Below are 132648 nucleotides of genomic sequence, written 5' to 3' on the forward strand. Positions count from 1 at the left end.
CCATCCACCTTCACCATGTAATTGAAGATAAGCAATAAGCTTTTGATCTTCTTCAGGAGTCCACGCTCCTTTCTTTACTCCTTCTTCTTTGCAACATGGTGTTCTCACCATCTCTGGTTCTTCTTCTTGATTCTTGATTTTCTAAATTTATTTATGGAAAACCTAATTGAGAAAAAAAAACGCTAGCACCTATCAAAGGATCACTGGAAAGAAAGACTCTTTAATCCATTGTTTTCTTAAGTGAAATTAACGAGAAAAAGAGATGGAAAAAACAGATGACTACGAGAATTTAATAGACCGTTTGATCAAAACCAAAAGACACCTGAAGATTGTACTCACTGAGACACTCTTTTGACGAGGAACACGCGAACGTGTTATCATTATATATGGAGTTTTTAAAACAAGAACAATCAGTGTTTTTTTTTTACTCTCTCTGTCGCACAGATTCTAGTGTATAGAGATGCTCTTATATAGAGAAAAATTACAAGAGAGAGAAAAAGAGACAAATATGATTAAAAATTACTTGATGTAAATAGAAATAATTATCTTTGAAAGAGGAATGGCTGATTACACGTTCTTTAGTTTCTTTACTTAGGCCACTGAGTCATCGTAGGGAAATGCCAGGTGTAATATTATCACTGGCTCAATCGAGCATCTGTCAGAATTCGCGGTAACTTGCATACTAATGGCACGGTTCTGATTCTCCTGTCTGTATTAGTTTGTTTCTTCTGAAAATAAGGAACATTGAGATTTGGGCAAAAGCCTTTTAATTTCTAGGAGATACACAATGGTCAAGAAAGGTGTGCAACTACTATAATTTATTAATTCAATCAATAATTATTCGTATCATTTCTCTTATATTCCCTTCAAATTTATTTAGTTATCATTTTAAAATTATGTATACAAATTAAAAAAACATTAATTGTATTAATTTTTCAATATAAAAATATTATTAATTATCTATTTAAACATAATTCAACCAATAATAAAACAAATTGCATAATAAAAATAATTATTAAAAATAAAAAAGTATTAAAAACTAAAAACAACAATTAATTTAAAACAAATAAATTTTTTTAAAACGATAATTAATAAAAAACGGAAAAAATATATAAGAATACCAATAAATTATTATTTCTCTTATATATAAAATTAAATATTTGAACATTAATAAATATATTGGTTTTAATATTAGTAAAGGGTTAACCATGCATGAAAAAGACGACAGATGTACTACGGTTAGCATATATATTATATGCCTAGATTGGATAATTTGATTTAAAGAGCGCAACAGTTTTTACTTCTTTGCTGATCTTTACTTGTATATAAGCGCATTTATATAAATATGATGAATTACGGTTATCCATTCTGAGATGGATTTCCCGACCCAAGCATGAATTTACGCCGATTATGAATTTTCCTTACAGTAAAAAATAATAATTAATCTGATACAGAATGGTTTGTGTATGAGACAAGGTATGAATAATTTAAAATTTTAAAATTATGAAAGTATATACACTATTGGCAGTCTACCTAGGTACTCATTTAGTTGTCAAATTTATACGAACTTGCTTTGTTATTCGAATTTTTCGTTACACATTTCCAATCTCTATCCACGCACTGTTACCCTCTTAATATCAGAAATTGTCACATCCACATTAATTAAGGAAGAAAATTTTGGAAAACAAAATTATGTGTGAACAAAAAATTTGTAATACTTTATATCGTGACGAAATGTGTACTTTATATTCATTTGATATTCATTAGGACAACACGTTTTTTTCCTAATTTTTTTATGGGTAGAAATAGGAACATGACAAAAAATCGAGAGACACGTACTAACTAAAAATAAAGTATAATATCATAAATTTTATTTATTAGTACTGTTATTTTATTTATAAATTTCACTAGTGAAAAACCGAAGAATGTATCACGAGACATTACATAACAATATCACGTATCGGGATAGTATTTCTTATATGGGATGATGATATTTTGAAAAACAAAACAACAGAAAAATACATTTATCAAAAAAAAAAAAGACTGCATGAATTAAAAAACATACAGTGCCACTATAAGTTACATTCCGCTTTGGATATAAATTCACCTTTGGACTAAGCACACATATATTCTGAATTCAAAAGAAAAGAAAATTAAGGAGACAAAATGATTGATCAATGATCATGGCCGTCGTTGGTAAAATTTAGGCTGTGGGCTTTTTGATGTAGAAATCTGATTATTATTTTCCAAACAGTTTAATGCTAGATATTTGTGGCGAAACTTTTGTTTTCTTTGAATGGCTCGAATAGTTGGTTGAAAAAATAAGAGCTAAAAATAAAAAATTCTCACGTATGAATTAGTATCTTCGGTTATACAAAATATTATATTTTGAATTTGATTATTCCGCACATATGTAAACTATGAGGGCGTAACGTGAAGATTTCATGTGGTATGAGTTGGCCCGCTGCTCATTCCCGATGCAATAGGATGAATCAACCCATTGCAAAGCACAAGATTTGCTGTTGAAGATAAGCTCTGACAAGATTTACAACTCCATCGGTCCATTCACATGTATTTAAAGTTTTCTTGGTTGAATAATTAATATACTTAATCTATGATATGTATAATCTCAAAGTTGAACAACTTGGGTATTCAAATTATAAACAGAAAACATAAAGTTCCGGTTGTTTACTGGATACGGGCATATATACTTTTCTTCTACATAATTTGGATGTAAGAGATCATTATATTAGAGGTGGCGAACTAAATATTGGAAAAAATTTAGAGATAATCTAGTGATTAGTAACTTTGTGAATATTGGAAATCTATAATATATTGAAGGATTATTTTCTCTATAAAGAAAATCTAAGAATAGTCAAGCTTTTTATTCGCTAAAATTTATGCATAAAATTACATAAACGTATAAAGAAGAAAATAAATTATTCAATCAAAAACTCATTTTTCAAAATTGAATAAAACTCTAAAACTAAGTAGGTTATCTATATATAAAAACCTCAAGAAAACATTTTTGAAAAAAAATAACTAATCCCACCACGTCGGGTCCATCCGAAAAGCTAAACCAGGAGCATGAATGGGATATGGTAGACGTCCTTTCGAGGATACCCTCTAGAAACATGTGTTTTTATAATGGAAAACATATTAATTCATATGTTATTTACAACCCCTCCAAGAAACTCATCATCATGAAAATACTTAAATATTTGGTGTCTTATGGAATTTTTTCTTATGATATATTATTGTGATATTTATAAAAGTTTCGAGCAATTGTGGTTTTTTTAATGTTATTTAAGTCAGTATATGTGAATCTGAATGATCTTACATGATTTATAGATTATCTTATAAGAAAATAATGTACTCTCAAAAGTCACTTGGTATTTTGGTCACATGATTTTATTTAAATTAAAATAAACAAGCTCTATGCTATTTATAAGGTAATAAGATAATAAAATTTTAGTAAATCACTAATATGTAAATATATAGTCTCAATAATACCATAAAAATCAATGTATATATATAGACTTTATATAAATAAAACTAAAACAATATACTAAAATATTATTTTAGTTTATTTATTTTTATTTAATATGAAGCTTGTCTATTATTATTTTTATTGCTTCAAAAAAATTATGGCATTGTATTGTCAAATTGCATCTAAAACTGCATATATCAACGCAAACACGTATGTTTGACCAAAAAAAAGGAGATGAAAACTCAGTTTTTTAGTAAACACCAAAGAGGAGACAAAAGCCAAATTTATTTAGTTTAATCAATATAAAAGAATGTGAAAGCAAAGGTTTTTCTCATTTAAAATAAAATATCATTTTAGAAAATTATGGACTAAAACTTTAAATTAATAAAATATGAAATCCCGATATTGTTAATTTGTAGACTTGTTACAATATGTTCCTTATATATCACGAAAGGTCCTAAAATATGTTATGTAGAATTTATGATCAGTTATAGAAGCTAGTTTCTCAAGTTAAATATGTAATGTAAGTGATTATAAGAGTGGGTTTGCTTTACCACAGGTCATAATCTTTCTTTTTGGGTTCTTTTTTCTGCGTCCGTCAAATTCCGTATATACTCGGACAAAATGGGATCGAATTTGGTGGCTCGTGTTTAAAGATTTCGATTAAAAAACAAATAGCGATACATTTCTGATTAATATGTATTGTATAAAAAGGTGATGAGTGATGACTCATGATGTTGCAACAGCAAAAATTCTTTGATAAAAGTCAAAACACCTGAAAATGAAAACTGGACCAAATTGTTTTTTCCTTTAAGGAAACTAAACCAAAAATTTAATTCGATTGAGACGATTTTATTTTATGATCAGAAAACCCAAAATAGTTTAAATCGACTCTTATCATGATCTTTTATTCCATGTGTGCTCATATTTCACTCATTTCCTCTATATCTTAAACCAGAACCAGCACGGGACTAAAGAAAGGAGCAACAGTGGAAGTCCATAGTTTCTAAAGACGAATCGTAGTTTCATGAATAGGGAAAAAGGGACCTTAAAGGAATTCCATAGACCATAGATGAGAACACATGTCTCATCTCGAATCCATATTATAGTGGTCCAATGAATATGCATGCGATTCTGATTACTACTGAATTTAAATTTAGTTATCCCAAGAAAAGCAAATGATAATTTATCAAATAAATATCAAAACGGAAATGGAGGTAGATCCTGATATTCGGCAGCTTGCATGAGATGCCAAACAAATGAGGCGAAACATTTACAACACATATTATTTAATCAAGTGTTTGGTAAAATAATCGAATATGTAAAACACACTTTACAAACATGATTGCGCAAATCACATTTGGTCGTGAATCATGTGCTTGACTGTGGACCCCTCTTACCTGAACAATCCCGTGCACTTATTATTGAGCGTGTGGTCCAATCCCAATAAAATCATACATATTTTAAGTATTTAAAATAAGTATCACTTAAACGAGGCTAACGAAAATATTTTTCCAATTTCCGCACACAATTTATTTATAATTAATTAAAACATTTATTTTCATACATCATTAATCTAAGAAACGTCGTAATTTTTAGACAAGTAATTCGTGCAGATTTGGCTAACTGAACAGCTATTTGTTTTGTTTATCATTTGATTTCCATGAAAATGTAATGGCAGCTAGAGGCATTCATATTGGATGTCTTCAATATATTTTTGTCTATGGTTTTTTCTAGTATTGATAGCTATGTGCTGAGTTGGTACGATTGGTGGAATTAACCGGTGTTAGAATTAATAACGCATCTCCACAAAACATGATATTACTTAAGTTCAGTGTCCTAACTTGTTGAACGGTTTCTCAGAGAGCTACAACTTATGTTTTGAAAGGGCTTGCAACCGGGTCTATTCAAGATGACATTTGCTTGTCCTGGTTATCAGAAGAATCCAACCAGCTCTGTTCTCCTATGAAAACCAAGATCCATCTAAAAAGCAACAATGACTAAAAACCAAGATCCATTCTAACTTGTCCTGCTTAACTAATTAGGTAAAACTTCATGAACTGTTGCTAGAGTTTGATATGTCTTGTTCTGCATATACCAAAGGGAGTCACTACTATCTCCATTGGTTGTCACTTGACAAAGCAGCTTCAGACCATAAACGATGATCCATTAATGTCTTGTTAATCACATCCGAGATAGACTATATTTTTTTCATCTAATATTAAATTATATTCAAAAGCAAAAAAATAACTGTTTTCATACTTTTCTGAATTTTTTATTTCTGAAAACAGAGAATTTTTAGCTTATCTAGTAGAGAACCAAATTTGCAATCCATCTTCATATCTCCTATCTCCATTGCTTCTAATTATGCAGAGCTGATTCCTCACATTTTTGTCTATAAGATAGACCATACTCTGTTGGGGAATAACAGGTCATTCTTCATTTCCCATATTCTCTAGCCAATAAAAGAAAACAAAGAACTCTGACTAGACGAATTCTTGTTAAGATGCAATTGGGAAGCAACATTATCAATCACATTATTAAATTTTAGTTATGCTCCAGCTGGATTATAATGCGGAGGGGAAAGCTCCCAAATTAATTTATTTAACAATTCTGTATTGGAAGAGCATATAATTAATTTAATAAAACAAAGTAACAAACACTATATTGTATATATATATATATATATATACAAAGCGTGTTGCAGTGATCGGTGTTTTTCTCTGGGTTAAATTGAATAGAAATTTAACTGCTAAGAAAATATCAAATCAATAATAGACTAATCATCATGAATTCATGATAATAAAAATAATCGCTTTTTCAAATCAGTGGATCAAAGTTTCTGTTTACTTTTAAAACATAAAATAGTACACCGTCTCAATTTGGTAAATGTAAAAGAAGTGTAGATAATTCACATTATGCACCACATGTATGAATTTTTAAAAGTATGCACCCGAATCAACAACATAGTTGATTTATCTATCAAATAAAAAACACAACACCACCTTACACCAAATGAAATTCAGATTTATCTCACAGGATCTGTTCCCAAGTCATCTTAGATGAAAAGAAAGACTTTAAATCGTCATAGCAGTGCCACCAGAGATAACGATCAGGCCAGCCAAGGCCCAAGGGAGAGGACAAAAGGGATGATCTAACTCTTTGGATCATGTTCGAATTCCACAGGTACGACGGGACGTGTCCGACAATTTAGCATTACGACACATTCCCAACACCCGTGTACTGTGAATTTTTCTTGATATGATGAAAGAAGAGAAAGTCGGAAAATAAAAAGCTTACATGATTGTTAGTTAATAAAGTTTAATTAATACATTTATTAATGTTAAAAGGTACATTTATCAAACTTTAAAGTACCAATGTAAAAGTTGTCGTTTTAGAGAATTTTGTTTATTTTAAATTAGTTGTTGTTTTCAGTTTTCAATGCAATATTTATTAGTTTTTTTTTAAAAATTATTTTTATTATACAATTTGTTTTATTATTGGTTGAATTATGTTTAAATAGATAATTAATGATGTTTTTATATTGAAAAACTAAAACAATTAATATTTTCTTAATCTGTGTGCATAACCTTAAAACGACAACTAAATAAATCCGGAGGGAGTATTACTTTTATACGATAGTTTTGAAAAAAGAAGAAAAAATAGCATTTCATACAGATATAAAATGTAAATAAATCAAATTACAACAATTCTTCATGAATGAAATCGTACTTAAAGAGTATATCAAAAGTTTTTACTAAAAACTACCATTATGCGCGGGTCCATCGATCTTGTCGGAAAATCTCGTCCAAGTCAATTTCTACCCAACTGTCCACAAGTGTCTCACTCTCTGTTGACGAAAAAAGCCATTCTTCTCATTTCGGGACAAACAGACAGACAACAGATCTGTGATTTAGATTATGTTTGAAAGTTTTCTTGGGTTTTTAGCCGTTAAGGCTTCACACCCTTTTTAGGTTGAGGCGTTGACGACTACGTGCAAAGAAGCTTATACGTCTAATGGGCTTATTATTCTCTTACTCGGAGGAATGGGCTTCACATACAGGCCTATTTATATTCACACGACGAATTCAAGAATCCTTTCTAGGTGAAAAACTCATTTCTTACCATAAATGGCATCATATCTCTAGCTAGCTACCGTTCCATGCTTTACGCCGTCTTCTTGACACACGAAAATTGAATTAATAAATTTACAAATGAAACTGTAAAAGGGGAAAAAAAAAAAAAAAACAGAAGAAAAAATGAATTTTTTGAGGCAGTGTTTATTAACTATGATAGCATTTACTACCCAATTATTACAATTCAAAAAAAAAAACGTTATATACTTTTATTCCAATAATATTAAATGCATTCATGGGTTACACATTGTAACCCCTTCCCTAATTCATGGCAATCTATGTCTTGTCTCCCTATTATTTTCAAATTTCAAATCATTCTTCTCCCTCATAATAAATCCCTCACTATTTCTTCTCTCCCTTCTTAACTTTTTTTCTTCGAAAAGCCGAATCACAGGCACACAAAAAATACAGACTGCTATTTTCTCGGGAAAAGATCCAAGCAAAATTATCTTCCAGAGAAAAAAACATAACAGCCATGGCTTCACAATGGACAATACCAAAGCTTGTCACTTGGAGAGTCAAAGATTGGGCTTCCTGTTTCTTGGCTTGCAAGATTCCTCTAGGTCTACCTCAATTATCTTATTGCTATTTTCTGAAACTATTGCTTAGATTATTTTACTGATTAGTTATAACAGACGTAGATGAAGATGGAGTTAACAATAGTGGAAACTCGACGAACAACAATAATTTATTGTTCAAGAGGACAAAGAGGAAGATGAAGAGTAAGAAGAAGATATCAGAGAGGAAACTCAGTCTAAGCCCACCAGGGTCACGTCATCATCTTCATCTAAGAAGCAGCAGCGTTTCTCCGACGTCGGCGTCTCAACACCGGCGGTTGAGCTGGCCACAGCCACCGGTTTTAGACGAAGCTGGATTCATTGTCTTCTGCTTCGACCGCGAAGACGGAGGCTTCGATGTTGTGAAAGAGGAGAAAAAAGAGGTGGAATTGTCGCCGGAAAAGTCACCGAGGACGGTGAATCGTAAGGTTCGTTTTCGAGAAATCCAAAATCCTTTTAAAAAGTTTTTAAAACTTCATCGTGCTAGAGGGCCTGTAAATGGTGCATTCCAAGTTCCAACAGTGTTCTGGTTTAAACCTTATTTTTGTATAGAAGAATTTTCAGATATGTAATAAAATATAATTTGAGGTCTTTATTCTAACATAGACAAAAGTTGCACAACACCTATAAATAATTTTGAGCCGCTTCTGAAAAACTTGGCCTTAAAGATTTTGACTTCTATATTAATTTTTTCATTAAGAAACAGCTTATTTATGGAGATCAAGGGGTAGGAAAAACAGAGAAGAATAACTCCCCCGAGATTAAAGAACAAGATCAGGACGATAAGACTACATGCCAAGCAACTGAAGATGTCTCTTGTGATGTTCATGAGGTATTTGTCTTTTAAGGTGTTTCAAGTTTCAGAACTTAAGAAATTGTTATTTTATATATTTATATACTTTCGGCTGTTGTCGAAGAACGAGGAAGAAGAAGAAGAGACTAACGCCTCTGATAAATCTAGCGGGTCTAATCACTCAGATGAAGGAAGGGGATCTTTTGCATTTCCAATGTGAGTTTCAATAGCAACAAAAGGATTAGCTTTTATATTGTTTGCCTTGTTTAAAAACTAGGGTCTCTGATAATTTGGGATTTAAAATGATGCAGATTGGGAGTTGAGTGGATGGGGAGCCCTGTTCGGATGCCTAATTCAGACGACTTGTCTCCCAAGAAACAAAAGCCGATTGCATTAGGGTTCCAGTGCTGTAGATTCTGAAAATGAGAAACACTCTAGATTCTAGAAGCTTATGAGATTTTTTGTACTACTCTGTTTCTGAGTAAAGTAACACTTTGAAAGGACAGATAATCAACAATCTCGATTTAGACAAGAACTAAAACGAAGAAACGATTTCTTGATGTCTTGATGGCTACAAATATAAATAAATGTTCTAAAACTTGAATGTATTTTAGTGCCAAAGGATTAGGTTACTGCAAGAATAAATACTCTTCGTCTTATGTTTCCTTTGCCGTTGTCAAAGCTGCAACACATACACTCTTGCTTCAACTATTTCCCTCATTTCGGTTTCATAAATTGTGAAGATGATCAAATTCATATGGGATGGCCTTAATTTACGATCCTAATCGAATTTCTGAGAATCAGTTTTTCGCCATTCCTTCAGATAACCGTGCAACAAATCTCCTTTCAAAGCGTCAAGAGAATCAGTCAAGTCTCTGAATATCAAGTCCTCAAAAAACAGAAACTAATCATTAAAAATACAGTTTTAGTAAACATGAAAAAATGTTGAAGATGGACTAAATATTCCTTCTGGATATACAGATTTACCAAATTTCAACAACATAAAGCTAGTCCATACTCTACCCAAAACGGAAATCTTATCAAATTCTTGCATTTTATGGCACTAAAGAGATGAAAATAAATTAAATAGGACCAGAACTAATATGGGGTCTTATTGACAAAGACAATAGTAATATAGGGTCCTAAAGAGCAATAATTCCCATCTTACACCAAACGCCGTCGTTTTAATAAGCAATGCAATGCCTTAAAACCCCACCGGTAAACGGTTCGGTAGTGAAGAAACTCCGACGAAACAATGGCAGCGTTAAGCCACCGCATACGTAGCTTCACGCGGCGCTTCTCCTCCACCCGGAACACTCAAAGAAGCGGCGGAGCCACCAAGATACCCACACTCTACGGAAGCCCAGAGATAGAATCGAATTCCACAACCCTCCAGCTCCTCTCGTGGGGACGAGGCGCGTCGGGTCAGCTCGGCGGCGGAATCGAGGAGATTCGAATGTATCCGTCTCCGGTCGCTAACCTTCTCCTTCGCTCCGATCAATCCTTCTCTCTGGCCCAAACGCCTGGAAGAATCGACGCCGATCCACCGAAAAACGGGTCGGGTTTTCGGGTTGGAATCTCTTGCGGGTTGTTCCATTCGGGTTTGACGATCGACGGAGATCTGTGGATTTGGGGAAAAGGAGACGGCGGGAGGCTAGGTTTTGGCCAAGAGAATTCAGTCTTCGTCCCCAACTTAAACCCGCTTTTCGAAGAGCATTCGATTCGTTGTGTCGCTCTCGGTGGTTTGCATTCGCTGGCTTTAACCCATAAAGGAGATGTTTTCACTTGGTAAGCTAGCTTCGAAATTCGCTTAAACATCAAATTCGAATCATTTTTAATAACGTTTCTCCATTTTTTCAAAAACTGTTAAATCTCGGAATCATTGTTGTTGGAACTTTGATTGATTGTCTGCATAATGTGATGGTTGCATAAATTAAAAATGAAGTTGCCAGGGGTTATGGCGGTTTTGGTGCGCTTGGACATTCGGTTTACACCAGAGAACTCGTCCCTCGACGTGTTGACGGCTCTTGGGATTGTAAAATCTCTGCCATTGCAACCAGTGGAACACACACTGCTGCTATTACTGAATCAGGTTCCACATGCTTTCTGTTCTTGCTATACATGTCCCGATGTCATATGTATATGCAACTTCAAGAACTTAGTTTTATGTTTTTGAACAAGCTGATATTGTGATAGCAGTAACTAGTATTTGCTCTGTTTTAACTCTTGATCGAGCAATGATTTGTTCTTGGTTTTAGGAGAGCTATATATGTGGGGTAGAGAGGAAGGAGACGGTAGGTTAGGGCTCGGGCCAGGCCGAGGACCAAATGAAGGTGGTGGGCTTAGTGTTCCCTCAAAGGTCAAAGCTTTAACAGTTCCCGTAGCCTCTGTCTCATGTGGTGGTTTCTTCACAATGGCTCTTACACAAGAGGGACAACTATGGAACTGGGGAGGTAAAAGATCATTCTACCCTTACCTTCTACCATTGTTAGCGTAGAAAGAATTTCATTGGATTTTTATGTTTCAGCAAATTCCAATTATGAACTCGGCCGTGGTGATAACTTGGGAGGTTGGGAACCAATACCAGTTCCCAGTTTAGAAGGCGTTCGTATTTCCCAGATTGCGTGTGGTGGTTATCACTCTCTTTCATTAACCGGTAAACAATCTTCTGCGAAGTGAACAGTTCTCTTTTTCCTACAGTTTTGAGTTGAAATTTGCTTGGTGTGACAACAGAGGAAGGTAAAGTACTCTCGTGGGGCCATGGTGGCCATGGCCAATTGGGTAATTCTTCGCTACGAAACCAGAAAATTCCTACAGAAATCGAAGCATTTGCAGACAAAAAGATCGTCTTCATCGCTTGTGGAGGTTCCTCTTCTGCAGCGATAACAGGTAGAATACAGCTTTTTGTTATGTTCATTTGACATCATACATAACTCAGAAACTATAAACACGGGATTGCTTTTTGACAGATGAAGGTAAACTCTGGATGTGGGGTAACGCTAAAGATTTCCAACTAGGAGTTCCAGGAGTCCCGGAGATCCAAACTTCTCCAGTCGAAGTCAACTTCTTAACTGAAGAAGAAGATGAGCTAGAATCGCACAAGGTTGTCTCAGTCTCCATTGGTGCTTCTCATGCGTTGTGTCTGGTCTCAAGATCACACTAATAAACACTTTGATAGACCATAAAGAAAACAGAAAAAAAAAAAAACAGTGACACCGTACATTAAGGTTCAGCTCAAATGTTGTTTTGGCTTACGCATTTGAAATGGAAACGCTAATGTTATCAAAACACAGTTTTGAGTATGCTTCTATGGGTATGATATACATATAAACGAACAAGATCTTCACATATGACAAAGAAAGAAAAATGAACAAACAAGATTGACACAACAGTTTTCTGAACCGGAGTAAATCTGATTCTTGGACGTGGAGCCATCAAGTTGAGCAACAACCTACCTTCTTAACCGCAGAGACGTCGTCTTTAGACCCAACATTGATGGTCTGTCCTTTGGGAAGAGCTGTCGGATCATCTCCAAGATCAAGCGCTTTACGGCTAACCACACGGTAAATCTGAGAAAGCACTTCGGTGAAAGCATTCTCGACATTCAACGATTCAAGAGCTGATGTCTCCATGAAGAAAGTGTTCTCTCTCTCCGCGAAAGCCTTGGCATCTTCGGTTGAAACAGCTCGTAGGTGACGGAGATCTGCTTTGTTCCCAACGAACATGATGACGATATTGGAATCTGTGTGATCTCTAAGCTCCTTTAACCATCTTTCGACATTCTCAAAGGTCACATGCCTTGTGACATCATAGCAAGCAACGCTCCTACAGCTCCTCGGTAATATGCACTTGTGATTGCTCGATATCTTCAAACACACACAGAAATTATATTAACCAACAAAATTAGTCCCTTTTTTATCATTAACAAGGTAATGTGCATCGGAATCAATGGAATTCCTCAGATTCAACGACAAACTTAAGTAGACTCTACCACCTATTTTCACCATCCACCATCAAAATCTTATTTGGCAATACCAATAAGAGAATCGTACGGAATCAGAAACAAAGAAACAGAGAGGCTTATGAAGAAATCTCAAACCGATCCCCGATTCAAGGAGCTTGAAGGGAGATGTATTTATATATACCTCTCTTGGCCAGCGGTATCCCAAATCTGGGCTTTGACGATCTTATCATCGACATGGATGCTACGGGTGGCGAATTCGACGCCGATCGTGGATTTGGATTCGAGGCTGAACTCATTGCGCGTGAATCGAGAAAGGAGGTTGGATTTTCCGACACCGGAGTCTCCTATCAACACCACCTTGAAGAGGTAATCGTAGTCGTCGTCGGCTCTGTACGCCGCCATTGTGAGGATTTTTCGATTGTAGAATCTCTCTTTGGAAACTATTGGATCGGAGATTTCTTGAAAATAAAGCGCGTATCGAGCAAGGGGAAGAAGAGACGCAAAAAAAAAGAGAGATTCAAATTTCCAGGGGAAACACTGATGTCATAAAAAAAAAAAAAAATTCCAGGGGAAACACATTAACCAAAGAAAATCGCGGAGATCCGGATCCGTATCGAGTCTGGGCCTTATCTGGATCCGGGTAGGGGTTTATTACCACCTTTATTATTTGAGCTCAAATATGTAATTCGGTTTGAAAATTAGTTAGCTTTAAAAATTTAAAAAGTTTGTTTGTTTTTCCTTACGTTAGATCGTACTATTTTTTATTTTTTATTTGGGTCAAAGATCGTAATATCTTAAAAGCTCAATGCGGAAATGATAAATGATTTTCTGCTTAAAGATGGAGATGGTATATATATCAGCAAATTTTGAGAAAAGGGCATAGATATACACATTACAGTTTCACATTTAATATAAACATAAAAAGAATTTGAAGTGTCATATCAAAATTGAACATACTCAGTACTTAAGAATGATAACAAAGCTCTATAAACTAGTGTTCTGATATTTGTCAAGTTATTAAGTTACTATTTATTGTATTGTTCATGCATTTTTTTAAATATACTTATATGTTTCTGCACAATGAGTATGTAAACTCTCATTTAAATTAATAAAGAAATATGTTACAAAGAAGAAGAAAAATAAACTCACGACATTAAAGTTTAAAAGGAAAACAAATTAAACACAGTTGATCATCACTAGCATAATTCCACCAGACAAGTTAAGCTTATAGTGAGCAGCAGCTTATCTTTATATATCCCTAATAAACACTACTCGACTCCCCCGCTTCTGAGAGAGCTTTTCACTATTTGTTCCATCATTTTTGTTAAGTAACAATCCACTAAAACTTGTGACTTGTGTTACCATCATAGATATAGGAGTGGATCAACACCGGTATGTTTAACACCTGTATCATTTGGTTTTACCGATCTGCACCACTATCTTTATTTTGTTTCTTTCTTCTTTTTCTCTCTCATGGCTCCAATTTGTTATACGACTGTGGTGCAATATTTTGTCCAGTTTAATTTCTAAGGGACAATCCACAATATTTACCGTCAAAACATTATTCTCGTAATTTTTATGATAAACTTTGATTCCACAAACTTTTTTTTTTTTCTTTTTCAAAAAGGCTAATTTTGTCCAGAAAAAAAAAATTCTGTAATCAAAAACTTGAATCACTCGAGGCAAATGACCAGAGCGAATTAACTTAGTCCACTGTGCTTGGACTTTCCCTACTCTCTTTTTTTTCGTGGTTAAGTGATGAATGTATTTGTGTTTTGTGATTTCTTTGATATCTAAAAATAAAAATAAGTTAACTGAAGACTGAAGGAATTATGTTTCGAGATTACAAATGAGATCAGTAGTGGCAGGAGGAAGATTCAAATTAATGTTAGCAAATAAACGAACTAAATTTATCTAACCGAAATACAGTAAAACCTCTATAAATTAATAATGTTGGGACTGCAATATTCTATTAATTTATTGAGTTATTAATTTATCGATATAAAAATCAGCTCAAAAAACTAATTTGAGACTTGAAAAATATATTAATTTATCGAGGTATTAATTTATCGAATATTAATTTATAGAGGTTATACTGTAGTGTGAAGATGGACAAGAGCTGATTGGTATAACGGTCGAATCTTCTATGCCACAAAGACTTGAGTAATGCGTTGGAACGTTCACATAATGAGAGAAGAATGTAGTGTAGTGTAATACTAAATGAACTGACAAAAACTATTTTTAGAGTGTAAGTATCCTCTCATATTGTCAAACAAGTCGATCAATGAAAACACAAATACAATAAGATTAGAGAAACGAAATGATTAGGGAACATGGTTGAGTCATACACCAACCCGCAGACAATCCCAAACTCTCCCAACCGCCCAACCAAACTTTCCCGTGTGTGATTTGTATGAGATTTTCTTAACTTAAGCACATGCCATATTGGACCTACTCTCCCCTCAAGTGATTTCCCTACAATGACTACTATCACCTACCTAATATGGACCCCTCATCATCATCACCATTGATTCGCGGTGTCACCATTCCGATCACACGGCGTATACGCGCGTTTAAGAATTTTCACTGCTCTAACGTCACACCATTCGGTTTGATTTATGTAACACAGAGGATCCGTACTCTTTCGCATTTTCTCGGCTAAGATCTTTCAAGGAAGTCTTCTACGAGCGAGCGAGCGAGCGATTGGAGTTGGAGAAAACGACGAACCGACCAATGACATGCGTACATCAGCCATTCACGTTACGACACGTGAAGTGGGACCTGCTTTGGCCACGTGGAATGCATGTCGCGCATGAGTCTCGTCGCGCATGAGTCTCGTCACTAACACGTGGGTCCCATGCGCAAATCGCCCGTCGTCTATTTGCTTAAGCACTACTGTTTTTACGCGACGGCACGGCTCTCTCGTTTTTCCGTACAATTCCCCTAAAACTTTTTTATTCGCCATTAAGAAAATGTCGTATATCCCATTCAAAAAAATTATTGTTCTTTAGGTTTTTTTTTTACTCTTGCATCAACAAACCTAAGATTACTCTTTCGAGTTAATTAATTGGTGATAGTGCTATAATAGTAAATCACGTAATTCTCATTTTTCAGTTATCTAGTGTAAGCTGTGATGTGGAATATATAGTTGTTTTAATTCGATTATAAAATTCGATCATAATTTTCAGAAGATAAGGTATAGTAGGACATCGAGTTTCCAATTTGTTTATTCAAAGACCTAACACTGCTTAATGAGGAGCTACACATCGAACATGGTCACACTCTTAACGACTAATAATAATTCAACAAAAAAACCCATAACCGAAGACGAAGCAGAAGACAAGTTTTTGTATGTCCAATCAATATATAAGTTTATTAGACACATCAATGAAAAAACATCCCAGAAAATTAAAATCTTATCAAATATACAACGATAAGTAAACCGAAACCAAATTAAAACCATGCCACATAAAATTTCACTCTTGGGATATTCCAAAAACTAAGAAACAAGAGCTAAATTTTATATTGGGGAAAAAATTTACAAGCAGTCATATATTATATAATAAATCCCGTTTTCAACCCATAAAAATAAAATAAAATAAAACACTTCATCAAACTTTACCTTATGTTGTATAAAATATTTTTTTTGGGGTTAAGAAGAAGAAGGAGAAGAAGCTGTGAGAATTAAGGAAGGTAGAGACCATTCTGATCTTGGTCAGACGACGTCCATTGACTTTGACTCCAGTATGCATGATCAACGGTACTGGTTAGATCAAAGAGTGTTTGATCTCCTCCGCCACTTCCCCAATCCAACGGTTCAAATCCCATATTCGGATCAACCTGATCCGTTCGATCCCCAAACTGCTGCTGCACAGTATCACCTTCCAACTTCAGATGATCAGCTATGCACTGTTGATTTACGGAATTGCCCCCAAATCCAAACGGAGTCGTTTCAATCGACGGCGCAGCAGTAAAACCGCCGATTTCGGAGAAAACTCCACCGTCCGATGAACCCTGTCCGATCAACGTCGACCATTCGATCCCGTTTCCGTACAGTTTCAGATTAGGCATATCAGTACCCGTAAAACCCGAAGACGCAGCCTTCACGGCGGCGGCGGTTGCGGCGGCGGTTGCGGCGACGGCGGCGACGTTGGAGTTAGAGGCGGTTAGAGAAGAGCTCTCGCTGCTACTGGATTTCTCCTCGACGTCTTGCGTCGTTGGTTTTTCGTCGGACGGCGGCGACGGCGACGACGGATGCTGCTTAGACTTAGATCGTTTGGCTTTCCGGCAGCCGCCTCCGACGGGGACGTTACGGAGGACGCCGCCTTTGGTCCAGTAACGACGACAGTTCTTGCAAAAGTGTCGAGGCTGAGAGAGATTGTAATTGTTGTAGTAACAGAACTTTGTGTTAAGAGAATTGCAACGAGGACACTTGAGAGATTGGTGATGGTTTAGGATGTTGTTCTGATGCGCTCTCATCCTCCGATCTCCGCCTCCTCCGCCGCTTATTCCTCCACCGAAAAACCTCCCTGTACTTCCTCCTCCTCCGACGCCTCCGGTCATCGAGTAATCATGAATATCTTGCATTTCCAAGAGAGGATAAGGAAAATTCTTGTGTGAGGAAGAATTAGAAATTGGGAAGTTAGAGTGGAGATGGAGAAGGAAAGAGAGAGAGAGAGAAGAGGGAAGTAGTAAGCATGGGAAAGACTTCTGAAACTCTGACACAGCATATCTTTCATATGTCTGAACAGGCAGTTTCTCTTCAAACTACGATTCTACCCCTATGATATTTTGTATTTTACAATCCCTTTGCGTGGCTGTATTCATATAGGTTTGCTTCGCGTCCAAAAAAAATTGGCCCCATCAATTACATGTATAATAATATCTTTCCCATTGAAACGACCTTTGTTGTATTTCGGTTTTGAATTTTTATTTATACATACAAAAGAGTCGCATCAAAGGTCCAATGATTGATAAATTAGTGCTTATATATCTCTTATTTTCACATCAAATTTAATATAAAGAATCCCAAAAAAGAGTTTTGAAAATGTTGATGAATTATGTATGCATATTCTTAGTATACATATTAGATTTTTTTAGTTCTTTTTTTTTGGTTATGGAGAACATATATTATTACTTAAAAAATAGACTCTATGTTAACTTGTCATTGGTACGAATATAATGAGATAATGTCATTAAATAAAATGATTTAACATCAATGTATTTTCCAGAAAACTAAAAAAAAACCTGCAAAACAGTTTCTCTATGCTTTTTTAGAAAGTATTGTTTTAAAATTATTCTTTTGTTTTACAAAAATTTATTTTCTTCAATGCAGGTTTTAAACGAAGTTTTCATTTATTCAAGTTCGGTTTTAAAAATTTTGAATTATTATCTAATTAGTAATATACTGTATGAAATACGAGTACATTTGTAAATGGAGAGAATAATAAATCTTTCAAATCTAAATTTACTTATTAGTATCTGATAGTTACCGAGATGTTAATTTGAAATAGGTTGACTGTTTGACTACGTATATATTATACAAATTGTACTAGATACTATCCTCGTACCGAGTCCGAGACATTAGTCCACGAGATAGCTAGGTATCACCGAACTACGTTGCCTGAACATGCATGCTAGAATCGTTTCTGATGACACAAATCCAAGATGAGTTGTAATTAATCAAATACGCATGGAATTTTACTTTGCGTGTGAAATTGAAACATAACATAAATATTTATTTCCGCGTGAAGCTTCCTTTGTAATTTAAGTTACGGTTTAGCTTTTGATGAATTTCTTGCATTTTTGTCAGAGACTTTTGTATTGGAAATTTAATGGAGGCAATGGAAAAAAAGTGAAATCCGTTGCTTCATTTACAAGAAAAAAACGACATCTAACATATGTTGTATGAATCGTCTAACAGTTGTTGTTGTTGTATGTTTTTTAGGTTTGTTTGACGTTTGAACATTGCCACTATACAACTAATACTTATCGCTTTCGGACGTACAAATATTTCAATGTTGAATAGTGTGGTTCTAACAATTGTTAAAGTGGTATAACAGTTCGACATGCGACGGTGCTAAACGTTTCACCAAATTTTTTAGTTCAAAACCTTGATTACTATTAAACCAAAAAAAAAAAAAACCTTGATTACTATGACGTGTAAGGTTTATATAATTAACTCATTGAAGTCTAGTCGTAATTAACAAGCCTATAGATTTAGATCTTTCTTTTTTCGTTGCATAACAAATTTCCATAATACTAGTGGGAATAATCTAGACGATTGATAAGGCTAAGAGGACACGTGGAGGGTCGAGAAAGGGAAGAGTTGATGTCCACATAAATTGGGTTGTCGACTTGTCGACCACCCCGCTTTATCTGCTGATTCAAGAGCTCTGTGGCCTGTTCCAGTGGTTCCTATTCTGCCACGTCAACGTATTCCTCTAAGAATAATAAACTATATTTGGGTATGAGAATGTAATGTATGTGTACAAATCTGGTACTTGTAATCGCTATTATTTATTTGCCGGGTTGTTCCCATTTAAGTAATCGCAACTACTTTCTATGTAATTTCTCCATATTAATGAATAGTAGCTGTTAAGAAAAAAGAGTAATTGCAACTGCTTTTGTATATTATAAATTTTATTGTGGTTACTAACTTTGCGATTTTTTATGCCCCAGTAATCGCAAGTACAGTCCTTGGTTTTAATTGCGATTAACATTAATTTTTTTTCCTTTTACATTCTAAAGCTTTTAGATTTTCGGTTCATAATTTTATGGATTTTAGACTATACGCCAGTCTTCATCTTAGTGTTAGTTTCATAAAACGTAAGTAGATACATAAACCCAAATGCCGTACCGTATTATATGATCAAACATGCGCATATTACAAACGCAAAAAGCAAACACAATATGATACAAAAATACTCTCATACTGTAGTTATTAAATTTTTAAACTATGAAAATTATTGGTTTTAGCCATATATGCATACTTATTCAACTAAGTTAGAGGATAAACTATGTACATCATTTCTTACAGATTTAGCTATGGAGAGATTGTGAATTGAAATCCATATGAATTGAAATCCATATCCAGCGTTCACATTATTACTGAATTTGATTCTACCTTCGGTTGGAATAACTCCTGGTTTCATAATATGAACACTTGGATGATGTACAAATATTTTCAGAAATTATGAAACTGACCAGTATACTAGTGGAAAGAGCAATTAGGACCACTTAAGTGGGTAAGGAAATGTCGGGTGCAAAATGCAAACTGCAAACACGACAATAGTGACATGTAATTCAGTGCTTATCGCTCATATGTCACATATGCTGTTAGTTTTGTTATTATTAACGTTCGCGATGCAAGAAAGTGATGAGCAATTTAGCATTAATGACCTACTGACTCGTAGCGTTTATACTGTTATTAAAAATGTACTTGTAATGTTCAATTATATTAGATCACTGAATAATTCATAATAAAATCGTTGTACATCCTTCTATAGTGTAATGCATGAACCTTGTTCATCACACATGCGTTTTGATACGACGTGGCTATATATAATTATCACAAACATTATTGTTGTATTCACAATACTCACACGAACTTCGGATATTATACTATACATACATATGCGTGAAAATCCATGTGCACAGACTCACAGTGCACACACATACACGCATCTAGTATTTTTCAATGACGGATGTTTGAAGAATCTATTGAAATTAATTTACATTCATCAGTCCGTTCTAATCAGTTTGACCTATTTATAGTCAATGGTTTTTGAAACGTTTCATCTCTGGATTGTGAGGCAAGAATGCGAGTCATTTTATGCTATATTATAAATGGTTGGCGATTTTTAATATTGGTTTAGTTTGGTAGAAATACTTCTAGTCCAGTGCTTTATGAAGTTCGACTCCTAGAAAATATAATTTAATATACATTAATAAAAGTAAATTTATCGATACATTTAGAAATATGAAATTCGACTCCTAAGAAATATGATTTAATGTATATTAATAAAATTAAATTTATCAAAAAAATATCATGATGCAAATATTATCATTTGTCATAGTTCATGGTATACATGATGTAAATAGAACCGTATAATTTTGTAAATGTATTGAATTATCTTCTATAGAATCATTTTTTATAATTTATAATAGATAATAATTTAGAGGAATTCCTTAGATCACAAAATACAAAAAAAAAACTAGGAAATTAATTTGAATAGAAAAACTAGAAAATCAAATCTTCCCAAAACGTATACGGATAGGGTGACCCATGGGGACAGTATCCCATAGGTGCATACTATTGGTACACAGGTGTCCTTCGCTACTATGCTAGTAATTTCACAATCCATACATGATACATATCCCAACAAATACATATATATATAATATATACTGACATACATATACATAATTAGATAGAGAGCTGCTTTTTTTTTGTCTTGTCGTCGATAGAGAGCTACTTTTTCATCCTATCTATACAAAAAATTCCAGATTTGATACGAGCATATAGAAAATTTTGGGGTATATTGTTAAGCATTGAAAGCTCTTAATAAAGTTCTATTAAAATATGTAAAAATGGAAATATCAATAAAATACTATTTTTGGGTAAAGTGATACACAACACTCCAATACATATGAAGTGTTTGCTAAAACGACGGGGCGTGTCAGTGAGTTGAGTGGAAAGGTCACCATCGAGATCTCAATTCTCAAGGTCCAGTCGTTGGTGGTCGGTTTAGATTGGAACGTCTTCTAAAGGCCCATGGGCCCCATCTCGTTACACCATCATCCCATCTGTCACGTGATTATTGGGCCCACAAGGCCCATCTCCTGTCAACATCTCACAGCTCTCATCTTTCATACTTCCATTTATTATACATAACACACACATACTGACATACATACATACAATACAAATACTTTTTTTTTTTTTTTTTGGTGAGCGTCTATATATAAATGGCTGAATAACAGATTCTGACATGTTTGATTAAGCTAATTTTATGGAATAGTTTTCACTATTAAAGGGGACGTTTTTGTTGTTAATATAGAAATGTAATTTACACGCGGATAGCTGAAAATCAATGATGATTGATTGAGAACTTTTAATACTCTCTTAAGATGGGCTTCATTTTGAATTTCTTTTTTTTGTACTACATAGTATCCTTTCCAGTTGATTTCTGATTCACTAAACCCACTTGCAAATTACAACTACCATTAAATTATATTTTATGATTTTTAATCTTCTTAAGTTAGGTAGATTTTACCTTTTCTGTGTGTGATATATCGGAAGTGATTGAAGATTTTATAATTCTGCAAGATTTGTATTTGATCTTGCAAGATTTGAAAATCATCAAAGATTGAAAATTTTATGGTTCTGCAAAATTATTAGTCACACATATCTATGATTTTGCACATATAACAGTACAAAATAAAAATAATCTTGTACTTTATATTTTTTCTCAATTTAATAAAATTGACTTTTAGCGTTTATGTATATTCTGTTATCATAATCTTAAAATCTATTTTACCTTTTATGGGTATAGACTTAAGAATACTAATTGTTGATTGTCGAAGTTATGTCGGTTATACCTTCAATGAATGAAAAAACATCTCTTGTACATAGTTTGTACACATCTAAACTAGTTTTTTTATTTCCTTCTAATCATTCATCATAAAAAATGAAAATGATCAGATCCTCATTTTTTAGTCTCCTACTTCAATCTATTAAATTACCTTTTGTAATATATTAATCTACTTTTTATTTCAAATAATAATTTAATTTTGATATTAGAAAAAAACTTACTAAGATTTGTAAACCTTCTAAGTTTTAACTCATATGTCCTAATCAATTGTGCAACAATTATATAAAACTATCGGCTAATCTCTGAATATTAATGCCTTTTATAGAGTTAGAGTCTTAAAGAACCGTATTTCACTTTTTTGACAAATGATCATGATAAATGAGATGAGAACTTTTTTTCAGGTCAAATTAAAAAGACCGGCCTTACTTACCTTACTTAAAAGCATTATACATAAGGCCCAACTCGAGTGTTAACATTTTACTCCAATATGAAACAAATTGTTACATTTGATTGGGATGTCTCAGAAATATATAGTTACCAATGAAAGAAAAAAAAAGAATCTTAATCACCTGAAAGAATCGCTTAATTTCTATCTTGTAACGTCATCTATATTACTCCACTAATCATTTGTAATCTCATATGGTAAGTCAGAAACTGACCTAATAATAATTCAGCACTGCAATTATTTATTATTTTTCTTGACTTAAAAAATCATTTTTTAACTTTCGAAAATTTATCGAAATAATTTTGGAAGTAGAAAAAAGTCAAAAACCCCGAAAAAAATTGTCGACAAAAAAAATTAATTACACAGGTCAAACACTTAAATTTACTCAATTAATAGACCAAAAAAAAGTTGAAAAAAATCGAGATAGAACGAACCACAATTGATTGAGGTTTTTTTTCAAATTTCCAACGTGAGACGTATGAGTATGACGAGCGAGATTGCGACATCTCCGGCGATTCCGCCTCCGCCGGAGAAACACTCCGAGCATCAGCCACTGCCGCAGAAACCAGTAAACTCTGCTCCCATTTCCGCCGTACCTCCCTCCTCGCCACAAGCTACGGTCAGTACCCTCAATCTCTCTCTCTCTCTCTCTCTCTCTCTCTCACTGAGGAATTTGAACGATCTGTAAAATCCGTTGTATTGCAGACGGAGGTTGTCGCTAATAGCAATGGCGTAGTATCAGACCAAGTGATCGATGAAATCGAAGAACCATCCTATTTCAAGTAACTTTGCTCTCATGATTTGATTTCTGTCTTTTGGGCTTTGATGCATTGTTTCTACTTCAGTGAACCTTTAATTGGAAAAAAAAGAGAACCTTTGATTGAATGTTCTGAAAAAAAACCTAAATTCGCGAATGCAATATTTGATTCAATCGTTTTCGTTTTAGATACCTCGATAGCAAAGGGTATGCTGAAAAGTACCGAAAGTACGAATCTGACTTTAAGCAGATGCTCCTGGCAAAGTATTTCTCTGGGAGAGATCCCAATGGAGGTGAGTTCAATTGCTTCATATTGTTCTTTGGTCGAATTTCATGAAATTTGATCTATTGTGTGTGTGTTTTTTATAGCGAATTTGTTTGAGGAGAGAACAACAATAGATGGTGAAACCATTATGTCAAGCAAGTAAGCATCAAAGAGATGTTTTTTCGTTCTTTTTTTGGATTTTGTCATAAGCTTCAGGGTGTGTTGTAATTTTGGTTGGATAAAACTCTTATTTTTGGGTATAATTGGTCAAAACTTTCAGGTGGCCTTGCACGCGTTTCTATGCAGACCCGGATATTTCATATCCAGATCCAGTACAATGCCTTGATGAAGAAGAACAAGAACAAGAAGAACAAGAAGAAGAAGAAGAGATTGTAGATTCAGCTACTGCAGAGATAACCCCTGGTGAAATCTCCAATGGAGGTATTGTCTTAGAGAAGAAGAATAGTTGTTGAAGAAGAATAGTTGTTGACGTTTAGTTTTTTTTTTCTGGTTTTCGGTGTTGACAATGTTGATTGAACCTTTTGCTTAAGTTGATTTGCTTCATAGACCAAGAATGTGATACACAATTTCGATGGAGCTAATTGTGAAACCAATAGATTTAAATCATATCTACTGCATTGTCGTTATCTATTATATACATATATGCAAGTAATTGCTAGTGCAGTATTCACATTACATTTATGTCTCAATCATAGTACTACTGGCTTAGCACACCAAGAACTTGAAGACTGGAACGTATAACTTTTTTTTTTACTTACCAAAGAAATCGCTGGTCCGGTTCGATGTTTCACCTCTGAGATGATTCACATTGATGCTGCCATCTCCATTTCTCATGGGTATTAGCATTTCTGCCATTAGTAATTGAAAGTATGAGACTTTCTCCTTCAGCTGTGAGTTCTCTTGCATGACCTGGTGGTTGCTTTCCAACAAATTGATGACTTTCTCAGACAAGTGATGATTCAACATCATGAGCTGTTCCACTTGTTGCTGCAGCTCTTCGATCTGCCTCTTCTTGCGCATACGTGACCTCCTTGCAGATTCTCGGTTAGAGACCATTCTTCTTGCCCTTCTATCATCTGGATCGAGACCCTCGTTATGGTAAATGTTTTCTCCATTTGGGTCTAAGTGAGAGCGATTGTTGTTGCTGCGGGACGACAAGTTTGGTGATACGGACTGCAACTGGACGTGGAAGTCAGTGTTTGGTAGGAATGCAGAGTTGAAATGATCGTCTTGTGGCGGCATTCCTTCAAGAATGTCGAAACAATGAGAGCGATGGACACTGGGAGGCTCCATGTAAGGTTTTTGACGTCTGATCATCAAAATTGTTTCTCTCTGATGCAGGAAAAAGAGAGAGCGAGAGAGAGTTAGAGAAAGAAGAGATATTGCTTAGCAAAAAAAAAAAAAAAAAAAGAGAAAGATGATAAATAAGATTTGTGTAGGCTTAAACTTAAGATGTCGGATGCTATTTAATGACACACAAATTTACTTGCATGAAGACAACTGTGTTTACATTTTTGGGGGTTTGTCTTTAACGTTTGAAACTCTCCACTAACAACCCTCTAGTGATGCTTTTTGACAAAATCTCTTTTTTTAGCACATTTGTCAAGGTTTAGTATCTTTTATGGGTTCTTGTTTCTTAATATACATTTCTTTTTTCATGTCCGTTTATCTTTATTTGCCAATTGCCATGGGGTTACCATATTCTTACCATAAATAAAGAGGCGTAGTTTTCGAATGATGACGCGTTCACGGTTTTTTTTTCTTCTAAAAATGTCATTTGTGAAATAGTTAATGCCTTTGGTACGTTTTGAGATGAGTCGTTTAATCACCCATGCGATCATATTCTTTATCATGTTTAAAAAATTTCCAAACAGATAAACATAATGATGGGAAATAATCTATAGGAAAAAAGTCATTTTGATCATTCAAAATAAAAAAAAGCTGTATCTACTAGTTTCGTGCCTTAGGGCCGGAGAATTAAATATTTTTTTTGGGCCAATTTTTCAGAGTTGAAGTTAGTCCAAGTGGTTTGTGAATATGTAAAAACATGTTTGGTTAAAGATTTACCTGGGTTTGACTCTTCCCAAACGTGTATATGTACATTTATACCTTTTAGTTTTTTCGAATTGTTGTCCTCTTTGTTTCTTGTTTCAATTCATTTCATATGTTTTGTTTCCCTTTTTTTTTGACAAATATTTGAGATCCAAGAAACTTTTTAAAATGTTTTCATCATATGCGGATCCAACAATCTTTGTGTAATCAGTATTTTACCATTAGGACTTTCACGGTGAAATGGAATCGGTTGATGCTAACTTGCACGTATTTAGCTATTTTCACTCACAATATTTACCATTTTTTTTCCCACACCTATTCGTCAATTTAGAAAATCCTAGGACTAGTACAATTTCTTTAAAAGTATAGAAAAAGAAATTGCGAAACGACTCATATTGATGTACCATTAGCGTAAACTAATCAAAGTGGTCTACCTACTTAAACAAAGATAATGCGAATTCTGTAAAGTTATTATCTTCTTTCCATCTTTGTAATTCGATGTAAAACTGCGAATCATATAAGAAGAAAAGAATGCCGATAGTAAACACAAACTACTATAAAGTCAAAAGACATTATTTAATGCATTGATTCCGACCGAGATTAAGGAATAAACTAGACTTTCAAGGCTAACTAAAGCAGAAACCAAACACATTAAAATGAGATAATGATGCTTAACAGCTTTGAAAAAGTGTTTATCAAAATGTAATTAGCGTTACGGAGAGGCAATGTCTTGTTTCCAGAAACGGACAATGAGCCTCTTTTCTGCAAGTTTCGTCTGAACCAACCTGAACCCATTGAAGCTTTTATCCACCTCATGTTTAGGTACAATCTTCAATACATATTACACTCGTTTGATTTATAGCAAAAGAATCTCCAGATGATCAAATGACAGAACACAGAATGTTCTAAACAAAACATTATGATCTACTGAAAAATTGCATGTTATGTTCTTATATGTAAAGTTGGCCTTGTAAAAGTTACAAATAATGGCAATTATTGGACGACACAGGACTCGCATGAGTCAAATAGAGAGGAAAACAAAACTATATCTCATCGAACGTGTGGCGGTACTTCACGACTTCACGTGAAACGTTTTCCGATTTATTCTAAACAGAAATATCTAGATGCTTAAAATTTCGTCGAAATCAGAAAGTAATTTTATTTTTTGAAACATTAAATAGTGATTATTTATCTTTTCAGAAAAGGTTTAACAATAATATAGCAACGGATGGTCTTGGCGGACGACCAAAGTATTTTCATAGCGGAATAGGTGCTAAGCCAAGAGATTGATTTGGTAATAGAGGAAAAAAGTGGGTGATGTCTATTTTTTTAGTTTCATATTATTTTTAAAATAGCTATGTCATTTTTCCTATGTAGCTATATCATTTTTTCTAGTGTTAGTATAATAATTTATATATTAAAAATTTAAAAAATGTTTTCAGAATACATAAATTTTAAAGTACGAGAAGCATCACGTGGAGATGTCTTTGGAAAGTAAAGCCCAAATTTGAATTTCTATATATAAATAAATAAAAAGTCTCATTTGGATGTTATAAAAAAAAGGCTCATTTTTTCACAGGCACATGAGGTTTTTAGTATCCCCAAACGACAGCGTAAAAACCAAGAGCTTACGGTCGGTTTTCCACATTAGTTGGCCGGTGTTGGTTTAATCCTCTTTTCCGGTACTACTGTCACTCATACAAAAAATTCCATATTATTATTGAATAATAATGAAAGAAAGGTATGCATTCCAATTTCCAGATATATATATATATATATATGTTTTACGATCTAAACCTATTCTACCAATACTCTCGTTTAAAACATTCAGCGCTTAAATCTGGTTTACGATAAATAATCCAAACCAAAACCTCTCTGATGTTTTCGGTTTGGTACAAAAACCAATCCGGTCTACTTGGAAGTTGAAAACTGCTTGGAGTCTTTGACTAATCACGTTGCAACACCACTTTCTAGGCTACTACGGTTATTTTCATTAGATACGATTGTGTTTTGTGTATGCATATGTGTCATATAATCACATAAGATATAATATATAAATGTAGTATATCTATTGTACTAACTTTACAATCTGTCATTTAGAAGTATATATATATACGTACAAAAAAATTAAACCTAATCATAGGTTAACTACCTATGTACAAATTTTTAATCATATGGGTTTTCATGTTTTATTATTAAGTTGGTCGACATTTCTGTACATGGTCAGTCCGAAACTCGTAACAAAACACAAATTTGTGGGTGTGTAAAAGAAATTATACTATTTGCGCATATTAATAAATTATAGAATAAATCTATATTTACTATTACGGAAATAAAATTTCAACAGTGTTTATTACTAAAATAAACAAATAAGACAATATATATAATATGAAACACATGAGTTCCCAAAACCAAAGCTTTGAACAACATTGGACTTGGCACCTTTCGTTGTTTTGTATCTTTATTTAGACAATCCCCAAGCAAAAACAACATTCAAATCGGTTAAACGCATTTGCCCCCTTGTTTTCTTTATTACTGTTTGTAAACTACCATGTAAATTTTATAAGTAAAAGAAAGATAGGAAAGGTTATTGGAATACTAGCTTTGACCTTGAGCTCTTTTTCTTATTCTTGGACTTTTTGTCTCTCTTTATAGTCTCCCCTCTCTTCTCCCTCATATACATAATTCTCCTCTTTATCTTGTTCACCCACAGAAAAACACACACACGCGGACAGCTATACAAAGGAAAGAAAAAAAGGAACAAGAAATGGTGGCCATGAATATGAGGGTTTTTTGCTATCTTCTAATATTTTTCATCTTGCAATTATATGCTAAAGTCTCCAACGCAAACTTAAATAGACAAGGTATATATGTATGGGCATTTGTCATATGAGTACCTTGATTATTTGAAAGTATAATTGATTTAAGGTTTATAATTACGCTCATCAAAATAAATTTCTCTATAGCTCCACTGACGGCAAATAATGGTGGTCTTGGAGCAAGCACTAGTACTCCAATTGACAACAAGGTACGTAGTATAGTAAACGATTCTCAATCCATAACTTTCTTTTCTAAGAAATAGAAATTAGACATCGAGCTTTAAGATATAAGTTCCATTCGATATTGATTAAATATATATATGTATTATTAGGCTATTGATAATGTAAGCGAAAACCGAAAGACGTTGAAGCATGGAACTGTGAACGTTGAGGGAAATGAAAAGAATGGTTTAGAGATAGAGAGCAAAGAAACAGTGAGGAAAGAAAAGAACATGACGAGACTCACCAAAACGGTGAGTTTAACGGCTGATTATAGTGCCCCTGGTCATCATCCTCCTAGGCATAATTAATTGGAATGCTTATCATATATACTTTTTATTTTCTGTTACATGAAATACGAGCCTCTCTTTCGCAAAGAGGCTTCAATTTTGGTGATCACTACTCCGACTGATATTAAAAAACATATTATACATGTATTTACTATACAGATCATGGTAGGGCCGGTAGTCGTAGCATGAAATTTTTTTCCAGGTAGTAGTTTTGTATGTATTCAAGAGAGACGTTTTTGGTTATTGATGTCAATGCATACATGTTCCTTTAACGTTTATCGAAAAAGAAAAAAAAATATATTCAAGGAATTTCCCAATTCCCTTGAACGAGAGAGCAGAACGGGTCAAGTAGATTTCAGTCCCTTTCTTGTCGCCAATGCTCGAACTGGGAAAAAGAATACAGTTGTTCAAAAAGCCATATTCTTTTGTTGTTAAAAAATGTATAAATAAACTGTGAAAGTAATTTTTTAAAAAATAATAACGGCTATCTTGGCGGTCGAAAGTAATTAATACCGCGCCTGGATTAAAAGAACCAAGTTCCATAAAGTAACTACTTTGCACTACTCTATTCATCCATGAGGAAACAAGTTGGCAACTAAAATGGAAATTAAGATAATACATTGACACAATTGTTACTATGTACTAATGATCATGAATTCTGCCAACACAACACTACATGAAGCATATACTCAGTTACTAAAGTGTCGAAAACTAATGCATGTGCGCTCATCTGTTAGAAAGGGATAGAGAAGACAAGAAACTCGCTGACATAACTATTTCTTCATATATAGACAAATCATGTAGATTAGGTTACTTTTGTTTTAGAATTTTGGCGATGATAACTCGGAACAGGCGGTGAAGAAGAGTAGAGTCCGATATTGATCCATACGAACAAGAGGTTAGCATTTGTCTTCTAATTCTTTTTCTGGTTAAGATTAGGATTTAGATTAGCTTCGTTTTTTTAAAAAGTCTTGGTGCAATCGATAATAGAGTTTGGATCTTTTACTTTGGTTATATGCTTGATTTGTTTGGAACATCTTTCAAGATGAAGAACATGAAGATGTAGTTGTTGAAAATAAGGAATCAGATGCTGAGGTAAAACAAACAAGAATATGAAGAACCAAAGACTAGTTTAGGAGTTAAAATTTAATTTATTCTGAAAATTTTCAGGACGCAGCAGTTGAACAAGAATAAGAAGAATTAGTTAAAAATTAATTTGTTCAGAGGAACAGAAGGTTGATGAAAATGTAGCTGAAGCAATCCAAGATGAAGTAGTTGTTGTTAACAGTGATAAAAATGCATTTGTTGCCGTATTTGAAGATGAAGAAATCTCGAGGTACACTACTTTTTCAAGAAGAAGCAAACGGTGACTATGTATTTTTATTTATTTATTTGTTATGAAAGTCTAAATTTAATAACTAACCATGTCTAAGTGTTAGTTGCAAAAAGTAAATAAAAATTCTAAAAAATTCTAAAAATTTATTTGTTTAGCTTGTTTGGAAAAGTGTGATGAACATTAAAATTGTTTTTGGTAACATCTATATTATATTAATCAAAATCATATAGGGTATATTTATATGGTCTTTTTAATAACAATGATGGAAATAAACATATCACGAAGATTTTGAATGCTTTGGCAGAGACGCAACCCACAACAACAGATAACTGGTCTACCAAAATTTTGTAGATGTCATGGGTTACTCCAGCCAGGCAAAAAGTGAGATGAAAAGCTGTGATGAACTTCTCAGTTTTTCTTTGTTCTTTTGTTTAAGTTCCATAAGATCATCCGACAGTAAACCTGAAGAAAATTGTCAAAGACAAGGCTACTGAACATCAAATATTTATATTCAAAATTTATGCACAATAATTTTTTGTTTTATTTTAAAAAGTGACTCTCATAATGTAAAAAAAATCAAATCAGTGATTTGGTAAACTGTTTTTTTTTATCCTAGTCAGTGTGAGATCTAAGTAAGATTTTATACTTTTATATTGTTGTCAGACTTGTACCGCGTGTACATATATGCCTGGTCGACTAGATTATCATGTATGTTATGATTTAATTTAATTAATCAAAAAGTAAATATCTTAAGTACTCATGTGAAATAAAAAAACTCCTTGTCCAACCAAAAAAAAAAACACCTTATGCTACCCCACTTGATATCACTAATTTATACGACTGAAATTATGCACAACTCACCTACCTGTGCGAACATACACGTGCTGCTAAGAAATTATAAATTATAAAATGTAAAATGAACCATTTATATAGAAATAAACGTGTTATAAGAGTCTCATTCTCAAAATTTATCAAACGAAAAATCCTTATCATTCTATCTCTTCTATTTTTTAATTTTATTATAATTTTAATATGAAAGACTCATTGAAAAACTCATAACAAAAATGCTAGAACACAAAAGTGGCTAGACTAATACAGAATAATCATCTATATATGCATGATATGGGTTATTAAACCCTTTTAAATTTTAATTAATATAAACTGATTAATAAAAATGTTTACTGAAAAATCTCATTCTATTAGACTAATTACAAATATCCCAAGTCTGTATTAACTCTAAGAGCTTCTTGCCATCTTCACAGAGCTTAGCATATGTGATATGTCACCTACCTGGATGTGCATACCACGTGATTTGTATGTACTCTTTTACTAATTCTAACAGTTAAGATATGGATCATTTACATTTATAAAAGCATCACGTTCGTACTCCAATTTTTTTTACAAAATTATGATTACATTTTTTTTTGTTAAAGAGAAAAAGGGAGTTGATGATTTTCGAGCTCTCGTTAGTGGGTTAAAATTAATTATTGACCTTGTATTTATATATGGATTAAAAATTATTGTAATTATACTTATATTTTATAATTTATATAAATGTATAGAGTTGTATATTTAGTTATAAATGTTATGAAACTATATAAAAAAAGATATAATTATTTTGAGAAGATATTAAACATAAAATAAACAGTCGAATTGCAAGTTTGAGTACTCATCGTATCCCTTTACAAATTACAACAGAGTGTTAAATTTTTTAATCTGATTATCAAGCGCTAGAACGTTATATTTATAACACCTTATAACATTAGCCTTTTCTTTAACATCTATATCAACTAGCCTTTTTCAAAAAAAAAAACAAAAAACTCACGATAGTAAAAATGTATTTAACAAAACAAAAATGATAACAAAAACTTGGCAAGTTTAAGCCATCTTTCCATTAAATAAAGTAATAGTTCTAATCATATATGAAAGAGTTTAAAATTCCATAAAAAGATTTTCTACCTATAAATATACATATATTTTATTGTACATGTTCTCCATCTCATCGCAAAACAATTCCCTCACTATCTCATTTCTGTCCTTCTTCTCTCGTACGTACTCCATCGTTATGGCTTCATCACTTCTGACATCTCCCGGAATGATCCCAACCACCGGATCCGCCGTCGTTCTCCGGTCAGTGTTACCTTTTGGATTTTCCTTGCCCTCTCTCCGCCTGACTCGTCCGTACAACAAGTCATCCTTGTTTATCTCATGTTGCTCCCCTGTGTCCGAAAAGCCGGCGACTAGTGCTATTGACCTCAAACCCGTCGTGGAACGGTGGCCGGAGTACATACCGCATAAGCTTCCGGATAAGAACTATGTGCGTGTATTCGACACGACGCTCCGTGACGGCGAACAAGCTCCCGGTGGTGCCCTTACTCCACCGCAGAAGCTAGAGATTGCCCGACAGCTCGCTAAACTCCGAGTAGACGTCATGGAAGTTGGTTTCCCAGGATCCTCTGAGGAAGAGTTCGAAACCGTCAGGACCATCGCCAAGACCGTGGGGAACGAGGTTTTTTCTCTATTTCCTTCGTTTTATAGTTAACCTTTCTGTTTAGTTTTGGGAAATTCGATAAAATTAGAACGAATATTAATATGGTTATTGTGGAAAGAATACGTACACACAAATGGAGAATTTGTCCAAACGTTTTACCATTAATGGACTATATAGATAGTTAATGATGTAACCAACTATCTTGTGTTTTGGTAAGGTGGATGAGGAAACAGGTTACGTTCCAGTGATATGTGCCATCGCAAGAAGCAAAGAAAGAGACATCGAGGCGGCTTGGGAGGCTGTGAAGTACGCGAAGAGGCCGAAGATACTCATATTCACATCTACTAGTGACATACACATGAAATATAAGTTGAAAAAGACTAAAGAAGAAGTCATCGAGATGGCCGCGAGTAGTATTAGGTTTGCTAAGAGCTTAGGCTTCATTGACGTCCAACTTGGTTGCGAAGATGGCGGCAGGTCCAAATCTTTAAACCCTAATATATCTCGGTTGTTTGATTGCGCCCGTATAGGGTTTTATAATTGGCGAGAATATTTTATATAAGAACGACTGAAAAAAGAATTTTAAATGTAATGTTTTCAACCAACTTATGGACTTTGTGACCTTTAGACATTTTTTCGAACATTTCTATAGTGTTTGATGATATAAAATTAAGCAGGTCGGAGAAGGAGTTTCTATGCAAGATTCTAGGAGAAGCGATCAAAGCGGGTGCAACCGCGGTGAACGTGGCGGATACGGTAGGGATCAACATGCCGGAAGAATACGGAGAACTTGTGAGATACCTCAAAGCAAACACTCCTGGGATTGATGATATTCTCTTCAGCGTTCATTGTCACAACGACCTTGGTGTTGCTACCGCCAATACAATCGCCGTACTTTTTTTTGAACTCTCCCTTTTTTCATTTGTTTACTTATATCTATTCAAAATACATACAGAACACTGAGTATACATAATCTATATATAGGGTGTATGTGCGGGAGCACGACAAGTAGAAGTAACGGTCAATGGAATAGGTGAAAGAAGTGGAAATGCACCGCTTGAAGAGGTAATATCTGATAAGAATTCCACATGAAAAAGGAACATAAAATATTTTATAAAGGATATGAATTAATATTTTAGTTTTTTTTTTTACTGCCAATTAGTTTAGAACTAAAAAAATCATGATATATAACATAATCGTAGTTATTACCAACATGGATATTTATTTGGTATGTAGGTCGTGATGGCATTGAAATGTCGAGGAGCATATGTGATGGATGGTGTTTACACAAGAATAGACACGCGCCAAATTATGGCTACTAGCAAGATGGTAAAACAAATTAGCGAAAAGATCATGCTAGTTTTTCAGTTTTTTTTTTAGTTTTTTAATAATTGACTAATAGATGTAAATTCTTGAGCAGGTCCAAGAATATACAGGCTTGTATGTTCAGCCACATAAGCCTATAGTTGGAGCCAACTGTTTTGTTCATGAGAGCGGCGTTCACCAGGTTCCATATATTTATATCTAAATATGACATACAAAAATAAATATGAGAATGATTTGTATTTAATGATGATTGTTCAAACATTTTGCAGGATGGAATATTGAAAAACCGGAGTACATATGAGATTTTATCACCAGAAGATGTTGGGGTTGTAAAATCTCAAAATTCCGGCATTGTTCTTGGAAAGCTTAGGTAAATTATTCCATTAAGTGATGATTTTCGATAGTTGAAACTACGGATCACAATTTTATTTTGTCTTATTTGTTTCTTTTTTTACATCGTCATATTTATTTATTTATTTGAACAACATTGGAATATGCAGTGGACGCCATGCTGTGAAAGATCGGTTAAAAGAGGTATTTCATTATAGTTTCGTAATTTCTTTAATCGCTAGTAAAACATTGATCATATATATATACCAACAGATTACACTTTTTTAGAGAATGATTTGGCATTCGATATACTTACGTGTTTATTCTCAGTTGGGATATGAGCTCGATGATGAGAAATTGAACGACATCTTCTCACGATTCAGGGATTTAACAAAGCAGAAAAAGGTTTTTTCCCATTGTCCATCTTCTCGTTCACACATGTGTTTGATATATGATAGAAGAATGTAAAAATACGAATTGATTATAAAATCTCACACTTGAATGGTTTCAAAATTTGTTAATTTGTTCCAGAGAATCACGGATGCTGATCTCAAGGCATTAGTAACTTGTGGTGATGAAATCTCGTCAGAGATATTAAACGGCGCCAACGGTAAAGAGACTAGCGGCTATGTACCCGTCCCTCAGATTTCCTCTGTGGTTTAAATGAGTGAACAAGTTTAATGTTTGTGCACCAATGTAATATCAAGTACCATTTGATATACATTTGTTGTTGTAATGAATAAAAATACCATTACGATGAAGTGTTTCCATGTATAAAAAAGTATAAAAAGTGTTTGACAATTGGAATTAGTTAGTCTGATCGGTGATTTTTTCAGTGGGTTGATATATAGTATATGAAATATATAAATTTGAAAAATTAACAAAATAAATTTGAATAAAATTTTAGTAATAGTTTGAATACTTTATTATAATTTTTTATAGGAATTTTACTTTAAAATATCTCTTAAATTGTTTAAATACCAGTATTAATAAAAAATAAATTCATGACGTTAATTTAACATGAATTTTGTCGTCCAAAATATATTCTCTTTAGTTATCTAAAAAATACGAAAATATTATAAACATATATGTAAATCCTAAATGATAAACGACAAATTTTAGTTTATGTTCCACATTGTTCCTTTTTAATTTCGGAGAGGAACAGTGTATGTATAATGCTGGGGGACAATTTGCTTATGAATGATAAAAAAATTGATAAACAAAGCATTCCTCCCTAATTTTTTTTTTTTTTAAATTGTCTCCAATTGAAGCTGAAATCATTATTACCAATTGTTTATAATCAACATCTTCGTTTCTACCATCAATTGCTGTCGCCAAACGACTGTTAGCAATTTAAACGATTGTCTTTGTACCAATAAAAGGCTAAAAGCTATAGTAACATATATATAAAAAAAACTTATTTAGTTACTTGCACTTTTTCATTTCTCATCATGTATTAAATAAAAATAATGAATTTCAAGAAAACAGAATTAAGCAAGTAAAGTCAACCAATCAGAGTTGCAAATAACCACGTGCTCTTGATGGTGAGGAACTTATCCGATCAGAGTAGTGGACAACGAGGCTGGTTACTATAGAGTATATATTTAACTAATTACAAATATCTCAATTAAGTCTGTGTTTAATTAATTAATTAAGACCTACTATATGTAAAATAAGACAAATTACATATATCCCAATTAAGTCTGTGTTTAATTAATTAATTAAGACCTAGCTAGTAGCTACTATATATATAAGACAAATTATTACAAATATCCCAATTGAGTCTTTGTTAATTTACTCTAATTAATCAAGAGCTCGCTTCGTCACAGAGATTAGCATATGTGATTATATCACCTACGGTAGGTGACCAACCTGGAGATGCACACCACGTGGTATGTATGTCATCTCTTACTGATCATTACTAACAATTCAGATATCGATTATTATTATTATTTTAATACAACTATCTTCTTTTGTACTCCCAGTTGTTTTTGAACAATTATTATAATAACGAGTTATATATCATTGTGCTTGTGCTTATAAATGAATTAAAATCTGTTGTGATTAAACTTACGTTTTTGTTTTTTAGCTTAAACTTATATAATTACCACACTAATCTAGATCCTCCAAATCAAAATAAAAATAAAAAACCACTCTCCTTCTGACATATTCCGGTATGATCCTCACCATAGGTTCCAATGTGGTCGTACAGTCAGTCTCACCATTTGGATCTTCCTTGCCCTCTCCCCGCTTGACCCGTCCGTACAAAAACCCGTCCATGTTCACCTTATGTTGCTCCTCTGTGTCCAAAAAGGTTGGGGCTGGTGCTATTGACCCCAAACCGGTCGTGGACCGGTGGCCGGAGTACATTCCGAACAAACTCCCCGACAAGAACTATGTGCGTATATTAGACACGACGCTCCGTGACGGCGAACAGGCTCCCGGTGCAGCCCTTACTCCACCGCAGAAGTTAGAGATTGCTCGGCAGCTCGCTAAACTCCGAGTAGACATCATGGAAGTTGGTTTCCCAGGATCCTCTCAAGAAGAGTTTGAAACCGTCAAAACTATCGCCAAGACCGTAGGAAACGAGGTTGTTTCCCTATTTCCTTCATCTTATAGTATACATTTTTTTTTTCAATGTTCAAAGTTAAAAAACCTTGTCGTTTGGGGGACATCTATAGAACTATTAACATAGTTTTGACGCAAAGAATACAAGCACATAACCCTTGTTTCAAACTATATACATATCAAACACAAATGGGAGTATTTCTAGTTAGCCAAAGAAAAAAAAAATGAAGTATTTTGTTGCAAATTGTACCATGTTAATATTTAATGATGTATTGTTGTTTTTTTCTTAGGTGGATGAGGAAACAGGTTACGTCCCAGTAATTTGCGCCCTCGCACGATGCAAACATAAAGACATAGAGGCGGTCTGGGAGGCGGTGAAGTACGCGAAGAGGCCTTCGATACTCATATTCATATCTACTAGTGACATTCACATCAAATATAAGTTGAAAAAGACTAAAGAAGAAGTCATCGAGATGGCTGCTAGTAGTATTAGGTTTGCTAGGAGCTTAGGCTTCAATGACATCCAAATTGGTTGCGAAGATGCCGGCAGGTCCATATCTTACCCCAAAACCTTTCTATATCTCCTCGATTGTTTTTCTTGCGTCCGTTTGGTCACGTCACACAATATATTTGTCAGTAATGACATGTTTGACTTTACGTTTGTATTTTTGTTTGACGAGAATCTCTATTACTTTTTATTTTTTTTTGACGTCCTCTAAAAAAGGTGTCACTTTCATGTTAATGTTAGTCAATTACAGATATATCTTTAATGAATAAAGTAGACTTTGGCTATATTTAAAAAAAAAAAAATTAAATATCTAAGATTTATACTTTGTCTTACAGCAATCTCAGATTATACATGTAAATAAAAACACAAATTTATCAAACAGTTATGTGATAATCTATAGCGTTTTTTTAGCTGTTGTTGGATAATGTTAAGGATTATTGTGACTAATGACCTCTCCATATTCTCATCATGTCATATATAGATTCTTATACTACTAGTGTGTGATTAAAACTAAGCAGGTCGGACAAGGATTTTCTATGCAAGATTCTAGAAGAAGCGATAAAAGCGGGTGCAACCACGATGAACATTGCGGACACGGTAGGGATCAAAATGCCGGAAGAAATCGGAGAGCTTGTGAGGTACCTCAAAACAAACACTCCTGGAATCGATGATGTTGTCTTCAGCGTTCATTGTCACAACGATCTTGGTGTTGCCACTGCCAACGCAATTGCGGTACCTTTTTTTTTTTTTTTAACTCTCCTTTATTTCGTTTATTTACAAATATCTATTGAATATACAAATAGAACAATGAATTTACATGATCTATATAGGGTGTATGTGCGGGAGCAAGACAAGTTGACGTAACGGTCAACGGAATAGGCGAAAGAAGTGGAAATGCGCCACTTGAAGAGGTAAGATCATGATCATCATCACCAAGGCCCCCTTAAACTATTTGTAAGTATTGGAGTTGGTTTAGTTGAATTAGTTTCCTTTAGTTGGTTTACAACATTTTTACAGCTGAGAAAGAGTAAATCGATCTTAACCAATCTGTATAACTAATTTAGTGTTGAACCAGCTAAAGGAAACTAGTTCAACAAAACCAACTCCAATAGTAAGTAGGCCTAATAGTAAGACATGTATAATCATCAATTCATCATCAATTCATCATCAAAATGAGTATTTCTTTGTTATGTGTAGGTCGTGATGGCTTTGAAATGTCGAGGAGCATACGTGATGGATGGCGTTTACACAAGAATAGACACACGCCAAATTATGGCTACCAGCAAGATGGTAACTTTTTATGTATACATATGGAGAAACGATCATGCTAGATTTTTTTTTGGTTGGCCTTTATAATAATTGACTATAATAGATGTAAATTCTTGAGCAGGTCCAAGAATATACAGGCTTGTATGTTCAGCCACATAAGCCTATAGTTGGAGCCAACTGTTTTGTTCATGAGAGCGGTGTTCACCAGGTTCCATATATTTAAATAATCTAAGTATGATATAAGATAGTTAAATAAGAGCTAGATTTGGTTAATATGATGATTATTGTTGAAACATTTATGCAGGATGGAATATTGAAAAACCGGAGTACATATGAGATCTTATCACCAGAAGATATTGGGGTTGTCAAATCTCAAAATTCCGGAATTGTTCTTGGAAAGCTTAGGTAATTTGTCCGTTAAATGATATTTTCTTGGTTTTAATTAAAATTACGTACGAACTTGAACCATTATTAACTTCATTTGAAAAATATGGAAAAATGTAGTGGACGACATGCGGTGAAAGATCGGCTGAAAGAGGTAACCTTTGTGATTTAGTAATTTCTTTATTCTTTTCGTTATACAATGATCATACATGCATGTATTATCAAATAAGAGATCAATTTTCTATTAATATTCTATTCATCTTTTGGGTTAAATTTGTTTATTTTATTTACCATTCTCAGTTGGGATATGAAATCGACGATGAAAAATTGAACGACATCTTCTCACAGTACAGGGATTTAACCAAGACGAAAAAGGTTTTTTTCTTCCATTTTCTATTTTGTTTATAATGATAAAAGGGCCCTATTTTGTATATTCTCGTGCACATATATATGCGTTGTGATTTAACTTAGATATATTTCATTATTATATGATAGAAGAATACAAAATATATAATAATCAAATTGATTATAAAATGTCACGCTTAATTGGTTTCATTTTTGTTCAGAGAATCACGGATGCTGATCTCAAGACATTAGTAACCTGTGGTGATGAAATCTCGTCAGAGAAATTAAACGGCGCTAGCGGTAAAGAGACTAACGGCTATGTACCAGTACCACTCCCTCAGATTTCCTCATAAGTCACCAACTTGGAAAGATCAGAGCTATTTTTGTTCTACTTTTAGAAAGTCAGAATTATGGCAAAGTTCTGTGTTCATCTTTATTTTTTATTTTTAATTAATTTGCTTTGTTTTCATCTTAGGTTATTTATTACAACATTACAACATATCCGGCAGATTTAGCAATTCAGATTCGCATGATTACCCGTATAATACAATTTGTATGTGATGCAGAAAATAAGCTGTTTGTATTGATATATACAAGTATATATTTGAATAAACTCATAGTTGATAAAATATGATATACAAAATGTACTGTTTTGAAAAAAAAAAGGAATAACATTACAATTTTCTAAATAAATAATAATGTTAAAATTTAAGAATTAAGAAGCATGTTACACGTGCCACAGAAGTGCGTGGATCTAGACATATGGAGTCAACAGTAAATGAAGGCAAAGTCAAGGGGCTTAATTCAACACCGTCCAAAGCCTCTCACGTAAATAAACAAATTAGTTAGTGGGAAACCACGTCCGAACGTAGTGCGGTAGTGCCAATGTGGTTATCACGTAATTTTGCGAAGGTTAAGGGTTAAACATTTGCCACGTATCCCTTTATTTGGCATAAACTATAAAGTATAAACTAACCTTTCACACGTCACAATAACCGTTTTTGGGTACTTTTACGGCGTTTTAGAGTCCGTTACAACTCACACGTGCGGTCCTCCGCTAGCAGTTATTCGAGTCTCTATTAGAATTTCTTACATTTACTGTATTTTTATTTTTAAGATGTTGATTACTCAAATCCTTAATGAGCAGCAGGCAAAAAAAAAAACTTATAGATAAAAACATTTCATTTTTTTGTTTTACGCAAGAATGAGTCATTCAAAGATTTTCTGCTTTTCAATTAGTTTTTAGAAATATACAAAGTTTGATTTACGGATTATTTTATTACATGAATATTTACACATTTTCATACCTATATCTTAAATTAATAATAGCTAAAGTGTCGTAAGTTGAAACAAACAATCTTTTTATATATATCAGAAGTCGCTACAAGTTTAATAATAATCACATTTTATCACATTTTGGGTAAACAAGTTCAATAATTCCTTTTCTTCCTCGTATAGACACGTATTTAATGTATATCACACTCGAGACATTCGTTTTCTCCACAAACACACTTTTCTCTTCCCTTATTTCTCCGGCCAAAATAACCGCCGCTTAAACAATGCTCCGGCTAAGCAACGCAGCCGTAATAACAACGAACGCAATACTCGCATTGATCGGCCTCGCCACATTATGCTTCTCTGTCTACGTCTTCATTGAAGGGCCATCACAGTGTCAACGCTTCATTCAAAATCCTCTCATCGTAACAGCGACTCTCCTCTTCTTCATCTCCTCCTTAGGCCTCATCGCCGCTCTCTACAGTAGCCACGTCATCATCACGCTTTACCTCTTCTTCCTCTTCCTCTCTATTCTTGTCCTCCTCGTCCTCTCCATCTTCATCTTCCTCGTCACCAATCCTTTCGCCGGAAAAGCGTTTTCCGGCAAGGGAATAGGTAATGCCAAGACCGGTGATCTCCAGAACTGGATCGGGAACCATTTCCTTCAAGGCAAGAATTGGGAAGGGATCAAAAGATGCATGTCCGATTCTAGTATTTGTAGGTTTGGTCCACGTGACGTTGACTTTGACGCCAAACATCTCTCGTATGTAAAGGTATGTTTTGATCATGATACATTGCAGCCTTTTACCGACCAAAAAAATGTGTTAAAATTTGTCTATATAGTATATGCCATGGATCTTCTTCATCGCATTAATTATTCGAACTCTTTTAGTTAATGGAATTGGTGGAATTTTAACAATACTGAATTAAGTCAAGAGACTTGAAGTATTTTTCAGGCTATGGATATAAAAAATCTAAAAAAATGTTTTTCTATTTTATACAAATATAAATCTGTCATGGTGGATAACAAGAGACCTTTTTTTTTCTTTTGTGTTCAGTTCGGATGTTGTCGACCTCCCGTAGAATGTGGCTTCGAATCAAAGAATGCCACGTGGTGGACAGTTCCGGCAACGTCGACGGGAGCGATCAAAGGGGACTGTAAAACGTGGAGTAACACGCAGAGCCAATTGTGTTATGCGTGCGAGTCGTGCAAGATTGGAGTATTCAAAGGGATAAGAAAAAGATGGAGGATTCTCCTCGTCTTCAACCTCCTTCTTATCCTTCTCGTCGTTCTTCTTTACTCATGTGGCTGCTGTGTCAGAAACAACAATCGGGTTCCATGGAAGCGCCGCTTCTTCTAAAAACTTCTTCCATTATTATTAATTTATTATAATATTTTTTATTATCGAAATACTTACTTCATGTTTGATGTTTCTTGAACATGAATGTTGGTTTGCATTTCGGTTTGGCTATATTGATATATGAATGCATTGATGGAAAAAAATAGTAAGAGAGAAACCTTAAAGTTACCTTCAAAAATATATGATCTTGTGAATGCCTAATAGGCTAATACCAATACACATTACCGACGATTGACAAATTCCACTATTTTTTTTTTTCCGAAGCCGAGAGATTCTGTTCAAGTCTTTGGGAAAAATAACAAAAAAAAAGTGTCTGAAAAAAACAGAGGACTTATTTGAGGAAAGTACAAGAAAGAAACAAAAAAGCATAAGCAACCAGTGATGTTAAGAGCTCGAGCGTCCATGTCGGGTGAATGAGAAACGTCGGGATCATGGGAATGATTAGCGAACCACAGAACCACCCGGCCGTTAAAGCACCAATTCTGCAATCATAATATAATCACCAAACCAATCATTAAAAGTTGATCTTTAAGTTTTTCGTTTCAAATAATTCAATAGCACCAAGATTTTACCCGATTAAGCAAGCTCTCCCCAAGCTCTTTGTCTTCTCATTCAGGAAATATATGCAAGCAGCCAATGATACCGCCACCTACAACCAAAATTTTCAGAAACCATATATGTGGACAGAATAAGAAGAGAAACTCGTCGATTTTATCTATGGATCGACTAGATAATCCTATGCTAAGATGTCCAGTGTATATTAGCTGATCATATTCTATATTCGATTCTCTCTAAAAGATTTTGTAAGGTCATTGGAAAACCTGAAACGCAGGACCGCCTTCTGCTGAGTTCATGATACTCCAACCACCCATGAAAGCAAAGAGGAACAGTCTTCTGAAAATAGTGTCCATAGGAGGCATTTCAACAAAATCGAGAAGGGTTTTGAGCCACGGAGGAGATTCCTCAACTTTCTTCTTCAACCTTGTTTTCAAATTGATCTTAGTCTTCTTCCTTTTGATAAAACTAGACATTAGAAGCTTCTCAAAGGCGGCTTCTATAGATTCTTCGCTTCTCTCATGTCCAGCATACTGCTCTAATAGAAAGTTACGGGACGCCCAGATTTCTTCCTCAGAAGCATATGGACTAATTCCTAGACGTTTATACGGGTCCCAAACTCTGGTCCGGGGAAACGTTGGGACGTTGCCTACATAAATTCATTCGATTATGTGACAAAGTTGAGAAAGAGTATATATATAGATAACAGTTTCTAATCACCTAGACTGTTACCATACATCTCTGAAAAAAATGAGCCTTATTTATGTGAGCCAGTGATATGAACAGTAAAGTGAGACACATTCACAAAGATGATGAAAACAAAGGTAAACACTAGCCACCATCTCCCTATGCTTCTTCTTTGAGAGAAAATGTTCTTAAATAATCCTTACATACTCCAAATATTCATTCAAATTATTCCAACAAGATATGAAAATTTGGATAAATACGTCTGTTTCCTAATCGAAACTGACTAAATTGAGAATGGGTTTTACAAGTTGAGCGAGAAGAAGATAATACCTCCATAAGGAGAATCAACGGCGCACCTAAGGCTTTTGAAGCTTCTCGAAACATTCCGAAATGGTAACAGTGACTTATTGGGCTTCCGTACGAGAGAACTGCAATCAGAAACAACAACACGATACAGAAGCTCTTAAGACTCAATTCCTGAACATACAAGCAAACCCTAAAATTCCAAATAAGTTTACGGGTTAAACCCGAGTTCCGCCTACGACTAGGGCAAATACGCAAAGAAAATCCCAAATTGATTGTCACGAGCAAATTCAAAATCCCTAAGAAAGAAGGCGAAATGAAGGAAGACGAAGGGAAAGAGATATTACAGCTTCGATGGAGCGATAAACGAAGAAGGTACTATAGAACCAGAGAGAAGAAGAGACGACGACATGGTTGCTCCGTCGGACTAACCGACGCCGTTTGGTTCAGTTTAGCGTTCTCTCCCCTGAAGATGAACTCTGGCTACGTTTTTGCGCTATATACCCGAACTTAATTAATGAAGAAAGAAAAAAAAAAGACGAAAGATAAGCGTATCATGTTTGCTATCTTGCGCTGTTCACCTAGATTACAGAATCATCCCCTCGTTTTACATACTTTACGCTCAAGTCCATGTATTTAATCATATCTTCGAATATCACCCCTGATTCCTAAATAGGAAACTTGAATTTCTGTGACCAATAGCGTGTAGTGCTATCTTGTGCCGCTTCGCATTTTACGTTCATGTCCATATACTTAGTAATATCTTCGAGTATCACCCCTAATTACCAAATAAGAAATATGAAACCTCGTGATTGGTCACAGAAGTTCGATTCCACAGGCTACACAACATCTTTATTTATTTATTTACGTGAACTGAGAATTATTTATTGATACAGAGATGGATGTGGATTGTACAACAAAAGACCAAATGTTCTTGTGTGAATGACAAACAACATTTGGTGTTGGAGAGCAATTGTCTCATAGCTTCGAGTTTAGACCGTTCTGAGAAAGCCGTTGCCTTAGAACTCTTCTCATAACCTTATTTGTAGCCGTCCTCGGTAAAGAAGGCAGAGTTACAACAGATGATACCTGCAGAGGAAACACAAATAACATAGCTAGCTTGCTCTTAAAACACACTAGTTCGTATGAGCTTTTTCTTGTGTTGTGTTGTGTTTTGGTTATACCTTGAACAATGGATTAAGTTTCTTTTGTATCTCAGAGTTGAAGGACTTTTTCAAGAGGCTCAAGTCGTGATTCGGTAACTCTGGGCTCTTGAACACAACAGCGATTACTAGCTGCTCAGGACCGCCACTGGGAGGTGGAACACCGATGGCTGCTGTCTCCAGAACACTGTCATCAACGGAGTTACAGACTCGTTCGATCTCAATAGAACCAACCTGCAAAAAAAATCAACAGAAAATATGACGATTATGGTCATTAATGGGGATGATGTTTCAATATTACATAAGAATCTGTACATTAGTTAAGGCTACCTTTATGCCACCAAGATTCATTGTGTCATCAGCACGTCCATGAGCACGGTAGTATCCTTTTGAAGTCCGTTCAAATAAATCCCCGTGTCTTCTTAAAATCTGTCAAAAGGCATCCAAGCCACACAGACTCAAAACAACCAATGAAAACCTCTGTACAGATGTGGCAAGAGTTGGATTACCTGTCCTTGGAAGGTGGGCATTCCTTTGAAGTAAACTTTGTAGTGATTTCCGTTCAGGAGAGTGCTAGAAGCTCCAAACATGTGAGGACATAGAGCCAATTCGCCTACTCCTGATGCGCTTGGAGGCTGGAATGAGTAAGAAAAACAAACGACCACACTATAATTCAATCATTGATACCGTAAAACCTTTCAGAAGAAACACATCTATGATACCATATAGTTACTTACAAGAGGATTGCCATCTTCACCGAGAATGAAAAGTTTGCAACCCATGGCAGCGGTGCTAAAAGCAGCCAGAGACTGAGGCTGAAGCAAAGAACCTGTGATAAAACTGCCTCCAATCTCAGTTCCGCCACAATACTCGATTACGGGTTTGTAATGAGCCCTCCCCATCAGCCATAGATACTCGTCTACATTCGAAGCTTCACCAGTGGAACCAAAGCAACTATGAAGAAGTAGCAAAAAATACATTACTAATACTTTTATACAAATCATCTTTAGTTTAAACGATAACAAAAGGTGTTCATTAAACACATATTTTCATAATATGAAGAAGCGACATTTGTCTAATCTAACATAAATAGATTAGTTTCTGAAAAAAATAGGTGGTGGCATGAAAACATTATAACTAAATTACATTCAGTTTCTCAAAACATCAAAGTTCCACGCCAACAAAAAACAGGCTTAACAAAATTCAGAGGATGAACTTTGGGTATTACCGGATTCGTGACCAATCATAGCCAGAAGTAGAGTTCGAGTTTTGCCATGTCCGAACAATGCTTGGTATCACGCCTAGCACTGTTACCTCGGCATCCTAACCCCAGCATATAAAGATGTAGTAAATTCAAGGCTGACCAAATCCAAGACTCAACCATGCAATGAAATAATTATTTCTTTAGATTTTCTCTGTTAAACCCCATGAGACAAGGATGCATAATTACAAGGGTTTACCTGCACAAACTTGGCAAAGGCAGGACCAAGAGGTGATCCATTGTATAATGCCATGCAAGCCCCATTTATTAAAGAAGCATAAACGAGCCACGGACCCATCATCCACCCAAGGTTGGTCGGCCACGCAATAACATCTTCTCGATGAACATCCAAGTGGCACCAGGCATCAGCAGCTGATTTCAGAGGAGAAATGTTGGTCCATGGAATAGCCTTTGGCTCACCTACACCAGAAAACCAAAACTTAGTGTTTCAACACCCATCACATCCTCATCTACATGCCATGATGCCGTTTGTTTGCATTGTTTTACCGGTGGTTCCTGATGAAAAAAGGATGTTCGCGTAAGCTCCCGCTGGTTTCTCTACAGCAATATATTCCACGCCTCTGAAATAACAGTTACCATATGTATGTGTGTGTATGTCCATATATAGCATAGATATATATCATTCAAATGCCCCGAGATTTGGAATAGCAAGCTCTACGTGTTTTATAAAATTTCCATCTAAATACATTTCAAGACTGTTTAACACAACTGAAAAATTAGAATAGACGTTTTGATTCAAAAACTTCAGTTGTCACATTAGAGTTAGACCATGATCATGATGTATGGATTCGGATGGCTGTTATTTTCAGTGTTCCAAACACTTCTTGTAATTTTAACCATTGCAGTAATGTGATGCAGTTGTTTTCAATTTCTAATCGGAGTACTGTATACACTGACTGTACCTCAAATTTCTTGCCTTCCCCAGAAAGTCGTTCCAAGACAAATCATTCTCGCGCAGGTTCATTCTGATGCTAGAGCCTCTCGCTGGGATAACAATTGCCATCGGTGCTTCAGCATCAACCACTCTTCTGCAGAATGGAATAGATAATGTGAGACCAATGCTACAGCTGCCATGAAAAAATCAACCTTGATAAATTACAAGAATTTCACCTATAGAGCGGAATACTTTTATCACCACGAAAGATCACATCCTGGAAACAAGAAAACGAAACGAAATGAATAATTAGGCAACTGAAGGGGGAAAAAGGGATATAAGTCATTTGATATACTGGTTTTTTTATACAGTAACCATTACAATAAATTCAACAAAAGTGACTTTGAACTACGCCCAAAAAAATCCACAAATCAGCTCAGAACCGTTCAGAATTTGGCCACAACTTGAACTATATTTCAAGGCAAAAGCCGTCAGTTCACCACAAAAAAACCGTCACATCACACCTAAAATAAGTTAAGCGCAAAGTTTAAACCTTCATTTTCCATCCACCAAAAAATCACGAGAAATTTACCTGAGTAAATATGGCTTTTGCTTTTGAAATTTTAAGCCGTGTTGATATTTCACGGGGAGAGAAACTGTCAGCTATCGAAACAACAATGTGGCCTGCTAAGACAATGGCAAGGTATATGACCACAGACTCAACGTTCATTGGCATATCAACCGCGATTGCTGACTCTTCCTCCAAATCCAAGGCGCTAAGAGCATGTGCAGCTAACCTACACATGAAATAACAATACTTTGCTTGGTTTTGATATGAAACACAACAACACTTAGAAAAATGATACCAGCAAAGGAATAACCTCATTAGCGTTCTTCACCAAAAAGAAACTATATCAAAAAAAAGTTTTAATTTTCTAAAAAAGGCCAAAAGGATAAGAATTCATACCAGACCTGAGCTCGTAACTCCAGAAGTGTCATGGTGTTCACAGGAAGATCATCGCTTCCTTCGTCACGCCATCGGATCACAATGTCGTCGGATCTTCTCTTGAAACCATTGGTCAAACAATTTCTTGCAGGATTCAGGTATGCTCCAGGAAGCCAATTACCTCCAGGATTATCTCCAGATGTATCCTTTTCTAGAATGCACTTTGGAGGTATCGAAAACAATACGTTTAACTCATCCAGAACTGTTCTCCAATACACCTAACAAAAGAAACAATAGGAGAATAGAATCACAAACAAAAAATCAAAAAAAAAAAAAAAATTCCAATGTTATTACCTCAGGATTTGAGACGGAGAATTTCTGAAAACTCGAGAAACTCGAAATCGGATTCTTGTAATTATCACCTAAGAACTCTTTGCCACGCCTTTCTAGCAACTTGCCAACGTTAGTTAAAGAAGCAACCTTCCTAAGTACATACAAAGAAACAGCAACGATTAACACAAGCAATATATAAACATTCCAAAAATAGTCAAAAGAAAGAATCAAACGGAGAAGATCACACACGGGTCGGGTATCCAAGCGGGCGGGTCGGGTCCGAAATCCTTGTAGCAACCATAATACATCATCTGGTGAAAAGAGAAAGGGAGGTTAGGGTGAAGGATCCGCCGAGAAATCTGAGTCCAGGTCTCCGGAGACGTGGCAGAGCCGTAATTACGGATAATCTCTCCGAGATCTCTGAGAAGCTTCTCCGCGACATCACCGGAAATCCCTAGAGCTTCGATATCAGAAATCGTGATGGAATCTAGGGATTTGTACGCCATTGTTGTCTATAGAAACCAAACAAGAGAATGAATTTGAAGAGAGTGGACAAGTAAAGTGGGAAACTTCTCCACGTAATATAAAGAGAGCTCGTGATTGCCACGTGTCAATCTATTCCTGATATCTGACAATCTTTCCACGTCTGATTATCATCTTCTCGTTTGGGAGTTACTTTTTTAATGATTTTTTATGTATCTTGGTGTTGGTTTCAGTCTATGTACATTCTATAGTTGCATTATATAGTTGCATTATATGACACTTTTTTTTTATCCCTTTCCACTTTTGATCGTCTTATATATTAGATATTACCTTTTATGATGATGGTTATGTATCAATGTATTGATTTCCGTCTAAATTCAGTTTCAAACTTTGTACTTAATGAATCAGTAGAGTGTAAGATGTTTAAAGATTATCAGACAGACACAGACCTACATACAAGATGGTCCAAATATGATCAGCTTTGCATCTATGTGAAATTACAACTTATAATCTGAATTTTCAGCTTTATCCCAAAATTATTCCTACCTAACCTACCTACCAACCAACTATAGGCCAAACCATCCCGGTTTATTTGATCACATTTTTTTGTTCTCGAATTTTTCAGACTTGCTTTAGATTGATCTTCAGGTTTCAAAGGCTCTAGCTAGCTATTACTTTAGTTCGATTTCATCTTCGTTGGGTTCACTTCCAAATCATCAATGTGAAAGAGAAATAATAATTCGGAAAATCATATCAAAAGATCTCTCAGAATTGAGAGATAAAAAGGAATAGAAAAGCAACACTTTTTTTAGCTATAATATTGTTATATGATGATCCTCTTGCATCAGTCGGAGCCAGGAAGGAACTTGGTCCCGGATCTGGTACCGAAGCTTCTAGAAGCTGCCGGGATAATCCGAGATGGAGACAAGACCTGAGCGAACGAGAAGTTGTAAGAATCAGTGCCTAACCGGCTCTGCAACCATCCTCTGCCACCGGAGAATCCATCCGTCACAATCCAGCAATTCTTAAACCCGAGTATCTTTAACGTTTTCGCCACTATTTTAGCTGAATCCGAGTACCTACGAGACAGAAAAAAGAAAGAGACCAATAAAGATAAAAAATCTTTTTGGTTTTTTTTTAAAAGATTCACAAAGTCTTGTAAAAGAGCAATTAAATTAAACTCACGAGTCCATGATGATGATATTTGAGCCTTTGTTGATTTTTTTGAGGTAAGAAATCTTTAATGCTGCAATTTCTGCTTCAACTCTTTTTGAGTTCCTGACGATTCCTTTTACTTTGTTCGGTAGTTCTTCTAATCTGATATAATGAGAAGAAAAAAGAGTTTTCTGTTTCTTTCTATTTTTTTCCAGGCAAAGAAGAAGACACACACACACACATAGATAAGATCAAAAGTAAAACAAAACAAACACTTACGGAATGGCGATCATACGGTTCTTAGCATTTGAAGGGAGACGAGGAATCCCAGCTTTTTCCTTGTCTTTCTCTGATCTTATATCCACCATTAAGTAGTTCTTGGCACAGAGAAGATCAAGCGTTTGAGCCGGCGAGAGATCACCTTCAAAACAGCAAACCACAAACACAGAGTAATTCTCAATCAGTTCCCAAGTTTTTGTTAACTTGAATTAGACTCTGGATGCAATATAGATCACCAGTACATTTGTGACATTTTCACCACAAAAAGAAGTCTATCAACAAAAACTTTCTATGTTGTTCTCAAAGATGATGATATGTTTGAGTTTCAGGCTAAGAAATTGAGGGTACCTTTGTAACCACGAAAGTTGAAAGATATGGCAGACCAAACAGGAGGAAGGAGAAGGTAAGCAATAAACGCCGCTCCAGCAGCAACAACAATGACACTAGGATCAGCCGAAGAAATCGTCTCCATGGTCGATGAAGCAATCGGCTTAGCATCTTCAATCGCCTTTGTTGTCTGTTGTGCCACATCTGTTACTGTCTACATCCATACAAAAAACCCACAACTTATTCAATGTCCCTCAAAACCTAAAAATTTCCGAGGTCTAATGTAATAAAACTCTGACCTTTGCAGCATTATAGACAGGCTCTGCATCAATACCAGAGCTTTGCATTGCTTCTTGAGCTTTCTTTGAAGCCTCTGAGAAAGCAGGAGAAGCAAGCTTTAAAGCCTCTTCACCGGCTTGCTTTGCGATGGGCAAAGCAGTGTCCAAGGCTGGTTTAAGAGCATCTCCTACCACTTGAAAAACACGCTGCGTTGCGTCGAAAACACTCGAACCAGTTTCTTGAACCTGGTTGATTGTTTTCTCCACCTGTTAAAAGACAACGATTTCGTCAACGAAAGGTTACGAAAAGAGTGAAGAGGGGAAGGAAAAGAAGTGAGATAATTACTTCAGTGAGAGAGGAGACGATTTGGTCCTTGGCAATGGAAACAGCAGCTTTGGCTTCATGAGGAGGAGATGCGAAGAGAGATAACAGAGAGATTGAGGTTGATGTTGGAAGTGCGACAGAGATTTGTCTCTCTCTCTTTTTACAAGACGAAGAAGAAGAAGAAGAAGAAAGAATAGTGAGTTTTGCAGTTACTGAGGACTTCATTGCCATCTCCGCCATAGCCATGGTTTCTCTGCCACCCTTTCACAAATTGATGTGACAAGAGTAAAAAAGACAAAGAAGCTATGGTGATTCTCCTCTATGTTGTCTGCAAACTGTTCTTCAGCCTTACTCTTTTGGTGAAGATTATAAATACATTTAGGAAAAAAAACACTGGAGATTGAGCTTATGGTTATGATTGAGCGTCTCTTGAAAAAAACGATCAAAGAAAGGAGGATTTGAATGATGGTCTCTGATTGGTCAGAAAAATCCTACGTGGCAGTTTATTGTGCAAGCTGAGCCACTCATTGCCGATCCAAAGCAGAATCGTTGCTTTTGCGTTTGAATATATTGCAATTGCAACAACAGGACTAAAATCAGAGAATATTTAAAACCATGGGTCCAATTGGCAACCATTATTTTAACAAAGAGAGTAGAGTATCGTAAACGGTTAAAAACAAGACGAGTAGAAATAATAGCGGTTAAAGCGGCAAGAGCCGTGAAAGAGAAAGCTGTCATCGATCGATAACCGAGGAAGTGGTTCAGTCTCCAACCGTCAAATTGTGTTGATACCAATTAAAAACATAATCTTATATGAACCAAAACCAAAAAAAAAAAAGACTTCAAAGATTGACCGGTTTTGGTTTAGGTCCCTTCTTCTCCTTTGGTTAGCATGGTGAACAAATGGATTAACCAAAACCACACTTCTACAACCTTCTATTCTATTCATAATAAATTGCCCATGATTAAAGGAAGATGAGCAAAAACACACCAGTTCATTAGCTCCATATCATTTACAAATCTATTTCCCAATTATGTATAGTGGCACCATAATTAGACCTTAAAACAAACTAGTTCACATATTAGCTATAACAATTTGTTATATAATTCACCATCTAAACACTTAGAAAAAGATCTACCAAATCCATGTGAAGAAACTCAAACACGGATTTCGATGACGCTTATTCATGAAATTCACCAATACGCTATTAAGTTCATGTTTGTTAAATCACCAGCCTAGGTAGTGATATCATATCAATAGTAATGTCACCATCATCACATATTCTATATAAGAACGAAGTGAATAACACCATTTTCTCATGTTTTACCACCCTCCAGTAAGGGGAATCTAAGAAAGAGCACAAGTCTTTGATCCTGAAGAACAAGATTCTCCTTTTATTACCTAATTTGAGAATGGAATCTTGTTACCATTTGAAGTTTACTCCAAGGAATTTTAAAACCCACGAGCTCAGGAATCCATTCACTTTCACCAGATTCCTTCACCTTTTTGGAAAAAAAAAAAGAACACAAATGACAAACAAAAAGTGTCTTTTTCTACACATAATGCCATTATATAGAGAGAGGAAAGTTTCGGGAGTGAATATGATTCTTCTTATGAACATCCACTCTCATAAATAGTAATGCTCCAATGCAGAAACTAATACGAAAGGAAAAAGAAGTAGCATGGCTCTCAAGACTGATATTAATCACTGAATATCACCACTTGGATCCTGATTATGCTCTGAAGTGTGCAGTGTACCCGATTCCATATACGTACAAAGAGAGTGGTATTCTATGTGGATATCTGATCACAAGACAAGAATAAACAAAAGGGAGAAAACTTGGATGTCAAAAACAAGGATTATAATCCAGTAATGCAATGTCCTGTTAAACTAGCGGTTTAAAGCACACATTGTATCAAGAAAACCAAATACCACAGCAAAACTTGAGAGGGAATCCATAACAACATAGCCATGGCCCATGGTCAGGCAAAAGAAACAGGAACGAAACTTGAGGCAAGGGTCTAATAAAGTATCCATGGCTCAACGAAATCCCTTGCTAGATGAAGACAGTAGTCTACATGAAACTCAAACCTTGATTACATGAAAACCAAAAGACAAACTGCATCATCATTAGATTCAGGAACATCGTTCAAGAAAACAGATCAAGAAAAAAAGCTACTACAAACTGTCAGTGTATAGAGGAAAGGAAATATATAAAAAAACTGAATTGTAACCGAAGTTTTCATCAACAGAACCACATGGTAGGATTTGGCGTAGATACTAGTCAACTATGAACACATGATTGGAAGTACAGCTACAAACAAAAACAAAATGATTGATCTTTTATCCTTAAAAAAAAAAAAAAACTAAACCAAACCTTTCAAAGAGACAAGAATCATCCATCTCTACTATCTTTAATTACCACCAATCACAGTCCAAGAACAAAAGTCCTTAATTTTTTTTTTCTTAGACAAGAATTTACTTGATTTCTTCTTCTTTCACTTACACCTAAGAACCTCAAGAAATAATAATACTTTCAATCAAATTTGGGATAAATTTCAAATATTTGGTTTAGCAACAGACTAAACTTTCCCAATCCAAAAGTATCTTAACAAAAAAAAAAAAAAAAAGAGGCGACAAATGAGGAAGGAGAAGCGCTGGATGCAGAGGTTTATCGATCGATTCATGCTTTCGATGTAAAGTGTCCAACATCGAAAGAAAATTTCTCAGGAATTGATCGATGAACCGCTGCCTCCAGCGACTTCAACTATCATCATATTCGTCAAAGAAAGTAAATAGGACTCGAGCAAATTAGAATAATTCACAGATCTGAAAAAATCGGTGCTGAACACAAATTAATCATTGATGGAAGCTGGATCTCAAAAGTAGATAAATTTACAGAGAGAGAGGTAGATGCAGAGTAATATCTACGAGCTTGTATTATATATAGAGAGGCGTGGCTACATACACAGATGCATGTGAGAATCTGAGAGTTTCAAATATCAGTAAAAAAGTAGACTCAACGAAATTGAAAATGAAGAGGAATCTGATGACTCACCGTTTTTTCTTCTTTTTGCCGTACATAATTTTCTCATCTTTTGTCCTTTTGGTCAACAAATTGGAGTCCTTGATTGAAGAAAAAACAAAATTATTCTTCTTTTATGTCAACCTTTTCAACTTTTTTTTTCATTCTATTTTCTAGTCTTGAATGGTTTTGTTTTTTAAATTAGCAACTATAAATTTTGGTTTTGTAAGAAAAAAACAAAAATTCAAATGACAAAACACTTGGTATTGTTGTAGCAAATCCTAGGAAACAGGCCACTGATAAATCCAAATCTTTTAATCTTGTTCTCTTATTCTTTTTTTGGTATTTTGGTAAGAAAAAAAAAATCGATTGCAAATGTTGAGATCGTCATTTGAAATTTAATACTAGTTTTATGTAATTTTAAAATATTTCTGAATCCACTTGATGAATTATCTAGTATGAATCTAATATGTTTTGGGTTCGAATATTGTTCTAATCATTGACATTACTATGGATTGAAACGTAACATTTGTGAATGAATTAATCCCTGGAATTAATAATAATACAGAGTTACAGACTCCACTTGAATGTCTAAATTACTCGCTCCAATAAACCCCCTTCCCTATGCTTAAACCCTAAAAACAAAATCTTGGTGTTGCGAATACCTACGGCTTTCACCATCTCCCCTTCCTTCTGCAATCAAACGGATCTCAAATGTTTGCTGCTTCGATGAGAACACTAATCTCGCCATCTCTTGCGCCTTTCTCTCTTCATCTCCCTAAACCTGCTCTCTTCTCTAGTCTTCTTCGCGTCTCCCGTTATCCTCTCACCGATTCCGCCTTCGCGCTCAGCAGATTCCCCGTCGATTCGCATCGCTCTACGGTTTCCAGCAGAGAGTTAAAGACGGATGCGGCATCCAAGTCGTTCTCCTCCTTCTCCGCTCCCGGAGAGATACACGTCGTCGTCGGTCCTATGTTCTCCGGTAAAACCACGACGCTTCTCCGCCGTATGCTCGCGGAGAGGGAAATGGGGAAAAAGATAGCGATTATCAAATCGGATAAAGACACAAGGTACTGTGTTGAGTCGATAGTGAGCCACGACGGAGAGAAATTCCCTTGCTGGGCTATTCCGGATTTAGCGTCTTTCAGAGAGAGATTCGGATTGGACGCGTATGAGAATCAATTGGATGTGATTGGGATCGACGAAGCTCAGTTCTTCGGAGACCTGTACGAGTTTTGCCGCGAAGCTGCTGATAAGGAGGGCAAAACGGTAATTGTAGCTGGATTGGACGGGGATTATCTGAGGAGGAGGTTCGGGTCGGTGCTGGATATAATTCCGATTGCGGATACGGTGACGAAGCTGACGTCACGGTGTGAGGTGTGCGGGAAGAGAGCTTCGTTTACGCTGAGGAAGACGGAGGAGAGAGAGACGGAACTGATCGGAGGAGCCGAAGTGTATATGCCGGTGTGTCGGAGTCACTATGTGAGCGGTCAAGGCGTTTTGGAGACCGCTCGTGCCGTTTTAGGTTCTTCCCAACAAAACGCAGCGCAACGCACGATGTAGCAACATGTCTCTCCCCTCCATTTGAATAGGCGTTTTGTTAATTCAAACCCTCTAGAAGAAATTTTATTTTGGCTTTAGAATAGCAAGAAAATATGTTTAATAAAGGGTTTTTATTAGATCAGTTATTAGCTCTGGTTTTCAAATTTTCATGTACTACTAATTTATTTTTCCCGGTCAAAAATGTATAACTATTTAATCAGTGAAACCTATGTCCCATTTCGATTATATGGAGCTCTCATACAACCTAAAATCTTATTCGAACATCATCAAACACTAAAATCTTAGCGACATCTCCAAACACAAAAGTGTTTGAACCTCTCTCTTCATTGTGATCTGCATAGAGATTTAGACAAATAATGCTTTTTAGTCTCGTCGCCTCCGCTTCTCCCGCTTTGACTCTTTCCGTTCTTCGTCAGCGCTGTACCGCGAAGAAGATGAATTCTTGTAATGCTTTGTATGCTTCTTGTGGCTACTTCTCTTCTCTCTAGAAGATTCTCTCCGCTTTCTTCTTAATCTATGCTTGTGGTAGTCGCTGGACGAATCGCTCTCTGAATCGTTCTTTCTATGCCTATCCTTCTTGGAACGTTTTCTCCTCCTCCGCTCATCTCCTGAAGAGTCACTCGAAGATAGATCGTTTCCGCCACTCCACTTTCCTGGCGACTTCTCTCTCTTTTTTTCACTCTTTTCTTCTCCAGACCCGAGGGTGAGGCTGCTCGTCTTCTCCTCCGGTTTCTCTTTCAATCCAGGTCTTTTCTCAGAAGATGCATCGGGTTTGCCTTTGGACTTGTTATCTTCTTCCATTGGCTTGGTTCCTTCCGGGTAGGTGACATCAGCAGGTACTTCAAAACCTAGTTCTTTCCCTAGAGATTCTAGAAAATCACCAGCTATCAGTCGGTTTAATGTTGTTGCAGCCGCTTCATTCTTCTTTTCTTGACCCTCTTGTCTCTTTCCATTCATAGGTTGTTCTTCATCATCATCTTCAGAATCATCAGAGAATATGGCCTACAAAGTGAACATGGCCGAGAAAATTTTTAATCGACTGAAAATATTAACGTGAGTTAGCATAAATTTTCGCAGACAAAAGACACCATCTGTACCTTGTAAAGATCAACAGGTCTCTCAACATTCTCCACTTCTACCTCGACTTCAGGTTCTTCTACTGATGTCTCTTTCTTAGGTTCTTGTAACTCAGACACTTGACGTGCGGAAAGGCTTGCTCCCGATCCAGATGCAGCTTTCACTGTATCCGGCAAGAATATGAGAGAATCCATTTTGTTTCTCGCTCGCGGAGCAGTTGCCGGCTGTAAAATTGAATGGCAAATGTAGAGATTGTTGAATCAAGCATTAACACGTCAGCAAGAACAGGACACTGAATACAATGGTCCCGTGTATTATGACAAAAATAACCAAAAGATATCAAGTAGAAAGTATTGTTCCCATCCTCTTTTTTTTTTTCCTTCTCAACATGCACATTATTCACTGTAAACATATCTTATCTTATCTGAGCAAAATTGCAACTAATGTGATTAAGGTTACGATTATGCAAACTTTTATTAACAAGTGCGTTCCAGAACAAGACATTATAGGACAATCTATTTTCTAGTGTTCAACGAATGTAAGCTTTTACAATGACAATCAGAAAGGAGAAACAAAGAACCATTTATTTACCTTTCCCATGAACGGATCAGGGAGATCGAATCGTTTGCACAAAAGAGGTGCAGGACGCCATTGGAACTCTTCTCTTTTAGGGTATGTCTTACTCGTTTTCATGTCTACCACTCCAGTGTCTTTAATTTGCTGTAAAAAAAAAAAAATAGTTTTACATATGAGCATAGACTGCCGGTGAACAGAAGAACTGCAATGAAAATTTTGTAGACAAACCTCTGTTCCACCAGAAGTAAACTGCAGCCCTCCTGCAAGGAAGTCGATGGGCAGTTCAGTAGCCCGTCTGACCTCCTTATAAGCTTTCCCTTTCTCAATTGCTTCAGCTGCAGCCTCAAAGTCCAGCCTCTCTTGAGCACGAGCTGATTCCGACATGCTGTTAACTCTGTTGGAGTCTGTTGTACGTAACCCTCCTTTGTATTTCTCCTTGAGAAACTGCTCAAATCTTTCTTGTTTTGCCATGTCATCTTTGAAGGGCTTGACAGCATCTGCTGCCTCTTGCTATGTCAAGGAGAAAAAGAGTCAAGAATGTCAGTGCAAGGGAAAGAAAGGCAGATCACTTCCTTTAAACACATCTACCAAGTGTAATCCGGCTAAAATTCTAATAAAGGTGTAAAGTTGTGTACTTACAGATGAAGCTGATTTGGTGAATGTGTCAGAGAGATTGGTCGGGAATTGGAAGGACCCTCCAGAAGAAGCAGAAGCTTCAGTTTCTTTCAAACTTTTAGGCAATGGCCTTTCCCCTAATAAGCTGCCACGCGTTTCTGCAGTCATTTTCTGCACGCTTGCAGAGACCTTAACATCTAATTGCAGCTTACTTTGATCACTGCGCTTTTGTTGCTCCTCCCACAGCCTTCTTACATAGTAGTCATGACCGTTACCTCCCCGAAGAAAATCAAACAACTGATTAGATTCGTTCTTCTCTCTAGAAAGATCCTCGTATAGTTTCCCACAACGGGAAACAAAAGTTGCAAATCCATCAATCAAAAGTTTCAGACTATTATCTTCAGGGGGAGGAACATCTGGAGGAGCAGAAGCAGTTGGCTTGCTTTCAGCCTCCAGAGGACCAGGAAACTTGTGCCGGGCCACAAAGTCCTTTGGGATTTTCGGAGGATCAAATCTAGTACAATATTGAAAAAAATGACATGAATTAGAGTATTATGCAGATAAAAGTGAAAAGTCAGAAAAGTCTGCGAGCAAGCTCTACTGGACGTGCAATGTGTGATAAACTCTGATAACTTTGAGTTTAAAATTAGTTTGTTATACCTATCTACACTGTAGTCAGTATTCGAAGCCGCTCCAAAACCTGGCAGAACGTTATGCTCTCTTGAGGTTAGCCTCAGTCTACTGTCATTGCTCGGTCTTGCTGGCTGTTCATCTTCTATAGCATAAGTCTGATCAAAGTCATAACCTGAAAAAAATGAAAAAACCTTGGTATTGCAGAATATCCTGAAACAGGCGATTGATGAATTCAAAACTAACACTTCAACGCATCAAGGAGATTTTTGCACCATTTACCAATATTATTATATTCCAAAAGTAAATTACTTTGAAAGACAATGGTTTGCTTCCCCGAGAATCAGAGAAACAGTTTAAACTCAACAAACATGTATGCTTAAATTATCGAAGAACAACCATAATTATGGAAATGGCCATCCTCTCTTACCAGCATAGACATCTTCATCCTCGACATCAAGCTCCTCAAGTGCCCCAATGCCAAAACCAGGAGCAATCTTTCCTGCTGATTGTTCAACTCATATTAGCAAGTAGTTTGCACGCAGCAATAATACTAAGATAAATCTGGCATAGAGACACACGATAGAGCATAAACGTGTCTTTACGCAAAGTTGAGGAAAAAGACAAATGGTGAATCAAGATCTTACATTTGGGTCCGAAAAGACTTTCCTTCATTGACAAAGGTTTTCTAAAGCCAGCCTCCTTACTGGCAGACAAGCGCGATCTTTTCTTTTCTACATTTCAGAAAATTAAAATGCAAGTTAGTGACCAAGAATGCTCTGACAGCAGAAACACATCATAAAAGTCAAAACTAGATACCTCTAAATTCAGGAGCATGCTTAAAAGGATCAAATCCCAAACCATGCAGGTCCTGCTTTGGATTGAGAACATATACCTGCAACAGATAATGAAGGAAAAAATAATATCATCTCAATCAATATATCTGAGGATACTATCTACAGAATCTGCAGCAGACTGGAAGCAATATTCACAGTCATCTATTTATTCTGATACCAAAATTTAAATAGAAAAGTTCAAGAAAAAATATGAATAATAGATGTGTGACACCAGTAGCAATTACAATCAACAACATAAAGCTAGTTTGCATAGGAGAAACTAGAAAGTTCACTCACAGGAGTGGATTCAGAAAATTTTATATCTTCATTAAACTGTGGATCCAGAGAAGTGTCCACTTCATTCTCCAAAACGAGTGAGTCCGAACTTTCCTTCGTGTTCTCATCAGCAGAGAAGGCTAAGAATGCTTTTCTAGCTTCCCTACGAGCATCTGCACCGACGACAGTATCAAAGAGACACACACGTTAAAAGCATGGATTAATAAACTCAAAATATATTAGGAGTAAAGTCAAAGGAAAAAAAAAAAGAGTAGCTTGCTGTGAATTTCCAAAATAAAAAGAAGTACCCAGTGCCCATTGGTGCACAAACGAAATTTATGGATTAGTGCATGTTAAACAAGTTTCAAACCTGAACTAGCACGCACATCCATTATTGAATGACCACGCCGCCATCCCATCTTTAGCAAAAGTTTGACCCCTGCAATAAAAGAAAGAAGCATATGTGTGAGATCAAGATTAGTTTACTTAATGCATTGGAGAAAATTAAATAGGAGAACGTAAGGGAGGTTTTGAAAATTTCTAAAGAAGCTTTTCGCAACTAACCAATTGACTCCGAAACTGGAGCAACAAGTTCGTCATGCACTGGCCCAGGAATGGCTGATGGCCTGTGAGACAGAAAAAAATTGTTACAACGAAAGAAAATATATATGAAAAAGAACTTCATGGCCAACTCAAATGAAGAAAAAGAACCTTAAGTTATAGAAACTTCTTAACGAAATTAGACCATCACGCAATGTGTAAAACATTTTTACTCATGCCTAAGCAAAACGAAGCAACCCTGAAAAAAACAGCCTAAACATAGCCCCAAAGAAACTTCGAAATGATTGCAATGTGTAGTAGATAGATTAATAAGAATGAATGGGAAATCCGATCTACACTTGAATTCTGATCAGGCTGCAACAATGCATGAAAAGCATTAAGGAATATGACACAAAAGTATACAGAGACCTTTCATGCTGTTCTTTCTCAGCTTGCTTGCGAGAATGTTCGGCTGCTGTAAAACCAAATGTGTCAAATTGTGAGCTCGCAGACAATGATTGGCCCTCCAGTTCCTGAAATGCAAAAGAATTTAGAGTGACTCAACATCGTTCCAAAATCCAAATATTGGACATCTTCCACAGATAAATATGAATTTACCCACTGGCCATGTTACCACTGAGAAGTGTTACGGAAAGATTATGCAGTATGCGGTAATCAAACTTTGACGAGCCTAAACCCTAATGAGCTGAAATAAAGCTTTAAATAATCTAAAAAGTTGAAGAATATGAAACGTACCGCCCTTTCATCTTCATCTAGAAAGTCTGAAACACTTTGCTTTCTCGCTCCAGCTCTGTTCTTCCTTGATGACGTAAATGACTGTGGAGCCCAGCCTGAAATTCAACTTGGATTGTAAACAGAAAGTACAGATGAAAATCTAAAAAAAAATCAAAGTAATTTAAACTTTACCCTCTTTTGACCCCACTGTATTGTAATACCCAGCAGAATATCCACCAGTAAATGCTCCATGGAACCTTCTCCGGCCTTCTTCATCAGTCACCTGAGTATGTAAGACTTTGGATGTTAGCAGCTTTTCATATAAGATAACTATATACAAATAGACGCTATTTCCAGTAATACAAATCATGGTGGAAAGCATCTGCATTAGGAACCTGGACAAGGAATTGTAAGCAGTACTATGCATCCATTTTTAAGGAGAAAATTGTGAACATAGATTGCTTCGATAAATTTGCATCTACAATCTAGACACCAAGGAACATGCCAACATTTATCAAAATTGCATATATCAATATACCTTCAAGGCAACGCCTATATGCAAATGATCAATCTAATTACTATCCATAGATACATTATTGAGCGAGAAAAAATACACCAAATAACAAAATCTCGGATAAACATGATTCTCGGTACTAAACCAGCTCTAAGAGAGACATTCACATCGATTTCTTGCTAAAGTTAATTCCCATATACTGATAATTTTTTTAAGCTCCCACTACTCCAATTTCTCAACCGTGAAGGAAAGAGCTGAAATCGGAAGGGCTCAAAGAGACCACTCGGCAAAAAAAACTAATTTAAGCTCTCTACAGTAAGCTGAAAATCACAGAACAAAACACGCCGGAAAAATATTGCAATGTTCATGGCAGACGCGATTCTCGCGATGTTTGATTTCTCTATGCATCCACAACTAAAGAGACGAACTAGAAGAAATCAAAGACACACCTCTTGCTTCCAAGCAGGCAGAGTTCTTAGGTTGCCTGAAGCCCCAGCGACTGCTTTCTTCTTCCGGCTCCCGATTTCTTCCTCGCGCTCTATTGGTGTCCCGTGAAAGACGAAATCCTCCTCGTCTGAACCCATTCTCTTCACCACCGAAGAAATCAACAATCCGAGGTTCCTAATTGAGTAATAACCGAGTTCCCGGAGCGGAATCAGAGCCGAGAAGGATGAAAAGGAGACATGGGCTTAATTCGGGTCGACTTTCGGCCCATTTGATTTCTTTACCTTTATTTTTATATAAATTTCTCATTTCTTTTTAAGGGATTAAAATTATCATCACGCGCCATCTGTAGCGTTTGGAAAAAGTGGGTTTCACGCGCTTTTGCGTCTTCCGCCTGCCCTAATCGACTCTGTTAGAGAAGGCGAAGGAGAGAGAAATTCCTCCGATAAGATTCCGTACAATCCGATCGGCCGCCTCCTGATCTCGCCGCGACTCGGTTGACTCGTCTGCTCTCGAGCTTGGATCTTGTTTGTTCAAGCTACGAACCCTGTTGACTCTACGGTGAGTTGATGAGGGCTCCCAGTTGATGATTCATATATCTCTATTTTTTCCATTTTTCATCGCTGCTCCATCTTCGTTTCGTGATTGCACCATATGTGGATCTTCTTTTACGATTACGGTACCCGTAATCTGATTAATTTTGTAGATTAAACGATGGATCCAATGGATATAGTTGGCAAATCCAAGGAAGACGCTTCGCTTCCGAAAGGTTGGTTTTCAAATCGTTCATTTTCGATCCACTGACCATTAATCATTACCCATTTGTTCTTTAATGGGTTGTATTGGTGATTTCCGACGCCTTTTAGAATTTGGAATTAAGTTATCGATGTTTTTGAATCCACTGTTATGGATCATATAATTTGTGAATCTAGCTCGATACATACGTGCAGGTTGTATTGAAAACTGCGTCGAGGGTTACGGAATTTATGACCATCATGTTAATCCCAATTTGTTTTGTTGCTAATAATACGATTCTTCTGTTAATTTTTCAGCTACGATGACTAAAATCATAAAGGAGATGTTACCCCCAGATGTCCGTGTTGCTAGAGATGCTCAAGATCTTCTGATTGAGTGTTGTGTAGGTAAAGATCATAGATTCCCTCTGTTTCTCTACTTCTCCTAGTTAACCGATATGTGAGATTTTCACTTGCTCCGTATCTGGAAATCACTCGAGTTCTTGTCTTCTTGGTTTTCTTACCGTGTTTTAATTTTAGACATTTGTATTGCAGAGTTTATAAATCTTGTTTCTTCGGAATCAAATGACGTTTGTAACAAAGAGGACAAACGGACGATTGCCCCTGAACATGTTCTCAAGGCACTACAGGTTTTACATTTTGACATTCTTATCCATGTGACCGTTACCAAACAAAAAGACGCCCTTTCTTATAAGAAAATACATAATCTTATTCCTAAGGATATGAGTATCTGTTTTCAAAACTCGTTATTTTGCTGTGAACAGGTTCTTGGTTTTGGAGAATACATTGAGGAAGTCTATGCTGCGTATGAGCAACATAAGTACGAAACCATGGTAATAACCCTCTGCTTCTCATACTCTTTAGGACCGAGAAGAAGAAGATGGAACCTTGGACATTAATTGTCTCCTACTTTTGCAACTCTTTAGCAGGACACACAGAGGAGCGTGAAATGGAACAGTGGAGCTCAAATGACTGAGGAAGAAGCAGCAGCTGAGCAACAACGTATGTTTGCAGAAGCACGTGCAAGAATGAATGGAGGTGTTCCGGTTCCTCAACCTGAACATCCAGAAACCGATCAGAGAAGTCTACAAAGCTAATTGAAACTGTAATGATAAGCTTTCTTTGAATCGATAGGCAAAAAAAAAAAAAAAGCATCCTTTTAACCTTCCCTTGTAAGTGCAAATGCGCATGTCCTCTGTTTATATGCTCTTAGTATAATCTAAGTTAGTGTTTTATGATCTAAAAACACTTGATGATTCAGATGTAATTAGTAATTATTTCCTGTTTTGTGTTACACTTCTGTCGTAAGAAAACATGGTGGGTCAGGTCTACATCAAAGCCTCCGATTCAATGAGTTTACAGAGGGAGTTTGATTAAAATTCCTAATGTTTGTAGATTGGGTGGTTTTAGTGATTTAGTGTAATTGTACCATTAATATAAACCAATATTTGTATACTTTGCATGGATTCTTGTGTTCAGTGATTTAGTTAACGCGGTTGCTTATATTATCCAACAAGTGACTCAGTTACACTTGTGAATCGATTGATTCTTATTTCTCTCAAAATCTTTTACCTTTTTAATTCATAACTTCTTCCATACTAATTGTCGGCGACGTCTTGTGAAATTTTTACAGGCGACATTTTTGGTAAACCTATTGCATAAATATGGTCGATTATTGTGTACATACGAGGTGAAGAGCTTACTTTTTGCCAAATACACATATTGTTCATTTTCTTGATGAAGACGAAAGAAATACTAAGGAAAATGTCATGTGATTATGGTTTTATCAGTGACGTCAATTGAATGATGAGAATATAAATACACTATTTCGATTGTTGATATATAGAAGAGTACATCTATTAACTTTTGTATTAACATACAGTCTTGCTCAATTATTTGTATGTTCGTATGTTTTGTCTTTTTACATTTACGAATTCAACATAAGTTACGACTTTCTTACTATAAAATAAAATAATAAAAACTGATGGATGATGACATCATTGAAGCATACAAAAAGCGTAAAGAGGTGAATCGGGTGAGGGAGAAGTCGTAGAAGGGCAAGGTACTTAGTTACTAGCTAGGACCATCAACCCCCGGAGTGACGTGTCAGTTCGCAGGTCTCTGTTTACTCTGCACCCGACAACAACGAGAATCGTTACAGGCCTAGATCATATCTCCATTTATGACGTCAATAATCAAAACTATATTATTTAACTTTTTACTCTTTTCTAACATTATCATACAATTTGTATTATAGGACCGTTTTATACAACGATACATTCATACAAGACAAAGCCTGTCGAATGTTGTATGGCACGTCACACCAATCTTTATTTGAAGAATATTTCGTACTGAATCGATACTGTATTAACAATTATATAAGATTCATCCATCATTCATGAATAGTTGAATACATTAAACTTTCCAGTATAAGTCCATACAAAATAATATTAGGCATAAACACTTGAACCACGATAACTGATGAAATTCATCTGCTATGGCTTTCAGTCCCAGAAAATTATGGGACAAATTAAACAAGTCTCGAACTTCTTGACGCAGGAAAAAAAAAGGAATTGGGATGAAAAATTCGTTCTTAATAAACTTAAGAAACAACCAAAGCACATATATTTCGATTAATCTCGAGTCTTGTTACAATGGTTGTATTATGTTGACAGATTTCAACTCAGTTTTTTTGTACAGTAAGTGTAGATACTGTCATTAATTAAGCGATTGACACTTAAATTTTGGTCCATGAAAATTCATGCACAGCGCTTCTAGTTAGTTAACATATATACCTAAACAACATGCATGGTTTAAGTTCGGGGTGGTGTTGATATCTAATCCATTCATTTCAAAATCTGGTTGAAAACATCTTTCAAATCTTCAATATGACTAGAGAGGTTGATATGTAGAATATAGATTTGTTATAAAGAAGGATCTGATAAGTGTACTAAACACTTTTTTACCGTATAAAGATTGAAGTCAAACAAAAAAAGGAGGAGTCAAAACAAAATAAGGCTCTTTGTGATTACCCCACAACGAAAATGAAACAACACACACACTTTGTCTCCAGATTCCTTTCTTTTGTCATTTCTCGTGTTTCTCCCAAAGTATTCAACAAAAACACAATCCTAGTTATTCTCTAATATCTCAAAAGCCAAATAATACAACAAAAGAGTATTAAATATAAACAAAGATCCACATTCACGGCAGCACAATTTTCTTAAAATATAGCACTAATGGCAATGCAATTATATGTCTACTCTACATTACATGTTTTATAGATGAGCTAGGCCTACGTTCTTATAATTCACATTCATCAGAGAAACAAAGAGTCTAAGATGAAAAATGATCATGAACATCATTAAGTAGACCTGAAGAGACAATTAGAGAAACAAAAATCAGTTTTAATCTTTACCTCTTCGGTGGATGATTTTTTTCATATATTATTCTCTTTGGAGCCAAAATTAATCCCGAGTCGAATCAATTGACACCTATACTGAACTAAAAAAGCAAAAGACAAATCTACACACAATGAAACTATTATATTTCTCCAAATCAAAAGAAGAACTATTATGTTTCTCTTTCTTTTTCTCCTTTGTTTTCCAAAATCATCTACAAAGATGAGTTGGTAGGGTCCAGTCACAGTTGATTCTCTGTCAATGTATTATCTTCTCTCTCACCAACACACTCACAACGACAAGAGAGAGATAGAGAAAAGAGTGAAGAGAGAGAGAATTGTAGTCACCAAATAGACCAAACCCTGAAGTTAAATTCACACCAGCTACTTTGGTCATTACCACATCCATAAACACACACTCTCTCTCTTTGCCTCTCTCTCTCTCTCCTCTTCTCAAAGCTTTCAACTTCCTTCAATGGCGAAAGGAAATTCACATGACTTCACCTCCAAGAGACACAATAGTTTCCACTGGACACGAAAAGTCGGTTCAGATGAAAACGACGACGTTTCTTCCAATAACCCACTTCCTGACAACACTAAACCCGTTTCCAAACACAATCCTTCCTCTTCCTCTTCCTCTTCCTCTACTGTAATCACTCCAAAAAGGAAACTACAATCCTTCGCCGTTTCTCGTCTCCGGTCAGTCATCGCTTCTCTCAGCAGAGCCCGACCCGGTAACAACTCCGGACTCGGGTCACGGGTCGTGGGTACACTTTTCGGATCCCGTCGCGGACACGTGCATTTCTCTATCCAGAAAGATCCAACTTCCCCTCCGGCGTTTCTAATCGAACTCGCTACTCCGATCAGTGGTTTAGTCAAGGAGATGGCTTCGGGACTCGTCAGAATCGCTCTGGAATGCGATAAGGCCAAGGAGGAAGAAAAAGAAGAAGGAGAAAACGGAAATCGCCGTCACGGCGGAGGAGATAAGACGAAGACGGTGATTCCACGGCGGTTGGTGGAGGAGCCGATTTGGAGGACATATTGCAACGGCAAAAAGTGTGGGTTCGCGACGAGGAGAGACTGTGGTGAGAAGGAGAAAAAGGTCTTGAAGGCGCTCGAGATGGTTTCCATGGGCGCCGGAGTTTTACCGGACACGGAGGAGACATTCGCCGGCGGCGGCGGCGGTGGCGGTGGAGATATAATGTATATGAGGGCGAAATTCGAGCGAATCGTTGGGTCGCGTGATTCTGAAGCTTTCTATATGATGAATCCTGATAGTAATGGAGCTCCTGAGCTCAGTATCTATCTACTCAGAATCTAATGAAGAAGATGATCCTACCAAAAGCTTCTACTTCAAAAAGAAGGTTTAACGGTTAAGGAAAAATTTTCCGGTTTAATTACTTAAATAGTTGGTTAAGTGGTTCTTTCGGGAATTAAAGTAGCGATGTCTAATACTCAAATATTCGTATTTGAATCGAAAACGACATATCTGTTATTGCAAGTCGGATTAGATGTGAATGTAATCGATCGATCGATAATGTGTTAGAGCAGGTTTTTGTTTTTTGGGGGGGTGGGTTTAGAAGTTTTAAAATTTGGTATATGATTTGGACCGGAGGACTTGTAAATGTATAAATTTCGTTTTTTAATGCCTAATCTTTTGTTTTTCTTCAAATGTTTATGCTATAATGGGGGCACCGAGCCTGTGGAATCATAATGATTAAAGTCTCGATTTGTTTCACATTCCATTAGTATCCTGGTCACTAAATTATGCTTTAAAGTGTAATAAAACCATCATTGATTTTCTCTGATCCAAGAATAATAATAATAGACTGAATTGTATGGACCATTTGGAGTTTTGGACCATACATTGTAAAGAGTACGCGTATCGACTATAATGACGCATTATACTTAGAGATTTTGATATTCCGGTATGTGGGTCAATCTATTAAATTTCCATAATTCGGTAACAACTAGCTTACACACACTGATATATTAGTTATAAAATATCGATTTTTTCCTTAAACTAAAAAGGAATATAAAGCTTGAGATACACTGTAATAAGATTCATCAATTACTTTGGGTGTTGAGAACTTGAGATTGTCTTCCATGCTATTATGCAATTAGGTGATTATAGTATTTACAACCAAATTACAAGTATAATCTTTAAAGGGCATTCTCGTCATTCATATAGAATCAGACGACGTACAATGTTTTACTGGTGTCGTATGTCTTTTCCCTAGTTTCAAGGCTTTACCTTTTTTGGTTATATCAAACTCTATATAGTATTTAAATACCGGGAGCCTCTGTTTCTTTTTATTTTCATGGTATATATATTTTTTTTTTTGTCAACTTATTTTCATGGTATATTAATATTCCAAAATCTTTTGTAAATTAAGGAAACAGTAATTCATAATTCGGAAACAGAAGAGTTAAGCAAATAAATGTGAAAATAATAAATAATCCTACTAGATAATTGTTTCCATAATAAACTTTGTCTTTCCCCAGAAAAAGCAGGCGCTTGAACATTCACAAAGCCCAGATCCGATTAAGATTACACTGCACGATACTCAAGGGACGTGTCTTCTTTTTTTTTTCTTTTTCTTTTATTAGCGTTAAAGAACATGTTTACTAATAAGAAGAAGAATAGAATTTCTTCATGAGAATTTGCAAAAGAGACAAAAGCTGGTGCCTACAACAATTAAGTTTATAAGAAAAAGAGAAGGAACAAAAAAGCATGTTGAGTCGTTGATTGCTTTATATCCTTATGCAGTTAATATACGAAATTTGACTACAGTTACAAGCCATCTCTTTCTTTTTACTATTATCTTTAAGAAAAGTTAGTGTTTAGCAGTGTTATTTAGTATAATTTGAGATATTTTTACTGTTTGTTTTACATATGTATAAATGACACTGAGTGTTATTTTTAGAACAAATGTGTCATGGTTATATCGAGTGTTCGACTGTCTTAAGAATTTATCCCATTAGTCATTACTATTATACTTAGGTAGGGTGTTAATTCTTTTGAATTTGTTTACATCTTGACTGATATTACCAATTATTAGCTAGTTTTCAATTTTGACACATGTTTGAATACCTTAAGCTTCGGCTTCTATTGCCTAACTAATTACTATATAGAAGGGCATGGTTTGAAACATGGCAAAAGATGCATGGTTTGAAACATGACAAAAGATGCAAACCTCACTTCGCATACATCACATCTATTAATTTTTGGATATAAAACACAATTCTGACGAAATTTTGGTAGGAACAAAATGTTATTTTCAGCACTCTCTTATCGTTTTTATAACTATTTTCATGAGGTTTTGACCGTTTTGTAGTCGCGTTGCAGTAACAAATATATTATACTCTACTAGTAAGTACCACATGCCAATTCATGGAACATTGTTTCAAGATATAGAGCCATACCACTTGTATGACATGCCATGTAGACTCGAATGAGTATTCTTCACAAGAACCTTGAATTGGTTTGTCTTCAAGCAAAACTTGAGGACACGCGAGTGAAGACTTTGCAACTGAGTCAAAGTTGTACTCTCCCTCTAATGCCATCACAATCTTTCCTTATGCAAACTCCATCAGCTGAGAGAACATTGGTGATAACATATTAAATGAGGTCGAATCCAAGTGTAGATTGTGTAGATTATGTAGCGCAACACTTGGCTAAAAAACCAGCCAAATCAAGTAGTGTATTCAAAATTTTAGTTTTCAATTTTTACTAGGATTTAATTATAAACACATTACATTAAGTTGCAGTGACATACCGGAAAAATATAATTACATAAAAGAAAAGAAATAAAGAATAGATATTGTGATATAACAAATAAATAGTTTATGCTTTTATGGTTTGTAATAAAGGATTGTAGACTATAATATTTCTATCGAATAGATTTGATGCAACTTTCATGCATCACCTGATCAAAATTTGTGCACACAGTCAATATTTTTTTGGATTCATGGTGTTTAAAAATGGTTCATATGGTTTATGGTTTGATTTTAATATTGGAGAAAAAGACTTACATGTTAAAAGAGCATATTAAACATTTAGTTCTACAGTATTCGCCTTATGAATATGGTTTGGAAAAAAATTCATGTGCTTAAAACAAACCACCTTTTATGCTTTTGAATCTATATACGGCTTATTGATGAAAAACCAGTGATCTTCTTAAATTTGGGTTATGATTGAGCCAATAGTAATCACTCTCGGACGTATCCATTTATGGTATAAACTTTCTCCTTCAATGCGTTAAATATTACTTTAACATCTTAGGCTCCTAACTATGGTTAATCTAAATATCACTTGAAAACACCTTAGACTCCTAAAGTCCTTATTATGATTAAAAATACTTTTAATTTGAAGATTGGAAACTTCTCAAAATTAATAAATCTTATGCCATGAACCAGATTTGAATTGGTGACACAAAGATTAATGGATCTCACACGATGTATTTAACTATTATTTATTATGGTCTTCTGATTACGGCTCACTATTCGCTAAAGTCTGATAAAAATACACCTAACCGTCCGGTTTGGTAGTACAATTTCGTTTTCACATTATCCGATTTGTGGGATAACTCTATATTCCACATTTTCGTATAACTGAAATTTGATTCTCTAGAAAACCGAGCAACCAGATTCATATATAGATAAATCAAAGTCAAAATCCAAGTCATTCATTAACCAACATAAAAACTACTTAAAGTTAAAGTTAAACTAAACCAGATCGGTTCTCAAAACCAGACAAGCTAATAAAAACATAAAAATTATGTTAGTAATTTGGGTACAAGGGAATCATTCATGAGAGCGACCGTCTTTTTACTAAAGAGCAATATTAGAGATTTGGAACTTATAAAGGTTGTAGAAAAGGTAAGTGAGATTTACTGTTTTATATTTTCTGATGGAAACTTAGGTACTCATCTTCATCTTCTTGGCATTCGTATGCATTATTCCTTCATTCACCTCATATCCATCTGGATCCCATGTCCTCCTCTGAGTCAGTGTTCCATGGATAATTTTTCTCTCATTTTGTGTATCTTCTTCTTCCTCATAGTCTTTGAATCCTATTGTTTGCCTTATCCATTGCAGCAAAGTTCCTGATTGCCATCACTGTCATATCCACTGCTTGTTATCACTAATTTATTTTTAGATTATGTATTTAATCATTAAGGAGTAAGACACTTGTATTTTTCTAAAGAAGATAAGATTTTATAATTCTGATTCTAAAGAAGATAAGATTTTATAATTCCGAAGGATTATAGCAAATTATATATGAGTAGAGAATTGAGTCATTGATTTTGATTAGAGTAGTAAAATTGACTTCTATTGAAATTTAGTGTGATTTTGGTTTTTGAAAAAATATTCATGTTTTTAGAAAATCTAAAATTAGTGGAATAGTTTAATTTAATTTTTATATTTTTTTATCAATGTTAATGTGTCATAAAGAAGAAAAATCTGATGTGTTAAGCTCTTGTGAGATATACCGAATTTTTATAAAATAGATATTTCATGTCCATCAATTCAAAGTTAAATCATGATATTTTTTTTTTGTGCAAATGAAAATTATTTATAAGCTTCAACCAAAAAAAAATATTTATAAGCTGGAATCGTGGGTAAACTTAATTTTGAATTTTGCAAATTTTGCAAAATTATCCTTTAGTCGAGAGCAAAAGCGATGGCCGAAAACAACTAGTTCAATGGTTTCAAACCGGAGGTTAAACAGATAACCACAAAACATCAACGACATCATTTTTATTAAACTATAATTCAAATAGTCCACAAATAACCAAATACTGTGTTTTCTTCCCCAATTGTAATGTTTTTTTGTCTATATTTTTTTTTATTATCCCACATTCCCACCCCCATTGACGGCTATGAAATAGAAAAGAGAGACATCTAAATGAAGTAATGAGTAATTCTACTTTTGCTTTAGATAAAGAGCCGGCTTTAGCCGTTTTTTACCCTTTTTCTGTTCTTTAGCTATTTTTTTCCTTTTTGAAATAAAATCCTATATTTTAAGATGAAATTTAACTGGAAAGTAATAAAAATCACAAACCAGAAATAGCGAAATAGGAATACACCCTACAAATATGCACACCATTTAGATATATTTTTGTTTTGTGGGACAATGGTTAAGGAATAGTGATCGATCAACTATATAAAACTTTATTAATTTTCAATGTAAATGCTTCGTCCATTGGTTACCACGTATACAATTGATACATTTATATAATTTGGGAGTGGTGATTCGGAATTATGCACCTTTACTATTATTATTATATATTTTTTCTTTAGTCCACAATTTATTTTTGTTCGTAACGACGTCAATTTATGTCTTAAGAAACTATTTTGTAGTACCGTCGTTTCCTTTATGTTGGTTCTTGTGTTGCTCATTGCCTTTGAAGTAGTTGTAAGTATACCACAGGCTTCCGAAAACAAGCATCCCCATGGGCCATGGCACTAATACCGTCCGAAAAAAAAAAAATCAAAAATTATAGCTCCATTTTTCTCAGTCTTAATAGGGCTTAAATTTACAGGCCCAGTAGAGACGCACAGTTTCTGTCTTTTTTTTTTTCCTTGTTCACGTTAATGAAAATCCGACATCAATCAATTAGTCAAAATTCTGGAATTTCCTGTCAAGTAAAAGCTTTTCCTTCACTTTGTGATGTTTTCTCATTTTTGATCTTCAAGCTTACACTCCTGAGTCGGTGCATCCAAAATTCTTCGAGATCAAAGACCGCCTTCGTAAGCTCATCTTCTTTATTTATATCCATGGGGATATGACCTTCCTGCAACAAAGAGAACATTTATAATCGAAGATGGATTCACTTCTTCTCGAAGATTTTGGGCAGAAGGTGGATTTGACCCGACGAATTCGGGAGGTTTTGTTGAACTATCCGGAGGGAACCACCGTGCTCAAGGAGCTCATACAGAACGCCGATGACGCCGGAGCTACCCGGGTACGCCTCTGCCTTGATCGCCGGGTTCACGGGTCGGGTTCTCTGCTATCGGACTCTTTGGCTCAGTGGCAGGGTCCTTCTCTCTTGGCCTACAATGATGCTGTTTTCACCGAGGAGGATTTCGTCAGTATCTCCAGAATTGGTGGGAGTGGCAAGCACGGCCAGGCTTGGAAGACTGGTCGATTTGGGTAAATTTCGGATTCCTTCTCTCTAAAATTACTCTCACTGTTTTCTTCGTTTCTTGCTTACGAATACAGCGATTGACTTCTTTTAACTAACTAGTGAAACGATGATCCAATGCACTAATTAGCTGTGTCTAAGATGTAAGTTTTGGGGTTTTTTAATATCATCGCAACTTCTTAAGTATGTGTTTAAGTCAATCTCACTGTGTCGTAGATTTGATGTCTTGCTATTTGCCTAGCGATGTATTTATCTTCTCTTTTTACTTTCATAATCTTCCCTCGTTTTCTGATAACTGTTCTGACTTTGATATTATAGGGTTGGCTTCAATTCGGTATACCATTTGACTGATATACCTTCTTTTGTGAGTGGAAAATACGTGGTATTGTTTGATCCTCAGGGTGCTTATCTTCCAAATATTTCTGCAGCAAATCCAGGGAAGAGAATTGATTTTGTTGGTTCCTCAGCTCTCTCTCAGTATGAGGATCAGTTTACTCCTTACTGTACCTTTGGCTGTGACATGAAAAATCCTTTTCATGGTACTTTATTCCGTTTCCCTTTGAGGAGCCCAGAGCAGGCAGCTTCTAGTAGGCTCTCAAGGCAAGCCTACTTTGAAGATGACATTTCTTTGATGTTTGATCAACTTTTCGAGGAGGGCGTTTTCTCGTTGCTCTTTCTTAAATGTGTATTATCCATTGAGATGTACACATGGGATGCTGGAGATCCAGAGCCCAAAAAAATTTATTCATGTTCGGTCAGCTCACCAAATAATGATACTGTGTGGCATCGGCAGGCAGTTCTTAGACTGTCGAAGACATCTATTTCTGGAGACAGGGAGATGGATTCATTCACTCTGGAATTCTTAAGCGAGTCTGTAAATGGAAGCCAAAGTAAACGAAAAACAGACAGATTTTACATAGTTCAAACAATGGCATCAGCGTCTAGCAGAATTGGTTCGTTTGCCGCCACTGCTTCCATAGAATATGATATTCATTTGCTACCATGGGCTTCAGTTGCAGCTTGCATATCGGATGATTCATCAGAGGTACTGTGCGATTTTAATTGTGCCTTTTTGCCATCTGTAGTAATTTCTTCCCATGTTGCAGTACTGTATACAATTGCGCTTATTTATCTATTTTATTTTAGTATTCCTTCATCCTAACGGTTGCGGGTATTTCATATATTTCTGCTGCATGCTTTCGATTATCTGTAACTGCTTTTGGGATTGGATTTTTCTCATATGTCTTTTGGAGACCTTACTACGTTCACTCTGTCTTCGTATGGTTTTGACAGAATAATTTCCTAAAGCTTGGGCATGCTTTCTGCTTTCTTCCATTGCCTGTACGAACTGGATTGACGGTACAAGTCAACGGATACTTTGAGGTGTCATCAAATCGTCGCGGAATTTGGTATGGCGAAGATATGGACAGGAGTGGGAAAGTTCGTTCAGCGTGGAATAGGCTTCTCCTGGAAGATGTGGTAGCACCCAGTTTTGCACGATTGCTTCTTTGTTTGAGAGAAGTGCTTGATCCCAGGGATTCTTACTACTCCTTATGGCCAAGTGGATCTTTTGAAGCACCATGGAGCATTTTAGTTGAGGAAATTTACAAAAACGTCTGCAATGCTCCTGTGCTGTTTTCGGATCTTGAAGGGGGGAAATGGGTATCCCCTGCCGACGCTTACCTTCATGATGAAGAATTTTCAAGGAGCAAAGAACTTGGTGATGCCTTGCTGCAGCTTGAAATGCCTATCGTGTGCCTCCCAAGACCAGTTTTTGATATGCTTTTGAAGCAACCTTCTTTTTTTCTTCCAAAAGTGGTTACTCCGGATAGAGTGCGCAACTTTCTCAAAGGATGCAAAACGCTCTCCTCTTTGAAAAAATCTTCGAAGCTAGTGTTATTGGAGTACTGCCTGGATGATCTGACTGATGATAGTGTTTGCACTCAAGCCAGCAACCTGAAGCTACTTCCATTAGCAAATGATGACTTTGGCTTCTTTTCCGAAAGTGCAGAAGGTGTCTCCTATTTTATTTGTGACGAATTGGAGCATATGCTATTACAGAAAGTTTATGACAGAGTAATTGATAGGAACATTCCTCCAGGTTTATATAGCAGACTTTTTGCCATTGCAGAGTCACAAACAGCAAATCTTACAATTTTCAGTATCCAAAGTTTGCTTCAGTTATTTCCAAGGCTTGTACCTGCTGAATGGAAATACAGAACCAAGATTTCCTGGCATCCAGATTCCAACCCAGACCATCCTTCGTCATCATGGTTTATTATCTTCTGGCAATATCTTGAGAAACAGTGTCAGAGCCTTTCATTATTCTGTGATTGGCCAATCTTGCCATCCACATCTGGCTATTTGTATATAGCCTCTCCGCAATCAAAATTGATCAACGCGGAGAAGCTTGCCGATGCAGTCAGAAATGTCTTGGAGAAGATTGGTAGCAAAATATTAAACAACAATTTTAAAGTTGAACATTCAGATTTGTCCTCCTTTGTTTCGGATGCTAGTTACACAGGCGTCTTAGAATCCGTTTTTGATGCTGCCTCTTCGGATATGGTTGGGGTACAAAATTTAATTTATAATTTGAATGTTGAAGAGAAGGATGAGCTTCGTAATTTTCTTTTGGATCCAAAATGGCACATAGGACATCAGATTGGCGATCTATACCTCAGAATCTGCAAGAATTTGCCCATTTATCGTGTGTATGGAGATATATGTGATCAAGAATCTGATTATTCTGATCTTGTTAATCCTCCTAAGTACTTACCTCCATTAGATGTGCCTGCCTGTCTTCTAGGATGTGAGTTTATTCTTAGCTGTCAAGGCAGCGAAGAAGATATTTTGCAGAGGTATTATGGCATTGAGAGAATGAGGAAAAGTCATTTTTACAGACAAAATGTTTTCAACAGAATTGAAGTTTTGCAACCTGAAATTCGTGATCAGGTGATGGTTTCTATTTTACAGAATCTTCCACAACTGTGTATGGAAGATAGATTCTTAAGGGAAGAATTGCAGAACCTAGAGTTTGTTCCAACTGTAAATGGTCCTCTTAAACGCCCATCTGTTTTATACGATCCTCGTAATGAAGAGTTATATGCTTTGTTGGAAGATTCAGATTGTTTCCCTGGTAGTAGATTCCAGGGATCTGCGATCTTGGAGATGCTTCAAGGTTTGGGCCTCAGAACAACTGTTTCTCCTGAGACAATTTTAGAGAGTGCACGATTGGTGGAGCGGGTGATGCACATGGATCTGGAAAAGGCTCATACACGAGGTAAAGTGCTTTTTTCATTTTTAGAAGTCAATGCTGTGAAGTGGCTGCCTGATCAGTCGAGTGAAGATGATGGAGCTATAAACAGGATTTTTTCAAGAGCTGCGACGGCTTTCAGACCAAGAAATCTGACATGTAACCTTGTTAAGTTCTGGAGTGAACTTAAAATGATTTGCTGGTGCCCCGTTTTAGTGTCTGCTCCATTTCAAACTTTACCATGGCCAGTTGTGACATCTACTGTTGCTCCTCCGAAGCTTGTACGTCCGAAAACAGATATGTGGCTTGTGTCTGCATCCATGCGGATACTTGATGGTGAATGTTCTTCTACAGCTCTTGCATATAATTTGGGGTGGTTATCACATCCAGGAGGAAGTGCAATTGCGGCTCAGTTGCTTGAACTTGGAAAGAACAATGAAATTCTGATTGATCAGGTTCTTCGGCAGGAACTAGCTTTGGCGATGCCAAAGATATACTCAATTCTTGCAAGTTTACTTGGTTCAGATGAGATGGACATAGTTAAGGCTGTACTTGAAGGTAGTCGCTGGATCTGGGTAGGGGATGGATTCGCAACTTTGAGTGAGGTTGTTCTTGATGGCCCTCTTCATCTAGTTCCCTACGTTCGTGTCATACCTATCGACTTAGCTGTTTTTAGGGGATTGTTCGTTGAACTTGGTGTTCGAGAATTTTTAACTCCATCTGATTATGCTGATGTTTTATCTAGAATAGCTGTAAGGAAAGGTATTTCACCTCTGGATCCACAAGAAACGAGGGCAGCTGTGCTAATTGCGCAGCAGTTGGCTGAAGCGCAATTTCTTGACAGAGTCACAATCTATTTACCTGATGTTTCTGGTCGACTCTTCCCTTCAAGTGATTTGGTCTATAATGACGCTCCATGGTTGACCGCCTCAGACAATCATAACAGCTCATTTAGTGCCGAGTCTACAATGCTATTGAATGCAAAAAGAACAACGCAAAAATTTGTCCACGGTAACATATCGAATGAGGTAGCAGAGAAACTTGGTGTTCGCTCACTTCGTAGAGTCTTGCTGGCGGAAAGCGCTGATTCAATGAATTTTAGTTTATCTGGAGCTGCTGAGGCCTTTGGACAGCATGAGGCATTGACCACCAGACTTAAACACATACTAGAGATGTATGCTGATGGGCCTGGGATTCTTTTTGAGCTGGTTCAAAACGCGGAAGATGCAGGAGCTTCTGAGGTGACATTCCTTTTGGATAGGACTCATTATGGGACTTCTTCACTCCTCTCTCCTGAAATGGCAGATTGGCAAGGCCCTGCTCTGTATTGTTTCAACGACTCGGTTTTTACACAACAAGATATGTATGCAATCTCACGCATTGGTCAAGCAAGCAAACTTGAAAAACCTTTTGCGATTGGAAGATTTGGGCTGGGCTTTAACTGTGTTTATCATTTCACAGATATCCCGGCATTTGTTTCTGGTGAAAACATTGTTATGTTTGATCCTCATGCCAATCATTTACCTGGTATCTCTCCAACTCACCCAGGCTTGCGGATTAAATTTGCGGGAAGAAATATATTGGATCAGTTTCCTGATCAATTTGCACCATTCTTGCATCTTGGTTGTGACTTAGAGCATACATTTCCTGGAACACTCTTTCGGTTTCCTCTTAGAAACGCAAGTGCTGCTCCCAGAAGCCAAATAAAGAAAGAAATCTATGCTCCTGAAGACGTGTTATCCCTCTTCACTTCCTTTTCTGGTGTAGTTTCGGAGGCCTTAGTTTTCCTGCGGAATGTAAAATCGGTATCCATTTTTATTAAGGAGGGAGCTGGTCATGAAATGCAGTTACTGCATCGCGTTTGCAAAGATGACCATGTTGGCAAAGATACTGAACCAAAGCCATCTAGTCAAGTGTTTAGTCTACTTGATGAAAATCTTTCTGCTGGAATGAATAAAGATCAGCTACTAAAAAAACTAAGCAGCACTGTGGTTAAAGATGTTCCATATAAATGCCAGAAGATTGTGGTGACCGAGCAAGATTCTTCGGGCTGTACTTCACATGGATGGATAACAGGTGAATGTCTGAATGCTGGGGTAAGTAAAAAGCACTTGAACCTTCCAGAATTGTCCCATAAGTTGATACCATGGGCTAGTGTTGCCGTGCTTATAAATTCTGTCAAGAGTGATAATGTAGAGAACATGGCTGCTAGCAATTCTGATATATTTGGACCATCCGCAATTTCAGTTCAGAATAGAAGAACTTTTGGGGGGCGTGCTTTCTGCTTTCTGCCTTTACCTATTACTACTGGCCTCCCGGCGCATATCAATGCATACTTTGAATTGTCATCCAACAGGAGGGATCTTTGGTTTGGTAATGACATGGCAGGGGATGGAAAAGTACGGTCGGATTGGAATCTTTACTTGATCGAGGAAGTTGTTGTACCAGCTTATGGTCATTTGCTTGAAAAAATTGCATCTGAACTTGGTCCATGTGATTTGTTCTTCTCTGTCTGGCCAGTAACTCTAGGAGCAGAACCTTGGGCATCCTTGGTTCGGAAGCTCTACAGTTTTGTTGCGAATAACGGACTTCGTGTATTATATACCAAAGCAAGAGGGGGCCAATGGATTTCAACTAAGCAAGCAATATACCCTGATTTCAGCTTTCTTAAGGCAGAGGTGCTAGTTGATGTCCTTGCAGACGCTGGCCTCCCTGTTATTAATATCTCAAAGTCAGTTGCGGAAAGATTCGGAGAGGCCTGTTCATCTTTGCATTTTATGACACCCCAATTGTTAAGGACCCTTTTGACCCGGCGAAAACGTGAGTTTAGGGATAGGCATGGCTTGGTATTGGCACTAGAATACTGTCTTCTTGATTTAAAAGTTCCTTTCATGGCTGATCTTCTTTATGGTCTACCCCTGCTACCTCTTGCTGATGGTTCATTTACGACTTTTAACAAGAATGAGACTGCCGAGAGAATTTTTTTCGCAGAAGAGAATGGGTATGAACTTTTGAAGGATTCACTTCCTAACCAGCTCGTTGACCGTGAAGTGACCGAAGGAATTTATAGTAAGCTGTTGGCTGTAGCACAAAGCGAAGAATCATGCATATGTCTTCTCTCTTGCAGTTTGCTTGAGAAGCTCTTTTTTAAGCTACTGCCAGCAGATTGGCATCTCTCAGAAAAGATACTTTGGACACCTGGCCAACAAGGACATCCGACAGTAGAGTGGCTAAGGGTACTGTGGAGCTATCTTAAGTTATCTTGTGATGACCTCTCAATATTTTCTAAGTGGCCCATATTGCCAGTTGAAGATCAGTGTCTCATGAAACTAACTGTAAATTCAAACGTTATTCGAGATGATGGCTGGAGCGAGAACATGTCTTCATTATTGCTGAAATGTGGATGCCGGTTCTTAAATCGTGAGCTTCCAATAGAGCACCCTCACTTGGAAACATTTGTTCAGCCACCAACAGCAGCGGGCATTTTGAATGCACTTCTTACGGTTTCTGGTGGGCAAGAAAACATAAAGGGGATTTTTCGTAATGTTTCAGAAGGAGAATTGCATGAGCTACGGAATTTTATTCTTCAGTCAAAGTGGTTTTCTGGTGGACAAATGAATGATGTCCACTTGGAGACCATCAAACACCTCCCCATATTTGAGTCGTACAAAAACAGAAAACTTGTGAGTTTGAACTGCCCAGTTAAGTGGCTAAAACCTGATGGCATCAGAGAGGATCTGTTGGATGATGATTTTGTACGCTTAGACTCAGAGAGGGAAAGAGCCATCTTCAAAAGATACTTACAAATAGAAGAGCCCTCGAGAATGGAATTTTACAAAGCTTGTGTACTTAATCGTATGTCTGAATTCCTTTCTCAGCAAGAAGCCTTGTTGGCCATTTTGCATGATCTATATGAGCTGGTCGCCGATGATGTTTCCCTTCAGTGTGCATTATCTACAACCCCTTTTGTTCTCGCAGCTAATGGATTATGGCAACAACCTTCCAGGTTTATCTATCTTATTACCTCTTATTCTAATACGTTGAATATGATAATCACAGAATACATCAGCGACTTGATATTAGCTATCTTTGTTAACATTTACACACTCTATACAGCAAATGGAATTTTTATAGTTGTCTTCATACTTTTGTTCTGTTTTCAGGCTATATGATCCTCGTGTTCCTGGGCTACAGGAGCTTCTTCACAAAGAAGTCTACTTTCCTTCTGATAAATTCTTAGATTCTAAGATCCTGGATGCCTTGGTTGGTCTTGGACTTAGAACAACTCTGGATTGCTCTGCCTATTTGGATGCTGCTAGAAGTGTGTCAATTCTACACGACTCAGGAGATCTAGAAGCATCGAGATATGCAAGAAGACTATTTTTCCATATCAAAACTCTATCTGTCAAACTATCATCCAAGACAGGTGAAGCCAGCCATGATGAATCACAAAATCTAATGTCCATGACAAGTGAAGACTCGCCTGATGGAGAAACCTATCCTGAATATGAAACCGAGACTAGCTATCTCGGGAACTTGCTCACTGAACAATCCGAGGATGAGTTTTGGTGTCAACTGAGGTCTATCCCATGGTGTCCTATTTCTCTTGATCCGCCAATAGAAGGAATTCCATGGCTTGAATCTAGTAACTTGGTGGCATCTCCAGATAGAGTAAGACCCAAGTCTCAGATGTTTTTGGTGTCTGCCACAATGCACTTGCTGGATGGTGAGTGCCATTCATCATATCTACTTCAGAAATTTGGGTGGATGGACTGTTTAAAAATTGATGTCCTGTGCAGACAACTAATTGAGATATCAAAGTCGTATAAAGAACAGAAGTCTCGTTCGTCAATAAATCCTGATTTTGAGAGCATGTTACAAAGTCAAATTCCTCTACTCTATACGAGACTGCAAGAACATGCTAGGGAAAATGATTTTCATGCTCTTACATCAGCACTAAATGGTGTTCCTTGGGTGTGGCTTGGGGATGATTTTGTCTCTGCTGATGTTCTTGCTTTTGATTCTCCAGTGAAGTTTACCCCTTATCTATATGTTGTCCCTTCAGAATTATCGGACTTTAAGGAACTGCTTCTAGAACTAGGGGTGAGGCTTAATTTTGATCCGGCAGATTATATGAACACTCTGCAACACTTGCAGAATGATATCAAAGGATCACCGTTAACAGACGAACAGATATATTTTGTCCTTTGTGTTCTTGAAGCCATTGCAGACTGTTTCTCCGAGACATCACAAGATTGTGATAAAAATTTATTGCTAGTTCCTGATATCTCTGGACTTTTGGTCCCATTGGAGGATCTTGTTTATAATGATGCACCATGGGTGGACAGCAGTTCTCTTTCTGGGAAAAGGTTTGTGCATCCTAGCATCAACAATGACATGGCTAATAGATTGGGAATACAGTCTCTTCGTTGTATCTCCTTGGTGGATAATGATATTACCCAAGATCTTCCTTGTATGGAGTTCACAAAATTGAACGAGCTTCTATCTTTATATGGCAGCAAAGATTTCTTGTTTTTCGATCTTCTTGAGTTAGCTGATTGCTGCAGGGTTAAAAAGCTGCACATAATCTTTGACAAGAGAGAGCACTCTCGCAAGTCATTGCTGCAGCATAATTTAGGTAATCAATGCTTTGAGCTCATTACTAACCTTTCAGTTGATTCTATTATGTTCTTTAGATCTTGTTTTATTTGTCGTTTTGCTCTAAGCTTTCTCTTTCGATTTCGGAGAATGGCGGATTTATCTAAGGTGGATAACATTTCCAATACGGCAATACCAAAAAGATCTTGAGCTTCTACGGGATACAAGCTTCTTTGTTGTTTGGTTTTAAATGCGTGTTGAGTATCTCTTTTGTATATTGTAGGGTTATCTACCTTGTCCCTCTTATAAATGGGCTCTCTTTTGTCAGGTGAATTTCAAGGCCCTGCTCTAGTTGCCATATTAGAAGGGGCTACATTGACCAGAGAGGAGGTTTGTAGTCTTCAGCTTCTTTCACAGTGGAGAGTTAAGGGTGAAACTCTCAACTATGGGTTGGGCCTTCTTAGCTGTTACTTCATGTGTGATCTTCTCTATATTGTTTCTGGTGGCTACTTTTACATGTTTGATCCCCGAGGAGCGACCCTTTCTGCATCCACGACTCAGGCTCCCGCTGGAAAGATGTTCTCCTTGATAGGTACGAACTTCTGATGTTGCTATCCTACTTCTCCCTTCCCAATGCTAAAGTCGCGTGACAACGTGGTAGCCAAGATTTTTAAATTAACCGTAATTATTTAGTAACTGGTCCCTGTGGGGAAAGACCACTCATCCCTAAATTGATAGTTTTCTGTTCATTGGTCGTGATTGTGAGGGATCATATTTTAGCTTAATTCACATTTGTCTTATCGTGATTTGTTTGTACTTATCATTTAGTCAAAGCTCCATTTCGACCCTATTTTGATAAAGAAGTTATTGGATTCTATTCAGTTCTCTTTCTTTGAATTTACCGTTTAATTAGTGCTATTGTTCTTTTAGGTACGAATTTGGTCGAGCGATTCACTGATCAATTTAATCCCATGCTAATTGGCCAAGATAAGGCATGGTCATTGACAGATTCTACCATTATTCGGATGCCTTTATCATCTGAAATATTGAAAGATGGGATTGAGGCGGGGTTATATAGAGTGAAGGAAATCGCTGACCAGTTTTTGGAGAATGCCTCCCGAATCCTCATTTTCTTGAAGTCAGTTTCGCAGGTATAATAATATGTATATCTACACCACCCTAGGCGTCATTGAATTCTTTTCCTGGCAGTAGATTGCTATTAAATTTAAAACTTTAATACAAAATATAACCTTGAACGCAGGCTACCCTGTTGTCGTTATATAACAGGTAGTTACGAAGTAAGGAACTTCTAATCTAGATAGATTTTTCTGAGGCCTTTTTATTTGCTGAGAATTTTCGCTTAGGTATCGTATAGAAAACATGATTAGTCTGGACCTTTTGAATTTGCAGAATCTCAAAATAAAATGTGTTCGGCATTCTTCCATATGTTGGAAATTTCTTTTAACTGTCTTTTGACTGTTGGATATTTTGGATAGATATAAGACAGTTGAGCTTCAGATATGAGGAATGAGTGAGGTTCGACATTTTTCCTTGGTTGTATGGAACTCTGTACATGTGTAATGTTAACTTGCGTAATGTATTCTGTGAAATGATTCTTGTTTTATCATCCTGCATCTCGTTTTAGTCATTTGATGTCTATTCTATGTAGCAGATGGATATGATCGAACTTAAGAAAACTTGGCAAATATTTGTTAATTTCAGGTTTCATATTCCACATGGGAGCAAGGAAATGCAGAACCACATCAAGACTACGCGCTGCATATTGATTCAGCATCAGCTATCATGAGGAATCCTTTCTCGGAGAAAAAATGGAGAAAGTTTCAACTTTCTAGGTTGTTTAGTAGCTCAAGCTCTGCTGTTAAATCACACATAATAGAGGTTAACCTTCAAATAGGAGAAAATAAACTTCTGGATAGATGGCTTGTTGTTCTTAGCATGGGCTCTGGACAATCACGAAACATGGCTCTTGACAGGTACGAAGTTGTTAACTATTACTCAACGTAAAATCTTCTGGAAGTAACCTCTCAATGATCTCTTTCAGACGTTTAATCCATCTTTTTAAATTTGAAATATTACAAATTTTGATCAAAATCATGGGCAGCAACACAATCAGTGCACTGTGCAAGTCACTTTTCATACTTGATAACAAAATAATTAGTATGGCACAAGTATATGGAAACTAAGTTTTTTTTTTGTTTTATTATGAAAAAAAAGAAAAAAAGAATTCCATTTACTCACGTTTTTTTCAAACCCTAGCTGATGTGATGAGTGTACTAGAGGTTATCGTGTCTCTATATGTTGTTGAAATATTACTTATATGCAGGAGGTATCTAGCGTACAATTTGACACCTGTTGCTGGAGTTGCTGCACATGTATCTCGAAATGGTCGTCCTGTTGATGTTCATCCAGCCAGCCCCATAATGTCTCCTTTGCCTTTGTCTGGTAGTGTGAATCTACCTGTCACCATCCTTGGATGCTTCCTTATTCGGAATAATTGTGGTCGTTTTCTCTTCAAAAATCTGAATGAGAGAGCTATGTCAGAGCCACAGCTTGATGCTGGAGAGAAATTGATTGATGCATGGAACAGAGAATTAATGTCATGTGTTCGCGATTCTTACATAGAAATAGTGGTGGAGATGGAAAGGCTAAGGCGAGAACATTCAAGCTCTTCAATTGAGTCAAGTACAGCACGTCAGCTGGCCCTTTCTCTTAAATCATATGGTCATCAGTTGTATTCCTTCTGGCCACGATCTAATCAACATGCTTTGCTTACCCAACATGACGGTGCTCTAGCAACAGAAGTGCTCCAGCCAGAGTGGGAATGTTTGGTTGAACAAGTTATAAGGCCGTTTTATGCTCGGGTCGCTGAGCTTCCTCTATGGCAGCTTTACTCAGGAAATTTGGTCAAGGCTGAAGAGGGTATGTTTCTAACACAACCTGGTAGTGAGGTTGCTGTTAATTTGCTTCCTGTTACAGTTTGCAGCTTTGTGAAGGAGCATTACCCTGTGTTTTCCGTGCCTTGGGAATTGTTGGCTGAAGTCCAGGCAGTAGGGATTCCGGTTCGAGAAGTTAAACCAAAGATGGTTCGCGATCTTCTTAGGAAGTCATCTGCATCTATTGATCTCCGATCTGTTGATACTTATATTGATGTACTTGAATATTGTCTCTCAGATATTCAATTCAGTGGAGCACTTAACCCGGATAACATAGAAGAAGGAAACAATACTTCTGCTGCAATGTCGATGCCTACTCAAGCTCAGGCTGGCTCAAGTGATGCTTTTGAAATGATGACAAGCCTAGGGAAGGCGTTGTTTGATTTTGGTAGAGTTGTTGTTGAAGATATTGGCCGTGCTGGAAATAGTAATAGTAGATATAGTAATGTTGACCCGAGGTTTCTATCTGCAATTAATGAACTTAAAGGATTACCATGCCCGACTGCAACAAATCATTTAACACGTTTGGGTATTTCTGAGCTATGGTTGGGAAACAAGGAGCAGCAGGCATTAATGTTGCCTGTATCTGCACAATTTATCCATCCAAAAGTGTTTGACAGATCGAGCTTGGCTGACATATTCTTGAAGTCTTCAGTTCAAGCATTTTTAAAGTTAAGGAGCTGGTCTCTTCCTTTACTGGCCAGTAATATGAAATATCTTTTTCATGACCATTGGGTTAATTATATCTCGGAATCGAATGTTGTACCATGGTTTTCGTGGGAAAGTACATCCAGTTCTAGTGATGATAGTGGTCCCTCGCCTGAATGGATAAGGCTCTTTTGGAAGAATTTTAATGGATCAGCAGATGAGCTCTCTCTCTTTTCGGACTGGCCTTTGATTCCTGCATTCCTTGGCAGACCTATTTTATGCCGTGTAAGGGAGAGACAATTGATCTTCTTTCCACCACCGCCTTTGCAGCCAATCTCTAGAAGTGGTGCTGATATGCATCAGAGAGATAGTGATATGCCCACGACGTCAACATCAGTAAGTGATGGTTCTTTATCTGAGTTAGTACAACACTATGTTTCAGGCTTCGACCTAGCACAGAGAGAGCATCCTTGGCTGATTGTACTGCTTAACCAATGCAACATACCTGTTTTTGATGCTGCATATATTGATTGTGCTGAGAGAAGCAAGTGTCTGCCTTCATCAAGCGTGTCACTTGGCCAAGCGATTGCCTCCAAGCTTGCTGAAGGAAAACGAGCTGGCTACATTGTTGGTATCGCTTCCTTCCCCATGTCTGGCCGTGATGAGCTTTTTACCCTTTTGGCTAATGATTTCTCTTCCAGTGGCTCAAGTTATCAATCATATGAACTTGAAGTACTAAGCTCACTTCCTATATTTAAGACTGTCACTGGGTCGTATACGCATTTGCAAAGGCAGGCTTTGTGCATAATCGCTGGAAATTCCTTCCTCAAACCATATGATGAATGTTGCTTTTGCTATTTTCCAGATTCAGTTGAATGTCACTTTCTCCAAGCCCTTGGGGTCGCTGTGTTGCATAATCATCAGACTTTAGTAAGGTTTGGGTTAGCTGGGTTTGAAAGCAGATCTCAATCTGAACAAGAAGATATACTAATTTATCTATATGGAAATTGGCTAGATTTAGAAGCCGATTCTACTGTGATTGAAGCTATTAGGGAGGCTAAATTTGTTAGAAATTCTGATGAATTCTCCTCTGAGCTGTCAAAACCGAAGGACCTGTTTGATCCTTCAGATACATTACTAGTGTCAGTCTTTTTTGGTGAAAGAAAACGCTTTCCTGGAGAAAGATTCTCTTCCGAAGGCTGGCTTCGCATTCTACGAAAAGCTGGCCTTCGAACTGCAGCGGAAGCCGATGTCATACTTGAGTGTGCCAAGAGGGTGGAATTTCTGGGTATCGAGCGTAATAGATCCTCTGAAGAAGATTATTTTGAAACGGATCTTGTGTATTCTGAGAAGGATATTTCAGTTGAATTATCAACATTAGCAGGATCCGTACTTGAAGCTATATTTTCAAACTTTGCTGGTTTTTATAGCACCGCATTCTGCAACAGTCTTGGTCAGATTGCTTGCGTACCTGCTGAATCAGGGTTCCCAAGTATTGGTGGCAGAAAAGGTGGCAAAAGAGTCCTTACAAGTTACAGCGAAGCTGTTCTTTTACGGGACTGGCCCCTAGCCTGGAGCTCTGTTCCTATTCTTTCAAGTCAACGATTCATTCCACCTGACTATTCATGGACAGCATTTCGCCTAAGAAGTCCTCCGATTTTCTCGACTGTTCTTAAACACTTACAGGTACGAACACCCTTCTTCTCTCTTTGATAAATTTGTGTACGCTTGTCACGGACATGGGAAGAAAGGTCTGATCAAATATGTCCAGGTAATCGGACGGAATGGTGGTGAAGACACTCTTGCTCACTGGCCCAATGATCCAAATGTGATGACCATTGATGATGCTTCTTGTGAGGTTTTGAAGTACCTGGAAAAAATTTGGGGGTCCCTAACTTCTTCAGGTACGTATACTATTTAATCCAACACTCAATTTACATTATTGGATAGAAACATTTCATCCAGATATTTTGGAGTTGAAATCTCTGGTGATATTTTTTCCGGGTTTTGTAATTCTATCATCCAGATATTTTGGAGTTGCAAAAAGTGGCCTTTTTACCAGCTGCAAATGGAACACGCTTGGTGGGCGGAAGCTCCCTTTTTGTTCGCCTACCAATCAACCTATCACCTTTTGCTTTTGAACTTCCTAGTCTCTATCTACCTTTTCTGAAGATCCTTAAAGATTTGGGACTTAACGATGTTCTTTCAGTTGGTGGTGCAAAGGAAATCCTCTCCAAATTACAAAACGTATGTGGTTATCGGCGTCTGAACCCGAATGAGCTTCGAGCTGTTATGGAAATTCTTCATTTTCTCTGCGATGAAATAAATACGACAAAGGCACCCGATGATTCCACCGTTAAATCAGATGTGATAGTCCCAGATGATGGCTGCAGGCTTGTCCATGCACGATCTTGTGTTTACGTCGATTCCTTTGGGTCACGCTATGTGAAATACATAGATACCGCAAGGTTGAGACTTGTTCATCCACGTCTTCCGGAGAGGATCTGTCTAGATTTGGGTGTCAGAAAGCTTTCTGATGTGGTTATTGAGGTATGCATGTAATCGGTTTTTTTCTTCCCATGCTTTTGTTTTTATTATATATTCTGGATGTGACACGATCTCAAAATAATTGCATCTTTACGTAGGAACTTGAAAGTGCTGAATATATTCAAACCTTAGACAACATAGGGTCCATATCACTCAAGGCTATCAGAAGGAAGTTGCAGAGCGAATCGTTTCAAGCTGCTATATGGACTGTGAGCCGTCAGACCACAACCGTGGATGACTTATCTTTTGAAGATGTGCAACATTCTCTTCAATCTGCTGCAGAGAAAATTGAATTCGTCAGAAACATATACACTCGATTTCTTCTCCTGCCAAATTCTGTAGACGTTACCCTCGTGTCGAAGGAGTCCATGATTCCTGAATGGGAGAATGAATCGCATCATCGAACAATGTATTATATCAACCGTCACAGAACATCTATCTTAGTTTCTGAACCGCCTGGATACATTTCTTTCCTGGATGTCATGGCAACAGTGGTGAGCGAGGTTTTAGGCTTTCCAACTTCCCTGCCTATAGGATCTTTAATTTCATGTCCTGAGGGATCTGAAACTGAAATTGCCGCTTGCCTAAGACTGTGCCCTTATGCTCTTACAAACACCGGCGCAGCTGATAGTTCTATTGGCCAAGAGATAATGCCCCAGGATGCTGTACAGGTACAGCTTCACCCTTTGAGGCCATTCTACAAAGGGGAGATTGTTGCTTGGAAAATCCAACAAGGAGATAAGCTGAGATACGGTAGAGTCCCAGAGGATGTTCGACCTTCTGCAGGCCAAGCCCTTTATAGATTTAAGGTTGAAATGTCACCTGGAGAGACTGGTTTATTACTTTCATCTCAAGTTTTCTCCTTCCGAGGCACGTCAATTGAAAATGAAGGTCCCACGACTTTACCCGAGGTGATCCCAACAGTATCTGATGACAGATCTCAAGAAACTTCAGAAAGTTCCAGAACTAACAAAACAAGTTCTAGCCAGGTTTGTTACATTTCTCGTGAATTGTTGGATTCAATCATCTATACTTTTGTTCTTGCCCCCTATTTGGACATTATACATAATGAGACAAATGCATACTGCTTTTTTCTCCAAATGTCCAATTTTCTTGTGGTAGTTTGATCTTGTCTCTTGTTCTTAGGAAGATTGATTGTATTTGTTCTTTGTCACCTGCAGCCTATGAATGAAATGCAATATGGTCGAGTAACAGCTAAAGAGTTAGTTGGGGCAGTCCACGAGATGCTCTCTGCAGCTGGAATCAATATGGAACTGGAGAATCAGTCTCTACTACAAAGAACCATAACACTTCAAGAAGAACTCAAGGACTCTCAAGCAGCATTCATACTTGAGCAGGTTCGGTTACAATCGAAATCCTACATACTCAATACAGACATTATTGATCATAATGATTGATATAGCAAAGACATGTCATTGTCTCTGATTTTCTTGCAGGAGAGAGCAGAGGCTTCCCTGAAGGAAGCAGAGACCGCGAAATCACAATGGGTTTGTAAGATATGTCTGATCAAAGAAGTGGACATGACCATTGTCCCATGCGGACACGTCTTGTGTCGCGTATGTTCAGCTTCAGTCTCTAGATGTCCCTTTTGTCGCCTTCAAGTCACAAGAACTATCCGAATCTTCCGACCGTAATTAACACCAAATATCACCATTTATTTATCAAAGGTTTTGTCCTCTATACAACATTTTCTTGTGTATATAAGTATAGGGTATGTTTTCACTTTGTATCTTCTTCAAGTAAAGAAAACATTATTCCTAGCCGCGATCATCATGTCGTTTTCCCACTATACTCCACTTAACTAGGTCATAATCTGGAAACAAAATTAAGGCAAAACTTGAACAAAATTTACGGTCAAAACGTTTTAAATATAAAAATTCAGATTTTTACCATCTAAAATCTACAGATATCTAAATTTTTTAACTAATATAAACGATTATGAAAATATTAATTAAGTGCATATCAAACCATTCATAACAATGGTATTGTAAGAAAGTGTATAGATCAATCATATGGCGACATGTGTAAAAACGGTGGACTACGTAGACGTTAGATAACCACCACTCAGATAAGAAGGAGAGAGAAAGCATACACACCAAAAGGATATGTGTTCCTCCAGAGGCGCGAGAGAGCAGAGAAGAAGAAGAAGAATAAGAAGAACAAGCTTCAATGGCGTCTCTGCAACTCTGCGACGGTTACCTCCTCTTCAAGCCCTCTGTATCTCCTCGATTCCTCCCTAACCGCATCTCTCACCGTCTCATCCCTAAGGCCTCCGCTTCTTCACCATCACCGTCTTCGTCTTCGTCTTCCTCCTTGTCTCTAAATCGGAGGCAGCTTCTGTACCAATCTGCGGCAGTATCACTCTCGCTTTCTTCCATTTTCGGTCCGGTAAAAGAAGCTAAAGCTGATGAACAGTTATCGGAATGGGAAAGAGTGTTCCTCCCTATCGATCCCGGCGTCGTTCTTCTCGACATTGCTTTCGTCCCCGACGATCCCAGCCGCGGTAACTCTCTCTCTCTCTCTCTCTCTCTCTCTCTCTCTCTCTCTTCTTTTGTTTTTTCTTCATTTTCCGTTTTCCTCTCTGAGCGAAGAAGCTTAAGCTTAAGAGTGTCACTTACTGCTAATAACCAATTAGGGTTTTTACTGGGAACGAGGCAGACTCTCTTAGAGACCAAAGACGGTGGAAACACTTGGGCTCCACGCTCAATTCCTTCAGCTGAAGAGGAGGATTTCAATTACAGATTCAATTCAATCAGCTTCAAAGGCAAAGAAGGATGGATCATTGGCAAGCCTGCAATTTTATTGTACACTGCTGATGCTGGAGAGAATTGGGATAGAATTCCCCTAAGTTCTCAGCTTCCCGGAGATATGGTATATAGCATTTTTTCTCCTCCGTTTCCTTGAGAGATTATGGGTTTCTAGTGCTGTTTTTCGTCTATGAGAATGTCAAACCTTTTGTTACAATGTTGTAGGTGTTTATAGAGGCGACTGGTGACAAGAGTGCAGAGATGGTTACTGATGAAGGTGCTATATATGTAACTTCAAACAAAGGATATAACTGGAAAGCTGCTATTCAGGAAACTGTGTCAGCTACATTGAACAGGTTTGGAGCAAGTTTTTGAAATATTCAGTTGTTATGGAAGTCGAAATGTATATGTTTCGGAACTGGCATTGTGTTTTTGGGGAACTGTGCTTCTCGACCATTTTCAATAGAGACCCTAATTCTGTATTTTCTAATGGTCTTGCAGAACAGTCTCCAGTGGAATCAGTGGTGCTAGTTACTACACGGGAACCTTCAGTGCCGTTAATCGTTCACCGGATGGAAAATATGTTGCTGTTTCGAGCCGTGGTAACTTCTTTCTGACATGGGAGCCTGGGCAGGTGAGCCTCAGTTAACATCTCTTCTGATGTTAAACTTATAGTCCTTTTGCGACATAGCACTTGGTCAAGCTCAGTCAGTTTTCTCATGGCTGAATTCATTTCAGCCGACTATTTAGCACTAATTGGATAAAATGTAGAGTATAGTATAGCATGTATAACAATCAATCCATCGGATTTATGATCTAAGTAATTAGTGGTAAGAAGAGTCAAGTACGGTGTCTAGGCTACCAAAATCATGCGTCTTACATGTGTGTGTTTGGTTGCTCTTAAAAACGTCATTCACCATAACATTGGTACATTGCAGCCTTACTGGCAACCACACAATAGAGCTGTTGCCCGAAGAATTCAGAACATGGGATGGAGAGCTGACGGTGGTCTTTGGCTTCTTGTTCGTGGAGGAGGACTTTATCTTAGCAAAGGCACTGGGGTAAGTACTGCTAGAAGTTTCTCCTCACCCTCAACATTTTTATCTTCCAATGTTCCAATCAATTCTATATCTGACTTTGTTCTCCACTGTCTTAATTAATTGTTGTGTAGATCTCAGAGGAGTTTGACGAGGTTCCAGTTCAAAGCCGTGGCTTTGGCATTCTAGATGTTGGTTATCGCTCAGAGGTACATGAGTTTACGCAACGATCATTCAAATCTTTGAATTCGGCTCAGATATTAACACCAATATTTGTTGTTGTTGTGTGATTGCAGGAAGAAGCATGGGCAGCAGGAGGCAGTGGCATTCTACTGAGAACGAGAAATGGAGGCAAGTCATGGAACCGTGACAAAGCTGCTGATAATATCGCAGCTAATCTCTACGCGGTCAAGTAAGTCTCTAATCAAACTTCAAAACACAGCCTTTTGACTAGCTTACAGTTCCTCCTGATCCATCTCAACCCGTTGCTCAAACTAATTTCCATCTGTTTTGGTAGATTTGTTGATGACAAGAAAGGGTTTGTGCTTGGCAATGATGGAGTCTTGCTCCGATATGTTGGATGAAGAAGGCTGCAATTAAAAAGGTGAATTAAAAAGGCTGCAACGATTGTGCTTGACAAGAAATCGTTTTGTCTCAGTCTTCTCTGTAAAGCGTTTGCTGCGTTTTGATACTGCATTACACTAATGTGTACACTCCCTTCATTAAATATATAAAGTTGTTTATCTTGTTTCTTGTGGAAAGCAGTGTTTGACTGTTAGTTGGATATTGGATCTAATCTGTGCTTATAAGTTATTTTCAGCAAATAATCATTATTCAATTAATTATATACAAATATTTGTTCTTACTTGAAAAACGGTTTATCCAGTGGAGAAATATATACAAATATTAATAAATTTTTTGTCAACCTTGATTCCATAATTTAATATCACGTGTCATTAAGAGAAACATAAAATAAATGGTAAATGTATATCAACTTTGTTTTGTGTAAATTTATTTATTTTATTGTAGCATCAGTTATTTGTTTTTATAAATGGTAACGCGGTTTTATTTTTCACATTAATTAATCTGTTCTTCGTTTTTTTGTAAAAGAAATAAAAGGAATATAATTTTGTGTCGCTCCGGTGGCGACGAGAGGGAAGAGAGATCTCTCGTTCGTTTTTCCCGGAAAATCCGGCAAGAAAAAGTTACATCGAACCTACGAGAAAATTCGTCCCTTTTCACTCCACGAGTTTTCACCTCTCTTTCTCAATCTCTCAGCGTCTCTTCCTCGTTTCTCGTCTCCGCTTTTTCCCCCCTTTTCCTCTTCGATTTCACCGGAATCCGAAAATTCTGATCAGATCTAGTTTAGATTGTATAGAGCAATGCTTACGGATCGAGGGAGACGGATTTCTGTTTGCAATGGAACTCTCGAATATAGCAACAGAAAATTCCGTGGTGATAATGGTTACGGATTCGTAGATCGATCGTCACCGACCTCTGCTTCCAAAATCCTGCGTATCTCGTCACCGACCTCTTCTCCACCGTCGTCGACTTCTTCCGCCACCGTGACTTGCTCCTTCTCCACCGGCGCTGGCTATATCGAACACCGGGTCTCCAAGTTCGATACACTCGCCGGCATTGCTATAAAGTATGGTGTTGAGGTATACTTTCTGTGTTTTTTGGCTGTAAATTAAGCTTGCTATGATATGATCGAAATTGTAAATGCTTTTGCGTTTTGACTCTAACTATTACGTTTCCACCAGAAAATTTGATTGTCGAATTCGTGTAGTGATAAAGGAATTGAATTTTTTTTCTGAATTATAACATAGTGAGGAAGGTATTCGAAAGCGATAGAAATAAATAGTAAAGAGCCACCTTTTTAGATAATAATGGAGTTGAATTTAAAAGTTGGAAGCAATTCTTCTCGTGAGCCCTCACTATCGCAATTTTTCTGAGCTTATGCTTTTGGTGCTGGATTAGGTCTAATTTCCTTTTATTGTTTACTTGTATCCTAAAAATTTCATTTTTCAGGTTGCAGATATCACGAAGCTGAATGGGCTTGTAACTGATCTTCAGATGTTTGCTCTCAAGTCTCTCCGGATACCATTACCTGGGAGACATCCTCCTTCTCCATGCTTATCTAACGGCTCCTTATATCATGGGTACTTTTAGCCTCTTGATCCTCTGTTTTACATATTTTATTTGTATGCTAATTAGAAGGCCTTACTCTGTGACCTGTTAAACAATCTCATAGAACCTGGTTATTGTAAAACCAAGAACATGCTTAACGAAGGAGTTGTTTCCGTTGGATAGTGCTTAAGTAATATGATAAGAAACCAAATGGCTACAACTGACCCTTGTAAATGAGCAGATTCTGTTGGGAATCGACACACTTAACTAGAGCTTTGAATCTGTTGGTTTTGCATTTAAAGTAATCCTATCTCCATGATTGAAAGATGAAATCTTCTTGCAGAGAGGATTGTTCTGAGCAAGCTTCATCATCAGCAAACAATGGCAACCTCCAAGACGTATATGAGTCCTTCCAGTCTTTGAGGCTGAAGCCTTCAGAAACGAAGATTTCTCCAGCCATGAGCTCCTTGCAAGGTTACTATGGACTGAAACCAAGAAACAGAAGGGCTTCTGAAGGTTTAGAGATGGCAGTTTACAATAAAGAAGCTTCTCATCTCCAAGACGATGATCAGTACCTCACACCTTTCCCAGCCACCAACACTCCCTTGAATCACCACAGAAAATCGAGAAGCTTGGTAGATGCAGTTATCGCCGAGGTGAACCAATCGTCCAACCCGTCAAAGGCAGGAGGAGAAGTGAATTCTGATAAGCCAATGAGAAGACGCCAAAAATCCGAAGCCGATTTCACTTCTCGAGCTCCAGAAATGCTTTTGAAGAAGGAGAACAGAAGCAGCAACGGCGCGTTTTCTGCAATAGCCGGGAAAGGTTTAGCTCTGAGAACCAAAGCAGCAAGCAGAACTAACTTGTCAGCAGATACCGAGACCAGTAATTCCAATCCTGTACCAGTCAATTTGATGGAAGCTCCTGTTGTGGGAGACAGCTTCTCAAGCGTGAGGAAATCATTTAGCGCTTCTAGTCTGCAAGAACCGGACTGTAACAGCAACGGTCCATCACTATGGCCAACCTCGAAGTGGACCCTGAAAGCTGATTTGCTCACACAAGCAGCCTTGACGAGCTCTATCTTTGACGGATTGCCTAAGCCTTTAACTGGTCGGAGACACAAAAAGGCTGTGGACTAATGTCAGTTAGGTTTCCTCGGTGACGTTATTGACTGTCCTCTTTGGGTTCTGTTAATCCAAAAGGAAGAAGCTAATAGATGTAGATGGAGGGAGTAAATAGAAAGTACAGTGTATTATTATTGCATTGTATTGCCCATTAATTTAAAAACAAGAATGCAATTGGTTGTGAGTGAGAGTGCATCAAAGGATTTTTGTTTTTGTTGGAATTCACAAGTAATAAAAAACTTACAGTGATTGCCATAGAAGATAGATAGCAAAAAAATTATGTTTTCAAAGCCGAAAAAATGGTATAATTTTTTGTTTTTCTGAACCAAATGAAGTAGTTAATGTGAAAATTCATGATTGCTGTGTTTGTGGTTCATCTGCAGAAATTTATTTTTGCTCTGTAATCATTTTCCCAATAAACAAAAGAAGAGAAAAAACAAATCGAGGAAAAAAAAAAGGTACAAATAAATCTGAAATCCCTAACCTCGAGAAAGCACCCCCGAATCGAGTTTCATTTGCTCGAGCATTCACTCTTCCACTCTCTCTGAGCAGAAACAACGCTTGAATTCCGATGATGAGGGGTCTTGTTTCCGGCGCCAAGAGGCTATCAGCTCCATCCTTGATGGCGACAACCACGGCCTCTACGAGAAGAAGCTACAGTCTGATTCCGATGGTTATTGAGCATTCATCGCGAGGAGAGAGAGCTTACGACATCTTCTCTCGATTGCTCAAGGAGCGTATTATCTGCATCAACGGTCCCATCAATGACGACACCTCTCACGTCGTCGTCGCCCAGCTTCTCTTCCTCGAGTCTGAGAATCCTTCGAAGCCGATCCATATGTATCTCAATTCACCAGGCGGCCATGTCACCGCCGGTACGCTTTGCTTTCCATTTTCCATTTTTTCTTCTTCTTATGTTTAGCTTCGTCAAAATTCTGGATTGGGAATGGAATTGCTAAATGGCGCGACTTTGTCGATGCTTGTATTGCTTAGTTCGTACTTGGTATAGTAGAGTATGTTGTTCGTCGATTTTGGTTCCTCTGTGGATTTGGGTATTTTTGTTCACCGATCAAAAGCCTCTATCTTTTAGAGGCTTTTATCACTTGATTCATGCAATGAGTCTACTGCTGAAATGTATGGCAGCTACTAGCTTGAGAAAATTTTAATTATTGTTATAAGTTCTCTAGTAAATCCACTCCTCGTTGCTGTTAATTTCAGTGTCCACGGTCTCATGATTGTCTGGTTTGTGACGAGTTGACATTTTCTTAGTCTCAAATATCGTTTCCCATGTGTTTTGTGATCCATCATTTATCATTTATCTTTGATGCAGGTCTTGCAATTTATGATACTATGCAGTACATTCGTTCTCCGATAAGCACAATTTGTTTAGGCCAGGCTGCATCAATGGCTTCTCTTCTCTTGGCAGCGGGTGCAAAGGGGCAGAGGCGGTCGCTGCCAAATGCAACCGTTATGATTCATCAGCCTTCAGGAGGATATAGTGGGCAAGCTAAGGATATAACGATTCATACAAAGCAGATTGTTCGTGTGTGGGATGCGTTAAATGAACTGTATTCCAAACACACTGGTCAACCTATTGACGTGATTGCAAAGAACATGGATAGGGATCATTTCATGACTCCTGAAGAGGCTAAGGCGTTTGGAATAATCGACGAAGTAATTGATGAAAGACCGTTGGAGTTGGTGAAAGATGCGGTTGGAAATGAAAGCAAAGATAAGAGTTCAAGTTAGGAAGTAACTGGTAATCAAAGTAATAAATTTTCTTCTTTTCCCTTACCAGTTTTGCTTTGCTTCAATTAGATTACTTTTTTCTATGGATAAGATTATGCTCTGCAGGGCACAATCTCTTAAAACTGTTTTTTATTCTTTCATATATGGATCATGACTATATTTCAGAACTCTTTACCTTGCATGTTTACACAGTCTCAAATCTGATTTTAGTTAATTGAATAATTGGATAAAGAGCGGCCCTGGGTCTCAAAATTCATTGTCCAGTCAGATCCGATACACTCTTTTGATTTAACTAGAAAGTCTAGAATGGTGAGATAAAATCATGTGTCTGCTGTGGTCTGCTGGTTTTTAGGGTTTTGATCAAAATTCTTGGCTGCATTAATTTTTGGTTATTTTGTGTTTAGAACACCATCAGATTCTTATGGTAGCCATTGGACTTTGATTGTGCTCTGAGAAATTAGGGAGAGGCTCTTAAGAAAACTCATGTCATCTTTAAGGAGTCTTGTCTTGATGAGCTGAGCATTTGATGACCAGTGTTTGCTTCTTTTGTTTCTTGGACAGTATAACCCTCATAAAAAAGTTTTAAAAATTCAATCATATTTGTGTTATAGTTTATTTTCTGTATTATATATATATATATATATATGGTTTTGGTGTTCCTATGGAAGCGTGAAGGAAAGGAAGTACTATTTTACAATAAATAGAACAAAAAAAGAAGGAAATATTGATTTGTATGACCAATGTGTTAAATATTTGTTTAGGAATTAGTAGTGAGATTAAACTATACAATTTGGAAAATAAGAAGAAATTGGATTCGATTGGATCTCTCCATCTGTAAAAAAAAAAAGAAAAACGAGAAGGGGAAGAAAACGCCGACAACAGTAACCCAAGTTCTCAGACAAAATTCCTCGCAAAGTTTTTCGTTCATCTTTTAGCCCTAACCAGTAACCACCATCATCGTCTCTCGCGACCGCCTCAATCTATCTCAATCTCTGAATCAATCCCTCTTTTTCTCTCTCTCCCGCTCCGTCGCTGTCCGTGATCTCTTGCTGTCTCCGCTGTCAATCAGCGAAGCTTTCTTCCTCCGGTGGAATTGATCATCAATCTCCGGATTGGAATTTGAGTCTCTTCTTGGTTCTCGGCGTTGGATTGAAATCCGCAATTCTGCTCGGTGCTGCTGTTTTTGCGCTCAAAATTAGGGTTTATAGCGGTCTCGCCTATGGCTCCTGGGCGTAAAAGAGGAGCGAGCAAGGCCAAGGCCAAGGGGCAGTTGATTCTCGGTGATCTGGTTCTTGCCAAAGTCAAAGGCTTCCCTGCTTGGCCTGCCAAGGTACCCTTTTCTCTTCCTTCTCTCCGCGTTTCTGATTTCTGAACTGGATTTTTTTTTCTTCTCTAATTCATTCCCTCTGGCATCTGATGATGGTACACATTTAACTTTGTAAAAATTATTTGGGTTTCTCTTTATTTTGCTGCGTAGCCAATGTTCGGAATACGTACGTTGATGAACTCTAGTGTTCTTCTGTCAGTTAAATTGTTACTCCGTTAGTTGAATTATGAAAAAACTTATATGTTAAGAAAGGTTTCATCTCGGTAACTACAGAGCGTGAGGATCTTTTGAATTCGTTTTTCTTTAGCTGGTCTCGTTGGTGAAGGAATTTGATTTTGAGTTTCAGGTCAGCCGGCCTGAAGACTGGGATCGTGCGCCTGACCCAAAGAAGTACTTTGTTCAGTTCTTTGGAACACAGGAAATGTAAGCAAGTCCCTTATATATATGTACAGATTTTTGGTTAGTTGATCCATGTTATTTCAAAATTCTGGTACCTTCTCATCTAGAAAGATATATTAACTGTGTTCAGTAGATAATGTTGCTAGAATTAGGCAGTAGATCTCGGTGATCAGGTGTTCTCTTACCTAATTGAAATTTCACCTTTTCTCGCCATGTTACCATCATAGTTTGGTTGATCTTTTTTGGCTTACTGTATCTTTGGAGTTGGCTTGTCCCTTGCATAGTGATCATTGTCCCTTGTATCCTCTACTGCAGAGCTTTTGTTGCACCGCCTGATATCCAAGCCTTCACTAGTGAGGCAAAGAGCAAACTATTAGCAAGATGTCAGGGTAAAACAGTCAAGTTCTTTGCTCAAGCTGTGACGGAAATCTGCACCGCATTCGAAGAGTTGAAAAATCACAAGTCAAATGGTTTGGGGAGTGAAGATCCCATGGATGCTGCTGAGCCTGATTTGACGAAGGCTGAGATAGTAGATGGAACCGATCATATATTTACTGAGTCTGATGGAACTGGTAACTTTGATTCTAGGACGGATCCATGCTTCCCCAAATTAGATAAGAGTAGTGGTGAAGAGACAAAGGCTGAGATAGGGACGCGAGATTCATCTTCATTTCTGGGATCAAAGATCACATCCTCGGGTAGCGAGTCACTGGAGAGTGGTTCATGTGACCCCAAAATAAAGGAAAAGGATTTTGCTAAAGGGACTGACGGTGATGGTTGCATTGAACATTTTGGTAATGGCCAAAAGAATCTGGCCGCCAACGGTAAGAGGATAAAGAAGCTAGCAGGTAGCACGGACAGGAAAGGTGAAGATCCAGTTCATAGGGACAAAAGCACTAGCTCACATGTGCCAGATGGTCGTGTTGCTAGTGGTAAATCTGATTCCAAAAAGTCAAAAGGTCTGTTGACAGAGAAATCTAGCTCCAAAGTGTCTGGAGGTAAGCATGAAAATTCACCTGGCTTCAAGGGTGGGGTTTCCGGCAAGAAAAGGAGGCTTGAGAGTGAACACCCTGCACCAAGAGTAGATGAAAGCTCACGTGCTGCTAAAAAGCCGCGATGTGAAGGTACGAATGACAAAGAAAAGTATGAAATTGATAATAAATCTGATTCTGCTGGGACTGTATCAGATATGAAGCGTGCAATTGTTTTAGGATTAAGTGCTCATGGAGGAGATTTACAATATGATAAAGAAGTAGTTGCATATACAAAGCGCCGCAGACAAACAGTGGAGCATGCTACCTCTCCTCCTGGGTATCATGATAAATCCGAGAAAGGTCAACTGGAACAGAAAGACCATTCCTCTTCTGTTAGTGATAAATCCGGGAAAGGTAATCTGGAACAGAAAGACATTTCCTCTTCTGTTAATAATGCTAAGGTCCCAGGTGCACAGTCGCTGAAAAAACGGAGGGCTGTTTGTATTTATGACGAAGATGATGATGATGATCCAAAAACCCCTTTACACGGAAGACAAGCCGCTGTTCCCAAAGCAACATCAGTTTTGACTGATGGTCCGAAAAGTGTTAAGATATCTGCTGGATGTACAGAGAGTACTGGACTAAGGAAAGGACCTCTGCGTAAACATCGTGAGGATGCTTCACGCGTATTATCAGATAATGTGGAGAATTCTACTAACCGCTTACACATGGTAAAACCCATCAGTGAATTGCCGCCAAAAGATATCAAGCAGATCTTGCGATCTCCTAAGATGTCTCCTCAGCTGGTTTCGACGAACAAGTATGTTGCAGGACAGCAGAAAGCGACAAAATCAGATGTCAAAGTTTCTGGTGTTGTGATGGCAAAGAAGCCTAAGAGTGATTCTTGTAAGGAGGCAGCTACGGAATCTGATAAAGTAAGCTCTTCTCAGTTTCAGCCAGAAAATCAGAGACACAAACCAGCTTCAATTGCAGATAGGCCAATAGTGGTTCCAAAAGCTGCGCTACGTTTGAATGATGCTGGTGTTTCAAGAGACACTTCTGAGGACTTGTCTGCTGGCATGTATGTCACATTCTATCTGTCATATTTCTTTTGTTTATGTCGTCTGTTGCTTATAAATTTTTTCCTTTTCCAGGCTTGATATTACTCGAGAAAACTGGAGTGCTCCATATATCAGTTCGAGGACCCCAGATTCGGCTGCATCTATGAAGGAACTAATTGCAGCTGCACAGGCCAAAAGAAAACTAGCACATTCACAAAATTCAGTTTTTGGGAGTTTGAACCCTAGTTTCTTAAGCGTCAGTGATACACAGATGAGGAGCCATAGCCCATTTATGGTTCAGAATGCTTCAGCCTCAGCTGCCATCCCAATGCCTTTAGTTGTTCAAGGACATCAACAAGATTCTTCTCCGTCAAATCATGGGCATCAGTCCTCATCAAGAAATCGAAATGAGACTGATGATAATGAAGAGAGAAGACTTAGTTCAGGGCATAAGTCAGTTGGAAGTTCACTTAGTGGTGGCACGGAGGCTGCTGTTTCTCGGGATGCTTTTGAGGGCATGATAGAGACCTTATCAAGAACTAAGGAAAGTATCGGACGTGCAACACGGCTAGCAATTGACTGTGCCAAGTATGGGATCGCTAGTGAGGTAAGATGGTTGGTTTTCATTAAGTTTTGTCTTAAGGCCATCAACAAACTTAGTGTGACGCTGCACATATAAAATCAATATAGAGTTGCACTTTTCCCGGCTTAACTTATTGATGTTAGCTTGCTACGTTAGCTGCTTTGACTAAATTTTTTACCGCATTTGACATGTAATATTTATACAGGCAATAGTTGTTTTAATTGGGTAATTTGTTTGTGTTTATATTTAGGTGGTGGAACTTCTCATACGGAAACTGGAAAGTGAACCTCACTTCCATCGTAAAGTGGACTTGTTCTTTCTCGTTGACTCGATCACCCAGTGTTCACACAACCAAAAAGGTGAACTTTCTACTTGAATGGATGCCATACCTGTTCTCAATTATATCAATTCCTTGAAATGGTAATAGTATTTGGATTTTTCAATTCCTTGAAATGTTAATAGTATTTTATTATTATTGACTACTTTCAAAGAGAACACCTAATATATTTTATTTTCAGAAACTATCTTTACCGAAAAATATTAAAATTATTTCTGTTTGTAGGAATTGCTGGTGCTTCGTACGTTCCCACAGTGCAAGCGGCTTTGCCACGTCTTTTAGGTGCTGCTGCTCCTCCAGGGACCGATGCTCGTGATAACCGTCGTAAATGTCTGAAGGTACTTTTATTATTTGCTCGTGTCCAGGTTATCCTTGCCTTTTTGTTGGCTGGAGTCAGTGACCTCGTCGCTTTGTTTAGGTTCTGAAGTTGTGGCTTGATAGAAAAATATTCCCTGAATCTCTTCTTCGTCGTTACATTGATGATATTGGAGCTTCTGGTGATGATGCAACCATTGAGTTCTCCCTGCGACGTCCTTCTAGATCGGAGCGTGCTGTAGATGATCCTCTTAGGGAAATGGAAGGGATGCTTGTTGATGAGTATGGCAGGTATGCTAAACGCTTGTCTTGCTTTGTAGACTTGTAGTTTACTATCTGGGATTTATATATATATCGCTGGGCTTTATAAATATCGCTGATGGCAAAAGAACTTGCAAAGTCAGGAAATTTATATCAGTGAAAACCTGATAGAAATGAGTTCATTGTCATTCTGTCGAGTGTTTATGAACGTATTTGCCAATTTTCTGCAGCAATGCAACTATTCAGCTGTCTGGGTTTTTTTCTTCTCATACTTTCGAAGATGATGAAGAAGATGACGATCTTCCAGCATCACAAAAGGAAAAAATTACATTTGCTGGGGAATCTTTCAATGCTTTAGATGACTTGGAAGTACGTGATACCTCGAGTGATAGACGCCGAGTTTTGGAGGATGTAGATCATGAACTTGAAATGGAAGATGTATCAGGTCAGCGGAAAGATTTAGCGTCTTCCTCTTTCTGCGAGAATGAGACAAAGGAGCAGTCACTGGATGTTAGGGAACTGATCACAGAAAAGACAATCGAGGTGCCTCCTCTTCCAGAGGGTTCTCCTCCGCTACCTCGTGAATCACCTCCATCCCCTCCTCCTCTACCTCCTTCTCCCCCACCTCCATCCCCACCCCCTCCGCCTTCATCTCCACCTCCATTGCTGCCACCACCACCTCCCACGGCGCAATTTCCACCTCTTCCTCCACCTCCGTCTCAGCCTCCACCACCACCGCCCCTTTCACCTCCACCTTCGCCGCCACCTCCACCTCCACCGCCTGCACAATCTATAGCTTTACCACCATCATTAACAAGTCAACCGTCCATAGCCAGCCATCATCAGTTACCACGTCAACTAGGATTTCCTCTTCCAGCATATCCATTATCGCATCAAACATACCCAGCATCCATGCAGCAAGACCGCTGTAGCATTTTCACTGTAAAGTTCTTTGATTTACTCTGTTTGATGTTACTCAAGCTCCTCATGTACATTTGCCTTTTTTATCAGTTATGTTTAAATGCATGGGCATCATGTGCAGGGTGATCAAATTGTCCAAGGGCCTGGAAGTTCTTCACGTGGAAGTCATGTTGAGGGCGTTGCAAAAACTGAGTTTTTCATGCAGCAGTCATCTAATTTTTCTCCAGCTGGAGTGTGCAGCTCCAGAGAGCCTTCAGCATTTACTTCCTCCAGACAACTAGAATTTGGGAACAGCGATGTACTTTTTAATTCTGAAGCTTCTTTGCAGAACCAACGGTTTCAGCCGAACACCCCTCTGTCCCAAAGACCTATGGTTAGGAATCTGCCTTCAGCACCGTCCAGTCATTTTCCGTATTCAAACCATGTTCAATCACAATCCCAGCATTCCTACACTCATCCTTACTCTTTCCCACCTCAACGCGATGATGGACGACGATATAGAAATGAGGAGCCATGGCGGATGCCTTCAAGTGGACATAGTGCAGAAAACCAGAATGGTGCTTGGATGCATGGAAGAAATCCACATCCAGGCCTTCCCAGAGTGACAGACAGTATGTAGATGCTTGAATCCTTATAGACTTTTAACTGTTGAGGTTTATTAATTTACATGATTGCTTGTGAGCATTGTAATACATTTGTTGATTATGATTGTCCAGCTTTTATGTTTGTGTCATGGCTATCCTTGTGATTGATGGTCTTATTTGATATTAACCAGGTTTCTATCGGCCACCTCTAGAACGTCCACCTTCAGTGACAATGAGCTATCAGCCTTCTGCTGCTAGTAATTTGCCACCTGTGTCTGCAATTCCAGGTGAGACTATCTCAGCTAATACATCTGATTGTAGACTCACAAAGACTTAGTCAAAAAACTTTGTTCTTGCCTTACCATTTTAAATTACGCATTTAAGGTCATGCTGCTTCCCAGAAGCTACCATCTCGGCCAGACATACCTACCGCTAATTGTTGGAGGCCAGCTTGAAGGAAAGGTAGAATTTCGGTTGCCTGCTCCTGTTAGTATCAATGGAAAAGAAGCTGCGAGATTAACAAGGTTAATCCTCTAGGTTTGAGTTTTTAAATTCTAAACTTAAGTCAGTGTTGTCATCAAACAGTTACAGTTATACATACTTTCTCTTTCATGGAGGAATTTTTCGGATATATCCACTTCCAGAGGCATCAAAACTACTGCAGACTTTTGCCAGGATTCTGTATATTGTATTTTTTCCTGACAAATGTATCTGGGGAACATATTCTTCATAGTACAGGTTTTTGTTTTTTAATTGGTTAGTACTTACGTTCCTCAATTCCTGTAATTATGCCAATCACAATGTGCACAAAGCTTTTCCTGGTTAAATGAATTTTGAACTTCATAGAGTTTTTTTGTTTCATTCTCTAAGCTCTGTAGTTAGTCTTTCATAAATAATCTTTGCTGATCTCTGAGAAATCACATTAAAGAATACGCAGTTAAAGAGTATATTTGACTAGTGAAGCAGAACTTGGTGGCAAGAATATTCAGTGCAAGCCTGTGTTTGCTCCTTGTTGGTTCCCAAATTAGATACCTATGTCTTAGTCTGTATCTTTTTGTTTGAATGAGTAACGTCCCTTTAGGTCCAGGTATGTGGTAGTTCCTATTACATTTTCTATTGGAGACCTCCCATACATTAGCCTTCTTAAGTTTCTTCACCACAGAGGAATTCCCTTCAACATTTCTTTATTCTTTCTTGTAAATTTGTGTTCTCATGTCTTTCTCTTCTGGAGATAAGCCATTTCCCGCTGCCTCGTATATTTAGCAGGAACAAGAAGTATTGCGAGTCCAGCCAGTCCATTTCACAAGTATCTCCATATTGCTATCTTGTGCACTGCTGATCTGAAGAAGTATATCGAAGACTTGTGAGGTACTGCTCCTTATTGCTTGTCTGAAAATATATGTTCTCCACTCAAGGCATATGTGTTTTAGTAACATAAAGAGGTTTTGGTTCTTAATTATGGTGAGCACTTGAAGAAGTGTTTTTACCGTTTGATTTCTCAAAAGAGCCATTTATTTTTCATTTTTTTTGCAATTACATATTCGAGATGTTAGAGGTTTGAAAGAAAGTTTGGCCTTTACCTAGTTTCAAATTATGTTGGCAACTTGGGAAAGGATTTGAGTTACTTGGCTGTGAGCTTATGGTGTTCCTTGCTAGGCTTGGGACAGGCTGCTACTCCTATGTCAGTGTGTTCAAAACAACAGCCTTCTTAACATGTTTTACTAAGCATGTGTTTGCAGCTGCCTCTCACGCCTGTCGTGTTTAATTGTCATGAACTTACCCGTTTATGTGGTACTGGCCATCGGGGTTGCACATGTGAATATGTGTGCTATTTTTAGGATTTGCTCAATAGCTTACAATCTTTGGTTTTGAGAAAGCCTTTCTCATATATATCTCTTCAAAGTGGTGTAGCCCTTCTTTTAAATATGGGTTTGTGGCGTTGATGCGACTTACTTGTTCTTTGACTAATGTCTCTGGGTTTCAATCCCTATTTTCCATAGGTTTTTTACCGCACCTTGTCCTAACCACTAGATATGGTTAAGATAAACAAGCCTCTTCTTTAGCAATCCATTCCAGTCCCCGTTTTTTTGTTTTTTGTTTTTATTTTTATAAATTTTACTCACATCTTTTTTTATATAAACAAGTCCATAGATAATTATTAATTATTTATTCATTAATAGTATATATAGTAGTTACTTTTTATAGTTTTATTTACTTGATTTCAATTATTCTTTTGCACTCCTTATGTGTTTGTTTGTATTGCTTTTATTGGACAAGTCGAAGCACTTAATTTGCTCCAGTTAGGGTCTGAAGATTGTAATTCAGTGCTTATTTTGCTCAATGTATAAGCTCCCTCTCGACCATTCCTATATTAATTTGTCAAACCACTGCTTGCTTGTTCTGTGAAGTACATTCATGTTGGGTAACATACTTAAATTAAGTCGTAGATGGGAATCAGGGACATAATCTCATCACATGTTTCACGATGAACAGCAAGAATTATGCTTTAGAACATAACAAATTGATGTGGACAAAGAAGTATCAGTGATTGAGAGGGATTCAGTATTACATGTTTAATCTCTGGTTCTTGATAGAGTCGACTATTTTGAGGGTATTAAGTACTAGCAACTTGCAGTATATGCAAATTCTCATCTCTAAGAGCATTCACCAGAGAAATTACATAGTTGCAGCACCAGATGGTCGAGTTCACTGTTTTTTGTCTGGTCAAACTACCCCATCTACGGTTAGCTTCTTGGTATATGCAGTAAGTCGCCTGTTGTTTGTGTTGTCTCATTAAATTTTGGGGGATAGATTTCTATATACTTGTGTTTGTGCTGACTTCAGTTGCGAGAACATCTCTTCTTAAAGGTGTTGAGTGACTTGTGTCGTGCAACAGGCTTTTGATACAAAGTTGAACCACCTCGAGCGATGGGAATCATGGTGGTGGGAAATAAGTGTGGATGATACTCATGGTCGGATTATGCAAAAGCTTGATGTAAGAAACTTCTCTTGTTCTTACACTCTTGTCTTCTTTGTAGTGTACAGTGGACTACAAAGAACATTAAGAGCACATATAACGGTATGTTCCCTGTAAACATAGACAATGTGATTCTGTAAGATAGGTGGATCGTCTACTTTGAAATAGCTACAACAAAACCCTGGTTTATTGCGAGTTGGTTTTTCAGGTGTTGAAGTTGTGAGATTGGTTCGGGAGCTGAGAGTTGCTGGTCTTCGGGAACAGACTAGGCTTTAGAAGATTGAGATCTCTGCTTGACAGTCGAGTTTCTCAAGTTCGGAGGTCAGTTTTTTCGTCATTGATAAACATTAATTAGGACTACCTTGTTCCGACTCTTTTAACAGAGGGAAAGTAAAATAAGGCCAAATATGGTGTCGGTGAATGTTGGTATATTATGCCAGAAATGTTGTTTTACAAAACTAATCAATAGGGCTTTCAATTAACAGAGTTTAAAATTCATCAGACTAATCTTGTAACCAAACGATTAGGCCTTGTAACATGTTATTTTTACTCGATTAATAAAGTTAATTCAAAGTTTTTGCTCAAAAATGTGTTGCTTTTTTCCGTGGTTTCCAAAGGCCATTTTTACCTTTTTAGCATCACTTAGCGCCAAAATATATGCTTGTTTCACCCCCAAATCTGATCAACCCTAATTCTACCCAAACTCATCATTGACAGTCCCTTTATATCTGTAGCAATCCTGAATTAAAAAACTGGAAACGTGGTTAAGACATTGATTAAGCAGAAGAATGCGTGGGGACAGTTATGCAAATTTTGTCACGCTGTGTCAAATATTATGGAAGTCCAGACTGTTGGATTTGAAAGTATTTAAAAATACAATATATATACTGTATATTGACAATGGATTTTGGAAAGTGTGTGCACGCATGAATGTGTGATTTGTATCAATCGTGATGGTATATACATTTTTTTAATGTGCATACACATTCGCCATGTCAAAACAAAAAGAAAAATTTAGAAGATACTACCAAACAAAATCAACGGATGAACAAGAAATTACGTCTATAATAGAGGAAAACAATAAATAAACAAAACAAGTAGAAAAATATATTAAAACGTGGTCACAGTGAAACGCGGTGTTGCCGAACAAGAAATCCTTCCAAAACGACTTTTTTCTTATAGGCCTCGGAGTTCAAATCCAAATCACCCGGAAACGATACACCATTCGCTTTGCCGCCACCACTGCGTTTGCGTTTGGCCGCAATCGCAGCTTCTTTGAGACGAGGAAGAAAGTAACACCAAGTGGATGTACAAAGAATCGCGCACAAACGTCCCCACATCAACATTATCATTAGCGTTAGCATTATGATTATTATCCCGATTACCGGGTCAACCCGCGACACTTTCCTGACCAGTGACGACTTCTTTTCCTTCGACTCCTTCGGCTTTGACCCGAACCCGACGGTTTTAACCGGGTCGAGTTTCCCGCCATGAACTGTAGTCCACGCCCGTACATCGTGACATGTGTAGTATCCTGAGAAACTCAGTGGATCCGGGTTTATGTCTCTTACTTCGTTAGTGTCTTTCTGGAAAATGAAAAAAAAAAAAAAAATAACAGAATTATTCTCTAATAATTAGTTATATATTTTTTTCGAAATGAAGTGAAAAATATGATAGGAATAAGCAAGTAAATAAGAAAAATTCTCTATGTTTGTTTTCTAAAAGACATTTAGTTACATTAAGGAAAAATAAAGAAATAAGTACCTCTTTAGTTTCCTGTCCAACGGCAACGTTATTCTTCCGATCAGTAACTTGACGTATCACCTGAAACAGATTTTGCTTATCATCTTCAATAGTCAGGTTCTGTTTCTGCGTCTCGTAGATCGTTGTCGTTGTGATCTCGCCGTTCTTAAAACGAAATTTTGTCGCTCGCGAGAACCAACGACTTCTCGTCTTCTTCTTCTTCTTCTCTTGGCCAATTTCTACCATCGGTTTGTCTACGTGTATTTTCCGGCAGATCCCAAAACAACGAAGAAAATAAGAAGACGAAGAGCAGACTCTCTCTCTCGCTTTCCTCTCGGGTTTGCCCATTGAAGTTGAACTTGAATGGAATCCAAGGATCGAGAAATATTGTAATAATGTTTCAGAGTCTTTGAATTTATATAATCAATGATTCTGAACGGTTGTAAGTTATCCCATTTTTGAATTAATTAGAAATTAGTTTTAGTGTTCGCACGCTTTCGGAAATGCGATGAATATATATACTTATTTATCTAAAGTCTCCAAGTATTCGAAGTATTAAGGTCATGCCTTAAAAAAAAAAAAAATACAATGTCCTAACTTATAATCCTAACTTATCAAAACAGGAGTATATAGGTTATTACAAAAGATCACTGATAACTATATCATTTAACTTAACTATTTTTTTTTCTTGAGGTCGATCATTTTGTTTTTGGTTACAGTTTATGATGGTCGATCATATATTAAAAAAAAAAACAATTGAAAATAAATCATAAATTTGACGTTTTAGAATATGTCCGACCTAATACCTTTACAGATATCCACGTTTACCGGCAAAATGCCAAACAAAATTGATATGCTTAATATATAAATCTGATCCTGTCTTAATTACATGTTCATATATCTTTCTATAGAACATGGTTTTATAAACAGCATGTGTATTTTAGAAACTTCAAAAATCTGGATCTATAAATCCAATCTTGATATATATATATATAGGATAAAAGCGATTTGGTGAACATTTTCTTGGTCCATCACAATATTTCTAGAACTATGGCTAGTATCATAAGACGTAGTACGACCTGAGGGAGATTCAACAAGAAAATAGAAATATTAAAATATAATTCAGAGTAAACAAAGTCGATAGAAGATTTTGCTGGTGGCCAGCCAAAGTCTTTCTTAATAGTTATGGTCGTGTCCACGTTTCTAGTTTCTACATCGCCAAATCTTCACTTGCTGTCTGTCTGAATTTTCTTTGATAACTAAGACAATTTAGTACTGATTCAACCAAATTTACAGAATATATCATCTTAATTTCCACAATTTGTCGGGGTTCGAATGCTATTGCTAGTTAAAAACAAAAGGCCCAGAGGCTATTCAATATGTTCTTGTGCTTTGGATGGTTTGTTTTTGTAATCACCCCTTTGGGCCTAGACCCGATTCGATGTTTGACCCGGCTTGTCTTTTACAGCTCACCTAACGCGACAGGTTTGACCCGGCCACGTCAGCGTCTCTCTCAACCGTTTTTTCCGCCGTTTCAGCTTAACAACCCCGCGAAAGAAGCTTATCCACAACGGGAAACTCCTGAGAGGCTCCGCCAAACACGTCACCATCTCCGCCGTGATTTCCCCGGAAGACGGTCGCGATTCCACATCGGAGGAGACGCACCGCGCCGCCATCCGCAGCAATCGAAGATTCGTTCCCATGAAAACGCCCGATCCTCCGCCGCAGCAGATCTCTCCGATCTTCCCCTCTTCGATCAGCGGAATCGCCCAGTCTACTATCGACGCCGGCGAGCGAGACACGTCGATGGCTTTTCTACAGCTGAAAATCTCCAACAAAACGACGCCGTAGCTATAAATATCCGTCTTCGTGCTCAGTTCATCCGGAGACGTGTAACTCGGATCTAGATAACCGATGGTTCCTGCCGGCGCCGGTTTGACCTTACCGGTTAAGTCCACGGCGAGTCCGAAATCCGCAAGCTTCGGTTCCCAATTCGAATCGAATAGAATGTTTTCGGATTTGATGTCACGGTGGAGGATGCTCTGTTCATGGAGGAAGTGAACGGCACGAGCGATCTTGAGAGCGATCTCGATGCGATTGAGCCACGTGGGAGGTGGAGGATGAGATGTGGACACGTGTAATAACTGGTGCAGTGATCCGTTTGGCATGAAATCAACGACCATGAGCCTTTTCTCGGCATGGCCAAGAAAGCTCAGGACGTGTGGGCTACGAGGCAGCGACGACATAACACTGATCTCGTTTTCTAGTTTCTTCGTTTGTTCTGATTTCTTGAAAAGAGGTGAGGATGATGGTGAGGGAGACGAAGATGGTGTCTTTATGGCTACGACTATGTGTCGTTTGTTGTCGTCTTGGTCTTGAAGAAGGCCTTTGTAAACAAAACCGTGGCTTCCTTTGCCGATGAGCCGCGAAGGAGAGAATCCATCGGTGGCTACAACAAGCTTCTCGTAATCAAACTCTCTCATAAGTCGCAGAGAAATTAAGAAAGACGGCTTGTTAATTGTGTAATGTGGTGTGTATGTAACGTGAATAAAAAAAGACACTTGAAGAATAAAGTTGCGTAAATAATAACGAGATAAATATTGAGAAAAGCAAAAAAAAAAAAATGATGCCGAGGGAAAGCAGAAGGAATAAAAGAATAAAAACTTTTTTTTCTCTCTCTGTTTATATAAGTAATGATGATACTAGTCCTTTTACATATTCCTTCGGACATTTTTCATGCTTTTAAGACAGTTGGGTTCAAAATTTAAGGTCAAAAGCTGACTCACAATGTTAAACAACTTTTCAAAACACTCCTGCTCTTTTTCTTGCATATGTTTCTGGCCTAACCGTGACACAACACCTTAACCGGTACGTTTAGCTAACCCGAGAACTGTGAGTCACAGAGATTAACAAATTCAGTGAATACTTAACAACAACAACAAAAATTTAAGAATAAAGTAACGTTTAATGAAATAGTACTAAACAACATGAAGCTTGCTTTCTTCATAACTAATGCTCTGCAGTAAGCAAAATTATCAACATGGACCTTCAAAATGGGATATGTTCTGTAAAATGAAAAATTGCCACATAATTGCCACATGTATTCTCTTCTCACATATTGCACATTGCCGGCTCTGGAAAGAGGCATTCTGTTTTACATATAGTAGATTTATACACATGGTATCGTAATAATAGTTTGAGTTTACTTAACAATTAACATTATTTTATATGTTTTTGCATTCTATAACACGTTTTAAAGTTTTCTTAGATCCCTAGCATTTGTTGATTTTATTTCGTGAAATAGCACCTTGTTAACTGTTCATGTCTCTTTCGTTCTCGTGAAAATGGTAGAGATAATTAAATGAAAAAGTTATTGTGACGTGATGTTTTTTTTTTTTTTAGTCATTTGATACATATTCGACTTGATATGAACGTCCTCCAATATGAATAAAATATGTGTCTACGTCGACCTATATGCAGAACAATATTCATCTATCATTTTTGATTTTCAGGATAAAGTATGGATAATTTTCACCAAGAAGTGTTAGTTTCTTTAAGTTTCCCAAATGTATTCATTCATCAAAATGTCATCATATAAAAATATTATTCACGCATAGGAAACAAAATTAAAATCCCAAGTAATATAGTTATTATTACAAGCCCAACCAACCATACTCCGAACAATCACCCTTAAAGTTATACATATAAGGTCTACGTATTTGATATAACCAATCAACCTCCTCCTCATTTCCACAAAGTCACAAACTAATAAACCCATATAGACTATACACATCATCGACTAACCAAGATAATGAAAAAAAAAATACATTATTAAAAATTCAAATGACCCAAAAATAAGTAAACAATATTCTTAATTATGATCACCATCTTAACTAATTAACAAATCTCAAACACTAAACAGTAATAAAATTGCCCACATCAATAGACTTGGCATAGTATTGTTCTATCTCGGAGACACTCCTTTTGATTAAATTCACCATCAAGCCATGTTTCATGTACATTGTAAGAGCCAGCTTTGGTTCCACTTTGTGACCCTCCACCACGTTCACCTTGTACCGGTAAACTATTGCAGCCGCCACAGATTTCATCTGATAATAAGCAAAATCTTTGCCTAGACAAAGGCGTGGACCACCGTTAAAGGCCGTGAATTTATAGGCCGACTCACTCATGAACCGTCCGTCTCTCAGCCACCTCTCTGGCCTAAACTCACGACAGTCTTTTCCCCAAATAGCTTCCATACGACCCATTGCGTAAATCGCGTATATAACTTTTTCTCCTTTCTTCAGTATTGTTCCATCTGGAAATACATCGTCTTCTTGGACCTGAATTATAATTATAATAATAATTAGCTTCAGAAAATCTACAGTAACCTCACGCGCGAGGTGATTGGGTTAACAGAAAATTTAATATGAATGAGTTGGTCGTTAGGTATCATGGGGAAACAGCAAAACATAACATTCTTGTGAGTTACCAAGAAGTCAAACAGATAGTTATTTATTTCTTCCTCGAAGGAATTATATTTTGAAGACACATGTATATTTCTGACCAAAAAAAACAAAGATACCAGTGTATTAATTAGGTGTCTTCCCAAGAATTTTCATACTACTTTAATTTATCTGGTTATTGATTAGGTAACCGATAAGAAATCAAACAGAAATTGGAATTTGAAGTCATTCTCTTTTTTTTTTTGCCATCTAATGGTTTAGTAGTTTATACGATCCAATATTATTAAGGGTTTATCCTCTATCTTGGACAGTCTGAACAGGAACTATAACAAGCAATCTAACTTTTATTTAGTCAAATTGGCTTTCTTGGAAAGTAACTAATTGAAATTTAGAAGAAAACAGATCAGATTTAGTTAAGATTTACCTCTTTATGATCCACAGGAACTGAAGGATACAATCTGAGAGCTTCAGACAAAGCAGCTTGTAGATAGTCCATCTTCTTGATCTCTTCTGGTCCAAAGACAGGCTCATAATCTATATTCTCTGAATATCCATGGTCATCTCTCTGCCTCAGAATCTTACACATCTCCACCATGATCTTCTGTTCAACCTCCGGATTCTTCTCTAGCAACCAGAAGAACCAGCTCAGAGCCACCGAAGAAGTATCCCTCCCAGCAAGTATGAAGTTTACACAGATATCACGAAGAAACTTGTCTGAGAAACTCTCTCCCTTCTCATCTCTCAAACCCATAAACACCGTTAAGAGATCTGATCTCTTTGTTGATTCACCCTCAAGAGACAGTTCTTTCTTCCTCGTCCTGATAACTTCTTCAGCGAAATCATCAACACCTTTTATTGACTCCTTTAGCATCTTCTCTGTTCCTACATTAAGATACCTCATGAGCTTCCACACGCAAGTAGGAGTGACGAACCTCAAAACCGCGGCTTCTGTCGCATCCTCAAAGGCTTTCGCAAAGGGTATTACAGGTTGATCAGGACCGAGGCAGCCTGGATCGACGCCGAAAGCAATCATACATACGTTATCGAACGTCATTCTCAACAACACGTCTTGTAGATCGATAGGAGAAGAGCTCTTGACTGAAGTTTCAAGAACCGGTAAGAGCCTCTTGTGCACTAGCTCATACAACGAATTAGTGGTTAACTGTCTGAATTTAGCTGAATGAAACTCGATGCTCGCGGTTTTCCTTTGCCTCTGCCAAGTGTCGTCATCTGCGTTGAAGATTCCGTCTCCTAGGAGGTCTCGGAGGTTGTCCCGGAAGTAAGAACCTTTAGGGAAGACAGAGAAACGGTTCTTGAGGAGATGCTCAACGTTTCTTGGATCGCAAGTAATAGTGCTGTTGAGGCTGCTAAACCAGGGTCCTCTAAAGCGGAAAGTCCCGTTCTGAAGACAGAGAACTTCGGATAGCCACTCGTATATGTTTCCTCTGAGGCCAAAAGCTAGAGAAGGAAGCATCCCAAGAAACGGCCACACTGGGAGACCATGGCGTTTCTTCTGACGCAAGGCATGTATGGCGACAAAGGCGAAAAGGGCGATAAAGAGCTCAAGAACTTGAACATTTCTCAAGAGAAACAGCCTCCGTGAAACCAGAGGCTCACGGGAAGAAGAAGAAGAGACGAAAACGTCATTGAAAGTGAGATAGTAAGAAGAATTAGTACTCATTGTGACAACGAGAAGAGAATGTAAGTCTCAGAAATGAAGAATGGAGAGAGGAATCGAGAGAGATTAATAACAATGGAGGCCGTTAGTTAGCTAGTGGGTGAAGAATATTGCATGAATTTCTTGTGGGTGACAAAAACTTGGGCTCTCAGGAGGAAATGGGTTTGATTTGGTGAGCAGAAAAATGTCGTGTCTTTATATTCCTGCGGCTCTTGATTCTCGTGCATGTATTACTTTTCTTACACTTTAAGTAGGTGTTCTTTTGGGGTTTTGGCTCTGTTTTCGGGAATTTCAAAGGCCGAATCTTTTTGGGGGTTTAAATAGAAAAATAGGGTTTTTGGTTGTGTTTTTGACCAGAATTTTGAAATTGTTTAGAAAAGGATCAGATGAAGGTAGTTGGCGATGGGTAACCTAAGTCCCTTAAATAATCCATTAGTATATTTAGCTCCTTGCTTCTGCCCACTTTGCTTTCTTTTCTTTTTTTTTTCTTTTTAGTGACGAAGTTAATGAATTTTATATTCCCAATAAATCAAATTAAAATGGGGGTATCAGATCTATAGAAATTGATTTTTATTTTTTTAAAATTTGGCCACTTTATCGTTGATTTTTTTTTTTTTTGATAATGGGTTATAGATGACTAAATTTTGAGGTACTATATCATTATGCAGTCAGAATTGGAAGATCGATTTGTAAAATAATCAAAAGGTGGTTCGAAATTTGACGTAGATATACTAGAATTTTCTTTTAAGAGTTTGTAATTTGAAATATACTTACATTGTATGACTATTGATTTACGTAGTCATCAAAATCCCGACGTCTATAGTAGTGCCTAGTTGGTAGCTTTTCTCACAAATAAATTGCTGTTATACTTTTTCGAAGGTTTATGTTTAATTTGTGTCAATCTCGAAATATATTTTGTTAACAACAAAGAAAAATCTCGAAATATATTAGAACCGAGTAAAGAGATTTATAAACCAGACTGATTGACCTAGTCTCTTACTGGAAGTCTGTAACCCAAATTTTTTTTGGCTCAAAATATGCTGCTCAAAATCTATCAAAGATTTTTTTTTTTTTTTAATTCATGAATGTTTTTAGATTTTGAAAGTGGTTTTTGGTTTTTGCTTCCTACACCTATTGAATGATAAATCCAGTTACTATTGTTTGCATTGGAAAGATTAAAAAAAACTTCACAACAACAAAAAAGGAAAAAAAAATGTGGACGAGAAAATGGGCCAGAAAGATATAGAAAGGCTCTAAAAGCCATGGAGGTGTTGGGCCCATTAATAAGAAATAGGCCCATACTGGTGATGCAGCCATGGTGTGCTGCCGAGTAAGTAGTAAGATGCAGATGCTGCCATCTTCATCAATGGAGGTTTTGGACCCAAACTTTTACGACTCCTGATGTTTTTCAGCCTGTTCTAACGACCCTCATAACGAAGAGGTTAGAGAATCGTTTCTGAAAAAGAAAAGGAGAACATGGCGGCTCTTTTCAACAAGTTTCAGCAGGTTAATGAATCTCTTGCTTCTGTGTTTGATCCTGTCGAATTTTCTGAACAGTTTTTCCCTCTCTGGTTCGATTTATAATACTGGGTAAGAAGAAAGCTTGATTTTTTCGTTCGGATTTTAGTCTTTCGATCTGAACCAATTTGTTTGAAGTGTCCTCATGCTGTTTTCAGTCTGTGGCATTGCAAGAAATAGATTAGAATAGTTGAAATTAGGTTGTAGAGGAATCATAAAAGTTTTTCTCTTCTCGTTGTTAAATGTCTTATAAATTTGCTCGTTTGATCAATTTACTCTTCCTGAGGCATTCATGGGATCATTTCAGGACTTGGGAGATTGCAGGGTTTTAGTAGGAGTTTAGGCAGTGCTAATTGAGATTTCGAATTATCTTACTTGTTGCTACTGTTACCGTTCGTTCAATTTGTTTCATTACTTTGCTTTTTTCAGGCTGTTGGAGTTCTTGCCAAAAGTACCACATTTGCTAAGAACCCAAGGCAACTGCAATTTGAAGCAGACATTAACAAACTGTTTATGTATACAAGGTTGGTCATTTATCATAGGAGAGAAAATAAGTTTGGTTTCTGTATCTGTTTGTGTACTAGATTGCTTATAATCATTGCGCTACAGTTTTGATCACAGTCGAATGATTCAATAAAATCCTTAAGTTTATTTAGCTCTAGCTATTCCTTGTAAGGTATTCCATTCTTGTATACACGTCCATCTTTCTGCGCTCATAAAGACCAATTGTGTTTAGCTATAATCGGTTGGGACGAAAAGCTGAGGAGACGGATGCAGAAGAGATCATTGAGATGGCTGGTAAAGCCTCTTTATCTGAGCAGCAGAAGCAAGTTCAAGAGAACATTCACTACCAAGTTGAAAACTTCTGCTCTTTGATGGATGGAATCCTTCTTCCTGATGTTCGCAAGCAAGAGTCGGTGTCACAATCGACAAGCCCTCCTCGTCGTCGAAGTGGTCTTACTTTCGCCATTGGTGGGAATAATGCTTTCCCAACTTCAGATAAGCCCCGTAAGTGTTATAGTTTACATGAGTCAATTTGTGAACTTTATACTCGTTAACACTTTCTTTCATCTTAATTATTATTCTCACTGATTTTTCTTCAGCACAGTTGTTCCCGAGACAAAGCCTTTGACACTCGCTGAGGTCTCACAAAGATTAATGGATCAAATAGGCTATACCCTCGAGATCAAACCGTCTGTAATACCTCACAAAGACGCTGGTCAAGGTTGTTTCATCAAAGGCGAAGCAGATGTTGGAACCGTCCTAGCTTTTTACCCTGGAGTTATTTACTCCCCTGCTTTCTACAGGTACATTCCTGGGTACCCGAAGGTTGACTCACAGAACTCTTATCTCATCACGAGGTATGATGGGACTGTGATAAATGCTCAGCCTTGGGGTCTCGGGGGAGAATCTAGGGAAGCATGGACTGGTTCCTACAAACCTGCGGTCAAAACAGACACCAAAACCGCAGAAAACGGTTCAGACAGGTTATGGAAAGCGTTGAGCAAGCCACTCGAAGGTTCGGGTAAAGTAAAAGAGGTTCTTGAGAGGAGAAATCCGTTGGCTTTTGGTCACTTGGCTAACCACCCGGCGAAAGAAATGACTCCAAACGTTATGATATGTCCATATGACTTCCCCTTGATGGAGAAAGACTTGAGGCCTTACATTCCGAATGTATGTTTTGGGGATTCTGGAGAAGTAAAGATGAAGAGGTTTGGAAGCTTTTGGTTTAGGACAGGAGGTAAGAACGGTTTGGATGCTCCGGTTCTAAAGACACTGGTTTTGGTGGCAACTAGGGCGTTGCGTGATGAGGAGCTTCTGCTGAATTACAGGCTGAGCAACTCTAAGAGACGACCTGATTGGTATACTCCGGTTAACGAAGAGGAGGATCGGAGAAGATGGAGCTAAACCTGTCCAGTTCTCTTGAGAGCCGAAAGTTCCAAAATTGTTAGGAGCCAATTTGTGAATTGGTCTAAAGTTTTTTTTTTACATCCGGGTCTAAAGTTCGAGTTTATGAGGCTATGTTTTTCTTTTTCTTTCTTTATCATTTTGCTTTAATTAAACAGGTTGAAGTGAGTTTTCTATTAGACACTTTTTTTTTAAACTTCAAATATTTTTCTATAAAGGGTCAAATTTCAAATTACTTCATATGATGTGATTCGCATCTATCAAATAAGTATTTTCTGTCATAGGTTGTGATTGTATTTTGACTAACTATTTTAAGTTGTCATCAAATGTATAGTATTGATTATATTCAATTTTTCTTTTTTCTTTATAATGTTTTAAAATCGATACAAAACAAAATGTAGTTACAAAAAAAAATCTGATGAAATTTCAATTAAATACGAGAAACATCCAAAAAAAACATATTCTTGATTTGATAGCATTGTATCATCCAAAAAAAACTGTTAGAAATTTTTTGAAAAGTTATCTCTATTTCTTTTAAGAAATTTTTGCTTATCATTGTATCTATGATGTATATTCACAAAACTGAATCTTTATTACGCAATCAAATCCGTAACATTCTTTTATATATCACAAATATAATACTTCATATATCACCATTATAATATTATGATATATTACATGTAGATCGGTCATTGACTCATTGCTAATATCAAGGAGGAAGACACATGAGATAGGGAGAAATAAGTAACAATGTTTGGTCAAATCTCTCTACAAATAATCTTATGAACCGTCACTTTCTTCGCTTTCCTCTTGCTTTTTATTTGGATCCTTCTATTCCAATCTATTGACCAATCACTTCATTATCTCTAATTTTCTCTTATCGTTTTTTAATATTATCTCATTCGTAAAGTCCTTACAGAAACGATATTGCGGACATCGCACAAGTTGCGTCTGAACTTGCCCATAAAGAGAGAATTTGCCCATAAACCCTCCCAAACGGCCAAACAAAACCTCTGAATCTGTTCAATATCATGAGAAATCAAAACAGAAAAACAAAATTGCCCATAATAAAATGGGAAACTCGATTTATTAGAAACCTTTCTATTAATATAATGTAGATACTGTAATTAATCATTATAAACAAATAAATTATTTGCTTCTTTCACATTTGAATTTTCTTTTTTCATGTGTCCGTATCTTATGTAAAAATGGTAAAGAGTAAAACACATAAATAATCATCATAAAATTCCAAAATGGAAACGGTATTAAAGACAGAGCACAAGTTGCGTATGTAATATGGTTTACCTATTGTAAACAAAAAGAGAAATGCTGTAAAAAAAAGGAAACTCAATCTATAACAAACCTTTCTATTTATAAAACACAGACTGAATTAATTGAAAAGAAAGAAAGAAAATTGTCTTACTTTTCAAGATTTTGATTTTTCTCATCTGTCTTATCTTATGAATATGGTTACCACCCACTCTCTCTCTCTCTCTCTCTCTCTCTCTCTCTCTCTCTCTCTCTCTCTCTCTCTCTCTCTCTCTCTCTCTCTCTCACACACCACAATATATAAGCGTACACAGTCACTTCACAATTTCCACAGCCAAAAGTAATTTTGATTTTATATGAATTGAGAGTTCAACTTTTTTTTGTTCTAATAAAACGAAAAAGTATGAGAAATTCTCATCATGCTGTGTTCTCTGTTCTTGTCCTATTTCTTGTGTCCTCTCTTCTTGGCTCGTCATTAGCAGCAAAGCTCTGCAACAACGACGGCGACAGTGGTTGTTTCCGGTCTAGGGTTTTGGCTGCGCAACGAGCTGATCGAGTGAAGGAGCTTCCGGGACAACCGCCGGTGAAATTCCGGCAATACGCCGGTTACGTGACGGTGAATGAGACACATGGAAGAGCACTATTCTATTGGTTCTTTGAAGCCACTCATAATCCAAACAAAAAGCCTCTTCTTCTTTGGCTCAATGGAGGTAAACTTACTCACATCCACTCGTTGTTTTTCTGTACCCGGCTCGGTCTCACGATTATATTCCTAAATTCTTGGAGTCAAAAGTCATGGTGAAAGGATATTTTAGTTGTTTAAGTGTGTGTATCATGCTTCTTGTGCATTTCATCTACTTGTTATTGAATTTCGTAATAAACGGAGGGTTACATTTGATGCACCCTTTTTATTTTCTGAATTTGGAAACTATTTATGTACAAAATAAAAGTTTAATGAGGATTACAAAGATAATAAATAAATAGGAATGTATGTAATCCTTTGTATGCACGGAGACAAAAGGTTACAGAGAGAGAGAATATTAGGTGAAGCTTCCTAATAGTAAGACCTGTCTCATTTGGCACGATGTCAAAATCAATGAAACGTTATGTGGTTAATAATTACCATCATCACCATTATATATGATGAGTTTTGGTTCTATTGGTTGAAATTTAATTTTGGAAGCTTGCAATGATTCAACATGCTTGTTACTTGTTGGTTGTTACATGATCCTATATTATTATATGCTCTTTATTTTATTTTATTTTCTGGGTGCAATCCTTTATCCTCTTTTCGACTCATGTGCTATATAGTATAATTATTATAAATAACAATTGGCTAAACATAACAACATTCCCCATTGTAGTCTAAGAGATATCATCGCTTAACTTTAAGACGATTTTTTTTCTTCTTAATTTCGACAATGGATGATATTTAACATGCATCCATAAATACGATATCTAATCCACATATTTGAACGTTCCATCATGCTCTGTGTTGTATATGTTTATGGTTTGTTTTAATAGATGCTTCAAATGCTTGATTTTAACGTCATTTTAAGAAATTTTATTTATATAATATAAAAATAATAAAGGTAAAAAATCTAAATTTGGATGAAAAGTGTCATTAAATCATTTGATATGGACTAAGAAAGTGTTTAGTATAGTACTATATTTTAAGCCTGTGTTAGCGTAACATGTTGGTGAAAGAATGTAAGGTAATTAGTAAATTACATGTGTATATATATAATATATAAATTGGTTCATAAGCATGTGATGGATATAAAATTTATGTCGACGTTATATATACTCCCTAGTCCCTCCACATATTTAGGCTTTTATAGGCTCCCGTGGGCTCATGCGCCCTTTACTTTAATAGTAAGGCACAGTAATTATTGACAAAAAAGGTTATGCATCATCTATCAAAAGTCAATTACATGAAAATTATACGGTCCATTTCATCATTATTCGAAACTATACACATGGTCCATGCACGTATGCACGCCCTAAAAGTGTCTCAACCTTTTTTCTATTTGTGTGTTTGTTGATAAAAGAAATTTATCATCATAAAGAAACAAACCCCTTAAATTAATTTAAATGGACCCAATATGCAATAATAGTGAATAGAAAGTAAACTAGAAAGTGGAAGAGTAGGCCTAGATCACTTAAGTTTTTGGTAATTACGTTCGAAAAATACAAAATATATAATGTGATCAGTTAATATTAAAACTGAGGATTCCATGGTAAAAATTAAATGTAACTAGGACCGGGATGTTCATCGGTCGGATTTGGAGCATCAGAAGAGCTCGGACCATTCTTTCCTCAAAATTCGACTCAGCCTAAGCTCAAGCTAAATCCATACAGCTGGAACAAAGGTAGACATATTCATAAATTTTTCAGAATATATTCGAATCTATTAATTTCATCACTACAACTGAAATAATCCTTTTGAAAATATGATATGAAGCGGCGAATTTGTTATTCTTGGAATCTCCGGTGGGAGTTGGATTCTCCTACTCTAACACAAGCCGTGATATAAGCGAACTCGGCGATTCCATCACAGGTTCAATCTCTATTTTATCAGTTTATAAATAAAGTGTTCATTTTTTTTTTTTGGTAAGTAAATTAAGATTGTGTAACCAGCGAAAGACTCGTACACCTTCCTCGTCAACTGGTTCAAGAGATTCCCTCAGTACAAGTCGCACGACTTTTACATCGCAGGAGAAAGCTATGCCGGTAATGTCAACTTCAAAAAACTTTGTCTCTTAAGTATGACGTCATTTCTACAAGTGGTATAAATATAAGTTAAAATGTATGTTTGCATGGGATTAGGCCATTACGTTCCTCAACTTTCGGAGTTCGTCTACAACCAAAACAAGATTGCATCCAAGAACGACTTCATTAACCTCAAGGGTCTAATGGTCAGATATTTCTGAAAATCACTAAATTAAATCAATAACTAGTAGCTTATTAAGGATCATGATGAATTTGACATGTATATATACAGATAGGAAACGCGTTGTTGGACGACGAAACGGATCAAAAGGGGATGATAGATTACGCATACGATCACGCGGTGATATCAGACGGATTGTACCAGAGAGTGAATCAGCACTGCGATTTCAAACTAGAGCACGTGTCCAAAGAATGCGATGGAGCTTTAGATGAGTATTTTGATGTATACAAGATTCTTGACATGTACAGTCTCTACTCTCCCAAGTGTGTCCCTTCCACCGGTAACTCCTCCATTTCTCAATCCGTCGCCGGAAACCGCCACCTTCCTGCTGCCCGAGGCCTCTTTCGGCCTCGTCTCGTCTCCCACAATGTAATTTTTTTTCTTCTTTTTTCACTTATAGTTTTTTCTTTCTTTTTGTAACGGGTTTGACTTGACCGGTTTACATATACAGGAGGGATGGAGGAAGATGGCGGCCGGGTACGATCCATGTGCATCCGAGTATACAGAAAAGTATATGAACAGGAGAGATGTTCAAGAGGCACTTCATGCAAATGTCACCAACATCCCTTACCCTTGGACTCATTGCAGGTATTATCATGATGTTCAATCTGTTTTTCGGTTACGTGTTATGTAGAGTTTGAAGATTTATTTTTTTTCAATGAAATATAAAAACCTCATATAGTTAATTTTTTTTTTTTTTAATTCGGTTTTCAAACATACTCTTAAGGACTTAATCTATTGATTTTTTATTTCCGTTGCTTGGTTATGGTTTGTTAGGATATATGAAAAGGGAACTGAAACGGTTTTGACCAAATCAAAAAAAAAAAAAAAAAGGATCAACGCAGTGTATGTCAAACCTAAATATTACTCCTACTAGCTAGCTCTCAGTATCATAGTTTAACCAAAAGGGTGATAAAATGTTTGATAAATCGGATATTTTGTGTTCGATCCTAAGCCAATACATGAACCTTAAACTATATATATGTGCAGCGATCGTATCTCGTTTTGGTCTGACGCTCCCGCTTCCATGCTTCCTACTTTAAGAACACTTGTTTCAGCCGGATTACGTGTTTGGGTTTTCAGGTATATAACACTTAATTAGTCAATTGGTGAATTTTTCACGTTAGAATTTGACTGAATAGTAGCGATAACCGGTTTAAAAAATTATGGTGAAAAAGTGGGGATACAGACGGAAGAATACCGGTGACCGCAACCAGATACTCATTAAAGAAGCTTGGTCTTAAGACAGTCCAAGACTGGACTCCTTGGTACACCAACAAACAACAGGTTTGGTTCATATACTATTAAGTTATTTTATTTATTCTTGAGTAAAAGTGTGTGATATTGATCATTGACTAAAAAATGAAAAAAAAATAAAAGGTCGGAGGGTGGACGGTGGAGTACGACGGGCTAATGTTTGTGACGGTGAGAGGAGCGGGACACCAAGTTCCGACATTTAAACCTAGAGAGGCTCTTCAGCTTCTTCACCATTTTCTTGCTAACAAGAAACTTCCTTCTTTCCCCTTTTAAACCTTTAATTAATTCTCTACATACCCCCTGCAGATTCTATATTGATGATCCCCATATAATTCTTAAGAAAATTAATAAACAGATTTGAGCCAAAAACAGGCCATTATTAGAATTGTATATATGGCTCTTGCTCTTCGCGTTTTACTTGTTTCTTGTGTTACGACGACATCAGAAACTCTCCTTTCTTGGATATTTCTTTCACAAAAACCCAAGAACTACTACACAACTCTAAGCTTATATATAAAGTGTAAGAACAATCCAGATGTCAATATAAAGGATGCCTCTATAAAACATGTTAATAAATGAGTAAAAACTCATCAGATGGCCACATAAATGGTACCATTTCTCAGTTTACAGTCTATGTATGTTTGCAATAATTATTCATGTACATCTAATATTTGGGTGGACGATTAGGGGACATCATAGATTCACAATGGCAAAGTCACTTGACTACAACATCATCGCACTAAACACACATTTTTTTATTGATTTATTGTTAACATAACATATAAAAGAAATTAATATCGATATCATGTAACGAAAGAGTACGTACTTTTGATACAAAACTATTTAGACGACAATCTTATATATTACATAAAAAGCCCTCGCCTGAGTCTTTCGCAATCGACGAGATAAGCGAAGCCATAAGCAAGATTCATGAGAGTCGCGTCGTGAAGCTCCTGATTAACCGTCGCAGTCGCGTCCGTCGAGAAGAAAACCCTATAACCCCTCACAAACGCCTCACGCGCCGTCGTCTCACAGCACAGATTCGTCATCACTCCAATCACGATCACCTCCTCAACCCCGATCTCCACCAGCTTTTCCTGGAGACGCGTGTTGTGGAACGCGCCGTACGTGCTCTTCTCCACGACCTCGTCTGGTCCGCTTACCTGGCGATCGATCTCCGGGATGATCTTGGAATCGGTGGTTCCGTCGAGGATGATATCGCCGTTCCACCACTCGCCGAGCATGCCGAGGTCAGTAGTAGCGGATTTGTGGATGTGGCGCGTGAAGAAGACGGGGATAGAGGCGCGTCGGCAGAGGTCGATGGTGGTGAGAGCGTTGAGGAGGATGGGCTTGGCCATGGAGGAGAAGTAGTTCTGCATATCGATGACGAGCAGAGCTGCGTTTTGGGGATTCGGGTCTCGCTTTCTTGTCTCGTACTTTCTCGACGATGAAGCCATTTTTTTGCCGCTCTTCTTGTTCGGTGGAGATACACTACTTTGGGAACTGAAGACAGAGAGGGTTGAAGTTTCTAGTTACGATTATTGGGCCAAAATTATTGGGCCCAGTGTTATATAAAGTGGGCCTAGCCCAAGTATGACATTCCTGATTCTAGTTTTGATTCTGAAAGTTGGTTTTCGACCATATTGGTGGTTATTGCTTATTCAGGCATGATTCAGTATAAGCATTTGTTTGTTGTATAGTATAATCTTCGTTGTTACATATGTTTAACATGCAGGTAAACAAGTACCTGCGCTAAAAAAGGATTTGCTGTACATATATATATATTTATCTAACGAGCCTATGTTTCTTTATCTTCTTGCTTGGATTGGATAGCTTCCACAAGTTGGAGTAGCATTGCACCAATGAAGTACCAGGTTATCCCGGCTAATAAAATCTGCTGCCATGGGCTGTTAACTATGGATAACGCCAGAGAGCCACCGATATGGTCACTGAGCTCAGTTGCTCTGTAGCTGGCTTGGAACTGAACCAGGAACACTGCTACTGTGGCTGTTCCAATTGGAAATTTCTTTATCCTGAACTTCTCTCTTCTAAATTCTCTTCTAGTAGTAGAATTCTCTTCTAATGGAGATTTCTTATGAGTCACTTGCGGAATCGAGGTAGTCTTGGAACTGCTATTGTTTTCGGATGAGGGAAGTGCTTGGTTTGATGGAATCCAATAATCTTCTCTGACAAGGGAAGCTGGTCGTTTTTCTTTGGTTTTCCCTCTCTGTTCTGCTTCTTTCATTGCTGCCACAGCATCTTGAAGCTTTCTGATATCAGGATCAGCCGATTTTTTTCGTTTGGTAAAAGTGAGGCTCATGTTTGAATCTGAACTCAACGGTTTTGAGTATGGTGATGATCTCCAGTATAGCCAACTGGAAATAGACCTAATTGCCTCTACTGCTCTCATTCTTACTTCACTCTGCAAGTCCCTCTCCTGCGCAAAACATCTCAACACAAAACTAATTATTATCTGACTTGGTGAAGTTTATAATAACTTGGCTTTTATTTCTGCTAAGGACAATGGGAAAAACTCACCTGAGAGCTCTCTCTTGTGGTTCTACTCATGGCTTCTGCGTATCTTTCCTGGAACTTCTTGACATCAACAAAAACATTGGAGACACGCTCGCCAACAGTGTTTCCAACACCGATCCTCACTTTACCTCGAGGTTGTTTTGACATAAGGAACTCCAATGGCGCAAGGTCAGATCTCTCCACCATTCTGCACAATCTCATCAAGAATCAATCATACTTGTGCATATACAGATGGAAAACATCTTACCATCAGTATGTTGCTTACGAAATGCAGTCTATTGGACAAGCTTCGATGGCTTCTTTGATTTTGGGTTCAGGATCAGCCCATTGAGCGACAACTCTGGCTCTCCCGTGAGCTGTTTCGATAGCAAATGTTCTCTCTGCAATCAGCGCACACTTCAAGCAACCAACGCACTTGACCTCGTCCACAAACACAGCTCGTTGCTCAGTCTCTGATCCACACCAAACCGAGTAGATCGGTTTTCCTGTGTAGCCTCTTAGTTCTTCCAATTTTGCTTGCTCCTGCAACAAGCAATCGTATTTACTTGATTTGGCCTTTTTTACAAAAAGTCAAAGAAAGCAATATGAGAATTATAACCTTATCATAGGCTTGGCGAGAGATCGGATCAGATAGAAGCTTGTAAGCCTCGTTGAGGATTATGGCCATATCGTGGCCTGGGACTCCTGCGATATCTGGATGACATCGTTTCTGCAGAGAACGATAGGCTGCTTTGATCTGAGACTTATCGGAGCTCCGGTCAATACCCAAGAGATCGTAGAGATCGAGGTCTGTTATAGACGATGATGAAGAAGTAGCTCTACACTTGAGCTTGAGTGGTGATCTAATGGTTGTCAGCTTTTGAGTTGTGGTACATGGCCATATAGTAGACGACGGTGGAAGAGTCGTCGGAGTAAGGATAGTCGGCGACATTTTGTTCTCTCTGGCTCCTCTGCTCCGGACGGTGGATGGAAATTGAAAATATCTATTGGTAAGCTATTTTTCCATCTCTCTGGGAAGATATTTAATTTGAGACGCATAAAGAAAATTCCAAAATGAGTCTATTGTTAGGGGTTATTGAATTTGAGAAACAAAAAAATTGAGCACGAAAATTGAATTAAAGCCGACCAAAAGTTGTTTCGTGGCAATAGAAAGAGTTGAAACTTTTTGTGATGTTATCCATTCATAGGAATAAAAGTTTTAAGGCTGAGAATCATCAATCATGGCGTAAAATATCATAATTTTGTTTTAATCCTTGAAAATTTGTCGACGCTTCATGGCTATTGTGACGATTAATATTTTGGATATCTAATTTTTGGTTTCGATTTCAGAAGATCCTAGTAATTTAATGAGAAACCTTGCCACACTAAAACTTTCTATTGAAAAAAATACATTATGATAATAAATACTTTCCTGAACAATTTTGTATGGGCTTTTGAAAAGGAAATTCTCAAATCTGGGGCTTTAATATCCAATTAATTAGGCCCATAAGCTTTCTCACTTTGCACGGTCGACCAGGATCGCTGCAAATTCTTTTTTTTTCCATTTCGCGTATAGGGTTCTTCACTACGAGATTCGGATCATCGAAAGCCATGGCTAGGCAGGTCACGAGACTTCTCGGATCTCTCTCGTCCAAAGTTCGTTCTTCCGGCGGCGTCTCAGAGGTGTACCCTTCATGCTGCTATCTCACTTCGTTGACACAGTCTCGCTCCTTCGGGACGACTCCTCCGCCTCCTGCGGCCGTTTTTGTCGACAAAAACACCCGAGTCATCTGCCAGGGTATCACCGGAAAGAACGGGACTTTCCACACTGAACAAGCTATTGAATACGGCACCAAAATGGTATTGTATTTTAAGAAATTACATAAATTCATTGTACTACTAACTGGCAATTTCGATTGAAAGTTTTGTTATTTTGCCAATTTTCATTTCACAGTTGAACTCTACGAGCTTACTTTGATCAGAACTGTTCTCGTTTCTGCTGGACACGATCCCTTACTATATCATTTCCCAAATTGAACTTGGAATTTGGTTGATTGCATCAATTTGTGCACTCGCTCTGTAGATGAAAGGTGTGTATTTGCTGAGAGTATGTTTCAAAGCTTGTGATAAGCTAATTTTAGGTTGTGTTGTTCGCTAATAGGTAGCAGGAGTGACACCAAAGAAGGGTGGAACAGAACATTTGGGTCTCCCTGTATTTAACACCGTTGCTGAAGCTAAGGCTGAGACTAAAGCTAATGCCTCTGTGATTTACGTTCCTGCTCCTTTCGCTGCTGCTGCTATCATGGAAGGTGTGGCTGCTGAGTTAGATCTTGTTGTTTGCATTACTGAAGGGATTCCTCAGCATGATATGGTGATAGTTGTTACGCTTTCGTTTTCTTTTTGTGATGTCTGCTTCTATGCTTAGTCGATAGGTTTGCACAAGTAATATAAGTGGCTCTACTGATTACTGTGACTTTTGTAATGTAGGTTCGTGTTAAGGCTGCTCTTAACAGTCAATCAAAAACTAGGCTGATTGGTCCTAATTGCCCTGGTATTATCAAACCTGGTGAATGCAAGATTGGGATCATGCCTGGATACATCCACAAGCCGGGAAAGATAGGGATTGTTTCGCGATCCGGAACATTGACATATGAAGCTGTAAGGTTCTTTGTGTTGCCTTCATGTTTGGCTCTCTTTGTCTGTCTTTCTCAACATTAATCTTCATGGCCTGTGGCTTTCTTCTAAATCCAGATGGCTTAGTGATCAATTATAGAGTTACTACCTTTGTTCTTTTTTTCACCTAAGAACCGATTCTCCTTCCCATTGTTAGATTAAGCTTTCGCCGATGAGAGTTTTGTTAATTCGTGTGATGAGAGTTTTTATAAGGATTTCTAATGGTTGCTAATTTGGTTATCTTTCATGCAGGTTTTCCAAACAACTGCAGTAGGTCTGGGGCAATCTACATGTGTAGGAATTGGTGGGGATCCTTTTAACGGCACAAATTTTGTTGACTGCTTGGAGAAGTTCTTTGTTGACCCTCAAACAGAAGGTCTCGGTTTCTGGACACCAAAATTTCAAATTTTTTTTTTCATTTGACTAACTTATTCGCTTTTCCTGTTTTTTTATCTTACTCTCATTACTGAAAGACTCCAGCGTTTTTTTTGTGACTAAGAAAGAACTGACTTATTTTCAGGTATCGTTCTCATTGGAGAAATCGGTGGTACTGCGGAAGAAGATGCCGCTGCTTTGATAAAGGTAACCGCAATGCATATCTCTTGAGATGCCATTTTTAGATGATCGAGAGTAAAAACATGTCCTGTTTTTTTTTTTATCAAACAGGAAAGTGGGACAGACAAGCCTGTAGTTGCTTTCATTGCTGGACTTACTGCACCACCCGGTCGTCGAATGGGTCATGCGGGAGGTAAACAAGCCTTACTCGGCTCGTTTATTCATTTACTGTTTCTTTCTCACTCAACCACGTGGTTAAATCTTGTTTTGTTTTGTATCGATGAAGCCATTGTCTCCGGCGGTAAGGGCACGGCTCAAGACAAGATTAAGAGCCTAAGAGACGCTGAAGTTAAGGTGGTTGAGTCACCAGCTAAGATTGGTGCGGCGATGTTTGAGCTTTTTCAAGAAAGAGGTCTTTTGAAGTAGAAAGTTAATTAATATCCCATATTGTGATCAATCAGCGAACCTCTCTAATAACAAAGAGTTTGCAAAGATGAGAGAAAGGCAAAACCCCAAATTTCATTGCCATGGATCAACATTTTTGGGGTTGTTTCTCTCGCTAAAAGATTATTGCAGAGAGATGGTGTCTCTTTTTGATGCCATTCTATTTTGGAGTTTATTGAAATTGGCCCCTGTTTCTTTTGTTTTTATTTTCTTTATATTACAACAAGAAACGAGAATAAAACAATTTCACGAATTTCTTCTTCTATTGAGCATCAAATCAGTACATTTTTCTAATTAACGATGTGTTAAATTTCAAAACAAAAATATATTTAAAGAAACCTGTCTAATTGTGTTTCATATCATTCTCTTAATCACTTTTTAGTTTTTATTAACTCTAAATTTGAACATGTCGGTGTTCAGGAATATTTTTCAGTAGAGATGTAAATAACTTACGATCAACTGTGTATATGTTTTAAAAAATAATTAAAGATGTTGACAAACAAAAAAGCTAACAAAACTAAGAATATGTAGAAAAGTATTTATTAGAAAACAAATGAATGACATATCATGTTTACAAAACGAAAAAGTGTACATATAGTTGTATTCCAACAAAAAAAACAACAATTACCTCTAAAAATTACACTCGAGCCAAAAAAAAAAAAATTGTTAGCTTCGTAAATGATACATAAGAGATGACTCATAAAGTTGTTTTACATAGGAATATAACTAAAATGTGAATGACTTTTAAGAAAGAAGACAAAACAAAAGAGAAGAGGTCTACTCGGTCCTAGTTAATCAATGGTAATCCATGAGAGGTTCTCATTAATATTAATGATAATCGCATAAAGACGCTGACGTCAACTGAACCATCTCACTGTAACGTGTAATTATATGTCATATGATTTACTCTTTCTCCGTCTAAAGTTTGCGTAAGCCTCAACAAGAAAAATCAAAACATTTATCAATTAATTAGGGATATTACTAAAAACGAAAGTTTTTTTTTAAAAAAAAATTAACCCCAATAATTACATATCTGCTATATACAGAAGAGTGGGATAGTTGGAATGACAAAAATAGGCTTGGACCCAACTCTTCCTCTCTAATCATTAGTTTCCTAATATAGAAACCATAACATGTTTCCTGTGAGTCTCTGACAGGACAGACGAGACGACTACTCACGAGTTCTCGATCTCTCTACTTCCTTAAAAATCCTATATGACCCAAAATTCAAAGGAAAAGACTTTACAATTCAAACGGACTGATATGACATGTATATATTGCTTAGACCATTGCGCTCATCACGTTTCTTCAATTAGCAAGGCAATTTCCATTGATAAGGATCTAAGCACGTCACATAAGTACATTATCTACGCCACTTCATTAAGGAGTGCGTTAATCCTTTCGTTACTTAATCGACAATATGATATTCATCAATTTTATTTGGCGTATTTGTTACAAGAATGATTCTTGATATGCATATCATCAGACAATTCTGTTCTCAATCTGATGATGTAGCTAGCGGCTGATTACCTTATGGTGTTTCTATATACTATAGTCTATATCACATTGTTAGAAAACTCTAATAATAACTCGAGGATCTGAATGCCAATTTCCTTTTCAGAAGTTCAATAAGTTCGATTTTCAGCATAAAAGATAAAAACAAATCATCAAAAGAGAAACATTCAGAGGTCATCCCATAAAATTTACACTAAATATACTGGAAATCCTAATTCCTTTCTTGTTTGCCTTGCTTTGTGCGTTAGTGGTGCTGTATAAATATTTTTACAGAATTATAACAATTAGTGTTACTTCCTACTTTAATTGTAAAAGAGCGTGCCATGGACGGTACTTTAACCATCACAGATTTTAATTAGATTTCGTTATATTGAAGTTGAAATTAGGCAATACAACTCAAATTGATAGGAAATGATCTATAATTATCACAAATAATCCAGCAAATTCTATAATGGTTTATTGTTAGAAGTGCTCGCATTTTTAGAGATTCCAAGGTTCAAATTAAACCCCGATCATACTATCATACGTAAAATGGTTGTTTTAACAAAAGTACACACATAAGCTGATGTTACTGTTACCAAAGAGAAAAGAAGAAGAAGAAGCTGATGATACTCTTTAAAAAAAGGGAACAAAGGGCGCTTATAGAGGTAGAAGAGGTGGGTAAGAAAACTTTAAAATAAAGTCACTTTCAAGCATTGTTACACTTTGTCCTTTCCCATTTGGCTAGTCTCTCTCTTTTGCCTTTTGCCTTTTGTGGTAACTCTGTTTTCCTTATAACATCGTTTCATTAAGTTTCCATTTATGGATTCTTTTCTAGTTGCGTCATGCATGGCAGATCAAAGAAATTAGTGGTTCGAGTTTTGACTAAAACGGTCTTTTTTG

At 37.1% G+C, this 132648-nt stretch overlaps 31 protein-coding genes across 40 annotated transcripts in view; 18 read left to right on the plus strand and 13 right to left on the minus strand.

Annotated features, from left to right (window-relative positions):
- The window catches only part of LOC18013170 (transcription factor MYB34), a 2061-nt gene extending 1631 nt beyond the window's left edge, over window positions 1–430 (minus strand). Inside the window, exon 1 of the mRNA XM_006394494.2 lies at window positions 1–430. This exon is cut by the window's left edge and continues 22 nt beyond it. Within this exon, the coding sequence (XP_006394556.1) occupies window positions 1–111 (111 nt within the window). The 5' untranslated portion in view covers window positions 112–430.
- Window positions 431–8066: 7636 nt separating this feature from the next.
- On the plus strand, window positions 8067–9537 carry LOC18012666 (protein BREAKING OF ASYMMETRY IN THE STOMATAL LINEAGE). Its single transcript, XM_006394495.2, has 5 exons — window positions 8067–8189; window positions 8262–8611; window positions 8890–9015; window positions 9101–9192; window positions 9288–9537. Exons 1-5 carry the CDS (start codon window positions 8102–8104, stop codon window positions 9394–9396), a joined length of 765 nt encoding a protein of 254 aa, XP_006394557.1. The 5' UTR covers window positions 8067–8101; the 3' UTR covers window positions 9397–9537.
- A 689-nt stretch (window positions 9538–10226) lies between these two features.
- On the plus strand, window positions 10227–12203 carry LOC18013210 (ultraviolet-B receptor UVR8). 2 transcript variants are annotated; one of them, XM_006394496.2, is made up of 6 exons: window positions 10227–10764; window positions 10929–11068; window positions 11235–11429; window positions 11504–11632; window positions 11710–11865; window positions 11946–12203. In XM_006394496.2, the coding sequence occupies exons 1-6, from the start codon at window positions 10232–10234 to the stop codon at window positions 12137–12139; spliced, it is 1347 nt and encodes a 448-aa protein (XP_006394558.1). In that variant the 5' UTR covers window positions 10227–10231; the 3' UTR covers window positions 12140–12203. The 2 variants fall into 2 exon arrangements, with proteins under 2 accessions (XP_006394558.1, XP_024007422.1); XM_024151654.1 differs by having other exon boundaries at window positions 10586–10764; window positions 10922–11068.
- Window positions 12204–12309: 106 nt separating this feature from the next.
- LOC18013211 (ras-related protein RABA1f) lies at window positions 12310–13481 on the minus strand. Its single transcript, XM_024151655.1, is given in 3 exon segments — window positions 12310–12790; window positions 12793–12842; window positions 13122–13481. Coding segments are annotated over 3 exon segments (651 nt in total). The 5' UTR covers window positions 13343–13481; the 3' UTR covers window positions 12310–12410.
- A 2798-nt stretch (window positions 13482–16279) lies between these two features.
- LOC18013245 (dof zinc finger protein DOF5.4) lies at window positions 16280–17703 on the minus strand. Its single transcript, XM_006394498.2, has one exon. The coding sequence runs from the start codon at window positions 17525–17527 to the stop codon at window positions 16625–16627; it is 903 nt and encodes a 300-aa protein (XP_006394560.1). The 5' UTR covers window positions 17528–17703; the 3' UTR covers window positions 16280–16624.
- A 5688-nt stretch (window positions 17704–23391) lies between these two features.
- On the plus strand, window positions 23392–24627 carry LOC18013246. The gene is made up of 5 exons (XM_006394499.2): window positions 23392–23600; window positions 23687–23763; window positions 23928–24031; window positions 24108–24162; window positions 24284–24627. The coding sequence occupies exons 1-5, from the start codon at window positions 23460–23462 to the stop codon at window positions 24474–24476; spliced, it is 570 nt and encodes a 189-aa protein (XP_006394561.2). The 5' UTR covers window positions 23392–23459; the 3' UTR covers window positions 24477–24627.
- Window positions 24628–24754: 127 nt separating this feature from the next.
- On the minus strand, window positions 24755–25406 carry LOC18013235 (basic leucine zipper 43). Its single transcript, XM_024151606.1, has one exon. It carries the CDS (start codon window positions 25339–25341, stop codon window positions 24775–24777), a length of 567 nt encoding a protein of 188 aa, XP_024007374.1. The 5' UTR covers window positions 25342–25406; the 3' UTR covers window positions 24755–24774.
- Window positions 25407–28843: 3437 nt separating this feature from the next.
- Window positions 28844–29425, plus strand: LOC18013236 (root meristem growth factor 1). The gene is made up of 3 exons (XM_024151048.1): window positions 28844–28940; window positions 29043–29104; window positions 29228–29425. The coding sequence occupies exons 1-3, from the start codon at window positions 28844–28846 to the stop codon at window positions 29423–29425; spliced, it is 357 nt and encodes a 118-aa protein (XP_024006816.1).
- A 3303-nt stretch (window positions 29426–32728) lies between these two features.
- On the plus strand, window positions 32729–35722 carry LOC18012726 (methylthioalkylmalate synthase 2, chloroplastic). Its single transcript, XM_006394504.2, has 10 exons — window positions 32729–33249; window positions 33449–33708; window positions 33909–34122; window positions 34216–34296; window positions 34468–34560; window positions 34652–34738; window positions 34827–34927; window positions 35058–35091; window positions 35218–35292; window positions 35419–35722. The coding sequence occupies exons 1-10, from the start codon at window positions 32806–32808 to the stop codon at window positions 35548–35550; spliced, it is 1521 nt and encodes a 506-aa protein (XP_006394566.2). The 5' UTR covers window positions 32729–32805; the 3' UTR covers window positions 35551–35722.
- A 1274-nt stretch (window positions 35723–36996) lies between these two features.
- Window positions 36997–40479, plus strand: LOC18012727 (methylthioalkylmalate synthase 1, chloroplastic). The gene is made up of 10 exons (XM_006394505.2): window positions 36997–37477; window positions 37746–38005; window positions 38482–38695; window positions 38794–38874; window positions 39161–39253; window positions 39354–39440; window positions 39537–39637; window positions 39737–39770; window positions 39917–39991; window positions 40183–40479. Exons 1-10 carry the CDS (start codon window positions 37064–37066, stop codon window positions 40312–40314), a joined length of 1491 nt encoding a protein of 496 aa, XP_006394567.1. The 5' UTR covers window positions 36997–37063; the 3' UTR covers window positions 40315–40479.
- Window positions 40480–41520: 1041 nt separating this feature from the next.
- On the plus strand, window positions 41521–42597 carry LOC18012804 (tetraspanin-12). The gene is made up of 2 exons (XM_006394506.2): window positions 41521–42009; window positions 42295–42597. The coding sequence occupies exons 1-2, from the start codon at window positions 41521–41523 to the stop codon at window positions 42595–42597; spliced, it is 792 nt and encodes a 263-aa protein (XP_006394568.1).
- Window positions 42598–42756: 159 nt separating this feature from the next.
- LOC18012812 (protein CHAPERONE-LIKE PROTEIN OF POR1, chloroplastic) lies at window positions 42757–44754 on the minus strand. Its single transcript, XM_006394507.2, has 5 exons — window positions 44490–44754; window positions 44170–44267; window positions 43419–43801; window positions 43170–43246; window positions 42757–43079 (listed from the first exon to the last, which is right to left on the minus strand). The coding sequence occupies exons 1-5, from the start codon at window positions 44552–44554 to the stop codon at window positions 42929–42931; spliced, it is 774 nt and encodes a 257-aa protein (XP_006394569.1). The 5' UTR covers window positions 44555–44754; the 3' UTR covers window positions 42757–42928.
- A 231-nt stretch (window positions 44755–44985) lies between these two features.
- LOC18012813 (probable acyl-activating enzyme 17, peroxisomal) lies at window positions 44986–49354 on the minus strand. 2 transcript variants are annotated; one of them, XM_006394509.2, is made up of 14 exons: window positions 48990–49354; window positions 48762–48891; window positions 48429–48685; window positions 48054–48258; window positions 47698–47738; window positions 47490–47615; window positions 47074–47147; window positions 46766–46986; window positions 46534–46628; window positions 46043–46259; window positions 45815–45940; window positions 45636–45734; window positions 45327–45539; window positions 44986–45231 (listed from the first exon to the last, which is right to left on the minus strand). In XM_006394509.2, exons 1-14 carry the CDS (start codon window positions 49244–49246, stop codon window positions 45121–45123), a joined length of 2172 nt encoding a protein of 723 aa, XP_006394571.1. In that variant the 5' UTR covers window positions 49247–49354; the 3' UTR covers window positions 44986–45120. The 2 variants fall into 2 exon arrangements, with proteins under 2 accessions (XP_006394571.1, XP_024007021.1); XM_024151253.1 differs by having other exon boundaries at window positions 48762–48887; window positions 48990–49248.
- Window positions 49355–49919: 565 nt separating this feature from the next.
- Window positions 49920–51971, minus strand: LOC18013435 (calcium sensing receptor, chloroplastic). The gene is made up of 6 exons (XM_006394510.2): window positions 51609–51971; window positions 51284–51529; window positions 51006–51198; window positions 50658–50799; window positions 50409–50540; window positions 49920–50302 (listed from the first exon to the last, which is right to left on the minus strand). Exons 1-6 carry the CDS (start codon window positions 51831–51833, stop codon window positions 50068–50070), a joined length of 1173 nt encoding a protein of 390 aa, XP_006394572.1. The 5' UTR covers window positions 51834–51971; the 3' UTR covers window positions 49920–50067.
- Window positions 51972–55254: 3283 nt separating this feature from the next.
- LOC18012820 (thymidine kinase b) lies at window positions 55255–56399 on the plus strand. Its single transcript, XM_006394511.2, has one exon. It carries the CDS (start codon window positions 55329–55331, stop codon window positions 56175–56177), a length of 849 nt encoding a protein of 282 aa, XP_006394573.1. The 5' UTR covers window positions 55255–55328; the 3' UTR covers window positions 56178–56399.
- LOC18012821 (G patch domain-containing protein TGH) lies at window positions 56394–62592 on the minus strand. 2 transcript variants are annotated; one of them, XM_006394513.2, is made up of 16 exons: window positions 62426–62592; window positions 61655–61745; window positions 61484–61578; window positions 61157–61260; window positions 60752–60813; window positions 60558–60626; window positions 60209–60360; window positions 59895–59970; window positions 59723–59809; window positions 59506–59580; window positions 59106–59250; window positions 58470–58959; window positions 58059–58340; window positions 57846–57974; window positions 57275–57478; window positions 56394–57179 (listed from the first exon to the last, which is right to left on the minus strand). In XM_006394513.2, the coding sequence occupies exons 1-16, from the start codon at window positions 62558–62560 to the stop codon at window positions 56541–56543; spliced, it is 2835 nt and encodes a 944-aa protein (XP_006394575.1). In that variant the 5' UTR covers window positions 62561–62592; the 3' UTR covers window positions 56394–56540. The 2 variants fall into 2 exon arrangements, with proteins under 2 accessions (XP_006394575.1, XP_006394574.1); XM_006394512.2 differs by lacking the exons at window positions 61655–61745; window positions 62426–62592 and having other exon boundaries at window positions 60899–61260; window positions 61484–61528.
- A 145-nt stretch (window positions 62593–62737) lies between these two features.
- LOC18013371 (protein Dr1 homolog) lies at window positions 62738–64630 on the plus strand. 2 transcript variants are annotated; one of them, XM_006394515.2, is made up of 6 exons: window positions 62738–62981; window positions 63127–63189; window positions 63473–63562; window positions 63710–63804; window positions 63940–64008; window positions 64102–64630. In XM_006394515.2, exons 2-6 carry the CDS (start codon window positions 63135–63137, stop codon window positions 64270–64272), a joined length of 480 nt encoding a protein of 159 aa, XP_006394577.1. In that variant the 5' UTR covers window positions 62738–62981; window positions 63127–63134; the 3' UTR covers window positions 64273–64630. The 2 variants fall into 2 exon arrangements, with proteins under 2 accessions (XP_006394577.1, XP_006394576.1); XM_006394514.2 differs by having other exon boundaries at window positions 64105–64630.
- A 2187-nt stretch (window positions 64631–66817) lies between these two features.
- On the plus strand, window positions 66818–68238 carry LOC18013363 (protein MIZU-KUSSEI 1). The gene has a single exon (XM_006394516.2). The coding sequence runs from the start codon at window positions 67051–67053 to the stop codon at window positions 67894–67896; it is 846 nt and encodes a 281-aa protein (XP_006394578.1). The 5' UTR covers window positions 66818–67050; the 3' UTR covers window positions 67897–68238.
- Window positions 68239–73229: 4991 nt separating this feature from the next.
- Window positions 73230–90509, plus strand: LOC18013489 (sacsin). Of its 3 annotated transcripts, none has more exons than XM_006394517.2 (13): window positions 73230–73734; window positions 74045–74771; window positions 75020–80985; window positions 81143–82617; window positions 82906–83169; window positions 83508–83728; window positions 84300–84571; window positions 84922–87865; window positions 87951–88083; window positions 88206–88729; window positions 88825–89715; window positions 89908–90084; window positions 90184–90509. In XM_006394517.2, the coding sequence occupies exons 1-13, from the start codon at window positions 73406–73408 to the stop codon at window positions 90379–90381; spliced, it is 14121 nt and encodes a 4706-aa protein (XP_006394579.1). In that variant the 5' UTR covers window positions 73230–73405; the 3' UTR covers window positions 90382–90509. The 3 variants fall into 3 exon arrangements, 2 of the variants coding, with proteins under 2 accessions (XP_006394579.1, XP_024006695.1); XM_024150927.1 differs by having other exon boundaries at window positions 74155–74771; XR_002897621.1 differs by lacking the exons at window positions 88825–89715; window positions 89908–90084; window positions 90184–90509 and having other exon boundaries at window positions 87976–88083; window positions 88206–88675.
- Window positions 90510–90838: 329 nt separating this feature from the next.
- Window positions 90839–93327, plus strand: LOC18013496 (photosystem II stability/assembly factor HCF136, chloroplastic). The gene is made up of 8 exons (XM_006394518.2): window positions 90839–91250; window positions 91383–91618; window positions 91720–91850; window positions 91996–92128; window positions 92433–92555; window positions 92666–92740; window positions 92828–92943; window positions 93049–93327. Exons 1-8 carry the CDS (start codon window positions 90917–90919, stop codon window positions 93113–93115), a joined length of 1215 nt encoding a protein of 404 aa, XP_006394580.1. The 5' UTR covers window positions 90839–90916; the 3' UTR covers window positions 93116–93327.
- Window positions 93328–93644: 317 nt separating this feature from the next.
- LOC18013454 lies at window positions 93645–95988 on the plus strand. The gene is made up of 3 exons (XM_006394519.2): window positions 93645–94192; window positions 94563–94693; window positions 95005–95988. The coding sequence occupies exons 1-3, from the start codon at window positions 93914–93916 to the stop codon at window positions 95798–95800; spliced, it is 1206 nt and encodes a 401-aa protein (XP_006394581.1). The 5' UTR covers window positions 93645–93913; the 3' UTR covers window positions 95801–95988.
- A 254-nt stretch (window positions 95989–96242) lies between these two features.
- Window positions 96243–97752, plus strand: LOC18013455 (ATP-dependent Clp protease proteolytic subunit 2, mitochondrial). The gene is made up of 2 exons (XM_006394520.2): window positions 96243–96660; window positions 97116–97752. The coding sequence occupies exons 1-2, from the start codon at window positions 96357–96359 to the stop codon at window positions 97532–97534; spliced, it is 723 nt and encodes a 240-aa protein (XP_006394582.1). The 5' UTR covers window positions 96243–96356; the 3' UTR covers window positions 97535–97752.
- Window positions 97753–98371: 619 nt separating this feature from the next.
- LOC18013414 (ENHANCER OF AG-4 protein 2) lies at window positions 98372–107853 on the plus strand. 4 transcript variants are annotated; one of them, XR_002897693.1, is made up of 14 exons: window positions 98372–98864; window positions 99208–99284; window positions 99576–101315; window positions 101389–101902; window positions 102129–102237; window positions 102441–102553; window positions 102634–102821; window positions 103022–103733; window positions 103834–104323; window positions 104488–104583; window positions 104681–104820; window positions 105563–105664; window positions 107193–107375; window positions 107482–107853. XR_002897693.1 is itself a non-coding variant. In XM_006394521.2 (11 exons), exons 1-11 carry the CDS (start codon window positions 98754–98756, stop codon window positions 104749–104751), a joined length of 4221 nt encoding a protein of 1406 aa, XP_006394583.1. In that variant the 5' UTR covers window positions 98372–98753; the 3' UTR covers window positions 104752–105068. The 4 variants fall into 4 exon arrangements, 1 of the variants encoding a protein (XP_006394583.1); XR_002897695.1 differs by having other exon boundaries at window positions 107193–107769; XR_002897694.1 differs by having other exon boundaries at window positions 105563–107769.
- A 541-nt stretch (window positions 107854–108394) lies between these two features.
- On the minus strand, window positions 108395–109400 carry LOC18013415 (uncharacterized protein At5g23160). Its single transcript, XM_006394522.2, has 2 exons — window positions 109038–109400; window positions 108395–108859 (listed from the first exon to the last, which is right to left on the minus strand). The coding sequence occupies exons 1-2, from the start codon at window positions 109362–109364 to the stop codon at window positions 108395–108397; spliced, it is 792 nt and encodes a 263-aa protein (XP_006394584.2). The 5' UTR covers window positions 109365–109400.
- An 862-nt stretch (window positions 109401–110262) lies between these two features.
- On the minus strand, window positions 110263–111513 carry LOC18013209 (serine/threonine-protein kinase-like protein At5g23170). Its single transcript, XM_006394524.2, has one exon. The coding sequence runs from the start codon at window positions 111497–111499 to the stop codon at window positions 110486–110488; it is 1014 nt and encodes a 337-aa protein (XP_006394586.1). The 5' UTR covers window positions 111500–111513; the 3' UTR covers window positions 110263–110485.
- A 1221-nt stretch (window positions 111514–112734) lies between these two features.
- On the minus strand, window positions 112735–115182 carry LOC18012587 (cytochrome P450 86B1). The gene is made up of 2 exons (XM_006394525.2): window positions 113907–115182; window positions 112735–113359 (listed from the first exon to the last, which is right to left on the minus strand). The coding sequence occupies exons 1-2, from the start codon at window positions 115161–115163 to the stop codon at window positions 112931–112933; spliced, it is 1686 nt and encodes a 561-aa protein (XP_006394587.1). The 5' UTR covers window positions 115164–115182; the 3' UTR covers window positions 112735–112930.
- A 1365-nt stretch (window positions 115183–116547) lies between these two features.
- LOC18012588 lies at window positions 116548–118849 on the plus strand. The gene is made up of 4 exons (XM_006394526.2): window positions 116548–116666; window positions 117108–117202; window positions 117415–117686; window positions 117787–118849. The coding sequence occupies exons 1-4, from the start codon at window positions 116637–116639 to the stop codon at window positions 118584–118586; spliced, it is 1197 nt and encodes a 398-aa protein (XP_006394588.1). The 5' UTR covers window positions 116548–116636; the 3' UTR covers window positions 118587–118849.
- A 1293-nt stretch (window positions 118850–120142) lies between these two features.
- On the plus strand, window positions 120143–124479 carry LOC18012190 (serine carboxypeptidase-like 34). Its single transcript, XM_006394528.2, has 10 exons — window positions 120143–120565; window positions 122117–122227; window positions 122320–122415; window positions 122496–122588; window positions 122685–122773; window positions 122860–123177; window positions 123260–123396; window positions 123799–123891; window positions 123987–124095; window positions 124189–124479. The coding sequence occupies exons 1-10, from the start codon at window positions 120259–120261 to the stop codon at window positions 124336–124338; spliced, it is 1503 nt and encodes a 500-aa protein (XP_006394590.1). The 5' UTR covers window positions 120143–120258; the 3' UTR covers window positions 124339–124479.
- A 328-nt stretch (window positions 124480–124807) lies between these two features.
- Window positions 124808–125658, minus strand: LOC18012191 (nicotinamidase 2). The gene has a single exon (XM_006394529.2). It carries the CDS (start codon window positions 125520–125522, stop codon window positions 124929–124931), a length of 594 nt encoding a protein of 197 aa, XP_006394591.1. The 5' UTR covers window positions 125523–125658; the 3' UTR covers window positions 124808–124928.
- An 81-nt stretch (window positions 125659–125739) lies between these two features.
- LOC18012510 (chaperone protein dnaJ C76, chloroplastic) lies at window positions 125740–127652 on the minus strand. The gene is made up of 4 exons (XM_006394531.2): window positions 127199–127652; window positions 126866–127122; window positions 126604–126787; window positions 125740–126502 (listed from the first exon to the last, which is right to left on the minus strand). Exons 1-4 carry the CDS (start codon window positions 127529–127531, stop codon window positions 125864–125866), a joined length of 1413 nt encoding a protein of 470 aa, XP_006394593.1. The 5' UTR covers window positions 127532–127652; the 3' UTR covers window positions 125740–125863.
- A 482-nt stretch (window positions 127653–128134) lies between these two features.
- LOC18012568 (succinate--CoA ligase [ADP-forming] subunit alpha-2, mitochondrial) lies at window positions 128135–130504 on the plus strand. The gene is made up of 7 exons (XM_024151100.1): window positions 128135–128439; window positions 128741–128950; window positions 129067–129237; window positions 129505–129628; window positions 129773–129834; window positions 129919–130000; window positions 130094–130504. The coding sequence occupies exons 1-7, from the start codon at window positions 128191–128193 to the stop codon at window positions 130231–130233; spliced, it is 1038 nt and encodes a 345-aa protein (XP_024006868.1). The 5' UTR covers window positions 128135–128190; the 3' UTR covers window positions 130234–130504.
- Window positions 130505–132648: the final 2144 nt, after the last annotated feature.

This window comes from Eutrema salsugineum, unplaced genomic scaffold (genome assembly GCF_000478725.1).
Source record: "Eutrema salsugineum unplaced genomic scaffold, Eutsalg1_0 scaffold_6, whole genome shotgun sequence".
NCBI lineage: Eukaryota > Viridiplantae > Streptophyta > Magnoliopsida > Brassicales > Brassicaceae > Eutrema > Eutrema salsugineum.

Coding starts and splice junctions, on each gene's coding strand:
- LOC18012804 (XM_006394506.2), top strand. CDS start 41,521: ATGCTCCGGCTAAGCAACGCAGCCGTAATAACAACGAACGCAATACTC. Junction 42,010..42,294: donor AACATCTCTCGTATGTAAAG/GTATGTTTTGAT, acceptor TTTTGTGTTCAG/TTCGGATGTTGTCGACCTCC.
- LOC18013363 (XM_006394516.2), top strand. CDS start 67,051: ATGGCGAAAGGAAATTCACATGACTTCACCTCCAAGAGACACAATAGT.
- LOC18013435 (XM_006394510.2), bottom strand. CDS start 51,833: ATGGCTATGGCGGAGATGGCAATGAAGTCCTCAGTAACTGCAAAACTC. Junction 50,800..51,005: donor CAACTTTCGTGGTTACAAAG/GTACCCTCAATT, acceptor GCTGTTTTGAAG/GTGATCTCTCGCCGGCTCAA. Junction 50,303..50,408: donor AATATCATCATCATGGACTC/GTGAGTTTAATT, acceptor TCTGTCTCGTAG/GTACTCGGATTCAGCTAAAA.
- LOC18012820 (XM_006394511.2), top strand. CDS start 55,329: ATGTTTGCTGCTTCGATGAGAACACTAATCTCGCCATCTCTTGCGCCT.
- LOC18012568 (XM_024151100.1), top strand. CDS start 128,191: ATGGCTAGGCAGGTCACGAGACTTCTCGGATCTCTCTCGTCCAAAGTT. Junction 129,629..129,772: donor TGTTGACCCTCAAACAGAAG/GTCTCGGTTTCT, acceptor ACTTATTTTCAG/GTATCGTTCTCATTGGAGAA. Junction 129,835..129,918: donor ATGCCGCTGCTTTGATAAAG/GTAACCGCAATG, acceptor TTTATCAAACAG/GAAAGTGGGACAGACAAGCC.
- LOC18012812 (XM_006394507.2), bottom strand. CDS start 44,554: ATGTCGTCGTCTCTTCTTCTCTCTGGTTCTATAGTACCTTCTTCGTTT. Junction 44,268..44,489: donor TTTATCGCTCCATCGAAGCT/GTAATATCTCTT, acceptor TTCTGATTGCAG/TTCTCTCGTACGGAAGCCCA. Junction 43,080..43,169: donor GGGAGAGCTTGCTTAATCGG/GTAAAATCTTGG, acceptor TTATGATTGCAG/AATTGGTGCTTTAACGGCCG.
- LOC18013246 (XM_006394499.2), top strand. CDS start 23,460: ATGAGTATGACGAGCGAGATTGCGACATCTCCGGCGATTCCGCCTCCG. Junction 23,601..23,686: donor CCTCCTCGCCACAAGCTACG/GTCAGTACCCTC, acceptor GTTGTATTGCAG/ACGGAGGTTGTCGCTAATAG. Junction 24,032..24,107: donor TGGGAGAGATCCCAATGGAG/GTGAGTTCAATT, acceptor TGTTTTTTATAG/CGAATTTGTTTGAGGAGAGA.
- LOC18012666 (XM_006394495.2), top strand. CDS start 8,102: ATGGCTTCACAATGGACAATACCAAAGCTTGTCACTTGGAGAGTCAAA. Junction 8,190..8,261: donor GGCTTGCAAGATTCCTCTAG/GTCTACCTCAAT, acceptor TAGTTATAACAG/ACGTAGATGAAGATGGAGTT. Junction 9,016..9,100: donor TCTCTTGTGATGTTCATGAG/GTATTTGTCTTT, acceptor CTGTTGTCGAAG/AACGAGGAAGAAGAAGAAGA.
- LOC18012588 (XM_006394526.2), top strand. CDS start 116,637: ATGGCGGCTCTTTTCAACAAGTTTCAGCAG. Junction 116,667..117,107: donor TTTTCAACAAGTTTCAGCAG/GTTAATGAATCT, acceptor TGCTTTTTTCAG/GCTGTTGGAGTTCTTGCCAA. Junction 117,687..117,786: donor CCCAACTTCAGATAAGCCCC/GTAAGTGTTATA, acceptor TCTTCAGCACAG/TTGTTCCCGAGACAAAGCCT.
- LOC18012726 (XM_006394504.2), top strand. CDS start 32,806: ATGGCTTCATCACTTCTGACATCTCCCGGAATGATCCCAACCACCGGA. Junction 33,709..33,908: donor GGTTGCGAAGATGGCGGCAG/GTCCAAATCTTT, acceptor AAAATTAAGCAG/GTCGGAGAAGGAGTTTCTAT. Junction 34,561..34,651: donor TTATGGCTACTAGCAAGATG/GTAAAACAAATT, acceptor ATTCTTGAGCAG/GTCCAAGAATATACAGGCTT.
- LOC18013415 (XM_006394522.2), bottom strand. CDS start 109,364: ATGGGCAAACCCGAGAGGAAAGCGAGAGAGAGAGTCTGCTCTTCGTCT. Junction 108,860..109,037: donor TTGGACAGGAAACTAAAGAG/GTACTTATTTCT, acceptor TTCATTTTCCAG/AAAGACACTAACGAAGTAAG.
- LOC18012190 (XM_006394528.2), top strand. CDS start 120,259: ATGAGAAATTCTCATCATGCTGTGTTCTCTGTTCTTGTCCTATTTCTT. Junction 123,178..123,259: donor CTCGTCTCGTCTCCCACAAT/GTAATTTTTTTT, acceptor TTACATATACAG/GAGGGATGGAGGAAGATGGC. Junction 123,397..123,798: donor TACCCTTGGACTCATTGCAG/GTATTATCATGA, acceptor ATATATGTGCAG/CGATCGTATCTCGTTTTGGT.
- LOC18012587 (XM_006394525.2), bottom strand. CDS start 115,163: ATGAGTACTAATTCTTCTTACTATCTCACTTTCAATGACGTTTTCGTC. Junction 113,360..113,906: donor TTCCTGTGGATCATAAAGAG/GTAAATCTTAAC, acceptor ATTATAATTCAG/GTCCAAGAAGACGATGTATT.
- LOC18012813 (XM_006394509.2), bottom strand. CDS start 49,246: ATGGCGTACAAATCCCTAGATTCCATCACGATTTCTGATATCGAAGCT. Junction 46,987..47,073: donor TTTTTCATCAGGAACCACCG/GTAAAACAATGC, acceptor TTTCTGGTGTAG/GTGAGCCAAAGGCTATTCCA. Junction 46,629..46,765: donor CCTTTGCCAAGTTTGTGCAG/GTAAACCCTTGT, acceptor TGCTGGGGTTAG/GATGCCGAGGTAACAGTGCT.
- LOC18013414 (XM_006394521.2), top strand. CDS start 98,754: ATGGCTCCTGGGCGTAAAAGAGGAGCGAGCAAGGCCAAGGCCAAGGGG. Junction 101,903..102,128: donor AGTATGGGATCGCTAGTGAG/GTAAGATGGTTG, acceptor GTTTATATTTAG/GTGGTGGAACTTCTCATACG. Junction 104,324..104,487: donor CCTTCCCAGAGTGACAGACA/GTATGTAGATGC, acceptor GATATTAACCAG/GTTTCTATCGGCCACCTCTA.
- LOC18013489 (XM_006394517.2), top strand. CDS start 73,406: ATGGATTCACTTCTTCTCGAAGATTTTGGGCAGAAGGTGGATTTGACC. Junction 74,772..75,019: donor TATCGGATGATTCATCAGAG/GTACTGTGCGAT, acceptor TGGTTTTGACAG/AATAATTTCCTAAAGCTTGG. Junction 80,986..81,142: donor TTATGGCAACAACCTTCCAG/GTTTATCTATCT, acceptor TTCTGTTTTCAG/GCTATATGATCCTCGTGTTC.
- LOC18012191 (XM_006394529.2), bottom strand. CDS start 125,522: ATGGCTTCATCGTCGAGAAAGTACGAGACAAGAAAGCGAGACCCGAAT.
- LOC18013371 (XM_006394515.2), top strand. CDS start 63,135: ATGGATCCAATGGATATAGTTGGCAAATCCAAGGAAGACGCTTCGCTT. Junction 63,190..63,472: donor AGACGCTTCGCTTCCGAAAG/GTTGGTTTTCAA, acceptor TTAATTTTTCAG/CTACGATGACTAAAATCATA. Junction 64,009..64,101: donor AACATAAGTACGAAACCATG/GTAATAACCCTC, acceptor GCAACTCTTTAG/CAGGACACACAGAGGAGCGT.
- LOC18012727 (XM_006394505.2), top strand. CDS start 37,064: ATGATCCTCACCATAGGTTCCAATGTGGTCGTACAGTCAGTCTCACCA. Junction 39,638..39,736: donor ATTGTTCTTGGAAAGCTTAG/GTAATTTGTCCG, acceptor GGAAAAATGTAG/TGGACGACATGCGGTGAAAG. Junction 39,771..39,916: donor TGAAAGATCGGCTGAAAGAG/GTAACCTTTGTG, acceptor TACCATTCTCAG/TTGGGATATGAAATCGACGA.
- LOC18013245 (XM_006394498.2), bottom strand. CDS start 17,527: ATGCAAGATATTCATGATTACTCGATGACCGGAGGCGTCGGAGGAGGA.
- LOC18013455 (XM_006394520.2), top strand. CDS start 96,357: ATGATGAGGGGTCTTGTTTCCGGCGCCAAGAGGCTATCAGCTCCATCC. Junction 96,661..97,115: donor AGGCGGCCATGTCACCGCCG/GTACGCTTTGCT, acceptor TCTTTGATGCAG/GTCTTGCAATTTATGATACT.
- LOC18013454 (XM_006394519.2), top strand. CDS start 93,914: ATGCTTACGGATCGAGGGAGACGGATTTCTGTTTGCAATGGAACTCTC. Junction 94,193..94,562: donor CTATAAAGTATGGTGTTGAG/GTATACTTTCTG, acceptor TTCATTTTTCAG/GTTGCAGATATCACGAAGCT. Junction 94,694..95,004: donor AACGGCTCCTTATATCATGG/GTACTTTTAGCC, acceptor ATCTTCTTGCAG/AGAGGATTGTTCTGAGCAAG.
- LOC18013209 (XM_006394524.2), bottom strand. CDS start 111,499: ATGAGAGAGTTTGATTACGAGAAGCTTGTTGTAGCCACCGATGGATTC.
- LOC18012821 (XM_006394513.2), bottom strand. CDS start 62,560: ATGGGTTCAGACGAGGAGGATTTCGTCTTTCACGGGACACCAATAGAG. Junction 60,361..60,557: donor GGATGTGCGTGCTAGTTCAG/GTTTGAAACTTG, acceptor TCGTCGGTGCAG/ATGCTCGTAGGGAAGCTAGA. Junction 59,251..59,505: donor GGATGAAGATGTCTATGCTG/GTAAGAGAGGAT, acceptor CATTTTTTTCAG/GTTATGACTTTGATCAGACT.
- LOC18013236 (XM_024151048.1), top strand. CDS start 28,844: ATGGTGGCCATGAATATGAGGGTTTTTTGCTATCTTCTAATATTTTTC. Junction 28,941..29,042: donor CGCAAACTTAAATAGACAAG/GTATATATGTAT, acceptor ATTTCTCTATAG/CTCCACTGACGGCAAATAAT. Junction 29,105..29,227: donor GTACTCCAATTGACAACAAG/GTACGTAGTATA, acceptor ATGTATTATTAG/GCTATTGATAATGTAAGCGA.
- LOC18013210 (XM_006394496.2), top strand. CDS start 10,232: ATGGCAGCGTTAAGCCACCGCATACGTAGCTTCACGCGGCGCTTCTCC. Junction 10,765..10,928: donor AAAGGAGATGTTTTCACTTG/GTAAGCTAGCTT, acceptor TGAAGTTGCCAG/GGGTTATGGCGGTTTTGGTG. Junction 11,633..11,709: donor TCACTCTCTTTCATTAACCG/GTAAACAATCTT, acceptor GTGTGACAACAG/AGGAAGGTAAAGTACTCTCG.
- LOC18012510 (XM_006394531.2), bottom strand. CDS start 127,531: ATGTCGCCGACTATCCTTACTCCGACGACTCTTCCACCGTCGTCTACT. Junction 127,123..127,198: donor CTCGCCAAGCCTATGATAAG/GTTATAATTCTC, acceptor TGCTTGTTGCAG/GAGCAAGCAAAATTGGAAGA. Junction 126,788..126,865: donor TGTCCAATAGACTGCATTTC/GTAAGCAACATA, acceptor GAGATTGTGCAG/AATGGTGGAGAGATCTGACC.
- LOC18013496 (XM_006394518.2), top strand. CDS start 90,917: ATGGCGTCTCTGCAACTCTGCGACGGTTACCTCCTCTTCAAGCCCTCT. Junction 91,851..91,995: donor GTGTCAGCTACATTGAACAG/GTTTGGAGCAAG, acceptor ATGGTCTTGCAG/AACAGTCTCCAGTGGAATCA. Junction 92,129..92,432: donor TGACATGGGAGCCTGGGCAG/GTGAGCCTCAGT, acceptor GGTACATTGCAG/CCTTACTGGCAACCACACAA.
- LOC18013235 (XM_024151606.1), bottom strand. CDS start 25,341: ATGATCAGACGTCAAAAACCTTACATGGAGCCTCCCAGTGTCCATCGC.